A 144179-nucleotide genomic window follows, 5' to 3' on the forward strand; every position below is an offset into this window, starting at 1 on the left:
AAAACACTACTTTTACACATGAGCTTTTCTTTATTTAACTAAACAGTGCTTTCTGTGAGTTGTAGTCCCATTCTATTCACCTACATGAACACACCTGGTGAGTTCTGGCAAACCTTCCCAGATCCTGTCCTTACCTGGTGTCAGGCACCACTGGACGATCCTCAGGATGGTGATGATGTAGTATTAGAAGCCCACCTCTAGATTGCCCCAAATCTGGCTCGTAAACCAACACAGACTTAGAGGAAATCAAGCGAGGGGCAGGAAGGGAAGGGGACAGCGGGGAGGGAGATCTTGATGGAGACAAAATGTGAAAATAAGCATCAATGCCACATACTATGAACCAAACATACATATCTTGAGTAAAACCACCCTATCGTTCCTCTTCCCCTCACCTGTAAAGCAAAATAAGTTGTGCTTAAACCATAGAAGAGAGAAGAGGGCAGTTGTAAGGCCGCTACACACACTACTGAGGCAATCAAAAAGACAAAGGAACATAAGGTCACCTACAAACATATATACATGACACAATACATCATATCCTGCTATAGATGACGTGAGCATACCATAATTATGAGGTGTAGTGTTCAACCTTATACTCTGTGAGCACTGGCTCCCCCCTTACTCTCTCCTGAAATAGAAAACAAAGAAATACTGATGTCTTTGTATTTAAAGCAAATAGGAACAACACGGAGTAATGAGTTCCAAGGTAACGTACTCCCCAGTTGAAGGCGCTAGGTAAGTAATAGTCCACTCCGAGTGTTGCAAAGTTAAGAGAAATTACCTTAGTAAATAGTCGTGGAGATCCCAAGCTTAAATGTATATCGGTTGAGCCTTATATCGCAGGCACCTTCCGTTAAGTGGGCACAAAAGGGCTTCTCTGCACGAGACTGTAAGGACAATCCCCACCAACAGAGAAGCCGGAAATGAAAGTACAAACACAAGAATTACCTCTGCACGAGACCGTATTCCTCACGGTCTCATCCAACAGTGGCAAATTGAACCTGTACTCGAATCAGAATGCAACAGGAAAAACACCGCTCTCAGTCACATACCGAGCGGTTCTGAAATCCCGAGTCAGAATGAACCCGGAAAGAAGCAATCGGTAACTCGGTGCAGGTGCACCCTTACCGCCTCTCAGGAACCTGATACAGAGTCGCTGGCTCGAAATATCAGCAACCAAGCTCACCATAGGAATCATCCGCGTTCTCTCCTCCGGTCGCCGCCATGTTATTACAGCCGCGGAGATGACACGGCCCACGTGATGCGTGGCCCGCAAGGATACTGGGAACTGTAGTTCAGCGTGTTCCCTTCCGTACTCCAGCGGCAGACAGTGACTACCGGGCTATGGCAATGTGACACCTGGTATGGCTCTCCCCCCTTCCAGTGGGAGCCAGGTGTCTGTGTTGGTGGCTAGTAAGAGGCAAATTAGGTCCAACAGATAGGCCAGGGTCTTGGTCAGCTTCATGCAGCTGAAGTGCTGGTCGAAGCCCACCACCACGGTCCTCACATCGGGGTCGCTGCTGACCGCAACCCAGTCGCCCATACCGCCGCTGACAGGGTCCGCTCGAGGGCCCAAGGTAGGGGATACCCTAGGCATCAAACTCCTGGCTGACGGCTTTGCCTCCGATCAGGTACACCTTGTCGTCCAGCTTGGCGATCTTCCGCAGGTAGACAGCCATGCAGAAGGCGGTGCCAATTAAAGACCTCTTCCTTGGGGACGCTGAAGCCCATCCTGGCCAGCTTCTCGGCGTACATCTGCCGGGTCTTGGTGCTGTTGTTTGTAATGATGACAGGCTTGCTTGCCTGCCCTCTTTAGGCTATTGATGACTTTTGGGTTCTGGTTAACACTTCAGACTGAACATTTCGGCTCATTCATTTGTTGTATCGGGTTGGTTCGTTTTGCGCTCCATGCAAAAGGAATGGTCGCAGATTGTTTAGTTCCACCGTCACATTCGGGCGAACATTAGAGGGAGGATGAGGCGACCACTGACGTAAATCATGACGGCCAAGTACAGCTATGTCCAGGGCCCCCGCGCCAGCCAAAGATTTTCTGCCAACCAAGCATTGCATTGTGGGACTTGTAGTCAGGGTCAGCCGTTGGCATATGCGAGCTGGGCCCAGGCTGCCGGCACCCCTAAAGGTACAGGAGCAGCTGCAAGAAACCTCACTTCGACCTGGGACACAGAGATAATACAATCAGCGGGAGGGGTGCCAAGCAGTGTTAGAAGTGGGGGGGGGTCCGTAGGGCACGGCGTGCCCCTACTTTTAAAAATTATGCTAGTCCGTTCTCCTACTTCTTTGTTTTTAAAAAAGCGTACCAAGACTGCAAGATTAGCCCTACTTTAAAAGTACAACTTTATTTTTCAGCCTGTGTGGTGCACCGTGCACATCGAAGAAGGCCTCGGCAGTGCACCTGACCCCCTCCCATTCCCCTCTGTGCCTAGGGGCCTGCAAACTGACACTGAACGGGCTATCAGTCTTAGCATTGTCGCGAAAACGTCTGCCTCTGTTGGCCCTGCTGCTGCTGTGAGCCCGTGATTCACACCTCATTGAGGAGGATGCCTGCCTGCCCCCACTGTGACCATCAGAATACTTTGGTGGCGCCGCCACTGACGCCACCTGGAAAGAAGAAAAGAGCTTCACTGACGACTTTGTGGATTGCTGTAAATCTGCTTTCCAGCCAGCCAGAACTGAACAAGCATTGGAAATGCAATAGATCGCGCCTTTGATTAAGTTAAAGCCATTTGCTTCACTAATGGTATTGTATTGCAAAGCAAATGGCTTTAACTTAATGAAAGGCAAGACCTATTGCATTTTTATTATTAATGCTTATTTGGAATTGTTTTTTACTGTGCTGTTCAGTGCTGACTACTTGTCTGCTCCATGCAAATAAATACAGCTAGTAATCCAGTAATTTACTTGACACTAGTTTTTCATGTTAAATAGATAGGCTGTTTCTAGATTGATGATATTAAGGTACAAGCCCAGATGGCACACTGTTTCCAGTTTCCTGTATCAGATTTCTTCATCAGTACCTCTATTTGGTAACGTTTGGAGGTCTGACTGACCTTTGACTATTTGAGTTTGATCACTTTTGCCCTACAGCACATGCTCATTGGCTTAGCTTGCAAATTGAATACGTTCTACTCTTTCCCGGCCAGTATAGAAACCAAGCTCATGGCTGGGCACAGTGAGTGACCCATCTAGGTCCATATTCCAGTAGCATTCTTTGGAACATATTAGCTTCACAAAAACTTTAACTAATCACAAAAGATACCGAGCCTTGCAGTTTCTCTCAGAGTGTAAAAGCATAGGCATGCACTGGTCATACACTTATCAGGGGGAATCGGATAATACCTGTACTTGCGGTTTGTGTTTTTACAGAGTGGGAGGTTAGAAGAAACCAAGGCCTCTGTACATAGAATTATCTGTTTCACAAACATCAGAGACCTCACTGTACCATGCCGTGCTTTAGGACAGAACAGGAGAGGTCTTACTTAACCCACCCCATGTTTTGTCAAAATTTGCAATCATCATAAAATCTTTAGTCTGTCAATCAAAGCGACCGAAAAATTACAACCTACATTAAAAACGAGTATATATAGTGCACAGATCACAGTAAGATAAAAACATCATAAAATGAAAAATTAAGAACAGAATTAATATCCATCATCAACTAAAGTGACCTATTGCCTCTCGCACCTCACGGTAAATTGGCCTGCCGGTCCCCTGCAACCGGGTCCTTCAACCCTCCATGTGGGACATGAATGCTGTATGAGGCTTCCTTCTGCTTGTATAGAGGATATTTGTATGGGTCGTTTATGATACTGGTGCTCCAAGCCATGCTGGAATCCATTTACTATTTGCTACAAGTGGTATCTAAGATGAAGGGATGGAGAGAAGTCAGACAGCAGATGTAAATTCCAGAGCTCGTCCAGGGTAGTGCAGCGATCCTATGTAGTGGAACAAACTTGTGGGTATGGAAGAGGAGACAGAGAACCCCTTGAAACTGGAGAGTTAACCACATACCCTTCCCATGCCTATTGTTTGTTGGAAACGCCACTACCCACAGGTTATCAGAACTCTTCCTGCTAATATCTTGTGATAAAGATCTTGGTTGAATCAGTCTGAGTGAAATAATCAAAGCGACAGAACTGGCAAGAACTACTCACAGGGCTGACTGTTGAAATGCATAACTACTTCGTAGTATAAAGATGGACCACAAACTTCCAACCAGTGTGCAAGGTGCCTATGCACTTAGAAGGTAGGGCCAGGGAATGTTCCCTGCAACAGTGTGAGCCAGGATGTAGTGTGCCAGCGAGGCTCACTAAATAATGAAAGATAATAGTCAGATATCGGATTTCTATAAATCGGGACACTTGTATATTGTGCTTCAGTGCTTAATTTGAGCAGGTTGTTTCCGGTGCTCGGAACCAACACTTAATTGTCAACACCGGCACTTGTGACAGTCTGCCGTCTGGCTAATTTAAAGATGATCAAAACAACAGATGATTATTAAGTCACTATACACTAAAAATTACTATTTCCTCCACCTAGCCCATTCTTATAGCTTTGGGGGCCTGGAATTGTCCAAATTGTTTTTTTTTGTAGAAGTTGTGTTGTTACTATCATTGGCAGCATGGCTGATTATATGATTCCAGGAAAAGAAGAACTCCAAAACATATGATATCTATTTGCCAATAGAGAGCAGAAATGGTTAGAAAAAGGGAGGAGAAGTGCCAATGAAAGAAACTGCATGGGTCGGAGACAAATATATTAAACCTCAAATAAACTTGTTTATCGATTGTCTGAATTAAATAATTTTATAAGCTGTAACTGGTCAGTGAAATGCCAAACGTACTAAAAATTGACATGTTTTGCTATTTCTAGCCACACCTCTGACTCCGCCCACTAATCCAATCCTGTTTATTCCCACCCCCTGATACCCACAGTTCCCCTACTTTTTTTTCCCCACTTCGACCACTGGTGCCAAGTGTGTTTTCCCCCCAGGGTGCTGCCTGGCCAAAGGCCAGCTCTGCTAGCTGTCCACCTTTGCCCATTCTAAACTTATTCCAGATGTCATCAGTGCTGCTGGATAAAAAGCCTTAGCGGTCTGATGTGGGTGCGCATTACATAGCACCATTTGGTAGCCATGGCGACATGAGTGGGGTTGGGCGAACTCGGTTTCCATTAGCTTTCTTACTTTGCTGAATGAGGGATAGGCAGCTCAGCTGTTTGTGCCTTCTGTGGGCACGAGACGTGACATGGTGGATGGTTGGGGGGGCTGGGGTGTTAGCTACACTATTGTATCTCCTCACAAGCCGCAATTAGGAATGGTTAATAGAAGACTGAGTCCTTTGCACCGGAACATTATGTTCGAGACTTGGATTTCAAGTCAACAACATCAGTTGGATTCTGGAAGTTGAAGTCTCATACTTGCCAGGAGTGCCACATGTGATGTCACCCAGTTCAAGCTAGTTAGTCAACAACTTTGCATTCTGGGTTTTGTAGTTTGCTTTCCGCACTGGACTTGTGGTCTAAATGCCAGCTCTGGTGGAGTGTCCCGCAAGGCATGGGATTATTTAACAGCTGTAGGAGTATGTATAATTTGAAGTGTAAACAGAGTATGTACAGTTTTGCATTCATTTGTAAAATACAGAGACATCAGGTAGCCACAAAAGCACATATGCGTGCTGGGCTGGCTTTAGCACTGGTGACACCCAGTCCAACAATGTTCGTTGTGCCCTCCAATGACCACCTCCACCATGGATTCCCTCACCACCACCTTTTAGCAGTGCCCGTCAAGGCTCCATAGCCACTCTCTTTCAGATGTATTTAATTAGTTATACAGCGCCACTCATACCAGTGTAGGGTGTCAGAGCACTATGCATCACACACATTACACAGAGACAATAAATCACATGTGTAAGTGAGTATATAGGAGATGTCACATAAGCTAAAGGAGTACAAAATGTAGGAGTGACATGTCATCCACACAAAAAAAAAAAATCCACACTGGTAGGCCGTATAGTTTAAGAGTGCTTGGTCTTGATAAGAATAGGTTTCTACCCAAATGAACCCTTTTTGCAACATTATTCTATGCTCTAATCTATACTTTGCAGTGTGTATGCAGTTCTTTGATGACAGTTGATACTTCACTGTTCTATATTAGGATTTTAACCTATAAATTGCAAGTAACAAAAGGATGTCTCTTAAAAAAAGCAGTAACCCCTTGACCTATTCACATTATATGCACTTTGTAATCTGCATAGTACACATTCTTTGCACCAGGAATATTAATCCTCTGTGCTATTTTATAAACAATCAAAACCTCATCTATTCAAAACCCCAATCTCTTTCCAGGAACAACATTAATCACTAAAGTTACCTTGATATTTTTATTGTTGCCTGGAAATTGCTGAAAGCAACGAACGCCGCAGCAGGTGCTTTTAAACCCCCAAAAAACTTGCAAACATGGCGCCCCCTGAAATAATCACCTGGTGCAGTAGCACTGGTCTCGTTGCCCTAGAGCCAGCCTTCGCTGCATGCTGGTTGTTTCTTTTTGCAGTTTTACATAGTACGAACTCGGCTCAAGGGCACTGGAGAGCTTCACACGAGCATGAGTTACATTACACAAGGCTAGATTCTTTTTTAGGCACAGGGGAGTAAGTGATTTGCCCAATATCACAGAATGTGGAGGCGACGCAGGACTCGGACTCTAGTTCCAAAGTCGGCAGTTCTGGCCATAACAGCACACGTCTAAAGTATCAAGCATTTGCAATGCCAATAGCTCAAACTTTAATAATGTGAAACCTATTGCATTGCAAATGCTTGCTTCTATTGTACCAGCTAGTCTAATCTCTGGGAATTTCCCAGTCTCTTATCTGAGCATAATGCAATCTTTCTGAATCTGTTAATTTGAAGTCCATTTTGCGCTGTGCAAAAGATTTATTTATCCTGCTATGAAACAGATCTGCAATGTACCTTAACCCATCTCGCCTCCCCCATTCAGTGCTGTTGAGAAATCTGGGATGGAATAAATTGGGGTGCATAGTGACAGGTAGGCGGTCAGAGACCATTTTCTAGTTAAAGTGCCGCACACCTGAAGTGGTGTGTTAATGGTAGTGCTTAGAGAGGCACTGCACGGTCTGTACGCAAAGAATTATGTAGCCAAAATGCTCCCCTTAAGGGTTGCATCATAACTGCCTGTTCCATATGTGGCCATTGAAAATCTGTCTCCTCCCTGAACCACTCCATATGATTTGCAGTTGTGTTGCTAATAGTATAGCCTAGATTTCGCCTGGCATTTGCTGTGGTAAAGCAACTTAATGGGACCTCGCGACCTAGTACCTCTCCAGATAAGCCTATTGATTGCTGCCTGGAGAGAAGTAAAAAGGTTCTCCTCCACCCACCAAAACTGGACGCACCTTTAATAGGTATAAGATTCTTAGCAGGGTCATCACTTTTACTAAATTAGGGGGTCATTATGATTGCAGAATTCCCGCATCCTCCGGGCCGGCGGAAGCCACCGCCGGCCCGGAGGATGCGGGAAAACCGCAGCGGAGCCTCCACAGACCCACCACCAAATTAGGATGGCTGGTGGGTCTGATAATCTGTCCGCAGCTTTTCCGCCGCGGTCGAAAGGCGACCGCGGCGGAAAAGCACTAACATGTCTGGTGGTGTCTATCAGACACCGCCAGGCATATTAGGATGTCTGCAATTCTATGCTTTTCCACGGCGGCTTTTCCGCCGTGAAAAAGCATACGGACCTTCACTTCGGGGGCCCGTTGCGGGCCCCCTGGGTGAAGGGGTGGTGGGGGGTGCACATGGGGGGTACCTATGGTACCCCCCTGCATTTGCGTGCACAATGCAGCAGGCACCGCGCGGTGCCTGCCGCTTTGTGCACGCAAATGCTGTGCATGCATTTTTTACATTGGGGCGGGTGCAGCTTGAAGCTGCACCCGCCGCGATGTTAGAGATAGAGGATGTGACCGCCACCCTGGTGGTCACATCCTAATCAGATCGGAGGGAACGCCGCAGCCCATGCGGACGTTCCCTCCTCCTCAGGGGTCGCGGACGGACTCAAGTCCGTCCGCGATCCTAATCGACCCCTTAATGTGGTCAATCTTGATGCCGCCTATTCACAAAATTGAGAGGAGTGTCCACTTTGTAGGTCTCGACTTATTTCAAACAGTAAAGAGGGGTGGTTTGCTCTAATACATCTTGTGCCTACGGTGTGATTTTATCCCTATGTATTTGACCTATGATCATGACCACAAAAGTAGAAATCCACCCTGCAGGTCCTCCATCTCCTCGAGGGGGAAGGTCTAGATACAGGATTTCTGATTTGATCATATTCATTTTTCAACCTGCCAAGTATTCAGTCTGTTAGTTGCTTAAGTTCTCCAGTGAACAAGATTCGTCGCCCTTGTCTGTCTTTCGCCCCTCTAATATGGGATGTCAAAGGTTCAAAACTGAAGAAAAGTAACAGAGGACAACCCTGTCGAGTACCACATCTCAGCTGGAACATCTGAGAGATCTGGCCATTGAGTGTCATTCTGGCTAAAGAGCCTCATAGTTAGCCATGATTAAAGACATAAATGTTCAGCTCATGCACACTCCCTCCAGGACCAATCTCGTAAACTGTTGGTAATTTTTTCTTTCCAGCCTTTTCGACCAGGTGGATTAGCCTGTAGATGTTATGTGTTTTTTTTTCCTTCACCAGGCTGACTAGTCCAGGTGGATGATCGCAGGTAGTAAGTCGTGTAGCCTGTTTGCAAGAATTTTGAAGCTAAGCAACAAGTCATAATAATGCATTTGTAGAAGGTGTATTTCTGTGGGTCTTTACCAGGTTTCAATATCCCAATAATAACAGCTTCTGTCATATAAGGTGTCACTGTCCCAATTTTAGCAAACATGCTGAACAGGGATGTTTATCTAGGAATCAATGTTCAAATGTCTTGTAGAATATGCCTCTAAAGCCATACCTGCTTGGTGCTTTGCCCATCTTAAGTTGGGATATTGCAGATTTTACCTCCTCTTCTGATATGGAAGATTCTAATTGGTCAAAATGCTCCGGAGGGATTTTGGTGCGACCAGCCTTAGTAATGCTTCCTCTCTGGGAGACTGAAGTATTCCATGTGTATACAGGTTTTGGTAGAAAGTCTGGCTTTTTTTAAATCTTATCTGACTCTGCCTGCAGACTTGGACCATGTGCCAGAAGCATCAATCAAACAGGGCTTTTACAGCGCAGCTAGTCACCCATAAGGGTATTAAGGTATTGAGAACCATGCTGCTTCGAGAGCAAGAGGGAGTACCAGGTCCAGGGCTGGAGGGGGGTCATTTCAAGATTTAGCATCAAGGAAGGAGAAGGAGCAACTTACACTGTTGCTTCGGAGGAGGGAGGGGGACTGTGTGAAGGAGAAGGAGGCAGAGCACAGGTGTTTGGAGGTTCTGGGGGAAGTTCAGGTGATGGTTGATGTATGCTGGTCCTTGATAGAGAAGGGACTTGTAGGTGTGGATCAGCATCTTGAATTGACATCTCTTTTGAATGGGGAGCCAGTGGAGCTTCTTGAGGTGGGTGGGTGATGTGGGTTCATTTAGGGAGATCAAGAATGAGTCTGGCTGCTGAGTTCTGTATGGCTCTAAGTCTGCTTCTTAAGGTTAACAACAAAGAAGGGTACACAGTTCCCAAGGGAAGGATTACTCTGAGTGAGTGGACTACAAGGGAGGAGAAGAGAAGCAGGACCCAGGTGACAAGACTAAGAAGGAACCGAGGAAAAGGGGATGGGGATCCTCCATTTCACGACTTAACACCCTCACACACCCAGCAAGCTAGGTGTCATGCTTCATCATATGAGTTTTTGCTCCTCGTCATGCTGGCGGTGCAATGCCTGACGGGCACTCAGATGGGGCTCTTTGTCAGAGATCTTCTGTCCCTGCCAATTGGTGCATGGGGGTATGAGGGCCTAATGTAAGGGGGTGTAGATGTGTGTGAGTGATAGTGAAAAGGATTAAAAAAGGTTAGGCAATCCACTATGTAGTTTATTAGCGTGGCAGTCTACCTTGTTAAAAGAGATATGGTGAGGTATACTTCCTGGTTCAATGATCCAAGGGAGACTACTCCACCAAGCGGTCAGTTAGTGGTTGGTCGACATGTTTCATGCAGTAGTTCTTAGGGATACAGTGCAATTCATCAGGACCTATAATGTTTCTAAAATACTATCTACACAAGGTGGACGGCATCACATTTTACCTACTCCACACGGGGTTGGTAGGCTGTCGGTCCTACCGCTCCTTAGTGAAACCTGGGAAGGAAACAAAAAATGTAACAATACAGTTTGAACAAGAAGCTGAAAGTATCACAACCCATAGTTCAGTAGTGCACTCAGAGAAACATATCTAAGGGAGGTGTGTTTTGGTGATTAATTCACTCTATTAAAAATGGCGCGAAAGGTTGCTGTTTAGCAAATGTTAAAAAGTGTGACATAAGGGAGTATGCTACAGAGAACATAGGCTAAATCACACAACATACTGAGTGGAGAGTAACGAGGGTAGGGGTCCTCACCCTAATATCGGTAGTATGAAGCTTCAACAGTCTCCTCCAATCATGACTTGCTAGTACAACAGTGGTAGCCTGGTGGGGGAAATAGTAATAACAACAATAGCGATGACATGTGGAACATGCTTTAACGCTAGAGTAGGTGTTGGTGCTATGGAGCCACAGAGCCAAAGGCATCTCCATATGCTAATGCCACCTGAGACAATTGTCCGCTCAGATGCAATATTACCCCTTACTAGTGGCATTGCCGTAGCGTTTCAGGGATCGCTCGAATGCAGAGATAGACTACAAGCAGTGGGACACCCCGGGAAGCAGAGCGGGAAGCCAGTCACACGAACGTAGTACCGGAGACCAGTCACACATACCCTGGTGGCGTTTTTGCTCTTTTATGATTCGGGGGGTCTCAGTGTGCAGGACCTGCCGATGGGTCAGCGGTGGCTTCCCCCAATGCCACACAAGACAGACCACTCAGCCCCTCCTATTGCAGAAGTGTGGTCCATGTTAACCCAGGCAAGTACCCCGAGGTACTGGGGATACTCACGAGGGAGCAACCAGGTTGGCGGGCCAGCATGAAGAAGACGAAGCCATTGTCAGAGTTTCTCCATATCGGCGTATCAACTTACCTCGTCTCGTCGTGCGTTGCAAATGTCAACCTACCCGGACGAGCGGCGGACGGGAGGAGCTGGAGAGCGAGTTCCGCTCTCGTTACCTCTTATATACCGACATCATATAGAGGTTGTTGTTCGGGCCGCCGCTTCCGCGTTCAGGGTGGGGAAACGCCGCGCACGTTGATCAGAGGAAGGGGAGGCGCTCGTAGGTCACATGGTGTCCTAATGTGTCTGGGGAAGTATAGCGGGGGCCATCTTGGAACAGCACACGCTAAGGTGGTGGCTGCTTATAAGTTGTTCGATGAAATGCCTAAGGTGGCGCTAAATGGGGCAAGCTTACTACGGGGTGAGGTGTTAGACTCGTACCTATAAATTCAATGGAAAGAGGTCGAAAAGCAAGTTGATAAATGTCGGTACGGAAGTCTCCTGCGATTGCATGGAGGGTCCCTTGGAGGTCGGGATAATGTATAAGGTGGTGAACTCTGGGTCATCGAGTACACCGTAACCTCGTGAGTTATGCCTGTGTCGAGGTGGGTGGACAGGGTGATCACAGTGTCACAGGGTCTAGTGATGACGCCATTGTCATCCTTACTGAGGGGGCCCTGTTGTTGAAGCCCATCATCGACGGATGTAGGAGTCACGAAGACCGCCGGGAAGGGCCAATTCAGTTGGATAGTGCTGCCCATGGGATGGCGTCATTCAATCCTGTGACATCAGTTCCCAAGCGGTGGACCCATCTCTGTTCGATCCTAAAGAGGGCCTGTTGTGTAATGTTGGGGTGTGACTCTAACACAAGCCAAGTAAGGCTTTCAGATGGGTGCTGCATCTCTTTGTAGTGACCATATAGTCTAGTGTGTGTGTCTTGGAGCACCTAATGTTACTCTTATGCTCCGTAATTCGTAGTTTGACCTGTCTCATGGTCATGCCCACGTATCGTTTTCCACAGGGACAGGTGAGTAGGTAGATGCACCTTTGTGTATTACAGTTAGAGTGCCTTTTGATATGCCACGTAAAGGAGTCAAGCAATTTTATTTCTTTTTGGACTTTTGTCTGATTACAGACGGTGCATCCACCGCCAGGGTGGTGTCCGGTGACTTTGGGCATGTCCCACAGTGTTCTCTGGGTAGTACTTTCTTTCTTTCTAGGTCTAGTGTGTATTAGCCTATCTTTCAGGTTCGCTGTGCGTTTGAATGCAAATCTAGGATGTGGGAATGACAGGTCACCAGAGTTGACTATACTCCAGTGTTTCATTATTGCTTGCTTAATTTGAGCTGAGTTTTTCGTGAATGTGGTCACACAGGTTAGCGTATCAGTAGACTCTTTAGTTTTGCGTTCTAGCAAGGCATCTCTTGGATTGTTCATGGCCCTTTTAAATGAATTCCGGACATGTTTAGAGGGGTAACCTCTGTCCAGGAGCTTGTGTTGTAATTGCTGTCCCTCTCTTTTGAAGTCTGCGAGATTGGAACAGTTCCTTCGAATCCTAAGGAACTGCCCGAATGGGAGGTTGTCTCTGAGGGATTGAGGGTGGTGACTTCCATAGAGGAGGAGGCTATTCCTATCAGTGGTTTTAGTGTGTAGGTTGGTACTAAGACCAGTCTCGTCTAGCCGTATCTTCAGGTCTAGGAAGGCAACCTCTGTAGTGGAGATAGTACTAGTAAACCTCAAAAAGGGGGTTTGTTCATTTAGCCACATACAGAAGGCGTTGCAGGTATCTCTGTCTCCTCTCCACAGGATCAGGATGTCGTCTATTTACCGTCGCCACACTGTCAGGTTATCTCTAAACGGGTTAGTGGACTCATAGACAACTGTCTCCTCAAAGTGTGCCATGTAGATACAGGCCAAACTAGGAGCAAACGTACTGCCCATCGAGGTACCCTGTACTTGGTGGTAAAGGTCAGCCTCATATTGATTCTTAAGGTTGTCATCTGTCATAAGAGAGTTAATGTAGGGGTATGAACATATTGTTCTCTCATTGTACATAGTTCTGCTTCTGTTGTTTGGACTTCATAAGAGTGAAGTTGTCTAAAATTCGCCATAATAGAAGTAAATTCACCCAATAGGACTACTTTAAAAGCATCCCATAGAGGAGCTGAAGACACTGTGGTTATCATTGTGTGTGAAATAATGTACAATTCCTTTCTCAATGTCTTGCTTGAATACGTAGCCTCTCAGTGAGGAAGAGTGTAGGCACCATTCCTAGTGCCCTGTCTCTTGCAGCTTATATCTAAATGTATAATAATTTGTGCATGATCTGAAAAAGAGATCTGACCAATCTCTGATTTGACCACCAATGGACCTAAAAGGAAACTGGTCAGGAAAGAATCAATCCATGAATGTGAGAAGAAGGTATACACAGTCGGTCTCATGTTGTTCAAGTGATATATCTCTGAGACCCATAGACAGTTTTGTATGTTTAAGAGTTTAAGGCAAAGTTCCCAGGAATCTACCAGACATGACACAGCTGTCCAAGGATCTGTCCCAAGCAATATTCAGATCATCTGCTAATTTGATCTTGCCTCTGGCAAATCCATCAAATTGTGTAAAACATTCTAGTAAAAATGAACCTGGTCCTTAATTCTGTGCGTGGGTCGTAGCGATGGGTTGTAGCGAGGGTCAACAAATGCCCTCCCAATTGCCCCTTGAAATTATATATGTCCCCTCTGGTGAATAAAAATAGCCACTTCAATGTGTTTTAACGTGCAGTGGGGTAAAGTCGGTCCCAATCTGTATTGATCAAGTCTCATCAAGTGTTTCCTAAAGAACAATTATTGCAGGTGGGTTTCTCAGAAAGAATTTCAATATCAACATTCATTTGTTTTGGGCATTGAATGCTTTACCATTATGGGATATGATTATCACCATTATGAGGCTGGGGGTCAGCTGCTATATGAGATGTGACTACAATTAAGCCTTTTATTGTAAGATCAGGGTCATTATACCCCTAACAGAAAGAGGAAATCATTGCTGTCTGTTAGAAATTCGGTTTCTGGGTGGCAGAGGTATGCATTTTGTCCAAGAAGGAATCACAATCCTAGTCAGAATAAGACAGATACACATCATAAATTAACCTGTGCTCACTCTCTGGCAGCTTGGTTCTGAGCTGTGAGACTTAACTTAAGAGGCAATATGTAAAGTATTTGTAGAACACTTTCAACAGTAACACAGTGAAAACAGCACAAAAAATATTCTGGCTGGCTACAGGGGCCACGCAAGGCCTGCTGAACAAAAGTACCTTGATCATGGCTGCAACAGCAAGATGTGAGGTGCAGTCGAGTGATGTATTGGTGCCGACCCCGCAGTCATGGTGATGCCTCAATTTTCTCCATGCACTGATGGAGAAGCGCCGGTTCCAAGAGGATTCTAAGAGTGATGCGCTCGGTTTCTTGACTCAGTCAAGGGGGATGCTTCTATCAATTCTCACTGCAGTAGCGCTGATGCAGTGGTTCAGAGGTGTTAGTTCCAATGGCGGTGCACTGGTTCCAAGTGCTATGCACCAGTTCTGTTCTTGCGGAAGCATCGGTTCTGCTTCACTCAGCATAGGATGTGTTGGTTCCATTGGAGCAAGCACCCTGGATCCACTTCCAATGGACCAGGCATAGGAGGGAGGGGTAAGACATTAATATCCCTGAGTCTTAAAACAGGATGCAAGTCTGCATGCCCTTGGAGATCTCTCTGAGTTCAAATAAGTTAGCCTAGACATAGGTAGTAGGCAGCAGGGCAGCACAGCAGAAAAGCAGTTCTTCCAGAGCAGCAGTCCAGGAGAGTGGTATTTCTTGTAGAAGCACAGATTTTCTTCACAGGTCCAGTAGTATCTGGTTTGGTGGTGTCAGAGACTCAGTACTTATACCCAGTTGTGCCTTTTAAGTTGAGGTGACTTCAGAGAAGGGCCTTGAAGTGTACAGAGGCCCTTCCTCCCAGATAGCGCTCCAAACGCACTACTGTGGGCATACAGTCTTTTGTGTGGGGACAGGACAATACCTATTCAGGTGTAAGTTTCAGCTCCTCCCTCCCATCCTGCAAAGGATGGCCCATAAGGATGTGGATGGCCACTCACTCACACCTAACCTTCCTTTGTGAGTGGCTGCCTAGAGAGAATGTACAAAGTCCAGCTGTCTCCCACTCCAGACGTATATTAAAGATAAGCTGCAGGCACCCAGAGCTCAGAGCAGAGAAATTTAATCTTTCAGTTTGTTGCTGCGCAGTCACCGTCGAGCCATGGAAGAAATAGGTTGAATTGCATCAGCGGACTATTTAAGCAATTGATAGCCTACGCTGCGCCTCCCTCCCCCCAGACCAAGGAAGAGGCGCAAAACATTCCAGGCGGAAGAGGAGGCGTCTCCGTGAGACTTAAGTTGTTAAAATTATGAATCCTGTTTATAGCCCTGGGTCTTCAGGAGTTCCTTATGCCAATGCCAAAGGACTTGGCTATAATGATTAAGCATGGGCGCAAAATCCGTTCCGCTTGCGGATTTTCGGCAAATTCGCAATCCGCGAATTTGCCGCAAATCCGCAAGCGGAACGGATCCTGGGGGCAAAAGTTCAAGCTTCAAGCTTGTAACTATTTTAGAATGGCAACGGCAAGCTGCCAGCGCCATTCTAAAATAGTTACTAAGTTAGCTTCAACAGGAAGCACTAATAGAAGCAGGTGCTCGAGTTTAACTGAATTCGAGCACCTGCTTTATTTTATCTATTAGTGCTTCCTGATACCAGCATCATTCTAGTGTAAAATAGAAAGGTGCGCTGAAACAACCATAAGACAGAAACAGTTATAAATGATTATAAGGACCAAAAGAGTAAATGGATGGTAGATTCCTACCACAGTACTAAAACAATTAATACAGGCAAGTATATAAATAGATGACACTAATAATGTGTACTCCTATGATGCAACTCTAACTAGATATACCTAAGTGTACCTAGCATGTATGTAGGTGTAGAGCCAAGATTCCCCCCAGGCTGAAGCCAACCCCATTGCCTGAAGTGATAGACTGTGGGACCTCTTCTTAGTATCGAGATGGACACCCAGCGAGGGATGTAAAACCCCTGCGAGCTGGAGCGTCTGTGTGCAGGAACCTCAGCATCTCCCTTCAGTGTGTCAGCATGGAAGTCTTTCTCCTCTGCCTGCCCCTGGAAATATATGGTTTATATATACCAAAAAGGTACCCTCTGGTGTTCTACCTTGCTGTGTCATGTCGGCCAAGGATGATGAAAGGATGACCCTTATACATTGTTATTATGCCGAAGATGGTAATCCTGCTGTGATTCTGTGAATCCGCATGCATAATAAATGAGACTAGTTTTTTGGGAAAACCACACACATGTATGCAGCACCTTTACTAGGCAAAAGGGCAATACCAAACACTATTATGTAGTGCAATGGCTGGGAAAATGTAGGTGAAAGGTTAGGTGACTACCAAGGCCTATATTGAGGTACATTACAAAACATAACAATGCAAAACTTGTCTTACTTTTTAATTACACAGCACCCTGCCCTAAGGGTTACCCAGTGTCTACCTTGGAGCTGACATATGTAAGCAAATTAGAGTTTAAGGCTGGGCAAGAGGTTTTAAATGCCAAGTTGACATGAGTAAAACTGCACACACAGGCTTCGCTTTGGCAGGCCTGAGAAATGTTTAAAGTGTTATTTATGTGGGTGGCACAATCAGTGCTGCAGGCTCACTAGTAGCATTTAATTTGCAGGCCCTGAGAAAAGGTAGGACAATCCACTGGGGACTTATAGATAAATTAAATATGCCAATCGGTAATACGTCAATCAAACCATGTTGTAGGGAAGAAGCACATGCACTTTAACACTGATTGGCAGCAGTAACGTGCTCAGAGTCCTAAGGGCAAAAAAGAGAAACCAGCAAAAAAGTGAGGCAAACAGGCAAAGAGTATGGGAAAGACCACCCTACCGCTGTCAGTTCTAACACTGTCCTGTTGGGAACTCAGATCTTCTGTGCTCAGATTACCGTAACCAAGTACAACATGTTTCACTACAACTAAAAACAATTGCAGACGTGATCCTGCATTCTGAACCAAACAGTAACACCAATCAATAAGGTGTCTTACTTTGAGCCAGGAAGGGTAAAGGAAGTCCCTCCTGGGCTCCTGTGAGTTAAAGAAGCATGAAACCTCAACATATGCATGATTGCACCTCGGGGAAGAAAGTAACAAGTCATTAAGCCATATAACCCCCCCTGCCCCAAATCACCCACTCTGTTAGATAGTCTCATCATCCTAGAAATTCTAATAGACATACATTCTACCTCTGAGCTAAGGGTAGAGACATGAAATATAAAGTTAAGGGAGGGGAGAGGGGAACCTCCCCAACCCCCCAAAAGCCAAAAGTCACCCATTGTCATGTTCAGCCCTTATTTCAGAACAGGATAAATATAATTCATTATCTATGTAGATGAAGTAACACCCTTTTTTATGTCAGTCGCATACAAATACAATAAAGCATTCCCTCAAAAGGCGAGGACCTGTGGAATGGTCAGGTCAGCATTCTGTCTTTCTGTGTTGTCTCTCAGCGTTGTTGAGCTCTTATTTAATTCTTCTAAGCTAGTTCTGGGTCAGAAGTCAATGAAGCCAAAGCATACGTTGGGTTGACTGAGAGAACTAGCCCTAAAGCTTTGGCTGCATCCTCTTTACTTGTTAAATTACGTACTTTATTGTCTTTTTCAAAGAGGATGCCACAGGGAAAGGTCTATTCGTTGTGCATGTTCTCTTTCTTAAGTCTGTCTACAATGGTGCCAAAAAGTTGCTGCTTCAGTAGAGTTTTCACAGATATGTTGTGAAAAAGCTGGCACCCATGTTCTTTAAGGACAATGTCATATTTGGTTCAGCTTTCAATATTTCCTCCTTCACCGTAAAATTATGCAGTTTAGCAAGTATGTCTCTGGGGCACTTACCTGTAGGTGGTCTCCAAGGTTCAACTCTGTCAATCTTGGGAGGATCCCTGCACTCACTCATACATGAAGTGAATAAACCCACAAAAACAACTCTAAATTAGGCCCCTCCACTCCCTCTGGATGGCCTTATATTCCTAAGGCAGGAGCCATTTTCTATCTCTTGGCTTCTAACTAAAGGGATCGCTGTAGTTGAGGACACTTTATCAAGCCTCTGCGCCATCTCTGGCGGGACAGCGCTTGAGCATCTATCTTGTTTTCTAGTTCTTGGGCCCTGGTAGGGGATGTTTCTGTGGCAAAACTTGTGGAGTGAGGTGGTAGAACCTCAAATCCTTCCAGGCAGCTCTTTTCAGTGGCATTCACCTGTTCAATATGCTAATTTCGTGAGGTACATGTATCTCAATGCAAGCTTTGGGAAAAGTCACATGTTATCTACCAGGGGTCAGTAATTCTCCAATTCAGTCAATATGCACATTTGCCTGATTCCACATATGCAGTTACTTATTCCAATCAACACCCAACATGAGTAAGTGGGTTGGGTGCAGACAAACAGTACATTATGATTCTGGGCCACCATGGTGCATTTGTAGGTGCTGCTTCTATAAATCAGAATAAATAAAATTGGCTCTGCGCAGGACCTCGAGACAAAATTGGCAGGGGGTCAATTATCCTTGCATTGGAGTGTTTACAAGCCCATCATGTCCACATCATCACATATATAACATGAGGCAAGCAGGAAAAGGAGAAGGGCGAGGGTGACCATGGTGCTCCCTCTTCTTCCCATAGCCATCCAGCTTCATGCCCCAAGAAGGTCTTGCTCTGTAGCAGTTATGTATCAACTCACTGTACCATTCTCCTCCAGATGTTGTGGGCCCATTGTGGTCTCCCTGGTGCCTTCTTAGCATTTCCATCTTGCAGTTCAACCATGTCCCCAAGAAGCATGTCCTCAGAAGGGACTGGGGAGCCAGGCAACCCACAGGCCCATAGGGTCCCCCCACGACCCTCAGACTCCTGTAGGCATTGCAGTAAGTATCTGGCTGTTCTGGCCTCATCAAAAAGCCAAGCGGGTCATCCAAAGCACTCCTCTGCTGCTTCACATGGTCCCCTCTTCAGTCGTCTCCATCTTCTGAGACGGCTTCTAATTTGACAGGGGATCACCTTTTGCCACTCCAATCTCCAGGCAGCCCAAGCTCGGCGCGTCCCCGCCCGATCCTTGGCCACAGATGCCACCAACCTCGGAGTCACCCACGCAGGAAGTTCCCAGTCCTGCGTGCCTATGATTTGGAATATTTTTGGCAGCACACCAGCACCAAGGCCAAAGTCACAAGGGATAGGCCGGGCCTCCAGGTTTATAGCTCCTGCAGATGCCATAATGCAGTACAAAAGGGGGTGGTGACGGACAAAGCATCTGAATCAATCAAACACTCACACCCAGTCAACAGATCTGGGTTTAATTCATTACTGTTCTTTAGCCCACTCTGCCACCCCAGTTCAGACATGACCATATGCAAATCAGTCTGACCCTGTGCCTCATGGGAACAGTCCAGCCCAAACTGCCAAGCCATGCCTTCCCTGGACCGGAAACAAGCTTCCTAGGACCGGTTTCTAGTATTACAGCCGTCTTCAGCCAGGCTTGCTTGAAACCAGTGGCAAAGTGAGCAAGGGACTCATGTCTGAGCATTCCCTGCCAACTTATAGCGAACAAAGCGGTACAAAAGCGGGTGGTCATGGACGGAGCATCTGAACCAATCAAACACTCACACCCAGTCAACAGATCTGGGTTTAATCCATTACGGTTCTTTAGCCCACTCTGCCACCCCACTTCAGACATGGCCATATGCAAATCAGTCTGACCCTGTGCCTCATGGGAACAGTCCAGCCCGAACTGCCAAGCCATGCCTTCCCTGGACCGGAAACAAGCTTCCTAGGACCGGTTTCTGGCATTACAGCCATCTTCAGCCAGGCTTGCTTGAATTCAGTGGCAAAGTGAGCAAGGGACTCACGTCTGAGCATTCCCTGCCAACTCATGGCGAACAAAGCGGTACAAAAAGGGGTAGTGATGGACGGAGCATCTGGGCTAATCAAACACTCACACCCAGTCAACATATCTGGGTTTAATCCATTACCGTTCTTTAGCCCACTCTGCCACCTCAGTTCAGACATGGCCATATGCAAATCAGTCTGACTCTGTGCCTCATGGGAAAAGTCCAGCCCGAACTGCCAAGCCATGCCTTCCCTGGACCGGAAACAAGCTTCCTAGGACCGGTTTCTGGCATTACAGCCGTCTTCAGCCAGGCTTTCTTGAATCCAGTGGCAAAGTGAGCAAGGGACTCATGTCTGAGCATTCCCTGCCAACTTATGGAGAACAAAGCGGTACAAAAGGGGGTGGTGATGGACAGAGCATCTGAACCAATCAAACACTCACACCCAGTCAACAGATCTGGGTTTAATCCATTACCGTTCTTTAGCCCACTCTGCCACCCCAGTTCAGACATGGCCATATGCAAATCAGTCTGACCCTGTGCCTCAAGGGAAAAGTCCAGCCCGAACTGCCAAGCCATGTCTTCCCTGGACTGGAAAGAAACTTCCTAGGACCGGTTTCTGGCATTACAGACGTTTTCAGCCAGGCTTGCTTGAATCCAGTGGCAAAGTGAGCAAGGGACTCACGTCTGAGCAATCCCTGCCAACTTATGGCAAACAAAGCGGTACATTATGGTGCTTCCCTCATTCTAGTGCACCACTAACATGGACTTAACGTTTTAGCGATTTCCTCATGCCCTCTGGATGGTGTTAATTGGTGAAACTGCAGTCAATTTTTCTTCATTGTTGGCGTAGTTTGGCACCCAGCTTCCACAAGGTTGCGATTTTTTCCTAAACTACAAGATGTTGTTTATTCTGCCTTTTCATTGACAACGCTCAAAGACTGAAAAAGGATCCACCTTCTCCTCCCAAACATCCCTCAGCAGTAACAATGGACATCATTTTGGGAGAAATTAGGGCCCTGCGCCCCTTCATCGAGGAAACTAAATCTACTCTTGAGGAAACTAAAACTACTCTACAGTCGCTATCTGACAAATGGTTGAATATTGATGGCCGTGCAACTCTTCTGGAACAGAATGTTGATAATCTTACCTCCTCTGTTGCCAAAGTTGACCCGCTCTGTGCACAAGTCTCTGCTCTCCATAAACAAATTGAAAACTTGGAGAACAGGAATAGGAGAAATAATCTCCGTATTTATGGTCTTGCGGGAAATTCAGAAGGTTCCGATGCCCTTGCTTTTTTCAAGACCTTCTTGCGAAAACTTCTTCAATTACCGGATGGCACCAATCTTAATATACAAAGAGCGCATTGCTTAGGTCCTCCTCCTGCTGAACTATCTGCTTCCATTGCTAAAAGGCCGAGAGGTGTCATCATTTACTTTACAATTGGGGGTGGGGTCGCACACTACTCACACACCAGCAGGATCGCCCCTAAGGACTGTGGTAAGCGTAGTTCGTGTTCCGCGATGCATCTTCTTTCGATTCTCTGCTATCTTCGCTATCTTCGCCATCCCTGGAAACGTGTTTTGGGGTATTTAACCCTCATCAGCAGGGATTAGGCCGTGTTCTGGGATTGCCGGTGGCTGCCAAATATTGCCAGGTTTAGTACCACTCAGGCGCGCAGGTGCGGGGTCCCAGGCTCGTCAGCCAACTGCTCGAGGGAGCTTTAACATTACAATTGGGGGTGGGGTCGCACACTACTCACACACCAGCGGGATTGCCCCTAAGGACTGTGGTAAGTGTAGTTCGTGTTACGAGATGCATCGTCTTTCGATTCTCTGCTATCTTCGCTATCTTCGCCATCCCTGGACACGTGTTTCGGGGTATTTACCCCTCATCAGCAGGGATTAGGCCGTGTTCTGGGGTTGCCGGTGGCTGCCAAATATTGCCAGGTTTAGTACCACTCAGGCGCGCAGGTGCGGGGTCCCAGGCTCGTCAGCCAACTGCTCGAGGGAGCTTTAACATTACAAATGGGGGTGGGGTCGCACACTACTCACACACCAGCGGGATCGCCCCTAACGACTTTGGTAAGTGTAGTTCGTGTTCCGCGATGCATCTTCACTACACTTACCACAGTCATAAGGGGCGATCCCGCTGGTGTGTGAGTAGTGTGCGACCCCACCCCCATTTGTAATGTCATCATTTAATTCCTTGAATACTCAGATTTGCTTACAGTTTTATCAGCGGCCAAGGCTTTGCCTCGAATTACTTGGTCTGGAAGTCCTCTTTTCTTTTCGCAAGACTATGCAAAATCCACTGCTTATCGTCGCAAAGAGTTTCTTTTGCTTCGTCCACAGCTGCGTTCAATGGGAGCGAGATATGGCCTTTTTCATCCCTGCCTTTTCAAGGTGACTTTCAACAATAGAACCACTACCTACGAGGATCCATTAAAGCTAAAGTGCTTCCTTTATTCCCACAGTGATTCTACAATGGATACTGCTGCCCCATCTAGTTCTAAATGATTAACTTTACATGCTAATTCTGTATTATTGTATCCTTGCTCTGCTTTATATTGTTTCATATGAATGTTCGGTTTAGCACGTTTTGATGGTTGTTTGTTTCTATTGGTGTGATATTCTTATTGTTAAAAATGTATCCTTCTTCCCCTCTTAAACAGATTACCCTCTTCCACGTTGTTCCCTATCCTCATGTCCTTGGAGTCCGTCGCGGTCGTCTTCCTTCCCTGCCTTCCCCTTGGAGCTTAAGATCCGTCATTGTTCTATGTGGCCTCCATCCTCCCTCCCCTTTGTATGCTCTCATCAATATGTAAGTTGTTCACTCTTCTCATTATGTTATTCCGTTCTCGTTTTTCTCTTCTTCTTCTTTCTATCTTTCTCAAGCGTACACCTATCTTCTTGCTACAACGTTTTTCGTCTTAATCTTGCTGTCTCTCTATTGTTCCGGCTTTCTCACTTTTCTTCAATTTTTTTCATTCATTATTTACCTGACTTTTACTTTGCTGCTTTCTATGCATTTCTTCTTTTTCACTTCTGGTGTTTCTTCTTCTTATGCTTATATGCCTTGAATGTCCTTCTTTTTCACAATTGTTTCTCAACTGTTTTTTTGCTATGCCTTTTTAAAATTATTTTAAGCCTTTGAAAATATTATCTTGGAATGTTAGAGGTTTACATTCACCAATTAAAAGACAGAGAGTATTATCCCACCTGGCCAAACTTAACGCAGACATAGCCTGCTTACAGGAATCACATTTGTTGGCTGATGAATCTGCTAAATTGAAGAGAGGTTGGGTAGGTGAAGTTTATTTTTCCCCAGGTGATGGTAAGCGTAATGGAGTCCTGATTTTGTTCCGAAAATCTCTTCCAATCAAAGCAGTTACGCACTTAGATGGGTGCTAGTGAATTTTACTTTAGATAATGTCCCCATTTCCATTTTAAATGTGTATGCCCCTACGAGTGGCGATGCCTCTTTTTGGACCTCCCTCGCACCGCTCATCACTCAACACTACGTTGATAATTTCATTCTTGTCGGTGATTGCAACAAAGTTTTTGACCCATTTTTGGATAGATGCTCAGTTAGAACATATGTTCCTCATAAGTCACAAAAATCTTTTACACAACTCATTACACAATACAAACTTATTGATGCATGGAGACTCTGCAATCCCACATTGCGAGAATACTCCTTCTTTTCACCCCCTCATCAGACTCAATCCCGCTTAGATTATTTTTTTTATTTCTCATCAATTTACCCAATCCTTTCTTTCTTCTGACATTGGCTCCATCTTAATTTCTGACCATGCCCCAGTCTCCATTGTTTTGGACGTCTTACAAAAGCCTACTCCTATCAAAAAATTGCGTTTTAATAATGCTCTCCTTCTCGATGCACAGTTTGTTTCTTCCTTACATCCTTCTTTCATGAATATTTTTTGTTCAACCATACAAATGAAATTCCATTCCTTGTAGTTTGGGATGCTTTTAAAGCATCAGCTAGAGACTTCATCATTAGCTATGTCTCTCGCAAACGGAAGAAGGCCCAACAGGCCACTAATGACCTCCTTTAAAAATCAAACAATTAGAACACTTATACTTCACCTCCAAATAAAAAGATTGTTTAAATGATTTTATTACCACCAAAATTCAATTTAATAAAGATTCCACGTATAACGCCTCCAATTTCCTTTTAAAATCTAGCGCCAAGTTCTATGGTGGACAGAATAAGGCTGGGAAATTGTTGGCTAAGTATCTAAAGGTAAAACAAAACAAAGTTAATATTGAATCTATTTATGGTCGTGATGGTTCACTAAAACATAAAAGTGAAGATGTACTCCAAGAATTCTTGCGTTTCTATGAAACATTGTATTCGTCTGAATCATCTTCTTCTGAACAAGCCATATCCCAATTTATATCCAAGATCTCTTCTCCTTTTGATACTCTTCCGGACCTTTCCTCTTTAGAATCGGACCTTACACAAAAGGATCTTCTTCAGGCTCTTAACTCTCTCAAACATGGGAAAGCTCCAGGTCCTGATGGTTTCACTGTTCAATTCTTTTCCTGTTTCTCAAAGTTACTGTTTCTGTCTCTTTCTCTGATGCCCTTATTTGTATTATTCCGAAGCCAGGCAAAGATCCACAACATTGTAAAAACTATCGCTCTATTTCTCTAGTAAATATCGATTATAAAATGTTCTCAAAGGCTTTGGCATTATGTTTAGAATCTTTTTTACCTGAGCTTTTAGGGAAAGAACAATTCGGTTTTGTTAAAGGTAGACTAGATTATTTTTTGACATTCTCTCTAAAGCCTCGCATTGCTCTCATCCCCTCGCAGCTATAGCCCGAGATGCGGATAAAGCTTTTGATCGAGTTGAAGGCCATATCTGTTTAATACTCTGAAGTGGTTTGGTTTCGGTCCAAAGATTTCCACCCTGATTTTGTTCCTATATTCTCACCCTAGAGCAGCAATTTCGGCAAACGGTACCTTATCTTCTTACTTTTCCCTTCATAGAGGGGTTAGACAGGGATGCCCACTTTCACCTTTTTTGTTCACTCTTGCTCTAGAACCTTTCCTTTTGAGAATTCGTCAGAATACTAATATACATGGTTTCAAATTCCACAAATCTGATCTTAAGATGGCAGCATATGCTGACGATATACTATTATTTCTCTCCCAACCAGACACATCCCTCCCTGCCTTTCTAGACGAAGTTAACTCATTTGCACAAGTATATGGCTGCAAATTAAATAAAGATAAATGCGAAATCTTGCCACTTACTAAAGTCACTTTCAGGGATGATTTTTCTGCTTCGGGTTTTACTTGGAGCCCTAACTCTATTAAATATTTAGGTCTCAATTTTACTTCTTCTCTTTCCGGCACAGTTAGTAGGTGTATGGATGATTGTTTACAAAAATTGACTACTCTCACTAGCAAATGGCATCCTTTGTATCTATCGTGGTGGGGGAGATTGGATACAATCAAGATGATGCTCTCTCCCATTGTCCTATTTACAATTTTCTATCCCCTTGAAATACTTCAAGAAAATTAACTCTATTTTATCTACTTTTTTGTGGGGGCATAAAAAGTCTTGTATGTCCTTGTCCTAATTAATGCGTTCTAAGAGTGAGGGTGGGGTGAACTTTCCGAATTTTTCCTTATATCATAAATCCTTTTTATTGCATCAAGTGTCGAATTGGATCACGGATTCCGCATCATCCTCTCCTCTCTGGTTGACCTTAGAAAGGTCTTTTATTCAAAGAATATCTTATGTTTTCTCGTAGACCTCAGTCTTTATCTACTCCTATTCTTAAGTATACCTCCAAAATCCTTCCCTGCTTTCCCGTCTCGTCCTTTTTTGACCAGCCTATTTGGCACAACACGTCTATTTTAATTAACAATAAGCCGATTTTTGGGAAATCCTGGAGATCACGTGGTCTTATTTGGGTGTATCAATTGTTTCATCAAAATCAGGTCATCCCATTTGCATTAGCCGCTACTTCTTTCACTGTACCGCCCGCTTTTCGAGTTAAATATTCAATATTGTCACACGCATTACAACTTTCTTACGAGGCCTCCCTTGTTGTATCCCCTTCATCAAGTCACGCACCCTCCGACATGACTTCACTGAGTTCTTTACTTCTTAAACAATCTAAACCTTCAAAAATCTACGCTTTTCTTCAAACTCAGTCTTCACCTCGCTCGAAAACTACAGCAGAAGAAACCTGGGAAAAAGAACTCGAAGTCTCTTGTAAGCATGGGCGTAAAATCCGCTCCGCTCGCGGATTTTTTGGATTTTCGGCAAATTCGCAATCCGCGAATTTGTCGAAAATCCGTGAATTCGCTCGCGGCGGATTTTTTGCTTGGTGATACAATATTGCGGCGCGCGGCGTGGTTCACGGCGTTCACTTTCCGTCATTCAGCGTTTGCCGAGTTGTTTTTCTCTATCATATTTTGCGAGTGCTGCGCCATTTTGGATCTTGCTGCGGGATCCCGCGGGAGTTTGGCGCCCGCGAATACGTAATCGCGGCTTGCCACCTTGCACAGCACGCCTCGCGAGAGTTCGCAATTGCGAACACGTAGTTGCGGGGGAAAGGAACAATCTCGCACTCGCGAAATAGAGATTTAGCAATTCTGCACAAGAAATCCACCAGCAAACAGGATAAACCTTCAGAAAATGATGATTTTTATCAGAATCACTCCTCAGGTTGACATTTGCATGGCCTTTTTTTTCCAAGGAGTCCATTTTTGGGGGGGGGGAGGAAGGAAGTGCCCCACAGTCTCCAACTTCCTGTTCCTGTCCAGCAGGCTCCTCCCAGTGCTTTCTTCATGTGCTGGTCACTTTCATTTGGACCTTGACCTGGAAGGATTACTTTTTGTGGGTGCTGCTGGATATTTGGATTTGAGGCCTTTTTGACTTTCTTTGGATCACTTTTGGATTAGAAATCAACTTTCACAAGTAAGTTTGTTTGGGGCATTACAGTTGCTGCAACTACAATTTTGGAACTTTTTCAGAACATTAAATAAAATATATTGTGGGTAGCCACAGTATCCAGTAGGACCAGTGTTGGTTATGGGTGCATGATACAACTGTTTTGTTGAATTTAAACACCATTGAGGCCATGGATGGGCTTGGATTGTGCTGATTTTTGTTGTTTTTGTCATTTTTTGGGGCTGCTGGTGGGGCCCTTTGCCCAGGGGTGGTGAGTGTTGCATGGGCCCAGTCTTTCTGTGGGGTGTCCTCTTGAATTTAAACACCATTGAGGCCATGGATGGGCTGGGATTGTGCTGTTTTTTGTGTTTTTTGTCGTTTTTTTGGGGCTGCTGGTGTGGCCTTTTGCCCAGGGGTAGTGGTGCATGGACTGAGTGTGCCTGTGGGGTCTCACTCTCTTTAAGGTAAACATCCTGGATGGCATTGGATTGTGGTGATTTTTGGGTGTTTTTCCGTTTTTTTGGGGTGTACTGTTGATGTGGACTGGCCATGTGGGTGGTGGCCATCTTGAGTGCTGGCTGGTACAGGCAACATGTGCTTGGGGTGCAAGGGGCCATTTTGAAGAGAGGCAGTGTCTGAGGCCTGCACTTACTTAGCCTACTTTTCATCCATTATCCCCAGGGGTAGTGAGTGTTGCATGGGCCTCGTCTTTCTGTGTGGTGTCTTGAATGTAAACATCATGGATGGCATGGGATTGTGCTTATTTTTCTGTGTTTTTCCATTTTTTGGGGTGTATAACTGTACTGATGTTCCTCTGTCTTCCATTGCTTTTAGGTGCACAAGACTCTAGAGAACCACCAGTGCCAGGAAGAGGTCCTGCAGCGGTGTGTGTGTGCAGCATAACGTCACACAACGTCACGTCTGGACACAGACAACTCTGCAACTCGTGCAACTGCTGCCTGCTGTTCTGAAGAAGATGGCCCCAAAAAAAGTTACCCGTAGCTCCTCTAGCAAGAAAGTTGCCAGTAAGGAGCAGAAGAAGCAAGTTACCAAGGAGACTGGTGTGCCGGCCGCCCCTTTTTTTGGGAGTAAAAAAAAAAGTATGCCTGCAGCAGCAGCGGGATCTGCTGGGGACCAAGCTGGGAGCAGCACCCCCGCTCCATTGGGCTCAGTGCCACCACCACCACCACGCCAACTTAAGTCCAAGCCCTTCAGTGCTGCAGAGTCTAGTTGTTCAATCACCATCGACCAGTGATGTTGGCTCATCGCAAGAAAGTAGCAGCAATGTCCCTCAATCAACACAGGTTGTTGTAACTCATCTGACGAGTGTTGAACAACCACAGCCGCAACAAAAACCACATGTGCAAGTACAAGCCCAAGTACATGTGGAAGGAGAGGCAGCGCAAGGAGATGCGCAAGCAGAGGTGCATGGAGGGTCACAAGTGCCCACAATAGTTGTTCCTCCCAAAGTAGGGGCACATCAGGAAATCGACAATCAAGGCGAGGTATCATTTGAGGAAGACACTCCTCCTGATGATCATTCATTGTCTTCCACACCCATAGCAAGGAAGAGATCAAGGGTGGTGTCTACATCTTCTTCAAGCACACCTCCTTCTGATGATACGGATCAAAATTGGGAACCAGCACCACTGCCGTCTGAGAGTGAGGCACATGATCTGACAAAGGTAGTTAAGCGTAAAAGGAAGCTCGTCCAAAGTCTCAGAGTTATGGAGTGTGATGATGAGGCTCAACAAGAAGTGGCGGATACTGCTGCTGATGAAGACTCTGACAACGACGACCCAGTCATCATAAAGGTCACTGCAGCCCCAGCGGGCATGCAGCAAACAGACATTTTGACCCTAGCCCGAAAAGCTGCTGAGCGTGATGATGACGATGTTGTCCACGAGGAGGCAGTGGAAACACCACAATCATTGGAGTTAAGTACACCAACTCGTACCGCTTCCATATTTCTTTCTCACAAGAAGGGACCTCCATCCACCTCGACCTTAATTAGTGGCGGTGAAAGTGCACAACGTACTAAAGTTGGGCAATCCAGATCCTCCACTTCATCTGGCATTAGCAGCATGACCACCACCACCAGTATCGCCGCCTCTTCCAGGCCCCACAGACACTTCAAGTCCCCAGTTTGGGACTTCTTTACTGTTTGCCCAAAAAGGGAAAAGTTCGCCATTTGTACCCTTTGTAAGCTTGCAGTTAGTCATGGTAAGTCAGGTACCAACTATGGTACCGGAGGCCAGAGAGGTCATCTTGAGAGACAGCACACTGTCCTATGGTTTGCGCACCTAAATGCGATCAAGGAAGCCCGAATTGGAAGTCAAGAAAACGTTGATGTTGCATCTGATGATGACAAGGAGGAAGAAGACGTGTCAAACACTTCACTTACACCCAGTACCCCTGTCAGCAGCACACCCCATGTGAGGCACACTAAGAGTGTTGGAGCGAGTGAGACACCAACGCGCAAAAGTTCACCAGCGAGCATAATTAAGTCAACGAAGTCATTATCATCCCGTAAATGCTTGGTCCAGGGCAACATTAGAACCATGTTTTCTTCAGACGCGCCATATGAACGCAACCACCCACTGACCCGTCTGTATAACACTAAGCTGGCTAAAATGCTAGCTGTGGACCTTCTCCCTTTTTCTTTTGTAGAAGCGGTAGGTTTTCTAGAATTAGTGGCAACGCTCTGCCCTAAATGGAAGGTTCCTAGCCGGTTCTATTTTGCCAGAGTTGCGGTTCCAGCACTACATGAAGATGTGCTGGAGGCGATTGGGGCAGCTTTGCAGAAGAGTGCTGTTCACACAATACATCTGACAACAGACATGTGGACCAGTGGTGCAGGCGCTGATTACATGTGCATCACTGCACACTGGGTCTCTTTTTCAGGTGTTAAAGCAAAGCTAAACGCAGGTGTTGACCCGGACCAAGTTTTTAAAGCTGCTCGTAAACATGCAACACTAGCCATGTTTGGCTTGGAGAAAAGTCACACATCACAAAACATTTTGACGAGTTTAACAAAAAGGTCTTTCACTGGCTGTCCCCCAAAAAACGCAAGATTGGTTATGTTTCCACGGATAATGGCGCCAATGTAGTTAAGGCCATGGCGCTGGGTCACTATTTCAGAGTGCCGTGTTTGGCGCACTGTATCAACCTGGTAGTTCAAAAATTCTTGAGTGATAAAGACAGTCCAGCGTGCGAGGTAATGGCCACCTGCCGCAACATGTGCAACCATTTCAGCCATTCTTTTAAGGCCCGGAAGCATCTGAGGAGCCTGCTACTTGAACGTCGAATGCCAGTGAAAGCACTCATCCAGGAGGTGGCAACACGTTGGAACTCAACCTTCTACATGCTTGAGCGTCTGTATGAGCAGTATACGGTACTCGATCACTATTTCTTAAAAGAGGGTACAGCTCAGAAGGACCTGCGGATGGGTGCGGCGCAATGGGACATAGTTAAAAGCCTGACAGACATGCTTCGTCCTTTTGAGTTCTTCACGCGTGCAGTCAGCCAGGAGGACTGTAATTTGGGAAAAGCTATCCCATTGTTGTGCATGCTGGAGCACCAACTGAAGGCGGTGTCTTCTGAGTTAGAAAAAGATGAAAAAAACAAAGACCCTTTTCTTTTGTCGGAGAAATTATTAGAGCGCCTACGTGGTGATGAACGTCTTAAAAAGATCAACTCAGAACAGCACTACATTTGTGCTACTATTCTGGATCCACGCTACACAAAGGCGCTGGCAGGCCAAGCATTCTTTCCTTTTGCTGATGAAGATGTTAAAAAGTACAAACGTTGGCTAGCCTGGTCAGCCAAGAGGTTTGAAAAAGAACGGCAGGATATTGAAGGAGAAGGCAGTACATCAGCATCAGCATCAGCAGGCCATCCCCAGTCAAAAGAATCCACTTCTGCACCTGTGGCTGTGGCACAAGTGACCTCTCAGCCGTTAAAGACACCGGCAACCGGATCATCTGCACCACACACAAGAGTAACAGTGGCTGCTGAAGCGGATTGGCTAACTTTGCTTGGGTATGGTTCTCAAAAAAAGGTCACAGGCACAGCAAAAAGTAAGCAAAGTGGAGGAACCGTTGAGGACCTTGAGTCGATGGTGCAGGACTATCTGAATGACTCAACAGAGGTCTTTCTTAATGATGAGCCATTGCAGTATTGGCATGGGAAAAAACAATTGTGGCCACAGCTCTCCAACCTGGCTATAAACTATTTGTCTTGCCCACTCGCAAGTGTGTCTTCTGAACGTGTTTTCAGTGCTGCTGGTGGCATTGTAACTCCCAAACGGAGCCGCCTCTCGCCCAAAAATGTGGAGAGGCTAACAATGATCAAGATGAATCAGCACCTCATACCACCAGATTACAAAGTACGAGAAAGCACGCCGCATGAAGACGAGGAGGACGTCAACGTAGATGAGGGGATTTGTTCTCTGTTCGGTGACGCTGACCTCATCCTGCCTGAATTCGCAGAGTATGATGACGAAATCTTCTTCTTATTCCCTGACACCGAGCGCTGAAAATGAGACAATGAATCAATAACTTTCTTTTTCGTCCTTATTCACTTTTATTCCTGTGTGTCTATCTTTCTTTGTTTTGCACAGTTAATTTAATTCAAACTTTAATCATTTAATCCCAAAAACAAGCCCATCAGCAGAACTGTCTTCACTTGTTTGCTTATTGATTTGAAGATGCCGCAGTCTACATTCCTCAGGTTCACAAGTTCAGAAGAACATGCTCCTCTATCCTCCTCCTCCTATTTCCCTCAAAGCAGAGGGCTGGATTACGCCCAATGAAGAAAGACTCAGCACTTGTGGGGGTTTTCTACTTCTTTGCGGGTGAGTTGATGGCTCTGGGCCCATTGCTGTGAAGCTCTAATAACGGATAGAAGTGTTTAGGACCAAATATGAGGTGGAAATTTCTTGCCGTTTTTGCTGACTTGCTTGCCTTTGAGGTGCTCTTTGGCGGGGTTCCGGGTGTTTGTGGGTGAGTTTTGGGGTCTGGGAGCACTGCTGCGACAGTCTAATCTTGATTGCATTTGCTTTTCAGGAAATCCGTGGTGGAAAACAGGAGTTATGATGATGACCTAGCTGCACAGCGCGTTTGGACCGAAGGCCGAGAGATATTGTAAGTATGAGATTTAGCTTTTTGGCTGTTTGGGGGTGTTGTCGCGTGCTTTTTTGCGGGTGGGTTGGCGGGTCTCTTGGGGCATTCCTGGGAAGGTCTAATACCGGATAGAAGTGGTTTGGACAAAATCCATAAGGAAAAGCCTTTTTTTTGCTATTTCTTCTGACATCTTGCTCAATGTAGCGTTTTCGGGGGCCTGTTTGGGGGGCTTCCTGGTGTTTGTGGGTGGGTTGCGGGGTCTCTGTCGAAGCACTGCTGCGACAGTCTAATCTTGATTGCATTTGCTTTTCAGGAAATCCGTGGTGGAAAACAGGAGTTATGATGATGACCTAGCTGCACAGCGCGTTTGGACCGAAGGCCGAGAGATATTGTAAGTATGAGATTTTGCTTTTTGGCTGTTTGGGGGTGTTGTCGCGTGCTTTTTTGCGGGTGGGTTGGCGGGTCTCTTGGGGCATTCCTGGGAAGGTCTAATACCGGATAGAAGTGGTTTGGACAAAATCCATAAGGAAAAGCCTTTTTTTTGCTATTTCTTCTGACATCTTGCTCAATGTAGCGTTTTCGGGGGCCTGTTTGGGGGGCTTCCTGGTGTTTGTGGGTGGGTTGCGGGGTCTCTGTCGAAGCACTGCTGCGACAGTCTAATCTTGATTGCATTTGCTTTTCAGGAAATCCGTGGTGGAAAACAGGAGTTATGATGATGACCTAGCTGCACAGCGCGTTTGGACCGAAGGCCGAGAGATATTGTAAGTATGAGATTTTGCTTTTTGGCTGTTTGGGGGTGTTGTCGCGTGCTTTTTTGCGGGTGGGTTGGCGGGTCTCTTGGGGCATTCCTGGGAAGGTCTAATACCGGATAGAAGTGGTTTGGACAAAATCCATAAGGAAAAGCCTTTTTTTTGCTATTTCTTCTGACATCTTGCTCAATGTAGCGTTTTCGGGGGCCTGTTTGGGGGGGCTTCCTGGTGTTTGTGGGTGGGTTGCGGGGTCTCTGTCGAAGCACTGCTGCGACAGTCTAATCTTGATTGCATTTGCTTTTCAGGAAATCCGTGGTGGAAAACAGGAGTTATGATGATGACCTAGCTGCACAGCGCGTTTGGACCGAAGGCCGAGAGATATTGTAAGTATGAGATTTTGCTTTTTGGCTGTTTGGGGGTGTTGTCGCGTGCTTTTTTGCGGGTGGGTTGGCGGGTCTCTTGGGGCATTCCTGGGAAGGTCTAGTACCGGATAGAAGTGGTTTGGACAAAATCCATAAGGAAAAGCCTTTTGGCACTTTTTGTAACTTAGGGTTCGTTAGGGTTAGCCCTAGCAGCAGGATTGCATGTGTTTCGGGGTGTTCTAGATTTTTGCAACTGAGTTCTGGGGTCTTAGAGCACTCTTGGAGCGATGCTGGCTATGGATACTTTTGCTTGCTTGCAAGTGGTTTGAATACAATCCACGGTGGGTAAGGGTGTATTTGGGCCTACTTTTACTTTCAAAGTACGTTTTGTCACCATTTTTCTGCTAGGCCTCGTTTTTTGAGATCTGATTGGGGGTCTTCTACATTTTTGCGACTGGCTTTAGTAAGGGTCTTGGTGGGAGCATTGCTGGGAAGGTCTAATTTTGTTCTAAAACACAGTTTACAGTACACCTAGCTTGAGGGGAAAGATTCGCTAAATTAATTTGGCCATACTTATTTATCCTTAAAAAGGTGACTCAGACAGATTACGCAATTTCAAAAATATTGTACTGTCTATTAGGAAAATCAAAGTGTGACTTTTTGCACCACACAGCGTACATACCTTATATTTATTTATCAGTGGTATTGTAATAGCACTTCCTGTTTTCCGTTCAATAATTACAGTCCGGGTTTCAGTCAACATCCGCCAGGCAGGCAGTGGACAGGGTGTCTTCTGTCAGTGGTCACTGGTCACCAACATTGATGGACGAAGCGTCAGCTGGAATGGAGGAGTGCCGCTAATAAGACGAATTGTTTGCTGCATGCAACTTACTTACCAAATTCAACAGGAGGGACAGCTCCAACAACATACAGAATACAGATACAGTATCCATTGTTTTCTTCTATGAGTGTGACTGCATGTGGTTAGCTTTAGTTTGTACCCAAAGATTTCTTTATCTTCAATTATTGTTTGTCCATGCTGTGCTTTTTTTTCTTCTCTCAACAAAACCTACCCAAAAAGAAACCCCCATTCCCATCCATTTTCCAAACCCTAACCCTCTTCCCCCGGGCAGTGTGGTTTTGCTTGATGTCTGACTAAATGACATCAATAATTCCACACACTTGCTGGGGAGGATAAGGTCATAGCAACAGGCTGGTGAAGGAATACGAGGATATATTCTAGACTTACTCAGCTTCAGTACTATTTCTTGTAGTAGTAGGAGCCAATGTCAAATAAATTCAACGCAAGTACTAGTTATACTTGCAATACTTTACCATTTGTTAGGCTATATTGTGTCACTGTTCTAGTGTACTGTCACCTGCTATATTCTCTATCGTACCGTAACCGTTGTAATGCTACAGTAAGGACAAACCAGGTTTCGTTTTCTTTTTTTCCATAGGCATGCAACTGCCACTGTGTCACACCACTAGTACCACCGCAACGAGGAAATTTAATCCGCCCAGGATTGCCAACCTTAATCCCCATTTCCCGTGGAGCCAGCCCTGGGCTTAGCCCTAATTTCTAACACAAATTACAGGTAAAATGAGCGTTTGGTGGGAGGTAGTATAATGGAGTATTAGGACTAGACGAGAGATTGGCGGTAGTACTACTAAAGTCCTAGGACTCTTCAGGAAAACAAACTTACTGTTAAACCCCCACCCACCAGACTGAAAAGCAGTAAAAAACAGGTATGGTCAGATAAAGTTTAAAAAAGTATATTTATGTAGCCCTAACAAAATAATCTCCCTCAAGACCCTCCCTAACCCCAACGATTGTCTTTCAAAAGTCCCAAAAAGAACCCAACTCCCAAATCCCACCCCCCAAAAGTCTCTAAAAAAAGGGCAAGGGACACTCCACTACTGGAGGGTGCTGGTGAATTTTGCGGCCAGGGCATCATACTCCTTGCGGAGGGTGGCATGGTCGAAGCGGAGGCCCTCCACCAAGTTCTTATAGTTATGGACCTCCTGCTCCAGGTACGACACTCTGAGTCCTAAGCGGCGCTGGCGTGCCTTGCAACTCTTGTGGGGGGCAGCTGGTCTTTTTGCTGCTTGGCGGTGGCGGTTGGCTTTGTTAGCCCGGCTCCGTACCGCTGGAGCACTGCGCTGGCTGGCAGCCCGTGGGGGCACGGAGGAGGATGCAGCTGTCCCAGTGGAGGATGTTGTGGTTCCACCGGTTGACTGCGTGTCCTCCTCCTCCAGGGCCACCAGCCGCCGATATTCGGCGACAGTGGCATCCAGCCTCCATTGCCGGGCCATTCGAGCCTGCTCCCTCCGTGATGTCGATTTGGAAGGAGCAACTATATGAAGAAAGAAAGACATAGTCTGTAACCAATGCTCCTTAACATTAATAACACAAAGTGATTGAGCCGAAAGTTGTGTCACAGTACAAGTAGCAAATTGAAAGCACAGTACATAACTATTGAGGACAGTATCTATCTAACCTCCCACTTCTGCATCCTTGCTCTAACATTAGTGGGAGTTTAATGAACAAATTGTACGACCACTATGGACTTCCATTACAGTCGACTATGACAGTACACCAGTCTTATTCTTCTTCTTCTCTCTTGTTTAGGAAAATTGGTACGTTATCTTATGCAAGCCGGCAGAATGCCAGCGCAGTGAACTTGCACCCGAGGAAAACAGACGCACACCATGATGAGTGAGACAGACTTGCGTTACTGTACCGGTCCAGTACATGCAGGTGGTGAAGCTATTACTTTTCTATTACGGGTGGCACTGAGAATACTCTGGTACAAGGGCTACTGCTTAATTAATTTACCTTTCACCCTACAGTGCAAATGAGTACTAGAAAAGGAAAATGAAGAAGCTAAATAATTTGATTATCTATCACTTCACATGGGATGTATTTGATGACATATGGGATGACTTTAGGTGCTTTGCTTATTATTGAGTGAACAGTGATACACCCACACATGAATGACGTACTACTACTAAACTAAAGTTATTAGGAGAGGTACGGAGTGTCCACCGTAATAACCGGATATATGCTGTGCTTGCAGTTGCAATACAAACTACTGCTACTACTCATGGTAGTATTGGACAAATTTACAATTTCTTTTCCTAGCCTTCCCTACACTGGAACGGACGTGCGGGTGTGGTGTTACATGCTCTTCAAGGTAACACTTAGTTCATCCAGTGACCATCTACTCTCTCTAGATACACATGTGCTATCTAAGAGTCAGATAATACCATGCTCCAGGCATCCATCCATTCAAAGTATATGCACACATACAGTTTCTGTTTCACCCACCCAGGCTGTTGTCCTTCCACCCATCCTTGCTTCATCATTGACCCAGCCATGCACCACACCATATTCTTTCCTTCCCAGCCACCTCGGGGGCCAAGCAAACACATATCATTCTTCTTTGCCAGCCATAATAAAATTTCTCGTCCTTCCACACTTACTTACACCCTTCTTTCGCTTTTCGTTCATCCCATCCATCAAGTTCATCTAAGATCTTATTGGGATTCTTCTCACCAAAAACTTCACAGCTAAGTCGAAGTACATTTAGAGGAGGCTACTACCTGGTTGATTTATAATACACCCGTGCAGAAAGCACACTATGCAGTCTTCAATCTCAATAAGTAAGGAATATATAGCTTACCTCTTCCCGCCACCACCGTGCGAACCCTCACAGGAACGTCCGGCACTTGCACCGCCTCCTCCCCAGAGTCCTCGCCCAACACCACCACCTCCGCGCTGGCCCCGCCACCAGATGTTCCACCTACAAAGTACATTTAAGAATGTTAGAATACACCACTCACTACTATATAATATTTGGTCTAGGAGGAATAAACAAATGTTAAAAAAACGAAATACAATGTAATAATTTGTAACTGTCTACTCTAAAGTAAAAATGTCCCTTTTTCCACAAGAAATGTGTCCAATTAATCGTTAGCACTAAGCACTTTTCCATTTTCAGTTAAACGTTTACTTTTATGACAAATTTGATTTTAATAAATGTGTTTACTTTTAATAAAGCTTTTAAACTTAAATAGACTCTGTGGTTTTTGGTCCTCCAGACTAGAGTGGATGAGCTAAAGGTTTTGGAATTTTTGCAAGCATGAGTGCCTCTGGCTCCGTACTCTTGTCCTGCGTTGGATAATCTAATGATCATTGGGGATCAATCATCGGCGACTTTGGGAGCTAAATGACTCTGCCACACTATCTAGTCAGTAAGGAGATTGGGGGTTCTTCAAAGTCTGATATCACTGAGGTATGTGGAAAGAAAGTCTACCTGCGCCTATTATAATTGATAAACAATGCACTATTTAGTGTTCATAGTTCGGTTTGTGCAGATTTGTCCCTGCAACAGTAGTAGAATGGATTGTCCTCCTATCCAAACCAAAAGTAAAGTAGTATCTTATTCTTTCTTGGTGGTCATTCACCTTTTTATTGTTGGCAATTGTCAAAGCATAAACATTTAGAAGACTTGAAAAGACATTATGGACAATCCCGGAGGACTGCACTCAGTGCATAGAGCTATTGCTGACTAGAATGGGAGTCCAATGGAATTGCCAAATGTGCAATCTTAGTTAGCTACACAGACAGACTAATAAGAATAATCTAGTAATACCACAGGGAGTCATAGTCGCGGCAGGATAAGAATTTAGATCCAGTCTACAAGAAGATCAAAGACGATTTAGAAAAAATCGAATGAGGAACGCTAGGAAAAAATAGGTACTCTATATTAAAATTAAAACTTACTGGGGCCAGCAAAGGAGCCCTCGCCTGCCCGATCCTGGCCTGCATCCTCCTGAACAGCACCCTCCTCCTCCTCCTCCTGTGTCCTCTTGCCCTTGGGGGGAGCTGATGTACAACATGAAAGAGAGAAAGACCAGAAAACATGGATGAGATTTGTCAACCAAATCAAACATTTCAAAAGAACAATAACAAAATATTTTGGAGAAATAGCAAATAGATAGACAACTATTCCACGGGATATATTGACCTATCTCATGTGGTATACTACGTTATTCGTATTGCCTGATTTGCGGACCGTTGACTTTGAAAGTTCCTATGTAACTCACTAAACAGACTTATTAAAAGGTTTGCCTAGGCCTGGCAGGCAGCAGTCCGCAGCACGCGAAGTGACAGACAAAGTCCATCCTGCTTGCAGATCAGTGAATACTCAAACTATCAATCCACCGACCACCACCACTATTTCTTCTTATAGCCATGTGTCTAAAGGAAGGACTGGACTTCAGTCTGTTGGGGCTGATTTAGAAGTCCCTTGCGGCTCATTTTCCTCCATTGTTGCGTGACTTTTGTGACGCAGCGGCAGAACAAAAGAGTCGCCATGGTGCGGCGTATATATAAAAAAAAACGCATATGGGAGATGCATCACGTTGTAAAGCTCTGCGCCATCAGGGGGAGTTCCGGCGCAAGGGAGGGCGTTCCTGCGCAGGAACGAATCCTAAAAGTGGCTGAGGGAAATCTACAAGATGTCAATCAGTCCCTTTTAGGACAATGATGCGTGACTAAAACCCTGCGCCTGCTTGAAGCCGACGTACGGCTTGATGCAGCATTGGGGAGATAGGGCACCCCAGAGCATTGCTGGAGCTGCGCCATCGTTGGCACGCAACTCCAGCAATGCGCCGCCTTTACGGCACAGATGCGTAAGGCTTCTGTGACGTTTTGGGCCAATGGGTGGTGGTGGCATGGCGCACAATTACTGCCGCATCCCTGCTACTTTGCAGGGATGCGCCGGTAATTGAAAATATGACCCTTAGTGTCTAGCATTACGCAGTTCTTTACACTACACTCATACATAATTTCTCAGGCCAATGAAATGAACACAAAATACAAACAAATAAGCATAGTAGCAAGCAAGGCTACTGAGAAGGAGAGCAGTGCACCTGAAATGCATAGAAGATTTTGAAATATAATTTACCTACAATGTAATCGGCAGCATTATTGCTCTTGGTAAAGAACAAAGATTTGCAAATAACAGAGCCGGATAAAACAGATTAGTGATGAAATAGCTAGAAATAGCTACTACTACTCACCAAGCCCGGGGACCTCTACGCCGAACGCGTCCAGCAAGTCCCGTTCCCGGTCCATGACATCCGTCCAGCGGTGGGTGGCCTGGTTATAGGTGCGCCGGACCCCAGAGAGCTTAAACATGGCCCGGCACACCTTCTCCCACCGCTTCCGGCGCTCCCGGATGCCATAGCCGGTTGCGATCTTGCCGCCTCCCAGGATGGTCTTGGGGAGGCGGCGCTGGACGTGGAAGATGAGTGCGGCCACCTCCTCCGCGCTAAAGATCTCCTGTGGCATCACTAGCTCCCCCCTCAAACGCCCGCACGGGAGCCGGGCACGGGGTGCGGGACCCTTCCCCTTCTCAGGGTGCTTCCCGGCTCCCTTTACCATGGTCTGGGCAGAAATTAGTTAAATAATAAAGAAGAAATAGAATAGGGAAGAAGAAAAGAAAAGAGTTTAAAAAAGTAGTTTAAAATTAACAAAAAGTAGCAGAAAACACAAAAATATAGAGGTAGAAAAATAGAGGGATAGATAATAAGTAAAATAGATCAAATAAACTTCAAACAAGCAAAGGATGGCAGAGATTCAGAGAGGATACAGAAAGCATGCCCAGAACCATAGCAATGAATGAGAAACAAGATGGCCGCGCCCATTCACGACCGCGTGGGTAAGTTCGCGCGAGATTTTCCTCGCGATCACGCGCGAAATTGTAGTAGCGAGCAGCACACTTTGCGAGATTACACATAGCGGCCAGAAACGGAATTACGTCACGCAAACAAGATGGCCGCGCCCGTGTACGACCGCTAGGGTAACTTCGCAAACATATAGCTACAAGCGCCTTGCGAACATGCAAAAAATCACGCGAACATACACGCCGCAAAAAAAAAATTGTGTATTCGCGGCTTCCAAAATCAATCTCGCACGGATTCGCGCCCCGCAAATCGCGCGAAATTGCAGAAAAACGATTTTTGCTAAACTGAAAGCAATCAGCAGGTGCAAAAGTTCAAACTTAACATTAGTAACCATTCACTCTAGTGCTTCCTGAGGGGCCCCTCCAGAGTTCAGTTGCCTATTTGCAACTATTCCATGACCCTGCTATGACCCAAACAGCAGGCTCATAGAATAGCTACAAGTAGACCATAAAGGTCCTGTGAAAAACAATTGCACTGCAACAGAAAGCAAATTACAGATAAGGAAGGAAGCAGGTGCCAGCCAGACTGGAAGTTTCAAAATTACTGACACATTAATCACCCCCTAATTAATTCATGGCAGTTGAAGAAGGGCAGGTGTGCTTGCTTTCACTGCAACAGAAAGCAAATTACAGATAAGGAAGGAAGCAGGTGCCAGCCAGACTGGAAGTTTAAAAATAAGTGACACATTAATCAACCCCAAATTAATTCATGGCAGTTGAAGCAGGGCAGGTGTGCTTGCCCTTGGGGGGCACCCCCATAATCTACAGTGATAAACAAACCTAATGGGTGGCAGTGAGGATGTACCAGAGGGTGGCATGGGTGTACCAGAGGGTGGCAGTGGTGAAACAGAGGGTGCTGTGAACCTGTGATGATAAACCAGACGTAGAAACAACATAGTCGCGGCCCTTGCGAGCTGAAAAGTAAGTTCGCAATTGCGAAATGGTCCACAAATCCTCGCCAACACAAAAAACTTAAAAATCCGCTAATCCGCGAGAGTTCGCGGATTTTGCGGATTGCGAATCCGTAAATACGCAAATTCACGTACGCGAGATCCGCTAGATTCGCCCATGCTTAGTCTCTTGGCCTGTTGAGTAATGGGACAAATTATGGTTGAAGATTCGTAGATCTTCCAGAGCTGCTAACACCACTTAAACACTATTTTTTATTTATAACCATCTATTATTTTCACCACTAGATCTTAGTAAACAATACCCAGATGCCTCTAATAAGTGTTGGTCCTGCTCATTACCATGTGCGGATCTTTTTCATATGCTTTTTAGTTGTCCCCATGTTCATAATTTTTGGATGCAAGTTTGGTCTCAAACTAATAAGATTTTTTCCTCCACTCACTCCTTCTCTTTCTCTCACATTTTCTTAGGGAGTGTCTCTCCCATTTGAGATCATTGCACCTTCAGAGTTAGAATAGTTGACTAATTGTTGGCAGTTGCTTTTCAGCAAATAACTAAAAATTGGAAGGATTTTACCAAAATATCTTATCAGGCTTGGTGGTATGCTGTTTGCTATAACCACAGGTTAGATACGACTTTTGTCTACCCCCTGACTTTAGCTATTAAGCGAAAAGAATTGTGGAGTCCAGTTACATTATTTTTTGATTTAAATGCTCAAAGCTCTCTGTCTTTATCCCTGTTACAACAAGAAGTTCCTAAACCTCCATGAATTCCTGTACTCTGTTAAACAAATTATTACTATTTTCGCTTCTTTTTTATAACTACAATGTATATTTAGTGTGTCTTTCATTGCCTTATATCATACCAGTTACCAGTTCTGTTTATATTACTCTCAATTTCTGGTGTTTCTTTTTATAGCTTGTATTAATGCCTTTACTTATCTAGATGTATACTTTTGCATGTTATTTTCTTTGTCTTTCTTTTTTTTTTGTAAGATGATTTCATATTCCTTCAATAAACTTTTTTTCTGAACTTAAAAAAATTATTAGGAATAGCATATGTTATTGCCAGTAGGCAGTTAAACGTTAACAGGGGTTGGTATTATATTTCGCTAAAGTCTGCCAAAGGGTATTGTATTAATAGGAATGTCCCAGATTACAGTAGTAAACAAAGGTTTTGTAATGACATGCCCTCCGGCAAACCTTGGGTGTGGAAGATATTCACTTTGGCAATCCTTATTAGCCCCTTCTAGGTGAGGTTGGGCATTGTTTAGACCACTCTCATTCTGTACGATTGCAAGTTTATGACTGTTTGCCTTTTGGTTGTTTTGTGGGAATATTTAAATGCAATAATAATAATCCACATTTGTAAAGTGCACAATCACCCGTAAGGGTCTCTAGGCGCTAGAGGCCGTCCGGAAGATTAAGCAAGCTATTGCCTAGAGTCACATGGTGCTGGGCTAACCTGCCACCGGTGCCAGGGATCGAACCATGATCCCCAGATTCCCGAGTCAGTCGCCCTAGCTGCGGCGCCACACCTCTTCCTGCAATTGACCTGAATTAGGCCTGAATTGCTTATGATGAAAAGTCTGTGATAAAGGCAAAAGGCCTGACTGGTTCAATGGGCAAATATATACACCTGCTGCTATAAATCTGATCTATTTATTATGAAAAACTATGATGAAGGTAGTAGACCTGACATATATATTGTCAAAAGCCTATGTAAAGCTAATAGTCATTTACAGGTGGTTTGTTATTATGCTGTAAAGTCTGTAGACAGCTATTTTGTTATATGAAATCTCACAGATTACAACAGAAAGCATGGCTTTTGGTGATTCTACCACTTCTGAAAAATGCTGGGAGTAGATGATCCACTGTGTGTAATCCTTGTGAAAAGGGGGGGCCCTCGGCCCCCCCGCACGCATGGCGGCGCGGCGACCGTCGCCCCCACTGTCTCCTTTGTTGCCATTCGGCGGTGGGGGCGTGCCCTGGGGGGCGCGGCCCACCGCCGATTGGCTGGCGGCCTCCTTGACCCGGATCCTGGGAAGTGGGTCTGGGTCAGGGGGGGCGGGCTAGAGGAGGGGCCACCTGGCCCCTCGGGAATAAAGAGATAGGGAGCGCCCAGGAGACCCCCTTGTCCCTGGACGCTCCCTCGCCGAAACGGTGTGCCCCGCGCTCGGGGCTTCTTTGTTTTGGTAATTGTTTTTCATTTTTCTTCCAGGTCACCTTTTTCCGGTGTGGGACCAGCTCTGGGAAGAGAATAGTCCGTCAACAGGACGCTCCACGAGGAATGGGACGCTAAAGAAAGCCCTTGTCCCTGGACGCTCCCCACGAGGAACAGAAGGACCGGGGGGCTAGTTTTCTGCCCGAGGAAGGATCCGGATTGGAGGATGGGTCGTGGCGGAGTGTACCTAGGCGCAAGTAAGTTACGTATGGGCAAGCAGCGGTGTTGGGGGACTCGGCATGCGATGTTAAAATTGCGGGGTTTTCCCTGGCGTGGCAGGAAGGCTCTGGGTTGTGAATGGTGAGGAGGCACCTTTTCTGCGTAATGGCTGAATAGGCAGCCGTTCGGAGGTCGAGGCATACTGAAATAGACTGGTTGCTGCATCCCGCCCAGTGATAGCTGTTTTAGAGTGCACCGGGGGATTTGGGTTCGAGTCTCGGTGACGACGTTAAAATGTGTGTCTGTTCTCTTCGAGTCTAGTTCGCGCTATATAACACTCTGCAGTAAATGGAAGGCAGTGGAAGGATTGCATTTTAACAAGCGCCACAGCATTCATAGCGCCTCTTACAAAATTAACTGCAGACTTTACAGTTTCACCAAATGCACAATTAACAGATTGGCACAGGCGCAGAAAAGACGAAACAGGGAGCCTTAATAATATATAAGCATTAGTTAGAAATGCTGGAGTTCTTAAGTACGCTGAGCAGTTAGAATTCCCCCACGGTATAATGAAAACACCCTGAAATGTGCTGGTCATACTCCAAATGAGTATTCACTGCCATCGTGGGACGGCCCAGGGAGCAGTGGCAGGGTTTCCTAAAGCACTTCTAACACAGTAAGCTACTTCTTAAGATGTATTATACTGAAATAGACTGGCGGCTGCATCCCGCCCAGTGATAGCTGTCTTAGAGTGTAATCTCGGAGGTCACAGCTTCGAGCTCGGGTTTCCCCCTCCACCAGCCTCTTGACTCCTCTCGCTATATTTAACTGCATGGCAATATGAATATAAACATTAGGATTATTCAAATCTCTCCCCAGTAGATTTCAGAGATCTCTGCAGCAAATGGATTTATCATCTGTGCTTTCCTACGGCTCATCTATGTTGAGACTTTTTGGATACATAAAGAGGTCTCCTGTCTCGAGCATGATTCTCAACACCTTAATAAGCCGACTGCCAGCCTTCCCTCACGACTCGTCCCTTTCTGATTTCATCTCCTCTCTAACGCTGAAGCCTAAATATATGTCACCCTGCTCCTTTCATGATCCACTTAAAAATTTTGCTCAGGAGTCCGCATAGAAAGTAATATCATTAACTCCGCTGTAGCAAATAAACGCTAGAAAATTAAAACCTTCAGCCGCCTGTGAGTGCACTTCGTAATTAAACATTTTCATTTCTGCGGCATGGATACAAGGAAACCAGATACAAAAATGGAGGCGGGGCGGGTCCCGCCCCTAGGGAAATTAACAGTGTGCTGCCTAACAATTACTTTGATATACCTTTACGTTCCAATCAATGGCCCCTTTTAATTTTTGGCGATTAACCCCTGACCTCGATTAATAGTGTTCTCTTTCCATCTCACCTGGAGTGTGAGCGAAGACATTTACAGTACAGAGCGAACAGCATTATCAGGCCTAAGGGAAGCCGAGACAAGACGTAAGGAACACAGTGGGCATACCGCTTGTAGAAAGGGGCAAACTAACTTTATAGACACCGTGTAGTTCGAAAAACGAATATTAAAACCAAGGGCTGCTGAGCCCATCAGTTTCCATCATTTATTTCCAGCTGCCTTGCATCCACTGGAAAGCCCTGAGCCGCTGTAATTTTTAATTGGTCTCAAATATCTTATCTAAAATAATGCAGGTGCATTAGGAATCCAGAAATCGTTGCTGTTCTTTGCCAGCTCTAGATTCGGGCCCCGATTTAGTGTTTAGCGATTGGAATACTTCATCACAAACACACCAGATGTGATGTCCACCATATTACAAGTGCATTCTAACCTTTGGCACTCAATGTGCTACCCGCATATGACTCATTCCTGTGAAAGAAAAACCCATCCAATAGGAGGCCTAGAGTGTCTGTTAATTTTAGATGCCCCGCACCAATAGGCGGTGAAAGTAGGGGTACTGCAGCACCCTCACAAAATAATCTTGCTGGAGTTCAGAAGGGAACAAGCAATAAAGAGATGCCTTTTATATGGTGTGTCTATCTTGGTAAATTCGCTGTGCATTCAAAGACGGAGGGCAGATATCAGACTGTCTTCTGACAAATTGCTGCTTATTGGAAGCCTGAGTGACTCGCATTTAATTCTCTTACTGTAAAGTGAGAGGATTGATCTAGCTAACAATCCTGCTGGGGTTCAGGAAAGGGCTGGAAAGGCTGTAGCAGGTCAGTTGTTTTCTGACACAAAGCATTTCAATATCAGGTAATGAACTATGCACTATGCTATTTACAGCGTAGGCAATACCTTCGTTTAAGATAAAGCTGTTAAACAGCGTGAAGTAATTGTAAACACACACCGAATGTCCCAGATCACAGAACATTGTTATGTCCTTGGTAGTAGATTGGGGCAGGGTTTGTTGTTACCGAATTGTGCGGCATTTTTAAGGTGAAGGTGGTGTGTTCTGCTAATTTTTGTGTTGTAGTGTGGGTACTTCATTATTGCAATAAATACTGCACTGGGGTTATAGCTGTTGGGTTGGATTCAGTTTTGCCTATTTCGGGATGCTGTGCCCTGTAGTATGTTAAGTATCTGGTAATATTACTTGGGGTATATTATTGTGTTATATTGTTTACGTTAAGGATATTAGGGGGCATGCTGCTGCCTTTCCTGGCCGAAATTAGACTTGTACCTTAAAAGTTTCTTTCACCAGTAACCATTTCAACACAAATGGGGTAGAATAGCACTTTTTCCAGCTTTTCGAGCATTTAAGAGTTCAGTCGCCCCAAAACTGTGGCACTTACGCTATCTTAAACTAACACTGGCAGTGTTCACGGTATTTATTGTTACCCGTTGAAACACAAAGTCACCGATCACCATCAACTGGATCGCATCCACGTGCGGGGTGGGGAACGATCAACAAGGAGCGTGGCCGTTGTAAAATGCTTAGGTGGTACTTGGGTAGAATTCACAAGGCAGACGCAACTCTCTGATGGGATGGGTCGCCACCGTGGGTTGTGAGTTACATTATTAGTTACAAATGGAGTTCAGGGCGTAGACCGGGCAATTCCCGGGGTAACACTGCGCATGCGCACATCCAGAGGGGAGGCGCAGCTTGTAGGACCTGACACCGGTAGTGACCCTGCCATATGGCCAGAAATGTACAAAAATTCTAGATGAGGATGTTTAGTATAAGTTAGGAAAACAACATGTATTAGAGTTTTGTTAAAGTCAGGCTCTCAAACTTGTTGCTAAGGATTATGTACCTAAATGTCCTGCTGAATTTTTGTATAAATTGTTGATTATGCAATTAAAAACCTTTTTTAATTTCATACTTTAATAAATACGGCCGGGCGACTAGCGCCCGCCTTCCAAAAAGTAAAGACGTCTCGTGTCCACGTTCCTGGGTATTGGGTGCCGGATTGGGGGGGAGGCGGCAGCTAGTCGCTGACCATGTTAGGTTCTCTTTAAAGGGGGTTTTATATTGTTTTGCCTACTGTAGTTTTGTACATATTTCCAATGTTGGTGACTTACTGGTGGAGCATATACGAGTTATGTGTGAGACTGACAGGAGGGACTCCTGGCCCCAGATAATAATGTGCCAGGAGGTGCTGCCAACTGCTGCAAGGGGCTGGACATCTCATTACAAAGCGAGGTCCCATTTCCTGCCTCACAGAACACATACAGGCCAAGGGCGGGCTCATCCTGCACTCGTCATCGACAGGAAGAGGCTGGGCCAGCCCCTTGGTTTGCGCCTGAGCTGCGGCAGGTAACTTGCAATTTTATTTTTTATTCATTGAATATCTTGGGTTATTCTGCCACTTACTGAACTGTCAATCTCACCATAGGGAAAAGAAGGGTGGCCTTGTCCAAACCGGTATTCTCCCCGGCACCTGCCCGAATCTCTACCATCAACAGCTTTTGGGCTCAGGCTGTCAGGGCTGACTCTCCAAAGAGATTGAGCTGACTGAGCATAGACTGTTCTTGACGGGGGATGGCCCTCTACTGAGCAAAACAGGCCATGGCGCATTGCCCAGGAGTGATTCCTTGGAGTTCACACACCAGCCCGAATTTGAGAGTACCTCTTTGACATGTGATCCCTCAATTGAGATATGTGCTCATATCTTGATCACCAATCCTTCATCTGATACTGACCTGATATAGATGCCTAGTTGGTCTTGGAACCCTAGCCCAGCATGTAAATGCAGGAGGAGGATCGCTAACACCAAAGGGAAATCCAGCCAGATGAACCACAATCGATTGACTGAGGTTTATTTCCGGAAAGTGCAGATCAATTTGCGGGACTTGGTCAATTCGCTCAAAGCTGAATTTGACGCTACGCTGAGCGCCAAGCTATAACCTGTCATCTTCCAGCTGGTGTCTATTGAGTGAACCTTGTTGCACCTAGTTTAAGCTAAGGATGTGTGTGATAAAGGGAGCGGAGGGTGTCCCACCTCAGGGCAGGTGAAGTCCGACAGTGCCACCCCTCATGACAAAGTCACTCATGGCAATACACTACACCCCTACATCTAGCGTGGGCGACTGTCCTGTTACTATTGGAAGTCTTGGATCTTGTGGCCAACCCAAGTTCGTTGAGGCTGGCATTTGCAGGGATTTAGCATCCACACCAATGAGCAGTTCTCAACCTCGGGCCAGGGTCTGCTGCCCCATTACACAAGGATGGGCCCTCCATGTTACATCTTCTGCTAGCATCATCCCCTTACGTGGTCGTCCTGGCCAATATCCCTGCATTACTCCTAGGGGCTGGTGAAACAACCACCGAACTGAGAAATAAGGACTCCCACTAGTTGAACTAAAAAATTAACTTACCACCATGTTTTGTTTGCTCTGTCAATGGGATTTTAATGGTATGAAGGATTGGATGGGTGGGATTGTGACAAAAAGGTTTTGACGAGGATTGTGTCTTTGTGAATTTCTGAAATCCTCAAATTGTGGATGTCTGGTGTCCCAGGCCAACAGGGGCCTGCTTCAATCAAAATCGATCCAGCTCTTGCCACTTTCTTACATTGGCTCTAGGGCTGCAGTGCCCGCTTGCTAGAACCATTGGAAGGCAGCCTATGCAGCTCATGACTTCTAATCACCTTGCACCACTCTCCACCCTATGTGTCCAGTTTTGTAAAGCGCGAACAATTACCCGAAGGTGTCTAGGCGCTGGGGGCCCTCAGGAAGATTAGATAGCTATTGCCCAGAGTCACATGGTGCTGGGCTGATCTGCCGCCAGGCCCGGGGATTGAACCGTGAGCCCCAGGTTCCGGAGTCAGTCGCCCTGGTTGCTGCGCCACACCTCTGCCACACCTCTTCCACACCTCTTCTATGTGAGGTGGATTGACACTTTGTTGTGGGCCCTTGTCGCCTCCCAGTGCCACCCCTCTAGAGAGTTTGGTGATGCCTTTTTATGAGTCTCCGGTGAATATATCATCGACTGTTTCTCTGACTAGGCCCCTGCAGGAGGGTAAGAATTGTTCCCTCTTTGCCGATAAAGTGTAGACTGGAAAGCACTATCTCAGGGTACTTATTTGTAACGTTGCAGGAGTTAAGGAGAAGATGGGATGATCGGTCTAGATGGAATTGGTCCAGAAATGTGATGTTGTTCTGCTCTGCTATAGGCGATCTGACCACGGAAAATGTCCTGTGTGACAATTGTGTTCGTTTTGCCCATCATGCGGTTCAGTCACCTTCAGGGCAAGTGAGGGGGGGTTTGCTAGCCTGGTTTAAGATGTCCCTGGACTGCAAAATAACTTGTATTGATTCCAGCAGCAGACTCATTCAGGCCTTTCTTTTAAAATGGCCTCTGAAAGGAGGGGTATTTGTTTGTTTTTTTAATAATTTTTTTATTGTTCATCATCAAAGCAAAATTACATATATCATATTTCGTAATTACACAGAGTGAATACATTCATTTTAGAACTTCTTGTCCAGAAAAAGAAGGCCCAAATAATCAATATTTTCAGTATTACATAAGATAGCACAAGGACAAAAAAAGAAAAAATAAGATAAGATAAGAATTTCTCAGCAGAGTACATCCTTTTTACCACCATGCCGCAGGTACAACCCTAACCTCCTTCCAACCTCTGCTTCCATTCTGCTATTGGAGTCCAAATACGGCTCCCCAGCTGTTTAGCTTTCCGGCCCTTTTTCTCGTATAATGCTTTCTCATAATTATGTGTAGCTAGAAGCCGCGAAATCCATTGTTGGAAAGTTGGCGGGTTTGGATCTTTCCATAACCAAGCTATACAGACCCTGCTTATTGCCAGTGCTAAGAAAAGACATTTGTGATGGTCTACTGAGATACCCTCCTTAACTGCACCCAATATCATTAATTCATCAGTTAATTTTACTGTGATCCCTAGTGTTTTACTTAGAAACTGTTCTAATGACTGTTTGAATGGATCCAAACCTTGGCAGGAGGCGAACATATGTACTGTGTCAGCTTTGTCACTCTGACAACGTGGGCAGGTTGTACCATTTGTTCCCCCCCAACGCACTATTCTATATGGGGTATAATATAGCTCATGAATAGTTTTGAAATATTGCGCCTGAAGATTTGCTACCTTAAGTACCGTATTGCCCAGTTTAAGAGACCTTTCAAACTCGCCCCCTTCTAAATGTAGCTTCCCTCGCCATTTTTCAGCAACTTTCCCCTGATCATCCTCAGAATACTGACTCAGCTCTTCGTATATGTGTGAGACTGTGCATCCCTCCTCACTCCGTGCTAGTTCCATAACATCCTTTCTATTAAATACCATATTACCTCCATGTTTTTTTAATAGGGCAGACCTGACCTGCAAGTACTTGAAAAATTCTCTTCGTTCTAGATGGTATAAGTGCTGTGCTTTATCGAATGTAATTATGCCAGTGGGATCTACAAGATCCCCTATAGTTTTAATGCCAAGCCCGTCCCACCGTTTCATTATGTTATCATGAAATTCAATCGGTAGTGAGGGATTCTTGAATAATGGAGTATAGTAATTCATCCTGCCAATGCCTAGTCTTTTCCGGACCGAGGTCCATACTGACATTCCGACAGTGTCTTAAATTTTACTTTTTTATAGTAATTTGCCTCGTTGTAAGTTAAAAGCCAGCCTTTAGCCATAGTTGTTATAAGCTCATAAGTGTCGGGGATACTCTCACTACCTCTCCACTTGTCTTTAATAATTCCCCCTAAAAGGCCTCTTGCATATTGAAGAACTGCTGCCCAATAATATACCCTGAAGTCAGGCACTGTCAGACCCCCCCGTTCTTCAGACAAAGACATAAATTTTATAGCTCTACGCGTTCTGCCTTTTGCCCAGATGAACCGATTCACGACTCCTTCCATCTCTTTAAACCAAGTCCCGTTAAACCGTAATGGGATCGTCCTAAAAAAATATAACATTTTAGGTAGGAATAACATTTTTATTATATTGCAGCGGCCTATTATTGTCAAATGTAGGTTGTTCATTTTGTCCAGATCTTTTCTTGCCTTCTTAAGCACTGGGGTGAGGTTCTTCTCCACTAAGTTAGCTAGATCTGCCGTTATCGTTATACCCAAATAGACCGCTGAGTCTGTCACTCTTTGATCTGCCCATGTGATTTTTCTATTTACCACAATTTGTGTCTTCCCTTGATTCAGCTTATACCCTGATAATAGCCCGAAAATATCTGCCTCCCGTTCTATCTCTACCATTGCCGACATTGGTTCAGGTGATGTTATCGCCAAATCATCTGCATTTTGGTCTTATGCCCATTTAATATTACCGGTAAGATGTTTCTATTACAGTCTATTCTTCTTATAAAGGAGTCGATATAGAAAGCAAAGAGTAACGGGGAGCAGGGACAACGCTGCCGTGTCCCTCGTCCGATGTTTATTGCTCCACTTACCTCACCCATTACTCTTAGTCTTATCTTAGGATCTATATATAATGCTTGCAGAGCCTTGATACACCCCTTACCTACATTAGCTCTCTCTAGTGCAGCCCATAAGAAGCCCCACGTGACCCTATCAAAGGCTTTTTTAGGTGTCTAATAAGACGAGGGCCATAGGGTCTCGTAGGCTGCCGCACCATCGAAAAGTGTACAAACTCTTCTGATGTGATCCGCGGTACCCCTGCCAGGTATAAACCCATGCTGCCTGGGCGAAATTAACTTCCCAATTTTGGAGCTCAGTTGATTTGCTATAATCTTTGAATACATTTTTGTGTCGCTATTCATAAGGCTAATTGGCCTGTAAGAGCCAGGTTGGGTTGGAGATTTGTTTGTCTTCAAGAATACGACCATTGTAGCCTCTCCCCAAGATGGTGGGGGTTCAATGCCCTTTTGAATTTGAGTCAGAAGAATATATATATCCTCTTGTATAACCGGCAGGAATTTTTTATAAAACTTTAATGGGATAAGGTCCGGCCCCACCGCCTTCCCGGCGGTGAAAGGAGGGGTATTTGTGATACATTTTTAGAACAATGAGTTTTCAGCCAAAGATATTAGAAATTTTACTGCCTTGCCTGTCTGTATCGATTCTTTGACCCTCAGCCCTCCTTGTTCTGAGGGGTACATTGGTCTGTTGGTAATGGGTGATTTTAATGCAAAGCAGGGGACAAAATGGCACTTATTGAGCCCCAGCCCTCTGAATTATCCCACTAATCCTTCAGCAGGAATTGCACCCTAGGGGTACTCTTCTCAATCCTATTCTGGTCAGCCACAACCTGGTCAATGGTTTTGATTTTCTTAACCATGCTGTACCTGATCTTATTACATTTACTGGGAGAGGAGGTTTCGCCACTATTGATTATATTTTTGTTTCCAGAAGCAGGGCTACCAGAGTATTGGAGAATGGTGTTATTTGCAACATGTTTAGTGACCACAGTACCCTCTACATTTCCAATGTCCATCCTACGTAGGCCCATAAGGGGTCCTTGGTGGGTAATTGCATTATTCAAGTGTAGGATAACCTTAAAAGACTTGTACGAAGGTATGCTGATATGGAACTAGGGTGCACAAAGCTATTGGCTGGCAACCAGACCTACATCTCTAGTTGTCTATCTTTGAAGATTGACAGTTGCCTGTTTGTAGACTCTTTTATGGCCCTGGGGGATGCCATCAGAGCTATTCTCACCAGCAAGGTTATGATCAGGGACCACTGCCTGGCTTCCTGGTTCAATAGAACCTCCAGGCTACTATGTATGAATCTTCACACTGTCCTAGGGAAATCTCCTAAGAACAGGGAGGAAATAGCTCAGTGTAGGAAAGATTGCATATGGGCCTTGATGATTAGGAAAGCTGAAGTCAGCTGGCGAAAGCCTGTTCCTCCAAGGATTGGAAGACTTTCTGGAGTCTGGTAAAAAATATTATTCGGCTGACGCACCTAAGAAAGCTTTGTACTGCAATATTCACTCTGAGGACTGGGTGGCACATTTCCAGGGTATTTATGCCCTGAGGAGGTAAGACTCAAGAGGAGGGTTTTCCTGTTCAACCAAATTTCCCTATTGAAATCTTTTCCCAGTAAGAGGTGATCCCAGATGTTTAAAACAGCCCCACTTATGAAGTCCCTGGACCAGATGTCACTTTGAACCTGTACAAAGCCAATATCCCTTTATGAGCCCCACTGTTTACCAGTCTTTTCAATGCCACCTGGCAGTATGGGTTACCTGAGTCCTGGGTAATTGCTTCTATAGTCCCAGTCTTCAAGAAAGGGAACAGACAAGATCCAGCCTGTTATAGGCCCATATCTCTTTTAGGCACTTTGGTGAAAATTGTGGGTCATATTATACTAGAAATGCTTGAACTATAGTTACTTGAGAACAACGTCCTATCTGAGATTCAATTTGGATTCCGCCTTGCCCTGGGAACCATTGAACAATGTGTTAACCTCATAGTATGTAAATATATGTTGTTAAAGCGCAGTGCTATACACCTTGTTTTCATGGACCTGTCTGGCACGTTTGATAGCATTAACAGATCCAAGCTGTGGGATCCTGTGACGCAAATGGGTGTGGAGAAGGGACTTGTCCAGTTCCTGAGGAGAGCTGCACTTGAACCTCCAGGCCAGGGCGAGGTATGGGAAAAATGGAGAATGCACTGATCCTCTGAGCTTACAGCGAGGAGTCCGGCAGGTGTGTGTACTGGCACCCACTCTTGTCCTCCAAACTAGAGTCAGCCCTAGTAGATTTAGACACAGACATCCTTAGAAGTATGAGTAGTATGGTGCTGGCTTTACTATACGCCGATGATGCCATCCTACTGGCCAGAACCTCTAATGGACTGAAGATCCTTATTGATGGTTTTGTTGATTTTATGGAGGACCTCAAGTTGGAAACTAATATGTCCAAGACATTGATAATGGTTTGTGGCCCAAGCAATTAAAGACCGATACTATTCATATTTAGGCTCATCAATTCGAGCAGGTGCGAACCTTTTCCTATTTAGGTATTACTTTTGAAGAAAACCTAAGTTGGTCTGCGTTCCTGGCTAGAGGGTGTTCCAGCTTCATGCAAGCCACTCGGTCTATATTTTTAGTTTCTGCAAGCATGGGGAAAAAGCCCATTCGTCCTCTCATTGAGATTTATAAACCCAGATTTGTTCCCATTTTAACTTATGGTGCTGGGATCTGGAGCTGTACAAACTTGAGTAACCTGCAGCTAGAAGAAAACAGGGTGCTGAGCAGACTTTTAGGGGTTCGTTCCACAAGTAGCAACAATAAGGTGAATGAGGAACTTTGCCTAGATTACGTTGAAGATCATATTAAGTTAGCCCTACTTTTACTCTGCTGTTCAATTTGTTTCAATGCCCAGGTGTCCCTATGTACAGCGGTAATCAAGGACTGTTTGGAGTGGAGTGTGCACAGAGACTCTCGCTGCCATGGTTCCCATATATATTCAAGAAAACCTCCCCAGCCTTGGAAGGCCCAGTCTTTATACTGACCGTACAACCATTCCGAAGGAGGATAAGAGATTTATTAAGGAAAGTTTCTTGTTGAAACTGTCCAGGGCCAGGGTGCTGGCCCTATCGTCTTCAGATTCCTATATATAATACTTGTTGATCAAAATGTATGCTGAACTTAAACCGTACCTAGAGTGGCTTAATAGTCACTGGGAACGATCCTATCGGTCAGTATGATGCCTCTACTATATGCCGTTGTCCCTGTGACAAAATGTCTGACCAACCTTACTGCACTTCTAGTTTTTCTGCAGATCGTACAAGAAATTGACAATGGACTTACAAAGGGTGTAGCATAGTGGGTAGGGGTTAGGGTGGGACACCCCCCTAATAAAAGTATTTTCTGATGAAAAGTTGGGTACAGGTGCTTTCAGTCAGGTATGGTGAGCTGTCTGTCTGATTTCCCCAGGGATTTGTGCATGCACGCACTGACAAAAACACAGACACCCAGCCATGTCTTTTGGAAGTACTAAAAAATAATTGATTACTTTACAAAATATTGTGTTTGCTCTCACTTAGTATCGCCACCAATCCGCATTCGTCTTCCTTTCCACTGCCTCTTCAGCCCCTTTCATGCGCCCTGCTGTCGTATAATGTATTTTAGCATTACATGCCAGCGTGATTGTCGAGAAATTTGAAGCTCACCTCCCCCCATCTTACTGACCAAGCTACGCCTTTGGCTTACTTATTCCCGCTCTACGCAAAGCTCAGATCAAAAAATGGAATGCTGTGTTATCTTATCTTCAGTCACTGTCTTCCCAGCACATCAGTTTTAGAATGTGCTTATTTTGAAAGTTCTGCCACAATTCGCAACTCCTTGATGTTATAACTGATGTTTTAAATGTTCTCTTTTTACGTGCTGTCATGGAATGTGTTTTTCACTAATTAACGTAGTTTTTAAATTCTGAGTTTGTTAACGAGAGAAGCCAATGGGGAAGACTATAGGTTTGGTTGGTTCATTGAGAAAAGCTGTGATGTGCCATAGGTTTGATCATTTACTTTGAAAAGTAATGACAAAAGGCGGTAGGCCTGTATTATTTACTGTTAAAAGTCATAGATTTCCTTACACTCATTTCATGTGCATTTGTTTCTTCAGGAGAAATACATTTTACCAATGAAGAAACCTGTTCCTCTGAATCCCAATCAGAACTGGAGGTGTGTGCTCCCCATTAACACAAGGAATAACATTTACTCCTATCTTTGCTAACGGTAAGGCTGGTGTGTTTCCAGAATAGAAAACCACCTGCAAATCATTAATGAATAATAAAAAAGAATTATGAATCTGTGCGTATACCAACTCTTGATGGTGGACCCACATAGTAATGCAAAGAAATCTGCCTCTAATCCATGATTTGCAAATGTAGAATTTTGCCAATAATTGTGGAATTTCTCTATTGTCAAATCCAATTTGTAAGAGTAAAATTCATCCCAAGGTGCTTTTGATACATCAGAATTGAAATCTGATGCACTAAAGTATTGGCTTCAGGCCCAAAAAACAGTTCAACAAAAATGTGATACTGATAGTTTTGATACCCTTCTGGAAGGTATTTTCAACTTAATGTTTTATAAAACATACTGGGCCTGATTACGATGTCGGTAAGACACCGTTTCGGTGTAGCTATGGTCGGCCGTTCCGCACACCGAATTACGGTCTGACCGCATTCCCATTTCTCAATGGGAGCTCGTGCGGCAGGCTGAAATCACCTGCAACACTAGTTTCCATTGAGAAATGGGAATTTGAGAACATTCCTGCACGGTGTGGCAGGCACAGTGCCTGCCACATGTTGCAGGGATGTTCAGGGGGCCCTATAGATGCACCCCAGGCAAAGATGCGGAGGGGCAGGGTAAAGGGGGCCCTGCTAGGGGCCCGCAATGTAGCTTTCTGACAGCAAAAGCTGTCAGAAACTAGCATCGTAATCCCAACAGCGGAGACGTAATCTTTAAGGGATTATGAGGAGTTTATAACCGGCGTCGGTTGGTCCCTCCAACTGCTGCCTCCGATCGCACACATCATAATGCATCAGTCAGACTGCAGCAGTAGATGCGATTGGATCGCAACCGACAAGTCTTCGGTTGCTGTCTGAACCGCATCGTAATTAGGCCCCTATGTTTCCGTTATAATAGATGTGTCTCTTAAAAGAAAATATCCTTTATTTTTTTATACAGGTCAATTAAAATGGTAAAGCCTTTTATTAGCTGTATGTGTTTTCAAAATAAACAGCCAAATACCATGATTTTCCATAATTCTATAAAATCCTGTGATTCAGTGAAATCTACATCACACATTTCCAACCACCATTTTCTGCGAAACACAAAACTTTGAGACAGCTTGTTGTCTCCAAATTGTGGAGACATCACAGAGGCACCAAACGAAGGCCTAGGAGGATTAGTGTTTCAATTCCAAGGTAATGCAAATAATATAGTTCAAAGTCCTTCTATTCCCACTAATGCATTAATGTAAAAGAAGAGCAGGCTTAGTCAGAAAGGTATACAGCATCAGGTAAAGATAAAAAAGAACAAGAATGCAATAAAGAAATAAGCAATTTCGATTTTTGAAACGTCCAACACAATGCACAATAGTGTATGTTGTCACTCACGAAAATTCCCACTGAGGAGTAACTCAGAAAACATTTTGAATAGCGAAATTTCCATTACATCTTTTTTCACTCAAATGCTGCATGCACTCACACTTAGCTTCGGGTTTGTTTGAGTACAACTATATCATTCTGGTCCCTTATTATTTAACCTTTTCATGGCGGATCTGGAAGGCAATTTGATCAATACTAGATTATGCTCCCAACGGCTATCTAACCGGAAGTTCCAAGTAGTCCAATATGCGGATGATGTGGTTATGCCTGACTATACTACAAGTGGATCGACAAAAGTACTGTTGAGTCCCTGGTCCAATAATTCAATAACAACTCAACCAAGATCAACTTAAATAGGATGAAATAATGATATTTGGCGGGAAATGAATTTTGGAAACCTAGTGGTACGTGGGGGGGGGGGTGAAATTGGAGAGAGTGAACAAAGACATTCATTTTAATTGCAGGGGCAGGGAAAAACGATAAACCACCACAGTTTTATATGGACTCTAAGAAAATCAAGGTGGTTAACACTTTCTCCTACTTAGGAGTTCTCTTCGATAACAATTTATTAATTCTATGGATTTTACCTGAATTTTGACTAAGGGGAGCTCGGTTTTATGAAAGTATTGTGATTGGTGATATTTTAACTGTCTTGTAAGTGATTTTATGTACTTTTATGATCTCTATATAAAAGATCGAATAATGTTTATAAATGAAATGGAGAGAGCAAACAGTTTCAAATACATGGGCGTGCACTTGGACGAAAGAGGTGGCAAAAAGGCACAAGAAGAGGCTTTAAACTCCTCAGCCAAACATCTATTATGTGCAATGAGGCATCTAAAAAGGAGCCTGGCTTGCCAAAATTTGCAAGTAATGCTAACTGTGGTGGCCAGTAAAGTGATGCCTACCCTCTCCTATGGTGTTATAATGTTTAAAGACTACCTATTTGATCGGCTGCATATACAGCAATGTGCACAATGTAGAAATTTTTTTTCTCAACACTAGCCAATCCCAGAATAGACTGGAATTTAACGTCTCTGAGCAAAATCTGGTGCTGCATGCCAAATGGAAAGTGTGCTGATTAAAATATAAACAGCTAAGAGTAATACAGTAAAGCAGCTGCTATGGTGGAGAGTACAGGACCCGAACTTTCAGGGGTATGTGCTCCTAAAGAAGTCCATTTAGCTTTAACCCCTACGCTATCCAACGCTTTCCTTACTGTTGCCCTCTCTGGAGTGGGAATAGTAATTTTTACCCCTACGCTATCCAACGCTTTCCCTACTGTTGCACTCTCTGGAGTGAGAATAGTAATTTTTACCCATACGCTATCCAACGCTTTCCCTAATGGTACACTCTCTAGAGTGGGAATAGTAATTTTTACCCCTACGCTATCCAACGCTTTCCCTATTGTTGCACTCTCTGGAGTGGGAATAGTAATTTTTACCCCTACGCTATCCAACTTTTTCCCTACTGTTGCACTCTCTGGAGTGGGAATAGTAATTTTTACCCCTACGCTATCCAACTCTTTCCCTAATGTTGCACTCTCTGGAGTGGGAATAGTAATTTTTACCCCTACGCTATCCAACGCTTTACCTATTGTTGCACTCTCTGGAGTGGGAATAGTAACTTTTAGCCATACGCTATCCAACGTTTTCCCTACTGTTGCACTCTCTGGAGTGGGAATAGTAATTTTTACCCCTACGCTATCCAACGCTTTCCCTACTGTTGCACTTGCTGGAGTGGTAATGGTAATTTTTACCCCTATGCTATCCAACTCTTTCCCTACTGTTGCACTCTGTGGAGTGGGAATAGTAACTTTAACCCCTACGCTATCCAACGCTTTTCCTACTGTTGCACTCTTTGGAGTGGGAATAGTAATTTTTATCCCTACGCTATCCAACTCTTTCCCTACTGTTGCACTCTCTGGAGTTGGAATAGTAATTTTAACCCCTACGCTATCCAACGCTTTCCCTACTGTTGCACTCTCTGGAGTGGGAATAGTAATTTTTACCCCTACGCTATCCAACGCTTTCCCTACTGTTGCACTCTCTGGAGTGGGAATAGTAATTTTTACCCCTATGCTATCCATCGTTTTCCCTACTGTTGCACCCTCTGGAGTGGGAATAGTAATTTTTACCCCTACGCTATCCAACGCTTTCCCTACTGTTGCACTCTCTGGAGTGGGAATACTAATTTTTACCCCTACGCTATCCAACGCTTTCCCTACTGTTGCACTCGCTGGAGTGGTAATAGTAATTTTTACTCCTATGCTATCCAACTCTTTCCCTACTGTTGCACTCTCTGGAGTGGGAATATAAATTTTTACCCCTACGCTATCCAACGCTTTCCCTACTGTTGCACTCACTGGAGTCGTTACAGTAAATTTAAACCTCTTGCTATCCTACGGTAAAAATATTGTATATGTTTTGTTAATATTATGTATATATATATATATATATATATATATATTATTAAAAAGAAATTTTTTTTTAAGTTACATTAATCATTTTTTAATGTTACGTTTATTTAAGTATTTTAAATAAGTTAAAATTAATTTTATTTATTATTATATTCCTTTTAAATTACATTTAAGACATTTAAAGAATTCGAAATTTTGAAGGTCTATATTTTTTCCACTCGATATTTTGGAGTCGATATTTTTGTACTTACCTGTTTGAAGATAGGAAGTCGATATTTTGACAGTCGATATTTTTACCTTGATATTTTGTCATCTCGATATTTTGACTGTCGATATTCTGTCAGTGATCCACTGGGCCTACAACCATTCCGAAGGAGGATAAGGGATGGATTAAGGAAAGTTTCTTGTTGAAACTGTCTAGGGCCAGGGAGCTGGCCCTATCGTCTTCAGATTCCTATATATAATACTTGTTGATCAAAATGTATGCTGAACTTAAACCTTATCTAGAGTGGCTTAATAGTCATTGGGAACGATCCTCTCGGCCAGTATGATGCCTCTACTATATGCCGTTTCCCTGTGACAAAATGTCTGACCAACCTTACTGCACTTCTTGTTTTTCTGCAGATTGCACAAGAAATTGACAATGGGCTTACAAAGGGTGTAGCATAGTGGGTAGGGGTTAGGGTGGGACAATCAGAACTGAAGGTGTGTGCTCCCCATTAACACAAGGAATAACACTTACTCCTATCTTTGCTAACCGTAAGGCTGGTGTGTTTCCAGAATAGAAAACCACCTGCAAATCATTAATGAATAATAAAAAAGAATTATGAATCTGTGCGTATACCAACTCTTGATGGTGGACCCCCACAGTAATGCAAAGAAATCTGCCTCTAATCCATGATTTGCAAATGTAGAATTTTGCCAATAATTGTGGAATTTCTCTATTGTCAAATCCAATTTGTAAGAGTAAAATTCATCCCAAGGTGCTTTTGATACATCAGAATTGAAATCTGATGCACTAAAGTATTGGCTTCAGGCCCAAAAAACAGTTCAACAAAAATGTGATACTGATAGTTTTGATACCCTTCTGGAAGGTATTTTCAACTTAATTTTAAATAAAACATACTGGGCCTGATTACGATGTCGGTAAGACACCGTTTCGGTGTAGCTATGGTCGGCCGTTCCGCACACCGAATTACGGTCTGACCGCATTCCCATTTCTCAATGGGAGCTTGTGCGGCAGGCGGAAATCACCTGCAACACTAGTTTCCATTGAGAAATGGGAATTTGAGAACATTCCTGCACGGTCTGGCAGGCACAGTGCCTGCCACATGTTGCAGGGATGTTCAGGGGGCCCTATAGATGCACCCCAGGCAAAGATGCGGAGGGCCAGGGTAAAGGGGGCCCTGCTAGGGGCCCGCAATGTAGCTTTCTGACAGCAAAAGCTGTCAGAAACTGGCATCGTAATCCCAACAGCTGAAACGTAATCTTTAAGGGATTATGAGGAGTTTATAACCGGCGTCGGTTGGTCCCTCCAACTGCTGCCTCCGATCGCACACATCATAATGCATCAGTCAGACTGCAGCAGTAGATGCGATTGGATCGCAACCGACAAGTCGTTGGTTGCTGTCTGAACCGCATCGTAATTAGGCTCCCTATGTTTCCGTTATAATAGATGTGTCTCTTAAAAGAAAATATCCTTTGTTTTTTTATATAGGTCAATTAAAATGGTAAAGCGTTTTATTAGCTGTATGTGTTTTCAAAATAAACAGCCAAATACCATGATTTTCCATAATTCTATAAAATCCTGTGATTCAGTGAAATCTACATCACACATTTCCAACCACCATTTTCTGCGAAACAAAAGCCTTTGAGACAGCTTGTTGTCTCCAAATTGTGGAGACATCACAGAGGCACCAAAAGAAGGCCTAGGAGGATTAGTGTTTCAATTCCAAGGTAATGCAAATAATATAGTTCAAAGTCCTTCTATTCTTACCGACGCATTAATGTAAAAGAAGAGCAGGCTTAGTCAGAAAGGTATACAGCATCAGGTAAAGATAAAAAAGAACAAGAATGCAATAAAGAAATAAGCAATTTCGATTTTTGAAATGTCCAACACAATGCACAATAGTGTATGTTGTGACTCACGAAAATTCCCACTGAGGAGTAACTCAGAAAACATTTTGAATAGCGAAGTTTACATTACATCTTTTTTTACTCAAATGCTGCATACGCTCACACTTTGCTTTGGTTTTGTTTGAGTACAACTATATAATTCTGGTCCCTTATTATTTAACCTTTTCATGGCGGATCTGGAAGGCAATTTGATCAATACTAGATTATGCTCCCAACGGCTATCTAACCGGAAGGTCCAAGTAGTCCAATATGCGGATGATATGGTTATGCCTGACTACACTACAAGTGGGTCGACAAAAGTACTGTTGAGTCCCTGGTCCAATAATTCAATAACAACTCAACCAAGATCAACTTAAATAGGATGAAATAATGATATTTGGCGGGAAATGAATTTTGGAAACCTAGTGGTACGTGGGGGGGGGGGGTGAAATTGGAGAGAGTGAACAAAGACATTCATTTTAATTGCAGGGGCAGGGAAAAACGATAAACCACCACAGTTTTATATGGACTCTAAGAAAATCAAGGTGGTTAACACTTTCTCCTACTTAGGAGTTCTCTTCGATAACAATCAGTCCTGGAAACAGCAGTTGGAAAGTAGAGCATTGACGATGAATAGGAGCTTAGTGGCATTAAAAAGTTTTACTAAGCGGTTGGGTGCCAGACCTCTGGGCACTATAAAAAAGATCTATCAAGCCAAAAATGTTGGCTGTGACATACGGGGCAGGTCTATGGGGCATGGCTCTGATTGAATTACTACAGCTAGCTGAAAACAAATTCCTGAAATCCTTGATCTCCCTTCCACAGTCATACTCTAATTATATCTCTCACATCGAATCAGATGTCCCATATATCACTGATTCAATTAGTTTGGCTCCACTTCTGCTGTGGTTCTCGATTTGGAGTAGGGACACAGTCTCCCTGAATCAAGGGATTATTACCGACTTCCTCGAGTTGGAGAACCATAGCAAGTGTGGCTGGATAAGTTATGTAAAGCAGGAATTTAGCGCCTTAGGCTTGTCAAACCTCTTTAGACTTCCAATGACATGCCAGGACTTTTCCAAGTGTAGGCTAGCCGAGATTTACAGGACAAGGGCCCAATACGTCCGTAGGGAGAAGAACTTTGGTGAGCAGATGGTGCGGCTGTATCATCTAACTCCCCCGATTGTGGAGGGTGAGTTTTCATATCTGGCAGTGGTCCCACTCTCTCACCATAAGTTTATTCTAACAAGATTCTGTTTAAGTCTAATTCCACTAATGCTGGGGTATCCAGACAGACGTTTTAGGCATTCTGATTTATCAAAATGCTCTTGTGACTCTAAGTCGATACAAAATGATTTGCACTTGATATTTTTCTGCACTTTGTATGCCCTTGAATGAAAGCTTTTTATTGTTCCAATTTTAAAGAGACATAATTTTAGTCAATGCCGGGTTACATTGTGTTTGTTAAAATCGCTTCCGAATGCATTTACGTGTTTCACAGTAGCATCCTTCCTTTGGGCATGTATGAGGAAAAGGAAATATGCACTTTAATATTGAATTATGAGAAATGCATATATGTTTACAGCTTATTAATTCTATGAGTTTTACCTGAATTTTGACTAAGGGGAGCTCGGTTTTATGAAAGTATTGTGATTGGTCATATTTTAACTGTTTTGTAAGTGATTTTATGTACTTTTATGATCTCTATATAAAAGATCGAATAATGTTTATAAATGAAATGCAATGAAATGGAGAGAGCAAACAGTTTCAAATACATGGGCGTGCACTTGGACGAAAGAGGTGGCAAAAAGGCACAAGAAGAGGCTTTAAAGTCCTCAGCCAAACATCTATTGTGTGCAATGAGGCATCTAAAAAGGAGCCTGGCTTGCCAAAATTTGCAAGTAATGCTAACTGTGGTGGCCAGTAAAGTGATGCCTACCCTCTCCTATGGTGTTATAATGTTTAAAGACTACCTATTTGATCGGCTGCATATACAGCAATGTGCACAATTTAGAAATGTTTTTTCTCAACACTACCAAGCCCAGAATAGACTGGAATTTAACATCTCTAAGCAAAATCTGGTGCTGCATGCCAAATGGAAAGTGTGCTGATTAAAATAAAAACAGCTAAGACTAATACAGTAAAGCAGCTGCTATGGCGGAGAGTAAAGGAGCCGAACTCTCAGGGGTATGTGCTCCTAAAGAAGTCCATTTAGCTCTGGATGTGGAAAATATCATCAACTCGGATCTCCTGATAAGGGTCATGGCTGAACTTGTAATGAAGAATGCAAAAGCCCTATCAGTGGCACAAGATATAAAGGACTTAGGGAATAAAAAACATGGCAGCTGGACCACAAAGTTATATTGCCCGGGCTGTCTCCCAGTCTACCTGAGTTCATCTCTCCCCATTAGGGCCAAAATCGAGGAAGGCTGATACTTTCAAGATGCTACTGGTTCGGCCGCCAAGATGGAAAAAATGGCAAGCAATGTAGACTGTGCAGGAAAATCAGGGGAATCACTACTACACATGATCTGCACCTACAAGAGTCTAATGTCGTTGAAAAAGTTCTGGTTACAACCAATGTGTAAATATCAGATCCTGCAGGATAGCTATCATTTGCTGTCTATGAGGTGTATCAAGCCAGCTATCAGGCCGCTTCATACAGTACATGAAACCGGTGGGAGAACAACAGAATCTGGTGGACAATTTTGACATTGAACCCTCAAAGAAGAATTCTGAAAAAAGTATAGTCCGGACATGATTTAAAATGTTCCAATACTGAATTGGACCCCTATTGGGGTTTTAAAAATAAAAGAGGAGAGGGGAATGGGGTATGGCATAGGGAGTCTGGGATTGAATGATTTTAAAAGTTCAAGGTCTGGGGTTTAGAGGGGTGGTATGTAATAATGGGATCAGTGCATTATTAATTGAAGTAGATTTCGGGTATGGTAAGCGTTAGGAAACCTCTGTGATGCAATAGCGGGATGAGTGCAATATTTACTAGTAGCTAACTAGGTACATAGAATATGTGAGGTAACTTTGAGTGCAATAATGGGACAGGTGCTTTTGGGCTGATTTTAAAGGGTGACTTTTCTCTGAAGGCACTCCAGGGAGATGGGATATTTTAGGTCCTGCTCTGTGTAATTTTGTAAGAAGGTATTTTGATTATCCCCATAGTAGGATAACCAGAGGCAGGATGCTACTAGATGAGTATAATACTGGGGTAAGTGCAATTTCCATCACAGCTGCCGAGATGCCAGTTTACACTGGGCAGCTTTTAATGGTGGTTTCTTCTGTCCAAAGGGGTATCTCGGCGCTTGGGGCCGTTGCATTAGGTAGGGTATATATTCAAAACAAGTTCCGGTGATCAAGGTTGTTGCACAACCGAAGCTGAGTGCCGATTCTTTCTTCGAATGGGAAAGTCAGCAGTGCACATATATATATATATGTATGTATATATGCAACCATTTTGAATGTATCTCAAGTGAGCAAGACTTTTTCCATAGCAGATACTACGGTTTTAAAGACTGCACACTCTCTTGCCAATGATGATACTGATTCCACCTGTGTGTTCAACATAGAGGTTAATTCCAACCCTCTAATTGGAATTCATTATACCCCTATTAGGTCCTTTGCCCCTACTCCCATAATTCCTCTATCTCACCTCCAGTTTGAGTGTTAATGGCTCCCGCTCGTATCAGTCATCCCTTGATCTCTCGTTGGAGGGACGCACAATTAAGTCCTTGCGGTGATGACCCACCCTCCAGCCCATTCGGGTATCTTTGTTTGCATGTACTGGTGTAGCGACACGCATCTGCCCTTTCCCCAGCGTTAGTAATTAACCCACCATTAATTGCGTAAGCATGAAGTAGCTTGTAAACAATGTAATGTGCTTATCTGCACGATGTTTCAGTCATTTTGGCTTTTTCTACCTGTGTGTTCAACATAGAGGTTAATTCCAACCCTCTAATTGGAATTCATTATACCCCTATTAGGTCCTTTGCCCCTACTCCCCCACCATGGTCCTGATGAAGACCCTACAGCAAGGTTAAATTATCCTGCAGCTACAAGAGGGTCGAAACGTCGACTGTTTGTTCTGTATTGTGGCGACCTCACACCAACAATTGTATATTTGCTGTACTTGGTGTCGTATGCCTTTATGTGAATGATTTACTATGTGATATACAAGTTGTTGCTACCCCATTGGTGGCATGAGTAAATGCCTAAACAACTGATTTTACTGTCACATGACAACTGATTTTATTGTCACATGATCCCTTCACTTCACGACTCCCTCACCATCACGTTCCTCTCCCTCGTGGGGCACTGTATGACGTTTAATACAGTTTATTGCATTATATTAGTTGTACATTATACTACATCCCACTGTGAATAAAACCGTGTGGGTCTAAACAATTGTTTTTCTAGTAATTGTGTTTCATTTACCCAAACAAATCCCCGTGATACACTGGGACCCCTTCCTCTTACTAGATACTGATTCCACAGCTAATACTCAGGAAAATTTTAGATCTATGGGGATTGCTAGTGGTAGTGCTGGCAACAGTCCCTTTGGTCCTAAATCCATGTTTGTCCCTGTTATGCCTAGGGACGCCATTGACATTTTTAATAATCGTGTGATTGATGATTTAAAAGAATTAAATCGGACTGTTGCTAAGAAGGATAAGCATAGAAGTTTCAGAGACAAACAATATTCTACCCTTATACGGAAAATCAATTCTCAAGGTAACATTATTGTTAACGAAGCAGATAAAGGCGGTAACGTCGTCTTATGGCCACGTGATATGTATGTTAAGGAAGCTGAGAGACAATTGAGCGATCCAGCCTGCTATAGGAAAGCCTCTTTTAATGAATTGAATAAGGTAAAACAGTTGGTGCATACGAACTTAGCACAATGGAAAAGGGAAGGTTTGATAAGTAAAAAGGAGTTTGAGTTTTTGAAGAAGGATTTTCCGATCACTCCTACTTTGTACTTATTACCTAAAATCCATAAGGGTATTTCACCTATACCGGGGCGTCCCATTATTTCAGCCCAAAATGGACTTTTGGAACCCTTATCCAAATATGTGGATTATTTTCTTCACGATTTTATGGAGGCTCTTCCGACTTACTTGAGAGACACTGGTGATTTTTTAAGTAAACTAAAGGATGTTGTTTGGAAACCTAACTACATGTTTTTAGTAATGGATATCACCTCTCTCTATACCTCGATCAATCACAGTGATGGTTTAACTGCTATTGAACATGTTTTGTCTAAAAGAGATATCAAGTACTTTGAACATAGCAAAATGTTAATTACTATGATTGATTTATGTCTCAAAAACAATTTCTTTTTATTCAACAATGAAGTCTACCAACAATTGCGGGGTGTGGCGATGGGGGCATGCTTCTCCCCCAGCTACGCGTGTTTACAAGTGGGCTGGTGGGAGAGGCATGTTCTTGGTGGGCTCCGTGATTGTTTGGGGGACTGTGAGACTGGCATTGTTAAAATGTGGCGTTACATAGACGACGTGTTTATAATCTGGCAAGGTTGTAAATCTTCTGCTGAAAAATTTGTGAGTGAAATTAACATCAACTCTTTGAATTTGGAATTCACAGCTACCATTAATAATGTGAGTGTAGATTTCTTAGATGTAGAGGTCTACATTAAGGACAACAGCATCATGACTAGGATGCACAGAAAGATTACAGCTAGAAACTCTATTTTACATGCCCAGAGCAATCATCCTCGCCATCTTATAAAGAGCATTCCCTGTGGGGAATTTTTAAGAATTAGGCGTATATGCAATAATGAGATTGATCTTGCAATATGTCTTGATGGTTCCTTTCAGAGATTTTTACGTAGGGGATATGATAAAAATGCACTTACTAATTCCCTTAGAAAGGTGATGTCGAATCAAACTGACTCTACTGTTGTTTCTGGGGTCACCGATATTGAGATACCCGAGTCAGTGCCTACTGAAACTGTTAAATCTACTATTCGGTTAATCAACACCTTTAACAATCAAGAAAGGAAGATCAGACAAATATTGAAATCTAATTGGCCCATTTTAAAAACAGACATTACATTGGCTCCCCTTTTTCGAGGACTTGCCGGGTATTATTTTTCGCAGAGCACCCTCTATGAGGGATGCTCTGGTAAAAACTTGTCCAGAGATTAGTATTAAACCTGATTGGCTATCCAATAGAACTGGGTTCCATAAATGCAGCTCTTGCAGGGCTTGTAAATTTGGAGTTAATACCAACAAATATTCTGATGGACTCACTAACACTGTTTTTAAAATTAACAGTCCTTACACCTGCAAAACTGACTATGCGGTTTATGTTTTAAAGTGCACATGTGAGCTACTATATGTTGGTAGCACTACATTACAAGTATTCAACCGCATTCTACAACATCTTCGGGCCATAGTCAATTCTGACCCCAATTACCCTGTGGCACGTCATTTCAAATTAGTCCATAAGAGCAACTTAAATGACTTACAATATTTTGTGATTGATGCTGTCCCTCTATCAAAAAGAGGGGGTGATAGAGAGAAGAAATTAAGACAATTGGAAAGCCATTATATTGTCCTCCTCAATACTAAGATTCCTAACGGATTGAACATGGGAGAAGATCTTTATAATTTTCTGTAAATATTTTGGTCTTTTTTCATTATTTGCACAATATCTTAATGGTTTTACCTATATTTATGGTTTTAGCTGTTTTTATATTGTGCTGAGGATGATTCAATGCCAAATTATTCTAAATGATTGGGGCTTTTTTATAGAGTATTCCAGTGTATTGTCTATAATTGTTGATAATAACCTTTCTGATGCAGTGTCACCTTTTCTAGATCAAAATATATTGAATACATTGTAACTTCCTTTTTATATTCCCTTTTGAAACTGATGAAAAATTTTGCAAATGTTTTTAATATATGCAATTTTCTTAAAATTTGACATATCAGCCAGTTTTTGCACTTTATTGCACTTTGCACTTTTCACTTATGAATTGGTCTAGCTGTTGATAATTTGTAATGGTCATATATTATCTTGCTCTGACCCACTTTTATGGGTTTTCATTGTTGCACTATCTTTGCACTTTCTTTATTATCTTAGTGGTTTTTAACAATGTTAATTTACTGGATTATCTCCATTTGACCTACTGGGACTAGAAGTATTTATGAATGTGGATTTACTTTTTTGCTAGCTATGATTTTGGGCACTTGCCCTGTATTTCCATTCATTAATCTTCATCATTGTACAGATAGAGGCTGTTTAGGAAATATTAAGGCTTTTTAATTGAGATTTTTTTTTCCTTTACCGATAATTTTCTCTAACACTGATGTTATGAATTTATAATCATGTTTCTTTTAAATTATTTTAAAAGATTTACATTGTAGCTAGCGGACTGTATAAAAATAAGTATTTTTACTATGTCCTTGTTCTTGTGGGAGGTGTCGATTGTGGGAACTACCAGTATATAACCACTGTGATCTCTGGGATTGTCATGTGATCAAGTCCGGGTTTCCCGGACGAAACGTGTCATGTTGCCATTCCCATCGATGGAATAAAGCACCTCACTTGAATTACGAAACTCTCGTTGTGGTCTGTACCTGGTTTTGTGTCGGAGCCGTGCCTGGCTGCTTTCACTACAGGACTGTGGAATTATATATATATATATATATATATATATATATATATATATATATATATATATATATATATATATATATATATATATATATATATATATATATATATATATATATATATATATATATATATATATATATATATAACCTACTGGCGGTCGCCAGTAGGTAGTTATAGTTAGGATTGATTTCCATAGGAAATCTGCAACATTCTATTGGGAATAACTTTGGCGCCGGTGGACGAATCTTCGCTAATTTCTCAAAGAAGATGGCCTGCTCCGCTCTGCTCCTTCCCTGAAAGTTTGGGGGGGATTCGTCAAGCGGGGGCCGAGATAAAAGGGAGGTCCCAAAACGTGTTTTCCCCATGTTAATTTCCATAGGGCGGTTGGACTCACTTTTAGCCCGAACGGCTGAATGGATTTCCACAAAACTTGGCAAAATTGTAGGGACTGGTTGCCCGATGTTCCTTTGCTATGTCTCAAGATATGTGCTCCAGTGGATTTTGAGTAATTTAGGTTCAAAAAAATATATATATCTGGCCGGAGCCTAACCACACATCTGATCTGATTGGCTGTCAGCACTTCATCCAAGAAGTGTTGGCAGCCATCTTGGGACCAATATACATGATAGCACCTCATTAAAAAGCATTGTAGTTAATAGAGGTTTTTAGGACTTTAGTTACATTATAAATCATTTGTTGATGGTACCATACTCATTTTAGGAATTGTGGTGTGTTCTAAGATGATTTTACCATGTGAAAAAGCCTTCTGCTGTGATATCATGAATCATGTTTGAAAGAAAACTAATATCTCATGATTTTCCCACAGTGGTTTGGAAGGGGATCTATAAGCTAAACTGTAAGCATATTTTCTGTAAATTCACATTATCTTTCTCAGTCATGTGTGAATGAAGTCTGACATTCTCAGTAAAACATGTACATCCAACAAGGACAGAGACTGTCAGTTGATTCCTTTGTCTTCTACTGCAGCCTCCTAGAGTGTTCTAAAGAACAACTAGAGCGCTAACAGTCCTACTTATTACAAAGGTATAGCACACTTGAAGCCAGCGTGATGGGAATAAAGTGGTAACTCTTAAAACATTTAATTTAAAAAGGAACAAAATGAGGGGGTATATTATGCCATAGAAAGTATGATTACTGCTGCAGAAAGAAAAATTAGGGCACATTTTGAGTGACTTCTCAAATCCTCTTCCATTTCATTAAAAAATTCTGACATGCAGTCTCCCAAGATGGCCACCAGAGACAAAAGAGGCCAAATGTAGCCCAAATATCACCCAGATGTAGCCCAAGTATAGCCCAATGACAGAATGTCCCAGAGTGTTCTAAAGAACAACTAGAGCGCTAACAGTCCTACTTATTACAAAGGTATGGCACACCTGAAGCCATCTTGATTGGAATAAAGTGGTAACTCTTAAAACATTTAATTTAAAAAGGAACAAAATGAGGGGGTATATTTTGCCATAGAAAGTATGATTAGTGCTGCAGAAAGAAAAATTAGGGCACATTTTGAGTGACTTCTCAAATCCTCTTCAATTTCATTAAAGAAATTCTGACATGTAGACTGAAACCTGCACTTTGAATACCAGCAGAAGACTTTCCTGGTGAGCAGTAGCTTTACTACAGTGATCTAATGAGCAACTAGAGTGCTAACATTCAGAATTTATGGCAAATGTGTGACACATCTGAATGCCTTCTTGATGGAACCAAAGTAAACAAGCATTGAAAATGCAATGGATCTCGCCCTCGTTTAAGTTAAAGCCATTCTGTTTGTAATGAGGTGGCTTTTTAGCTTTGCTTTTATTAGTGTTTTTTAAACTTTCATGTAAATAACATGCATCTGTATGCATATATGTATATGTATGCATGCATTTATATTTGTATTTATATAGATATACAGATTATATATGTTTATATATGTATGTATATACATACACATACATATATATAAATGCATATGCATATATATGCATATATATGTGTATATGTGTGCGTGTAGAGAGAGGTAGAGAGGTAGAGGTGTAGAGGTAGAGAGGTAGAGGTAGAGAGGTAGCGGTAGAGAGGTAGAGACTAGTAGAGAGAGAAGTAGAGAGAGGTAGAGAGGTAGAGAGTAGAGAGTGAGTAATAGAGAGTGGAGAGTGAGTAGTAGAGAGTAGTAGAGGGCAGTAGAGAGAGTAGCAGAGAGTGAGTAGTAGAGAGTAGTAGAGTGAATAGTAGAGTGAGTAGTAGAGAGTAGTAGAGAGTGAGTAGTAGAGAGTGAGTAGTAGAGAGTAGTAGAGAGTAAGTAGTAGAGTGAGTAGTAGAGAGCAGTAGAGAGTGAGTAGTAGAGAGTAGTAAAGAGTGAGTAGTAGAGAGTGAGTAGTAGAGAGTAGTAGAGAGTGAGAGAGAGAATAGTAGAGAGTAGTAGAGAGTGAGTAGTAGAGTGAGTAGTAGAGACTAGTAGAGAGAGAGTAGTAGAGAGTGAGTAGTAGAGAGTAGTAGAGAGTGAGTAGTAGAGTGAGTAGTAGAGAGTGAGTAGTAGAGAGAGAGTAGTAGAGAGTGAGTAGTAGAGAGTAGTAGAGAGTGAGCAATAGAGAGTGAGTAGTAGAGAGTGAGTAGTAAAGAGTGAGTAGTAGAGAGAGAGTAGTAGAGAGTGAGTAGTAGAGAGTAGTAGATAGTGAGTAGTAGGGAGTGAGTAGTAGAGAGAGAGTAGTAGAGAGTAGTAGAGTAGTAGAGAATGAGTAGTAGAGAGTGAGTATTTGAGAGTAGTGGAGTAGGAGAGAGTAAGTAGTAGAGAGTAGTGGAGAATATTCCAAAGTTTGGCACAGCACCACTTGCACAATACGTCCAATCAAATCATATCACTTAGAGTCCTTATTGAAGCGCTGAATCTTGGTGTATATTCAATTTTTTTTATTTTCCTTAAGTTTATGTACCACAGCCAGCCGAAACGTTTCGTTCTGTACAACAGAACTTCTTCAGGGCGTTCTTATTTCCTTCAAGTTATGTCGGTATCCTGTTGTCATATAACTAGATATTTCTTCCAAATGTTAGACGAGACGTAAGTACATTCTTATTCAAAGTGACTAGGTATCAATTTTACCCACACAATTCGGGCAGACTTGAGTAATTTATAGCATCCTCAAAGTCAGTCTTTCAAAAATTCCAAAGTATAGGACATGATAATCCAAATCCAAATGTTTCTCAAGAAAAGTAATTTTCAATCGTTCGGAATATCGGTGTTTGGGCAGATATGACCCAGGGACCCCCAGTATACAAGGGGAATTAGTCCCCCCTCTGCAAACGCGCCCTTGGCCTGCGTTGCAGAGAGGTGTAAAAAGGGGCATAGCCTCATTACACCTCTGTGCAATGCAGCCCCCTGGCGCATACTGGAGGTTCCAGGTGGGCTAGTTGGCCACCAGGGACCCCTAGTATGCAAGGGGAATGAGTTCCCCCTCTTCAAACATGCACGGGGGCTGCGTTGCAGAGAGGTGTAAAAAAAGGTGTGGCCTCATTACACCTCTCTGCAATGCAGCCCCCTGGCGCATACTGGAGGCTCCTGGTGGGCTAGTTGGCCCCCAGGGACCCCCAGTATGCAAGGGGAATTAGTTCCCCCTCTGCAAACGCGGCAGGGGGCTGTGTTGCAGAGAGGTGTAACAAGGGGCATAGCCTCATTACACCTCTGCAATGCAGCCCCCTGGCGCATACTGGAGGTTCCAGGTGGGCTAGTTGGCCCCCAGGGGCCCCCAGTATGCAATGGGAATTAGTTCCCCCTCTTCAAACATGCACGGGGGCTGCGTTGTAGAGAGGTGTAAAAAGGGGCGTGGCTTCATTACACCTCTCTGCAATGCAGTCCCCTGGCGCATACTGAAGATTCCTGGTGGGCTTTCAGGTCTTATATAGTTAGGAATTAGCATTAAAAAAAACGTTGAAATTCACTGAAAAAACCATAGGTTTCACACCAGTTATAGTTAGGAATTAGCATTTAAAAAACCTATTAAATTCACTGAAAAAAACATAGGTTTGACACCAGTTATAGTTAGCTGGAAATTTTACTGACATAAAACCATTGAAATTCCCACGTTATAGTTAGTTGGACTCACTATAACTTGTGCGCCTGCAATGCACTGCTGATGACATCACATATTACATCACTCATGACATGGTCAGTGACATCACTCATGACATCACTGATGATACCATCCTTGTGACAGAGTGACAGACCTCCTTTCAGTGTAATGTAACCCTTGAAACACATATTCAAAAATAGAAACTAACATTTTCAAAAAAATAGAGATACCCATACCAGTTACAACAACCAATTCAGTAATACCACCATCTATATACACATCCACTCATTCACCAACAGTTCTATATAGTCACTCATACATATATTCACTCATCATATGTAGTGAAACACCTATACATCCTGTTACACACCGACAGTCCTCCAAAAGTTACTCACACACATAATCACACATGCAAATAAACTATTGAACATCCATTTATTTGCATATACAGCTATACACACACTACCACCTTACTTCTAAGGAAACTTACACATACTTACTCTCTTAAACAATCACTTATAGAAACACATACTTATTTAAACAAGAACTCTTTCAATCTCTCACTCTCACATATACTCACTTATATACATCAATACTCACATATACTAGATTAAAACATATGTAGTTACTGATCACTATTGAGACAGTCATTCACTCACTAACACACACATATACACACTCATCCACCCATACAGTCCTGCACATATGCTGTCTTCAAAACACATACAAACAGAGAGTCAGTCATTGATGCATCTATGTGCTAAGTAACACCCCCACCAAACCATACAGACACTCATACTGATACTAAAAAAAACATCTAATAACCCATATACACACACATGTAGCTACTCACCAACCCATGCAGCCACTTATACACAAAGTGAAACACTGATACAAACATTTAAATATTTAAACAATACTCGCTAATATATGTATTCACTAAGTTACACTTAATAAGCCAGTTAACCAATCAATTTAAAAAATAAAAAAAACATCCATTAAGACACTTATTTAAACATTTATTCTTCCATCGACCTTTACATATACATATATAAAACATATTTATTTTTCAGAAAGACACACATTCATTGGATGCTGTCATCAGTGATGTCATGAGTGATGTCACTGACCATGTCATGAAGTGATGTAATATGTGACGTCATCAGCAGTGCATTGCAGGCGCGCAAGTTATAGTGAGTTCAACTAACTATAACGTGGGAATTTCAATGGTTTTATGTCAGTAAAATTTCCAGCTAACTATAACTGGTGTCAAACCTATGTTTTTTTCAGTGAATATATAGATGTGATCAAGCCTCGGCTGAGGCGAAACGCGTCATGGCGACTGGTGGGCGTTTAACTGCACAATAAAACTCACTGGAAACGAGAAGCACCGAGTTTGTGGCTTTTTCCAAACTTTTCGTCGAGCAGCAAAAGCGGATGCCGAGCTGGTTTTCGAAACTAGTGGAAATATATATATATATATATATATATATATATATATATATATATATATATATATATATATATATATATATATATATATATATATATATATATGTATATATATATTGTTTTAGCAAACCTTTGAACAAAGGACGCCGCACTCGTTCTGGATATTTCAGCAGTCAATTCTATTGACCCAGCATCTTCAAGACCCTCCTACGCGTTTCGGACTTCAACAGTCCCTGTTCACGGTAGTTCTACTATAGAACCTATTTTCCATAGGAAAAGTGTTTTTGCCAATATCTTTAGCGCCCTTTGACGAATCTTCAAGAAATTTTTAAAACTAATGAAGCGCTTCGATCAGCTCTTGACTTGAAAGTTTCTGGGCGATTTGTCAAGCAGGGGCCGTGAAAAAAGGAGGGTCCCAAAACATGTTTTCCCCATTTAATTCCATAGAAAACTTTAGACACGGCTACAGCCCGAACTGCTGAACTGAATTACAACAAATTTGGCAAAAATGTAGCTCTTGGTTCGGAAAGCCCCCTTATTTTAAAATGGTGTAAATCCGTTCTGTAGTTCCTGAGAAATTAAAAAAAGAAAACTTTAGATATCTGAGCACCGAGGAGGAGTCGCGACTCCTCCCGAGCACGAGCTGAGTTCTGATTGCCTGCCAACACTCCAAACCATTGTTGGCAGCCATCTTGTGACTCGGTAGAACCAAGTCACAAGAAATCAGTGAAAAAACAGTTGAAAAACAAAAAAAGGGAGCAGGGTAGAAACACCCTGCCCCCCTAGGCCTCCTCAGGGGGTCCCACAGGGACCCCCAGGCCCCCCAAATACATTTTTTTAAAATCTGCAGAATTCGAGCTGGGTGCGTGAATCCTGCCAAGAAAATAAAAAAAAACAAAGCGCTGCTTCCGTGCCTTGTTATCTGTAGGCCCCCAGGTGGGCCAGGTCCTGGGGCAATGCAAAATTATATAGCCGGGGCCCACGGGCCCCCCACAACCCTGGGGACCGCCACCTCCCTGGGGCTATACTAATTATATGCGGGGGCACATGGCTCCCCCGCAGCCCTGGGGACCACCACCTCCCCGGGGCATGTTTTAATAAGATGTGGGGGCTTCTCAGTCCCCCCCCAAGCCCTGGGGACAGCCACCTCCTCAGGGCTTTATTTAAATAGGCACGGGGGCATGCAGGCTCCCGCTGCCTGGGAACCACCACCTCCCCGGGGCTTTCTACAATTATTTGCGGGGTGCCTCATGGGTCCCCAAGCCCTGAGGACCACCATCTCCCCGGGGCTATGTAAATGAAGGGAGGGGGACCGCGTGACCCCCCTCCTAGAGCCTGTCATGGCCCTGGGGACAGCCAACACCCAGGGCCGGGTCATGCAATGTCCCGGGCGCACTGCTGCTCGGGGAAGTAGTCCACTTATGTGCTGAGGTCCTCAGGACACAAGAGGACCTCATCACCCCACCATCAGTGGGCCAAGAGGTGCACTTGCAGAGTGGTGTAAAAAGGGGCATGGCCTCGTACCGCCTCTCTGCAATCCAGCTGTGTGGTGCTTACTGGAGGTACCTGGTGGGCTAGTTGACCACAAGGGACCATCAGTATTCAAGGGGACTTCATCCCCTAACTTAGAAAATGCCAGGGGGTTCTTTTGCAGAGTGGTGGAGAAAGGTGGTATGGTCTGTGTCCACCTCTCGGCCATCCCACTGTGTGGGGCTCATTGGAAGTAAGAGGTAGGCTAGTTGGTCCCTAAAGAACCCCCAGCAGCAAAGGGGACTTCAATCCCCATCCAACAGCATTCCAGGGAGGGCGGGAGTGGTGGGCAAAAGGGACGTGGCTTGTTATGAAAACTTAGCAATCCTGCTGTGTGGGACTTACTGTAGGTAATAGGACGGGTAGTTGGCCCCCAAGATTGTCGTTGGGGGCCACTACCCCTCTTGTTACCTGTAGTAAGTCCCACACAGTAGGATTGCTAAGATGTCTAAGGAGGACATGCCCCTTTTCTCCACCACTCTGCAAACGCGCTCCGTGGCATGAGTATGGGATAGAGGATGTAGTCCAATTTACTCCTGAGGGACGTTGGGGGCCAAGAAACCCTCTTGGTACCTTCTCTAAGTCATAAGCAGAGGAATTCCTGAGGGCTGGTTGGAGGCCAAGCACCCTTTCTCTATCACTCTGCAAACAAGACTACTACTTAAAGAAGGATCTTTCTGCACCTCTGACTTAGAGGTAGTTTTAATCCCCCTGCCCTATTATGTACTGGAGCATTGCAGAGGAGGTCATGCCAATCACAGGGGTACCCCAAGTAATAGTGTTCCCTAGTGTATGTAGATGTTTTCACTGTATTCTAAGTGTCTTTTAGCATAGCACTGGCTCTAGGCCTGGTTAGTCATTCAGTTACTACCAGTACCCGTCACAGGATGACTTTGCAACAAGGCCTCTTTCTGCTCCTCTGTTGGTTCTTTGTGCACAACCTTTGCATCTTTCTGCACCTTTCTTCGTCTTTCTGGACTTCTGTTGCCTCTTTCTGCATTTCTCTTGCTTCTTTCTGCTCCTTTCTTCCTTTTTCTGCACATGTCCTACCTCTGTAGGTATAGTTAGAAATTAGCATTTAAAAAACCTTTGAGATTCACTGAATAAACCATAGGTTTCAGGGACGTTAAAGTTAGAAATTAGCATTTAAAAAACCTTAGAAATTCACAGAAAAAACACAGGTTTCAGGGACCTTATAATTAGTTGGACATTTCTCTCATACACAACCAGAGAAATTCAGCTGTTATAGTTAGTTCCGCTAACTATACCTCGCGCCCCTGCAATGCACTGTTGATTACGTCACATATTACATCATTCATGTCATGTTCAGTGACATCCTGATGATATCACTGTTGACATCTCAAATGACATCACTGATGACATCATCCACGTGATAATCTAATGCACCTCCTCATACCCTATAATAACCTTTGATACACCCACTCTAAAATACAGACAACCATTTTCAAAACCATAGACACACCAATACCAGTTACTACATACCCACTCACTGATTCCTAGGTCTATGCACACATAACTAATTCACCCATACAGTCACTCAGACATGCAGTAAACCATCAATATGGCACTATTATATGCACTCGCATACCTATACAGACACTCACACACCGCCACTCATCCATAGAGTTACTCACACACCTAGTTAGTCATGCAAAGAATCAATCACACTCCTGTTTACTCACCTATACAGTTATACACACACCACCTCACTTATTCAAACATATACTAACACATACTTACACTCTTATACAATATCTACTACAAGCACAGTCATCCATATATCCACTTTCACAATTACTCACTCTCACATATAGTCATTTATATACTCTAACACATACATATACTGCCTTTCACACACATAGTTACTAACACATGTACCACTGAGACTTCTAAACACTCACCCATACACCCATACATACACTCACCCACCCATACAGGGTCATCAGTGATGTCATTTGAGATGTCATTTGAGGTGTCATCAGTGATGTCACTGACCATGTCATGAGTGATGTAATATGTGACATCATCAGCAGTGCATTGCGGGCGCGCAAGTTATAGTTAGCTCAATTAACTATAAGTGGTGAATTTCTCTGGTTTTATATGAGTTAAATGTCCAACTAACTATAACGTCCCTGAAACCTATGGTTTTTTTCAGTGAATTTCTATGGTTTTTTAAATGCTAATTACTAACTATAACGTCTGTAAAACCTGTGTATTTTTAAGTGAATTTCAAAGGTTTTTTAAATGTTAATTTCATATTTCAATATTTATGAAAACCTATATTTTTTCTAATTGTTTTTTAATATTTTGCAACTCTATTATCCTTTTTTTAACTTTAAAAATGATGTAATGTTTTATATCTTCCCTAAAAAATATGTGTATCATTTTTTTTTCTTTTTAGAAATCTACAATCCCGTACCAGTTGTCTACCAAGCTCGATCAGCACACGAATCCTATCCACTACATTTAAATGATGCGCATTTTGTATCCATCGGGTTTGTGGCACCGCGTCCCGCGTAACAACATATACATATGAGGTCGTGCCAGCTACTACTTTGGTATGCAATGGGTACACACTAGCAAGCCGCGCGTTACGTCATGTACGTATAGGCTCGTGTCTGCTGCGCGTTGCGTTTGTGACGACGGCATGCTGCCACGCCCTGTGTTACGTCATAGACGTACAGTGTCGCGCCCTGTACGCCATTCCCTCATTTGTTTTGTCTCAAAACTATATGTAAATAACTTTAAAGTGTATATGAGAACAAGCGATAATCAAAAATATTTAAAACGTTTATATATTTCTAACTGTAATAAATTTATATTATAGTAAATATATTTTCTCAAAATCACGTTGGGTGCGGTCTCCTTATGCGCTGGGTACGCGATTGCCATGTGACCATGAAAAAAGCATTTCATTAGTTCATAACATTTCCCATTGTAACAGTTGAAAAATGCAACCCATTTTAGTCAATCTCTGTACTGCAATTAATGAGACACACCTCTTCTGCTTAGAGAGCTTTTTTCTAAACTTTTTGCTATGTACACATATCTTATACTACACACAACATGCAACCGTGATCTTCATCAATATTCATGGTCTATAAAGTAGCCCGCCACCTGTGATAGCCATACACATAAAAGTTATATAACCAAAGTTTTCTCCACTACCAGAAATAACATGGTTACATACGCTGTCCACAGCACAATGTAATGTGGTACGGCCCAGGGGCAGTATCATGCATAGATAATGAACACAATGACACAGATAGATAGTGAAGTGGGTACAGGCACAAGGTCTCAACACCTTTTTACTACCAGGGTCACATATCCAGTGATGTCTGTGTTAGATGCATGTGGGGTGAGTGTAAAGCAGCCCTCAGGGAATAGTTGCTGCTACCATCAACTACAAGAGTAATCATTGGATCACACACATAGATTCAATATTAAAAGAATCAATACTTTCTGCTGCACTAAGGTAGGGACAGTAGATGTGAAATAATACAGAAAAAATTCCATCATAAAAGAACCACAACTTGTGGTATACTGAGACACAATCAATATATCTAAAATAATACACAAAAAGATTATATCATAAAAGCTCCATCAGTTCTTGTGCTCTCAGATAGCCACATCAAAAGCATTCAGCATGTTCACAGCCAGCGATGATGTGTGCTGCAGGCGGGCCGTACTAGGAGCCATATCTGTTGCCATCAACACTTCATTATCTGCAATAGCGACTCAATCTGAATTGTGAACACTGCTGTCTGCAGTGTAGGCCACAGAGAGCGGTCAGCAAGGACCCACAGCTACTTAAGGTGACTTGAGCTGCCCAGTTTGTCGTAAGCGAAGCAACAAAAAAGCGTGTGCAGAGCCTGCAATGATGCGTATCCGTGGTGCAGGCAGTACGCACTGGAGCAATGTCTTTTCCTATAGGACTACCTCATCTACAATAGCAACTCAATCTCAATTGTGAACACTGCTGTCTGCAGTGTAGGCCAGATAGGGCTGTCAGCAAAGGCCCACAGCCACATGCCACTGACTTGAGCTCCACAGTTTGCAATACGTGAAGCAACAAAAAAGCGTGTGTGGAGCCTGCAATGATGCGTATGAGTGGTGCAGACAGAGCACACTGGAGAAATGGCTTTTCCTACTGGAGTGCGGCATCTACAATACCGACTCAATGTCAAATTTGAACACTGAAGTCTGCAGTAAAGCCAGAGAGAGCATTCAGCAAGGGCTCACAGACACGTGGCATTGACCTGAGCTGCCCAGTTTGTCATATGCAAAGCAAAAAAAAAGCGTGTGCGGATCCTGCAATAATGCGTATGCGTGGTGGGGACAGAGCGCACTGAACCAATGTATTTTCCTACAGGACTGCATCATCTACAATACCGACTCAATCTCAAATGTGAACATTAGTGTTGGCCAGAGACACCATTCATCAAGAGCCCACCGCCACGTGGCATTGACTTGACCTCCACAGTTTTCAATGCGTGAAGCCAAAAAGACCGTGTGCAGAGCCTGCAATGACGCATATGAGTGGTGCAGACAGAGCACATTACAGCAATGTCTTTTCTTACAGGACTGCATCATCTACAATAGCGACTCGATCTGAATTGTGAACACTACTGTCGGCATTGTTAATTAAAGGCAGTACTCACACACACAACCATGAATACTTTTTCTCACTGCCTCTTCACAAAATACACAACATAAAATACAGAAAATTCTGCAATAAATAAATCAAAAAATTCGAATTGCGATTTCATCTGTCCACAGTCTACACTATTGACTGTTACTTTTGACTTGCAAGATGAATATGGTCACTTTACTAAACCAAGCACAATCATCATGTGCAGCAGTTTAGTTACGCAAGCACAGAGTCTGATGTACCTCAACGGAGGGAGATCTGTGAAAACCAGGCAGAATGTAATATCGGACATCTTCCATTGTGGGACCAAGACACCGTTCCACTGTTGGGACCTAGAGTTGGTTTCACCTGATCGGAGGGGTTACACAGAAATCATCACAGACTTTATTTTCTGACATCCTCAATCAAAGAATCAAGACCACGTTTCACTGTTCGGACCTGCTGTACCGTGGTGTACTGCACCGACTGGTGTCAACCAAATACAATAATCATGTGCAACACTTAGCTACGCAAGCACAGAGTCTGATGCACCTCAACCGAGGCAGTTCTGTGAAAACCAAGCAACATGTAAAATCGTACTTTTTACATTGTGGGTTAATGACACCATTCCACTGTTGGGACCTAGAGTTGGTTTCACCTGGTAGAAAGGAGTACCTTCATCTCCACTCTCAGATACAGTTCTAGCATCGCCCACTATGGTATAAAACACCGTTCCTCTGTTGGTACCTGTTGGACTACTATGTTAGTAGTACACAGAGCACTCCACGCTCCTGGGCCTCAGGCTAGGTGCTGTGTGCCTCTCTCGCGGTAGCCAGCGTTAATATCAGGAGACTCCCGAGCTCGCAGACCTCGGCCCAGGAGCTTCCGCCGGCACATGGTGGGCCCTCTTTCACATACTTGTATAAGTACACAGGAGTGGTAACCCGTCAACCTTGTTGGGATTGGGGTAAAGAGCTATATAAACAAAACAGTATCCCAACTGGTATGGTTAGAAGGCAGTTAGTGAGGATATGAATACAGCATTATCCAAGGAGGAACAAGGAGACTCTAGCTGATTGTCACGTGTGCTCAAGGCATCATTTTACTCAACATTTTCTCCAAAAAGTGGGTAAGTACAATTTACAGTTAATATCAGCACTGCAATTTGCAATTCAAGAATAACAACCCGAGGTAGTACAAGGTGCACGAGTGAAAAGGTGAATAGCACTAAGGCGACACAAGTGACAGAGTGAACAGCATGGGCGGTGCAAAGTGTTAGTGCATAGATATATACAGTGAATAAAAACACAGTGGTTTCCAAATGATTTCGAAGGGTTATTTTCCATTTGTCATTCTTATCGAGAACCACAGTGTAAGGGGCGCCTATGATCTTGCTGATGAGTCGACGGCGTTTCGATCCGTGGGATTTGGGATCATCTTTAGGACTGGGAGGGTTGGAAGCAGTGTGTAAATTGCAAACGGTGGGGAGTGTGAGGTCAATCTAGTAGTACTTCACTGAGGTTTGAAAATAGAAAATTAACAGGTGCCGGGAGGCTCAGCCCGTGTAGTAATCGCTAAGTAGTCGAGGATTTCTAAACGGATGCTCCATGGGCCATTGATCAGTCGGAGAGCGTGGGGCACTGGGCCCGTAAACGCTAGGTCGGCGGGGGTGATGAGGTCCGATCCAGGCGTGATTGGCGGGGCGAGGAGACGCGTTGCAACGCCGTGACAGCGATCCATTCGTGCCGTCCTGCCGCTGAGGAAAGATTAAGTCTCCTCGCCCCGCCCAGTCTGCATTGCGTGGCAGAGGTGCCATGCCATGTTTGCCTTGTGTACATGGCTAGCCACAGTTCCCACAGTACGTACTGTTGTTGTGTCTGCTAGGTATGCATGTTGTTTGTCATGTTGTATTTGATTATATAAGGTAGTGTGTTTATTCACGAGCAGTGGTTTCTCCCATATACATATCGCTGTCTTAAAGAGCATACAGAAGTCTTTCTCGCAGGTGAAAAGTGCGACCAGAATGGCAGCCATTCATTACTATCCAAGAATGTCCAACTACACTGCGCTTCTAAGCTTACAGTCCCCAATATTGCGTCCTTTCTTAAAAGGACACCAACTCCCACAGTCAAACCAACATTCACACAGCTTTCTAACGGCAGTTATCTCCTTCTCAATAACATGCACTCCTACGGAATGTGAGCTGGCATACCGCATGTCCTTACTGTTTCAAACAGAGTAACTTCCTGTGGCAATGTCTATTCCCACCCACACAAACTAACTCCCAAACTTCAACTTGACCTTCAATCCCTACTTTGAAATCAGATTTCATTAAGCAAACTAAACTGAAAGCACTTTTGTTCAGAACAGAAGTCTCCCTCACTTCTGCAAAAGAAATGTATTGACTGCAGATACCACGAACGTCAAGTAAAATACACTACCTTTTAAATATCAACCTCCAATTACACTTTGTGAATTGTTACACAATTTTCAACACATCTCACACTTAAGGTCTTGCACACTTTTTTTAACACGGTCTCCTACGGCCTTCTACCATGCTTTCAAACTGTTTTTCTTTTAATACCAGACTTCATTAATTCGATCATCTCTGGAATAACAGGAACAGTGTCCATAATTCGCACTCTCTTTGCGGCCATCCTACTACTAATTCTGCTTGTAAGAAATGGCTATGCTCTCTGTGGTAACAACTATGTACTATTTACTATATACAGATTACGCCTCTACGCCAAGCTACATCAATACTGTAAAAAAATGGAAAATCTTTTCGGCTATCTACCTCTATCTATTATCGTAACCAGCTAAAACATAACATTCATTTACGCATATGCAATATGCGTACAACCATCTTTTGATTGCAAAACTTGCCCATTCGACTGGCGAATGGATCTATGCCTTGCCAACTTCCCAACAATCGCTTCCGATATCCAGCACGTAATGCAGTATCTTGAAAACCATGAACGTGATTGTTCTGGCAGTGGAGCAATGGCAAATGCAATGCAGAAAGGAATCGTGGTGGAATGGGACTTCTGTGCAGCCGCAAAAGATCTCCTGCAACGTGCGACCTTTCACAACATCGCATATTGTCTGCCAATTCAAATTGCCGCTCCAACATTCGAGGAACATTACTGTCCCTTCGAGGATATGAATTGGATTGCTTTGCTTTTCTCACACGATGACAACAATTTCCTCTTGGAACATTACGCATCTCAAGCCGCTGAAGAAGTTCTGGACTGCAATCTCCTAGACTTGTAAAAAACTCACGTTATTCTTGGATGGATTTTTTCCATCTTTGTTTACTTCTTCCTTTAAATTTTTTATAATACACTTACATTTTACTACTTTGATATAATAACTTTCAAAGTATACTCAGACATTTGAACTCTGTCTTCATTATTGCCCCTTACATCTCAACTCTAATCAGGGATTGGTGATGTACGACCTATGCAGATACGCTATTTACTTGCTAAATTAGCCTAAACCCGACACCCATTTAAAAACCACGTTAATTATTTGTGCACACGCCTCTCTGCCTACCTGTTATCCACAAAACCCTTTCACACAAGCGTACCCATACTCAGCCTCTCCTCACAATCTGACGATAAAAATGAAAAAAGACGACTTTGTTGAGGAACTGGTTGGCACAGTGTGGTAATCGAATCCTACGTTTATTTTCATTACACAATTTAGTCATACATGTCTAATAGCTATTGTTCATGTGACATGGAACTGTAACATATATTTTGGAATTCACTGATGCAGGGGCTTCAATTTGAATACAGCAGAAGCGGTTGGAGTTTGCCTCAGCTCGATGCCTTAGCTCTCTGCACAAGAATGTTTTTTTGAAACAGCTGAAGACAATAATGTATGGTTTGACTAGAAAGGTACCGAATGTGCTTCTCAGAAACGTAATGTTTCTATTCCTCCTCAAAGTTCCAATCTCGGTAGAACTAGTACCAATTCTGACACGCACCACATTGAATCTACTATACAACACATTGCTGACTGTTTTACTGTTGATAATTTTGTGTTACAAAAAAGCAGTACCAGAGTACCTGAAAAGTTTGATGATTACATTTTGCAATATCTTTTTTTTTCTTTCTTTTCTTAAAGGATACATGTGGTAATTGTATCCTACCTTAATTTTCCTTATAGAATTTAGAGTTATTCAAGTCTAATGTAATATGGAATTTACTAATGCATGAGTTACATTTGAATACAACAGAAGCGGTTCAAGTTTGCATCAGCTGGATGCCCTAGCTCTTGCACCAAACTCCATCCCTTTGTTATACACAGTCACTTTCTTACAAACACCTCATTTGACCATTTATCTTCTGTGGCATTGCAACATTCTGCATTATATTCTTCACGCTTATTTCTTTATTCCTGCTTGCTAAAACACTGCATTAGAGTCTTCAGACCGGTAGGAGTGAGTAGTTTGCGTCCCACTCCCTGTATAATATAAACGCATACTAACACTACTTCCACAGGTATGCTACAGTGGCCAGTATCCTAAAGTCCCCACAGCACATCACTTTACAGCAACAAGCTCATGACTTAGACTCACAGTTTCATCCCGAGTCTTCAGACCAATACCAGTGAGTAGTTTGCGTCCCACTCCCCCATACTCTAAACGCATACTAACACCACCTGCACAGCTATGCTACAGCGGCCAGTATGCTACAGCGCCCAGAGCACATCAGTTTACAGCACTCAGCTCACAGTTTAGCTGCACGGTTTCATCCCGAATTTACCGGTACCTCACCTCAGCACCATCTCACTCTAGGCAAAACAGCACTTTCACACCGGTAAGGGTAAATACTTCGCTTCGCCAGTATGCTACAGAGCACTCAGCTCACAGTTTAGGCACACGCTTTCATGCTCAAGTTTACCGGCCCATCACCTCAACACCATCTCACAGTGGGCAAAACAGCACTTTCACACCGGTAGGGGTAAATACTTTGCTTCTGCCAGTATGCTATTGCGCCCAAAGCACATCAGTTTACAGCACTCAGCGCACGGTTTAGACGCACACTTTCATCCCCGAGTGTACAGGCACCTCACCTCAGCACCATCTCACCGTGGGCAAAACAACACTTTCACACCGGTAGGGGTAAATACTTTGCTTCACCCAGAATGCTACAGCGCCCACAGCACATCAGTTTACAGCACTCAGCTCACAGTTTAGGCACACGCTTTCATCCCCGATAGGGGTAAATACTTCGCTTTGGCCAGTATGCTACAGTGCCAAGAGCACATCAATTTACAGCACTCAGCTCACGATTTAGACGCACGCTTTCATCCCCGAGTGTACCGGCACCTCACCTCAACACCATCTCACAGTGGGCAAAACAGCACTTTCACACCGGTAGGGGTAACTACTTTGCTTCAGCCCGTATGCTACAGCATCCACAGCACATCAGTTTACAGCACTCAACTCACGGTTTAGGTGCACACTTTCATCCCCGAGTTTACCAGTACCTCTCCTCACCACCATCTCACTCTGGGCAAAACAGCACTTTCACACCAGTAACGGTAAATACTTCGCTTCACACTCCCTCTATAGCACACCCTAACCACCCTACAGAGCTCACAGAGCTTCTACCCTCCTCTTTCCTACTCTTTTCACCCTTTTTTCCCCTTACTCGCTTCAACGGAATCACAAAGTGGCGGCCAACACTTCTTAGTTGCAACTGCTCGCACCGCTTGATGCCAATAAGCAGCAGGCTTGTGCTCATAACGCCTTAGCCAATCAGATGGCAGAATTCATACATTTTTATATCTGTAAATTTCGATATTTCTCAAAAACTACTGAACGGATTTACACCAAATAAACAACAAAAACGTGCTTTTTAGACCAAGACCCTTCTCCCTGCCAAATTTGGGGTAATTCCATTCACCCGTTCGACCTGTAGCCTTGTCTAAAGTTTCATATGGAAATTAACATGGAGAAAACACGTTTTGGGACCCCCTTTTATCTGGGCCCCCCCTTAACGAATCACCCCCAAACTTTCAACATAGGAGCTGATATGAACAAAGAAATAGTTTTGAAAGTTTCATGAATATTCATCAATTGACGCCAAAATTATAGGCAAAGCAAAAAATGCTCTTCCGTTGGAAACTTGGTACTAACTATAACTACCTACTGGTGACCGCCAGTAGGTACTACATATATATCCTATATCAATTTCCTCCGAAGGTCCTTTTCTCTTTTCTGGAAGCCACTTCACACCTTTTGGATGAGATGGGAAAGTCTACTTACTGTCACTGTAGGAGAGAAGACCAGCTAGAATCAAAACAGACAACATTTAGAACAATCATCTTTGGGGCATGTTTACCAAAAGTCAATGAATTAGAATTTAGATAAGTATCACAGTGCAGTGAAATGTATTTGTCTATTCTTTTCATTAAGTCAATTTATGAAGGTATGACTTTTAAATCTAAGGTAGCCCTTTACCCCAGTGAAATAATTCTCTAGAATACAGTAATATAGGACTTTAAAATCTTGTTACTGTAGAGACCTGCCAACACCATATTCACACATTTTACACTCCAATCTTGTTGGCTCCAAGGAGCTGCTCATAGACAACTCTCAGATGTCCAGGGGTGTTGAATCTGACTTGAATCCCTTGTCCTCCCAGCTTCGTTGTATTTGTTGTCAACACACAACAGCTTACTACAATGGGTACAGGAAAATGGGGAATATGTAAGATAAAACACACTGCAGGCCCTGTACAGTCTTCTGTTCACCACTGGATGACTAGTACTTTGAGATTCAGAATGGGGAAGCCTTACATAACTAAAGGAATCGGGAAGGTCACTATGTATGTCCTATGCCCAGGTGAGAAACCCTACATAGGCAAAACCAGCCAAGATTTCAGAAAACAGACCATAACATAAATCTCTCATCAGATGCAACACAATGTCCTCACCCTTGTGAACATTTTGTTTGAATTCAAACATAGTGAAAATGACTTAAGATGAACTATCTTGGATGTGGTACTTACTAACTCGAGGGAAGGTGACATGAACCGATCCTTGCTGAAGGTCATGACAGCACAGATGCCTATGTCATGGCAAGATTCTGCAAAGCAAGGGCTGCATTTATTCAGCTAAAGATCTGGATATCCAAGGACCTAACGCTGCGAACCAAGATCAGGCTTTCTAACACCAACGTAAAATCGGCCCTTCTGTTTGGAGCAGGGACTTGGAGGACAACAGTGACCACAGCCAATAAAGTCCAGACCTTCATCAACACCTGCAAGAGGAAAATCCTCCAAGACTGCTGGCCAAACGCCATCAGGAACAACGACTCACAGCAGCAGACTTTCCGACTCCCTGCTCATCAAGATATCATGAAAAGAATCTGGGACTGGATTGGTCACACCCTCTGCAAGCTTGCATCAAACACCACCAAGCAAGCCTGACCTGGACCCCTCAAGGGAAGAGGAAACGAGGAAGGCCAAGAAACACTCAGTGTCGAAGACTTGAGGCTGTTTGCAAGGAGATAGCTTACAACTGGAGTCCGAATGAAAGAAAAACCCAGGACAGAGGTGGCTGGAGAGTCCTGGTTGATGGCCTATACCCCAGCAGGGGTACTAGGCATAAGTCAGTAACTAATGGAAGAGATAAGCCTTGCAGTAGTGAAAAATTAAATTAAGAGTTTTTCACTACCAGCGCATGTAAAACGTCAAAGTACATGTCCCCCTTTTCAAATATTTAACAAACAAGGAGTATACTGTCTCACTGTGACTATGGCATCCTCTCAGTGGAGTCTGTATGTATTCTTTGGGAGCATGTGCACATTTGAGCAAGTGCCCTCACCCACCCAAAGGTGGTACCCTTTATGATTAGGCTGGCTCCTCATCGAGCTGGCGCTGCAATGCCCTGCAGGTCCCGCAAGAGTCAGTGAGTGAGAAGATTGGGAAAAAGCATGCTAAAATCAACCTATAGACCTCATGGGGTTATCAATTTAATTGGGTTCCTATTCTACGTTGAGATTAAAAACAAAGTGAAAGATTCTTATACATAATGGTCCTAATCTCTTAAGTGTCATGGTATCTTATGTGGTATGAGATTGAGTAGATGTGTCTGGATGTCAGGTCGACATATTTCACTATAGTGTCAGAAGAATCACGTGGCATTTCGTCAGGACCAAATTATACCTAATCTTTTAAAGGGAAGTGTAAACTAAGCGTGTCTGGGTCTCACCCCGATAGATAGTGTGATGTTCCACCTTAAGATAAACTTACATACAGGCACTCACATTGTTGCATGTATGCTTTGTTCTAAATCTGCGACCATTCAATACTAAAAGACGGTCCCCTCGGAGACAGAGGACGTGTCTCTCATTAATCAGAAATGTGTGATGCAAGGTCAAATGGTCTATTCACCTACTCCTGTCCTCGCATCAATTGTTTAAATACACTAGGCCCTGCCCTATATGCTGTTTAGGGCCTACCTTTGGGATGACTTAAATGTAATAAGAAGGAAGGTTCAGGTTTGGCAAAAGGTTTATTTTGCCAAGTTAAACTGTCATTTTAAAACTGCACAGAGGCTGTAACAGCAGGCCTGAGACAGGTATTAAAGAGTTACTTAAGTGGGTGGCACATTAAATGCTGCAGCCACACTATTAATATTTATTGTACTAGTCCTGGGTACATGTAGTACCAGTTTACTAGTGACTTATAAGTAAATTAAATATGCCAGTTAGATGTTATCCAGTTTTACTATGCTTAAGGGAGAGAACACAAGCTCCTTAGCACTGGTTAGCAGTCCTAATGCCAACAATACGAAATTTAGAGGGGAAAAGGCAAAAAATATTTTGGGGTGTGACCCTGGAGAGAGGTTCAAGTCTAACATTTAGTAACTTTATAACCCCTTCCGCGCTCATGACGAGCTGAGCTCGTCATGAGTGACGACGCTCGTACGCTCATGACGAGCTGAGCTCGTCATGTAACACGTTTTTTTTAAAAACGCAGCGCGCAGCGGGAAAACTGCTAGCGCGCATGCGGTTAAAGTGCTGAACATGTCCTTTCAGAACCTCTGAAGCCCTTGAAAGAGTCTATATGAAGATAAGCGGACAGTTAGGTTCAGTCAGTTTCGAAAGGATCCCGTGATCAACATTCTTTAATCACAACCACTGCTCTGGATTTTTACACAATGCACAAATTAATCCATATACTCTCAATGGGTTTTTCAATCTCGAAAAGTGCTCAATTTGAAGTGAAGAAAACGTGGACTTTTTTTGCTGTACTTTGTGAATCTTGGCATAGATAAATGTATGTGTGTGTCTGTATACACACATACACACCCACACAGTTTTAATCTGTGCTGTTCATTGGAATACTCAGTCAAATCCTGGCCATCCATGTTTTTATTTCTGGCGAGATAAACCTGAATAAAAGGACAATGAATTATCGCTTTGAGGCAGGCGTTGGCTCCCTGAAGGCATTTTTTGACTCTTCTCAAAACACTGACCACCATTGACACCGCGAGAGGAGTCAGAGACGCAGAGATGGGTACGAAGGAACGCTAGATTGAAAGACAGGGTAACAGAGAGCAAAGGACGCGAGGAATATGTGAAGAAAGAAAAAAGATTATTTTATCACCAGAAACCCTTCTGCATCTTTACCGTTGACCTTTATGAGCAGGAAAGCACTTTCAAAATTGTATTCTTCTGAGCTGGTATTGAGTTTAGCGTTGCTATAGGGACCATCGCGTACAGATGTAATCAGGGGAGCAGTGTATAAAGAAAGGGATTTATTTTCTATTCGGCTGAATTTATTTATAACCTTTCTTCCTCTGAAAAAGCTGCAGATGACATTACCATTAGAATTTGTATTCATTGTTATTCTAAAAACAAGGCCGATGGAATGGAAAATAAACTGTACTTGATTAACCTTTTTAATTTGATTCGGCTACAACATACAACACTAACGATTTCTTTAGTTCCTTACAAGCATAAGCATGCGCTCTTCTGAAGCTAGTCGCTTCGTTTCAAATTGTAATCTTAAACGGAGCTGTGTTGTTATTCCCCACAGATTGAGGGGCCAGTTGTACAACCAGCTTTTGCGTGCGCAAAAACATACATGGCTATGTACAAACACTATTTTGCGACATGCAAAAAATTGCGACTCGCAAAATAGTCTTTTGCGACTCGCTATTAGGAAGGGGCATTCCGTTCCTAATAGCGACTCTCTAGCCATGTATGAATGTTTTGCGACTGCAATTGTGGTTGCAAAACACTCACAATTTACTGCTCTCTTCAAGAGGGTGGTAATGGAGTTGCCCTTCCCCTTTGTGACTGGCTCGAAAAATATTTTTTAAGGGTTGGCAGTGGTCCCAGGGACCACTACCGACCTTTAATAAATGAAACAAAAACGTTTCATTCTTTTTTTTAATGCATCCCGCTTTCCTATAAGGGAAACGGGTTGCATTAAAAAAAAATAAACTGCTTTATTGACAAGCAGTCCCAGACATGGAGGTCTGCTGAGCCTAGCAGGCTACCATCCCTGGGAGGGTCAGCTGTTCCCAATGGGGACGCAAATTGCGAGTGGCTCAATAATATTCATGAGCCTCACATTTTGCGACCCGATTGAGAATCGCAATCAGTGTCTCTGACACTGTTGTACATTCCAAATTGCGACTCAAAATTTGCGACTCGCAATTTGGAATGGTCGTGCATCTGGCCCTTACTAGTGTAACCCTCCTCATCGTCGAATATATGTTTTATTTATTTCATTAATTTTGCACATTTTGTATAACGCAAACTCTGCACAAGGGCATTGGAGCGCTTTAAATGAGCAATATTTACGTTGCACGAGGTCAGATTAATTTGTTTTATTCGTTTTTTAGACACGGTCAGATGAAGTGATGAGCCCAGAATCACAGGATGTTGAAGCATGGACTCCACCGGGTTCCCCATTTCTAAAGTCAGCACCTCTGGCCACGTCCTCTCCCCTAATAACACCAACAGCAATGTACAATGGACTTCAAGTATGTGTATATTGCCAATATCACCCATAGTCCTACAGGATCAGTTGTCTGAATGTGACGGGGCACAGTTCCCTTAATGAATGAGTCCTTCAGGATGGTACAGAGCGGGAATATCGTCGTAAAAATATCGACTAACATTAATATCGTCACAGAAATATCGACAAGAAGAAATATCGATGACAAAAATATAGTTTGACAAGAATATCGACAGACAGGTAAGTAATATCGTTAACATTAATATAGTTGTAATAAATATCGTTTACAAAAACATCGTTTACAAAAATATCGTTTTTTAAATAATAATAAGTAATTAAGTGTTTTTAATGAGTATTGGTTGTCAAAGTAGTATTTTTTGTAGTATTTTATTAGTTAATACCGCATTTTATGTTGAATTTAGTGTTAATAGTTCCGTAGCGGGTTGTGGGTTTATAGGGGAGTAGGGTGGGAAGTAATTTAAATATAATAAAATAATTGATTAATGTGTTAATTGAATATAAATAGTGTAATAAATAATAGTTAATTAATTTCAATTAGTTAATTGATTAATAATTATGTAAATTAATTATGTTAATTGTTTAATTAATTTTAGGTGTGTGTAGTTGAATTTTTAAGTGAAAAAGTAGTGAATTAATTACATTTTAATTGAATAAATATTTAATTAATGATTAATTAAATAAAAATAAAGATTTGTTAATTTTTAAATATTGTAAATATAATAAAATAATTGATTAATGAATGTGTTATTTGAATATAAATAGTGTAATAAATAATAGTTAATTAATTTCAATTAGTTAATTGATTAATAATTATGTAAATTAATTATGTTAATTGTTTAATTAATTTTAGGTGTGTGTAGTTGAATTTTTAAGTGAAAAAGTAGTGAATTAATTACATTTTAATTGAATAATTATTTAATTAATGATTAATTAAATAAAAATAAAGATTTGTTAATTTTTAAACATTGTAAATACATTTAGTAATTTTAACCCCTACACTATCCAACGCTTTCCCTACTGTTGCACCCTCTGGAGTGGGAATAGTAATTTTTACCCCTACGCTATCCAACGCTTTCCCTACTGTTGCACCCTCTGGAGTGGGAATAGTAATGTTTACCCCTACGCTATCCAACGCTTTCCCTACTGTTGCACCCTCTGGAGTGGGAATAGTAATTTTTACCAATACGCTATCCAACGCTTTCCCTACTGTTGCACCCTCTGGAGTGGGAATAGTAATTTTTACCCCTACGCTATCCAACGCTTTCCCTACTGTTGCACCCTCTGGAGTGGGAATAGTAATTTAAACCCCTACGCTATCCAACGCTTTCCCTACTGTTGCACCCTCTGGAGTGGGAATAGTAATTTTTACCCCTACGCTATCCAACGCTTTCCCTACTGTTGCACCCTCTGGAGTGGGAATAGTATTTTTTACCCCTACGCTATCCAACGCTTTCCCTACTGTTGCACCCTCTGGAGTGGGAATAGTAATTTTTACCCCTACGCTATCCAACGCTTTCCCTACTGTTGCACCCTCTGGAGTGGGAATAGTAATTTAAACCCCTACGCTATCAAACGCTCTCCCTACTGTTGCACCCTCAGGAGTGGGAATAGTAATTTAAACCCCTACGCTATCCAACGCTTTCCCTACTGTTGCACCCTTTGGAGTGGGAATAGTAATTTTTACCCCTACGCTATCCAACGCTTTCCCTACTGTTGCACCCTCTGGAGTGGGAATAGTAATTTTTACCCCTACGCTATCCAACGCTTTCCCTACTGTTGCACCCTCTGGAGTGGGAATAGTAATTTTTACCCCTACGCTATCCAACGCTTTCCCTACTGTTACACCCTCTGGAGTGGGAATAGTAATTTAAACCCCTACGCTATCCAACGCTTTCCCTACTGTTGCACCCTCTGGAGTGGGAATAGTAATTTAAACCCCTACGCTATCCAACGCTTTCCCTACTGTTGCACCCTCTGGAGTGGGAATAGTAATTTTTACCCCTACGCTATCCAACGCTTTCCCTACTGTTGCACCCTCTGGAGTGGGAATAGTAATTTAAACCCCTACGCTATCCAACGCTTTCCCTACTGTTGCACCCTCTGGAGTGGAAATAGTAATTTAAACCCCTACGCTATCCAACGCTTTCCCTACTGTTGCACCCTCTGGAGTGGGAATAGTAATTTAAACCCCTACGCTATCCAACGCTTTCCCTACTGTTGCACCCTCTGGAGTGGGAATAGTAATTTTTACCCCTTCACTATCAAATGTTTTAATTAATAATATATTTTATATTTTAATTATATGTATGTATTATTGTTGTTATATAAAGTAATGTGTTAAATATGTGTATGTGTACACATTTATTAAGTTTATAATGAAAAAGTGTATTTAATTTGTTTTCAATAGTCAAAAAATAAAAGTAATGTAATTTATTTTGTTAATAGTACTTATATTTATTTAATATTGAATGTAATTTTAATTAATTTAAAAATTCGATATTTTTTACAACGATATTTATTACAACGATATTTTTGAGTCGATATTTATGTACTTACCTGTTTAGGTATAGGGTGTCGATATTTTTGTAAACGATATTTTTCCAACGATATTTTTGTCAACGATATTTTTGTAATCGATATTTCAACACCCTACCCTTCAGGATAGCTTGTGTGCTGACCCAAGGTGTGTTAGGGAGGAAAGGTGTGACCAGAAAGGCTTTTTCGTGCTTTTCCAAATGCTATGTAAATGCTGTTGAAATGAACAAATTATGTTTTTATCAATAAACGGCAAGTATTCAACAAATCCTCAAATCTAATTGCATGCATATGTTTAGCCAACATGCGCAAATTGGTTTTTACGAGTGTAAAACCACTTTTGAAATTTACAAAAGTGGTTTTACACCATAAAAATACTCAAACAAATATATACTTGCGAGCTAATGCACTCAAAGTGACTGGAAGTGAGCGTTCCATGGGGTGAAATGTTTTTGCACAGTTGTAAATTTACCCCTGTTAAAGGGTGGGAATGTGCTAAGGACACCATCAAAAATGTATATTATACAACCAGTGGATATGCTTTGAGTCAGTTACATTGTCATATAACATTCAATATTTAATATGTCAAAATTCAAGGGTGCTCTCGTGGCGCCATAGTACCCACCCGCCTTTGGTAAAAATCTGCTAGACCTGCAGCCGCAGTCTAGATCAAAATGTAAAACAAATGCACTGAAGCACACCAAAACACTGTTACTTTCATCCTCTGACAGTAACAATGCAAAGAGATCACAACCAGTTAACAAAGTTCCATTTGCAACTTTCCCAAAAAGTATTTCACAGCCGCAGATGTGTCTGGTCCTTCAAATTTTTTCCATTGTAGACAAAAATAAAGGCAACCGACGTGCGTTTTGTCCTCCTGAACTTTCTCAAGGCTGCAAATTACATATACAAATAATATATATCAGAATTTATTTGTTAAGAATAATATGTACACGATTAAAAACTTGTGCCTCATTTATCGTGGAGAATGAGTGCACAAACCCAACCACGGTTACTCTCATTTTAGATCCACACATAGAAAGAATAAGAGAGAGAGGCAAGAAAAAGAAAAGAAAAGAAGAGAGGACACCTCCGATGATATTATGTGCCATATAACCCATGTGAAAGCATGTTGACCAATGTAAAAAGTTATTAAAGTCGGATATGTGCTCCATGCCAATTGAAAAGCTGGATTATGAAAGTTGAAACACCCTCATACAGAATGAGGTTGAAGCCCCATTCTTTATGAAAAAAGTTATTATCAAAGCACAAGGGTGCCTGCGTTGGTGCATGGCTACAATTTGTGCACCGGGGAGAGCACAGAGGTGAGCTGTATTCTTGTAAATACAGCACATTCCTGTGTTTTTTCAATAGGGCTCCAGGTTTTATAGTATTTAGTTGTTTTGCCCTTTCTGTCTGTATTTATCCATATTTATTTTTTGCTAATTGTATCTGTATTTATCCATATTTATTTTGGGGTTTGTGAAACAATGAATATGAAATGAGTATATTTCTACATTTATTTGACAGATACATATGCACTCATGCCTGACTGACAGGTTTCAGGGATATGAACACAATCAGATGATAAAATATGCTAATATAAGAAAACATGCACATTTTAATATCAAGGTTGTGCATATCTAAGGCGAGTGTGGCCAGGCAGCCGACCAAGATGGCTGTGCAGCGCTGAAGCTCCGCCAGTGGATTCCAACACGATCGTTCTCTCCCCAGCAAACTGCAAGTTAACCCGGCTGTAATGCGGTTGCCAATGTGGTGGAAGCGATTGTGAACCAGCAGAGCAATTTGCTGCCACCAAAATCGCCTGGATTGTCCCATTTCAGTGCCATACAAAATATGTGGGTGGAGCCTGCTACCACGAAGAATATGGGCCTGGAGCGAATCTGCACCTGTTTGGACTGTGGTGTGTCCAGCTGGACGGTGCCCGGAGCCCTGGATTGCGAGGTGAGCGTGATGAGGACCCCCCCAGTTCCACTATTGCGCTCCACTCCTGGTAACTATGCCAGAGTATGAGTGCCTCCCGTTACACTCTCGGAGGCTCCACAGTGATAGGGACTGCGGGAGAGCCTGGGAGGCAGTCACCCCACTGCTAAATGGTTTGGGGGAGGTGTTCGGCGGGGTTGGTGGCCCGGGCACGCACCATCAGCCTGCAGCGCCTGGGCGATGGCACAGAGTGACTACAACGGCGAGCTCCATACCCAATGGCGCACTTAGAGTGTTACCTTTGATTGCCTCATTGTCAGCCGCAAGTGTACAGCGCACAGCAGCCTTGAACTCCAACAGCTCTAAGTGGGGCCATGAACTCCCTCCTGAAATTAAAGCCAATATTCGGGGCTCCCTGGGGGTGTCTTGAGAATCCTCAGACCACTCGGACATTGTGGCAGCTAGAGATCTTGCCATCCAAGTCCTGTCCTGATCAGGTGTGTCCCCCGCCCCTGAAATGTGAGACAATTTGTGACATAAGCTGCGTGCTTGAGGTCCCTGCAGGGTGGCATGGGCCGTAAAGACCCTAAACAGCGATTGCTGGAATTCACCAAACCTACTGGAAAATCAGTAGGATGGAAAACTACCATGGTGGAGGGTGTGCTGGGCGTGCCTTCTACAGGAGGCCCCTCATCGGACTTGGCCTCATTGCTTCAGGAACTGAGGGCTGGCTTTAGTGCCCTAGACAACCAATTTGACTCCATGGATAAACGCCTCGATAGTACGGGTGCCAAGCTGGATTCACATGAAAGGCGGCTTGATATGGTGGAAGGTACGGTGTCCGACCTAGAGGACGGCTCTGCCCAGGCAGTTAAGCGCTTAGAACAAGTAGAAAACATTCTTAAAGATGTTGCACTTAAAAATGAAGATTTAGAATCGTGCAGCAGGCGCAATAATATTCGCATTTTGGGTGTGCCGGAAATGACTAATACTGGTCGGATGGATCAGTTTGTGGAAACCTTGTTGGTCGATATCTTCAATAGGGACTCCTCCACCACTGGATTTGCTGTGGAGCGTGCACACCGATCCTTGGGGCCCCGCCCTAACCCAGGGTGCCCCCCCTAGACCCATAATTGCTAGTCTCCACAATTTCCGAGACAGGGATACTGCGCTTTGGCTGGCAAGAGAACGCAGTGCTATCACATGGCAGGGCTCTGCGCTGTTAGGTCTAGCATAAACTCCCTTTGGGGTATTCGTTCAGCATTCCAATCAGACACTCATGCCTCAAACTCCACTCAAACCACACTGGGTCAATTCTCCAGTTGCCAGGAAGACAAAATTAAATTCTTGTATCCAGACTTTACTGCAATGGTTCAGAAGGCGAGGCGTAAATACAATGGCGTCAAGGCGACTCTTCGGAATCTGGGTCTCAGGTATGTTATGCTGTTTCCAGCTCGGCTCTGTGTGGACATCGAGGGCAGAACACGCATCTTTACTCCCCTGCTGCTGTGCAGGAGTTTTGCAGGGATTATAGGATCTCTAATAATCAAAAACCCAAAGCCACTCTCCATAGCTGGCCTCCTCATAGCGGTTCGGTGGCCAGTGTCGAACTTTTCTCAACTGAATGAGTCTGGATTACACATGAGGCTATTTTGATTTAAAATGTTTGATTTCTCCTTGTAGTGGGAAAGTCTTTATGTCCTAAACACCACAGCTATTGTAAAGTTGAATCCCTGGTGTGACGTTGTCACTCCCCCATGTGTCCAACACGTTCAATGTGTAACATGGTGGTAATGTACCCGGTTTATAAAATATTGAATTTGTTGCTTTGTTTGCAGGTTACATATGGTTGCCTATTTCACTGGAATTTCTCAACGTTGTGGTATGCAGGTATCGTTGGGGGGTTGCAGGAGGGGTTGATTTCATTACTTTGCTACAGCAGTTGCCTTTGCAGCGTACTCACTATTTTATATGGTCTGCTGTGACATTCAATAGCTGATATTGTTTTTCATTATCGGATGACTTATCTAATTATACTGACCTGTCTCTCATCACATGGAACATCAGAGGTCTCAATAATGCTCGAAAAGGGAAGCACGTTTTACACTACATGCAAAGACACGGATTAGACATTGCATTCCTTCAGGAGACCCACTTGCCCAAAACTAAAGCCACTTCTTTTGCATCTAGCTGGGGCACCCACCGACATTTTGCGAATGATAGCTCTTATGCCAGAGGCACCGCGATACTAATACACAAACGTATCCCCTTCCAGCAACACAATGTACATAATGACACTGACGGGCGCTACACAATGGTGCCAGGGCTACTAATGGGTCACAGAGTAGCATTTGTGAATGTTTATGCCCCAATGTGGATAATCACGAGTTTTTTTATGACCTCCATGCACAACGTCTACAGTTAGACGCTGAATATATATGTATGACGGTTGACAGCTCATCTAGCTCCGCAGACTCCAAAGCATGGTCACACCGGGCATTCCTAAATTTGTGCGACGCCCTTTGCTTGGTGGACATTTGGAGATTACGCCATCAGGCAGACCCTGGGTACTCCCATTAGTCTGCCCAATTCAATACCTGGACCAGACTGGACTACTGGCTAGTCTCCCCTGGTCTAACTACTTGGAATAGATCCTCTCAGACACTGCAGAGAACTTATTCAGATCACTCCCTGGTAGTCATGCGGGTTAGGATCCCCAGGCCGGAAGGTTGCGAAAGGCAGTGGAGGTTCCCGGGAAGGGCCTTTTTGGATGAGGCTCTTAGAGCAGAGCAGCATGACGCAATAGAGGAGTACTTCACTCTCAATATTGGCTCTGTAAACTGCTGGGCACTCCTCTGTGTGGCATTTAAGGCTTATTTACGTGTGGTGTGTATCTCCAAGCAGTCAGATGTGTTGAGAGACGTCAGGGCCACAATAGCACAATAGCACGTGTTAAGAATGGCAGATGATGGACAAATAGCCAACCCTAACCCTGCCAGACTTAGTCAACATCTTTACCTTTTAGCAGAATTCAGGGCCCGGTGGTATGGTGAAGGGGACAGACTCGGCAGAACATTATCTCGCCTTTTGAAATCCTCCACTGGTTGACTATGCATTTTTTAAATCCGGTCCTCTTCGGGCCAAACTCTTACGAGTACCCTAGATATTCGAGACGAGTTTCTTGACTACTAAAATAAGTTATACACATCCAAAGCGACCTACACCACAGCAGAACTGGGGAGCTACTTTGATGAGTTTGCCATAGTTTATATGGAACGGTTCATGCAGGGTTTTCTGGCAGAGTCCTTCGCCGCAGAGAAAATAACTAGGGCCATAGATGCCGTGAATGGCCCCACAGCCCCGGCCTGGATGGCTTTTCCTGGGATTTCTACAAGGCATATAGGGGCATATTATCAAGGACGGGTGATACATTATCGCCGCTTTTATCGGCAGGAAACTGCCAATAAAACGGCGATAATGGGCTTGATATGATGCTCTATAGAATTCCTATCGAAGCCCATGTTAGATGTGAAGACATCTAACATGGGCTTCGATAGGAATTCTATAGAGCATATTATCAAGCCCATTATCGCCGTTTTATCAGCAGTTTCCTCCCGATAAAAGCGGCGATAATGTATCACCCGTCCTTGATAATATGCCCCTCAATGACCTGCTGGCACCTCATCTTTTGGAAGTTTACAATGAGCATTTAGAGAGACAGCAACTTCCCCCCACCCAACGGGAGGCTGTAATAATACTGCTACCAAAGCCTGGGAAAGATCCGCTTGATTGTAGATCGTATCGACCTCTTTCCCTTTTAAACCTAGACTACAAAATTCTGGCCATGATGATAGCACTACGATTGGCCCTATATCTGGATCAAATTATCTCCCCAGCACAAACGGGTTTTGTCCCGCACAGATTGACTGCCCTTAATCTGAGAACGCTGTTCGCTGTAACCCACAGGATTTCACCCGAATTACCGGCAGCAGCGATTCTCTTAGATACCGAAAAGGCCTGTCATTCCCTGGAATGGCCTTTTTCCTTGAGGTTATGAAGAGGATAGGCATGCTGAGAGGCTTCATTAACCTCACGGCACTGCTCTACTCCTCCCCCACGTCCTGATTGCACCTGAATGGCACGATTTCCCGTTCTTTCAGCTTCTCCTGGGCTACCAGGCAGAGGTGCCTGCTTTCCCTGCTTCTTTTTATTTTAGCTATGGATCTTCTGGTCCGACAATTTCAGGAACAACATCTGCACATAGTCCTTCAATTCCAGACTGGTCCCCTGCGCATCTCCCTCTATGCAGATGATATTATTCTACCTAGAGCCTCTGATATGGGAGATTATTCAGTTCGGTGGTTTCTCAGGCCTGGGTATCAATTGGGGTAAATCAGAAATATTCCCTCTAACTTCGGGCCCCACAAGATGTGAAAGAAAAAAAAAGTTGTGCATATCTAATTCTGTTTAAGGGTCTTTACTAAAATTATCTAATGTTTTTAAACCCCTGACCTTTCGATCAACAGAGTTATTGGCCTGGCAGCCATTATTGACAGTATTTAGAATCACTCAAAAAACAACCCATTTCCCGTTTTTATCAACATTTTAAAATAAATACAGACAGGAAAAGAAATGGTTTTCTGTCTGTATTTATCCGTAAAAATCAGTAAAAATGGAAAGCAGGGAGCCCAATTTTTAAATGACGCAGCTCATGCTCAGTAAAATTGCTTGTGGCGCCTCTCTGTACCATTTCATCTTAAATATGCCCCTTTTTTTTGACACCCACATCTTAGTATTAGTGATCCACCCCATTAAAATTGCCAAATCTGCTGATGGTCTGTTGTTAGCTGCAAGGACAAAAATAAACACTGAGCCTGGACTCTATTGCACTTGATTCTCTCTCTCCCAAATTCCCATAGCCTTTCAAAAACGCACCCTTTACCTCCAAAGAGAACCCTTGTGGCTTGCACCTCAGCAGTGTGCTGCGATCCCATTAGTTTGACAACATCAGATTTTCATGGTATTGGTCACAGTGAAGAACGTACGGCCAGATTCAACATTGTAAATTCGGCTCGCAAAGGGCCAGATTCTGAGAATCTGGCCCTTTGCAAGCACAATTTTTGCATTTGGGATTCATCATCCCAAATGCAAAAATCGCAAAATGCGAAATCGCTATATTGCGAGGAATTGCATTTAAGGAAACTCTATTTGAGATTCCTTAAATGCAATTCATGAACCATTTCAGAATTGCGAATTTGCATTTTTTGGCCGCTATTTACCGCGAAGTCTGACTTCGTGGTAAATAGCGAAAACTTAGAAAAATGCACTGTAGTGCATTTTTCTAAGTTGTATGTTACACACACACATGTCCTTTGGACATGTGTGTGCGCAACATCAGTCTACATTTTCATTTCAGGGGTGCTACAGGGTGTCCTTTGGACACCCCTGGCACCCTTGAAATCGCATCCTTATTTGCGATTAGCAAATTGCTAATCGCAAATAAGGAATAACTCCCCATTCAGGCCCATAGGAATGAATGGGGAGTTATTCCTTATTTGCGATTAGCAATTTGCTAATGGCAAATAAGGAAGCTGTAGAAATCGCAATTATTTTTGCGATTTCTACATGAATCCCGTTTTGCGAGTCTTTAATAGCAATTCCTTAATAATCGCTATTAAGGGCTCGCAAAACGGGACATTTATGAATCTGGTTGATAGACTTGTTTCATCATTACAAGAGACACATAGGAAGATGAAAGAGTAAGCTCATAGTTGTTATTACCTGATGTTTGGATGCCTTATATCTCTGAATAGTTAGGAAGTGAACATAGAGAATATTCCAAGAAACCTGGATATTGTGTTCGAACCTGAGAAGAAAAACAATGCTATTTATGATGCCCTCAGTGAGTGGGCCCAATGCCTGAAATTGGGGCTTGATGTAGTAGCCAAGGTGGTGTGAAAGTGAAACCAAGCATTGATTAATAATGGGGGATTTCTTGGGATATGAGCCATGAACTGAGCCTAAACTGTGACAAAACCATAACTATGTGTTATTTATTATTGGAGGTTCTCACTGGTTACATCCCGCGGAAGGGTGTTACGCTGATGAGTTATAGTAAACCTGCATCCTTGCATAATCTACATGTCCGAATATTGTCTAAAGAAATATCTTCTGACATAAATATTTTGTCCCAAATATAGTTTACAAAAATATTTTCCCACTGGATGTAGATTTTTTATTAGGAACTCCAAATAGGCGATATATTTAGGATACATTATGTCAGAAGATATTCTGACAAAGAAATTCTGGTACTAAAGCCTTTGCATCCGTTATTATGTGGATTTTCACCTGAAATATGGTTTTAGTCTTGTACACAGGAAGCGGTAAAAGTGGTGGTCATGTCTTAAGTACTGCATTGTGGTAACGGAACATGCTAGCATATGGTATACCAGAACGTGGAATTTAAGGCCAAATGTACAAAGCAATACAGGCTAAATCAAAGGTTTTGCAACTGCTAAATGGCCGTTTTTAAATGTGCTAACCCCAATTTGCCATTTCATAGCAGGCTACTGAATCACAAAATTGGTTTTAGAGGGCATGACAAATTGTTATTTGAAAGGGGCATGTTTAGGGCGTCCTTTCAAAATAGCGATGCGTTATGGTATGTATCAATATTTTGTTACTGAAATGTGGTTGGAAAACATTGAAAAGATACAGACTCCTAAATTGGGGTGGTAACACATTTGCAAAGTGGAAATAGTACGTCCATTTAGGACTGCTTCCCCTTGATGATTAAAAAAGAAAAAGTTTATAAGGGACAAGGCAGCAGTCCGGAGAACTACTGCTAAGTCTCGAACTTTAAAAAAAATCTATTTACTTTTAAAAGGCAGATCCATTTCCTTTGAGAAAAACAGGTTGCCTTTAAGAACAGCCTACTTAATTTACATCTAATAACAGTCACTGTGATGTGCTGACTTCAGCAGGGCATCACACCTATAATGGCATTGAAACATGGTGGGATGGTGGGTCACAATGTGCGACCTACATTATGAACATCGATGAGCTAGGTCATCCCCCTTTGATTTGGAATATATATATATTTTTATATATATCGCACTGAAAATTCCCCATTATCGCGCTTCGGCGGGGAAAGACGAGCCACCCCACTTTTTTCTCGAGTAAGTCAGTATAATCGTAGATGGCATCAAAAAGATGCGTTTCGACCTCTCTCTGGGTCTTGGTCACATGACCTATTCCTGAATCCAGGAAGTGATATAGTTTCTCAACATCTGCACATCACAGCGTGCACAGTTAGCAGTGAAAAAAACGGTGTTTCTTAGCAATATATGCATGTCCTACAAAAATTATTTCAACAGAAAGGTGAAATACTATTCATTCATTGTATCATAACGTGATGAGGATAGAACTACAATTGATACATTGTGAGCAGAATTAGTTGGAATGGAATTCATTATTTACAGGTTAGGAAAGTGTGTCTTGTGTCCTGGATGGCAATATTTGTGATGTTGAGACAGCGTAGTGTTGGTTGCTTCTACCTTGTTAGGTGTCCTTTGTAAGGATTTTTAGTTAAACTCACGCTCAGTGTGGGTGTAGTACCTGCATGTTGCTAGTATTGTCAGGTGTGAACGTTGGTATGTGTACTATGAAATGTCGTTTCAAAGGGGTTGGGTAGCGTTTTCTGACTATGTGCGAAGATTAAGTGAGAAAATTACACAGATCTGGGTGTAATAGCCATAGTCCATTGACTGCAACATGGTGGTGTTAGTAGTATAATCATAGAGCAGTGGCTCGACTAAGACAACGTATGGCGTTGCTTATGTTCTTCTCTGTACCCCCTGCTATTCTTCACTCCGGTTGTGTCTCAGGCAATCTGTGGAACTGCATAGAAAACAGAACATTAACGTTCATATCGATTGAAGTTGACAAACATACAATCGGTCACAAGTTGTACAATTCGTAGGGCTAAAGGTAACATCATCATCTCTCCACACATGGTATTCCCTATACATTGACACATTATACTTTTAATTTTTAAAATTCATCAGTTAATTACTCTGCACAACTTATCAAATTTAGGAAAGGTGGGGGAAAGGTTAAACATCAAATTATGAATAACACAGTCTAAAACAATTTGGAAAGGAATGACTTAAAAACAGTATATCTATAGAGATTCCTGCATTCATGTTGAACTGGGCCCGCTAAAATTCAGCAAATATTTGTTCATAATTGTAAGTGCATCTCCTCATCATTGTTCATCCCTACTGGGAATATGCTGCCTGCTTGTAGGATGGTACAATAAAGAAATGGTCACAGTAACAACAAATAATTCTCAAGAGCGAAATAAAAATTCAAGCTGCATTCAAAATACCACGTTGAAGATTTGTAAACAGAATGCAATTTATTATAAGTGTGAATATGCAGTTTAAATATGGCAACACAGTATCACTTTCATCCTCAAATGATTCTAATATTTCAAAAGGTGCTCAGGTGAGGGAAAAGGGAATTAGAGTGTTGTTGGTCAAAGTGAAACCGTGAGGAGGGTGGGCAAGGAAAAGAGGTGTGACATATATCCAGCACATTTTCATAAAGATACTATTCCGACCTAACAAATGGTCAGTTGTTCCAATATCACATAGACCTCAATTGACACTGTTGCTAATTTTCAGTTATGAGGGCTTGTGAGTCATCGTTTCGACCCCTATGACATTAGCTAGGTGATTCCAGCCTTAGGGTGGGGTCTTCTTTAGGACAGTGAGGAAAGAAGGTACCTAAAAGCAAGAATGATAGTCCATGAGTAAGGAGCATGGTGTCTAAAAGGGGAGAGTGAATGCAGCTAGACAAAGGTAGAGATTACCTAATTGTGCATCCAGCACGCGTCAATCTGCTGGGCAATCAAAAAGTAAAATGGACTCACCAGAGTTCCTAAATGTAGAGGAAACACACATTAGAGAATCCAGAGCGAATCCGGACCTGAAGGTGGTGAATTTGCAAACCCTGCCAAAAGGGCACTTACTGTATACATGGCCTTTCGTACGCATACGCGGTAGTAAACTGCCGGTCAAATGATCCTGAGCAGTTCCCAGATAATGAAATCTGAAAGGACAGAAAGGGTGTGTGTCAGAGAGAAATTCTGGCGCCTTGTTTGGAACACGAAACAGGAATTGGGAGCCTTTTGTCTGTCATTGTGAAAACCAACTAAGGAAAACGTGCATGGTTAAGCCACAGCGATCTCCATAAGAACTCTAGTAAAAAAGGTGAACATACTGTAGTCACAGGGATATGGCCACTGGACCCCCTTAAGTTGGATAAAGTAAACTGAAAAAAAAAAACTTGCATGGTCACACACGTAGTGCCCTATGTTTGTTGTAATGGAAACTACTAAAGAGGAAATTACTAAAGAACCCCCTTAAGTTGGACAAAAATAAACAACTTGCATGGTCACACACGTAGTGCCCTATGTTTGTTGTAATGGAAACTACTAAAGAGGAAATTACTAAAGAACCCCCTTAAGTTGGACAAAAATAAACAACTTGCATGGTCACACACGTAGTGCCCTATGTTTGTTGTAATGAAAACTACTAAAGAGGAAATTACTAAAGAACCCCCTTAAGTTGGACAAAAATAAACAACTTGCATGGTCACACACGTAGTGCCCTATGTTTGTTGTAATGGAAACTACTAAAGAGGAAATTACTAAAGAACCCCCTTAAGTTGGACAAAAATAAACAACTTGCATGGTCACACACGTAGTGCCCTATGTATGTTGTAATGGAAACTACTAGAAAAAGGGGAAACTAATAAAAGGCTGCTCTGTGTAGCAATATAGTTAATTTATTCAGAGTACAAAAGGATGGCGAAGGTTTAAAAGTATTTGCTTTGGGGAAAAAGTGACAGAAAGCGCTGCGGCCTCACCTTGGAATGCTACCGTCTTGTTCGACATCTGATGCCAGAATGAGCTTGCGGTACAACATCCCGTTTATAAACGCGGGATGGAGAGTGCACGTTAAGTGCAGCCGCTGGATGTCTCCCGTGTAGCAACGTGGGGCGCACAGATCAGACGGTGGAAAACAGAAAACTGGGGGGCATATTAAAAAGATGTGCGTTAAAAAACGCACATCGCACATTTCACTATCGCTGGCTATCGCTGGATTTTTTCGCCGTGTTAGCACGTTATTATCCACGCACAACACGTAGGTGATAGTAAATCCTGCGATAGTGAACATTAGCGCGTGAAAACAAGTGTTGTTTTCACGCGCTAATGTGTGCCTTGATAATATGGGGGGGTGGATTCAGCTTTATGATCCACACCCCCATGTTATCAATGCCTAACGCCTGGTCAGAGCAGGCGTTGGTAGACCTGCGATAAACAAGTTTATCGCAGGTCTTTTCCTCCCAACGCCTGCCTTGGTGATAGGGTGTTCCCACCTCCAACCACATTTTACATGTGGTTGGACGTGGGAACGCCCACTTTGCATGTCATTAGCGATGTTGCTCGCGGACATGCAAAGTGGGCTTGAGGCAGGCGTTGCAATGCCTTTGTTAATAGGGCGCTGGAAGTATCGCCGCTTTCTCTGTGAATTGTGCAGAGAAAGCTGCGATACTTCAGCTTGTTAATATGCCCCTGGATATCTGAATATTCAGCACGTAGTAAAGATCTAAACGGTAATCGTAGCAACAAATGCGGGCATATGGTATACATAATAGGTGCCACTTGCATTGCATAGGGTCTGCCTGATGGACTCGGAATGACCATATAGTGAGTTATAAGTATTTACAAAGAGAAAACGTTAGTCAATGCCAAACATACAGTAGCAGCGGAAGTAATTTAGAAGACTAGCCATCTTAGTGATTCGGGCTTGTGCGATTTGGTGGTGAAATGTTCTACAAGTGGAGCACCTGCGGTGCCGCAACTAATTCTGCTACAATGTTGTAGTATCCTTGTTTTTACTTTTTGTTTCATCTGACCAATATACAACTCATTACAGGGGCACAAGATGCCATAGATCACATCGGCTGTGTTGCAATTGGAATGTACTTTTAGGTTAATAGTGTGTTGTTTGTAACAAAATGTCTTGGTCTCAATGGTCAGCTTGAAAGCTTTGCATTAGGTGCATTAAAAATGTACCACTACTTCTGGTAAGTTCTAGAGTGTTTGAATAGTTGGTTGTGATGATGTGTCTAGCAGAGATCGGACCACATGATCTCTGACACTTTTAGGTTTCTTAAAGGAGTGTAATGGAGGTTCAGGGATGTCTAGATCGTCTGATATGAGATTCCAGTGTCTGTTAATGATCCTCTTCATTTCGATACTCCTTGTACAGAACATGGTTACACAAATCATTCTTGAAATGTCAGTAGGATGTTGGGAGACAGAAGCGCATCTCGGTCATAGTACCAGGTCCTCTTTGTTGCCCGTTTAACTAGCCTTTTTGGGTATCCTCGTTCGATGAGACGGATGATCAGATCATCTGATTCTTTGAAACAGTTGTCTTTGAAGGAACAGTTCCTCCGAATGCGGAGGACCTGCCCAAAAGGCAGATTGTCACGTAGACCTCTTGCATGATGGCTGGAATAGCTTAATATAGTGTTCCTCTCCGCTGGTTTTCTATATAGTGTGATGTATAGATGGTCATTCTCCACTTTGATGGTGATGTCTAGAAAGTCCATAGTAGTCTTATGCCAATTCATGGTGAATTTTATGTCGGGAGATCGGGTGTTGAGCCATTCAAAGAAATCTTGGAGGTCTCTTTCATCTCCTGTCCAGATGAGTAGGACATTGTCTATGTAGCGGCGCCACTGCGTCACCCTGGTTTTATGGGGATTGGTCTGATTGAAGATGAATTGTTCTTCAAAATCATTCATGAAGAGAATGGCCAGATCTGGAGCGAAGGCTGCACCTATGGCCACTCCCTTAGTTTGTAGAAAGAACTCGCTTTGAAATAGGAAGAAGTTCTTCATCATGGCCACCTCTAGCAGTTCTATGATGAAATCCGTTGGGGCACACGCTGGTTGAGTTCTTTTATCCAATGCCCTTTCCATTGATTGTAATGCGGGTCGCTGAGGAATACTTGTGTACCGGGACACAATATCCAGTGTCACAAGTAATTGAGTCTCTTTGTCTAATGACATGCCGTCAATCAGGTTGATCACTTCCATGGTGTTACATAAGTATGCCTGAGTCCATTCAGCAAGAGGCTTTAGAAAAAAGTGGATGTATTTACATACTGGTTCCAGGAGGGAACCGCATACGGAGATTATGGGTCTGCCGGGGGGTTGCTGTAGGTTCTTATGCACTTTGGGTAAAGTGTACATCGTTGGCAGGCGAGGTTGTTTGTTAAAAATTATCGCCGGTTTAGCGGCAGAAAACTGCTGCTAAAGCGGCGATAATGGGCTTGATAATATGCCTTGGAGAATTCCAATAGAAGCCCATGTTCACACCAGAACATGGACTTCTATTGGAATTCTCAAGGGCATATTATCAAGCCCATTATTGCCGATTTAGCGGAAGTTTTCTCCTGCTAAACCGGCGATAATTTTTAACGCCGTTCTTGATAATATGCCCGTTAGTTTTTTGTGGTTTCAGATGGCTATTGACTAAGAGATCTTTGATAGATACATTCTTTCTAAAGGACAGTGATGGTGTAATGCCTATTTTAGATATGAGAAGTGTCTCCTGTGTAGGAATATCCCATCTCTTTCTTAGGATCTGTTTCAGATTGTACTTATTACACCTTATACTAGGTGGATTAGTATCCAAACCATAGTACCTAAGAAGTTCCCTATTGCTGCAATGTTTCTCGGCGTAATGCCTCGCCATGGATATATATATACACTGCTGCAAACTTCCGTCCCGGTCAAGGGAAAGAACGGTTGCACTCATGGGGGTCAGTTCAAAGATTTATGATTTTATTAGTCAAGCAAAATCACACAGAACGTGTTTCAGCATTGCGCCTTCTTCCCGCTGTGACAAAAGTTCAAAATAAATAAACGCCATTTTATTTGCAATTCTCCTCGGCGTTTCCGGCACACTCATTGCTATAGAAAGTGGACTTGGCCGTAATTTCATTTAAACGGGCACCATGATAGAACATGTAGGTATTTACAATATTTACAATATTACTCAAAGTATTATTTATAAATCTAAACAAATTCAATTACCACATAGATGTAATTTATCTGCATTATTGAGCCTGAAATAGGCTTTTAAATCAAAAAAATCAAAGAATCGGACTTTGCCGTCGATATTCGTTACGTTTCAATCATCATTATTATACAAGTGCTTTCCTAGTGTAATTATACTTACTTCGAGTATCAGCAATGATTACATCTCAAAATTATTAATAACATTTCCATCCATTCCCTAAAAAATTGAGCCGTGTATGGGCATAGTTCACTATACATCAAGATTGCACCCTTTCTTCTTAAATTAATACATTCAAATGCTATTACTCGTAGTCTCAGAGATGAGTTCAAATGCATAACAACCAGAATTATTACTTTCAAATAACTACCAAAATTACATATACTCCTGATACCATCCAATTCATGTACATTTCAATGTTCTATCCTCTAGCCTAAATGAATGGAAAGTTCCTCCTCTGTGTTAAGACCAAAGGGTATTATGGTTCGTAGATCAATAATATAGAGTGATTCAAGTCTACGTAATTTCAATTCGCGGTTAACCCTTTGTTCATCAACTGGAATATGATAATTACAATAAAATGTAAGTAAACTCCTGTCACTATTGTGATACTGAATGAAGTGTCTCGCTACTGGGTATGAATCATCCTTATTTTCAATTGCCCTGGCATGTTCCAAAATTCTGCGTTTAGTTGGATGAATCGTACTGCCTATATAGCTTTTCTGACATGGACATACTAGACAGTACACACAGTATGGAGTATATATATATATATATTTCTTTTTCTTTCCGGGTGTGTTTTTGTTTGCGGAAATAAATTGAAGTTAAGAATACCCCTGGTGTGCGCCCTAATTGGATCCGAATAAGGGATTATCGTAAGGGAATATATATATATATATATATATATATATATAAAGGAATATTCGTATATCTGACCCTTACTGCCTAAAGGAAGAAAGATGCATCAGTTTTCATTTGCGCTGTGACTGAGCACCACTACAGGTAGTATAGGCCCAGGCGTACAAAGCCATTTTGTGATCAGACTCCCTGTGATTCACAAAATTGCAATTAGGATTAAGGACTTTACGGGGTGTCCAGTCCTAACTGTGATTTGCTATGGTATGGAATAGTGTGTGTCAAGGTTTTGCTACTGCAAATTGTTGTTGCAAACCATTGAACAGTTGAACTTTTCGGGAAGGTGGTGATCCATTGAACAGCTTCTCTTTCGGGTACTGTGTTTGGACAGCTTCGGAGAATCAGGCAGTGGTCCAGGTCCTGCTCCCCCAACACATTTGCATACAGTATTTTTTTTAAAACAGAACTGTTTGTTACCGTTAGGAAGATCTACAGCTGCATATAAAAATGCTCCCAGTTTGCGAATGCAAGCACAAGGATAGTAGTCACATTCCCTTGCTTGCAGGACATTCTTGTAATTGCAACCAGCCAGTCTATGACCCCCTGTGATTGGATTTCCTGATGTAACCTATTAGTACAAAGTTATTAGTACAACATATTAGTATGAAATTAAACTCTAGCTGCATTATCTGACCAGTCTTTAAATACAAATGGCCCATAATTCATTAAAAAATAACAGGTTTCTTTGAGGAATCCCAAACTCACAGAAAGCTTGGCATAGGCAAGGCCTTTCTCAGAGGAAAGTGAAAGTGATATGTGTACAGGTACATCAAACCAACATTAATAAGCTCAAAGTTAAATTGGTAATATTTATTTATTAAAAAGACATTGAGTTGACAACAATTGCATTGGTGGCGATTCACCAAAATGGTAGGGGAGCAGAAGTGACATCACATTCTCTTTGACCTCAATGACATCACATTAAGTGACAACATATGGCCCCAGACCCTGATATTCTCCAGGATGGCATGTACCATTCCTTAAGATCACAGCAATTGGAGATTTGCATTGGATAGTATCAGAAAGTAACGCAAAGTAGTGCTTTGTGCTGCTTTGCATTATTTTGTATCAAAGGGCAATTCCATAGGTGGTGCATGGGGATTCCTTTGCAACCACCCAGGTGTTTTGACGCAAATCCCTATTTATAAAAATTGGTAGTCAGGATTTTGCGCCAAATTCTTATGACACAAAGCCCCCCTCCCGTTTTGAATAAAGCATAGTCTCGAGGAATGGGATCCCCTGGGCCTTTGAAGGGAGGAGGGCATGTGCCCTTTTCCCTTTCGTTTACATTTTGGCCCAGGGGTTGAGGTCCCAGAGGCCTTATTATGCTCAGGGAGGGGGCCACATGCCCCTCCACTTTTATTAATTATTTGGCCGCGGAGTTGAGGTCCACGTAACCTAATAAGGGTTGAGGAGGGTAGCCACATGGACCCAACCCTTTTTAATTGGATTTGGATCCAAGGGATGGGATCCGAGGCCCCAATAACGATCTGGGAAGATGTCCACACTGTCTCCTCTCCTTTTTAAGTACTTTGGGCCCCTGGGGATGGGGGTCACTGGATCCTGATAAGAATCGGAATGGGACTGCGTGACGGCGAGTTTGAAGCAGCGCCTGGCTGCAACACAGGCCCTGCAGCTAAGCCTGTACCACGCACAACCAAGACCATGCACAACTTAGGGTTGGCTGGCTCCAGGTGGCTACCTGCAGGGAGTTGGATGCAGGGCCTGTCAGCAAATTAGGCCCTGTGGGCACCCCCATGCCTCACAAGACGAAAGGCCCTGAGCAGCATGGGGTTGGCTGCTTGCGCAGGGAGGTCAGCTGCCTCGCCAGGCCCTGTAGCCAACCCCTTGGCTGTGCACAGCCAAAGGCCGTGTGAAGCAGGGTGTTGGCTTTACGTATAGTAATAAAATATTACTTTGTGTTACAAAAACTGTAGAAACGAAAAAACACAATGTTTAAAGTAATGCTATAGTTACGTGTAATAAAAAGATCTGCTTTAAAAAAAAAACCATAACTTGTGCTTATGCCATGCACTGCTTATGACCTCACAAATGACATCACTCATGATATGTTGTGTGACATCATTTATCTCATCACTGATAATCTCTCAAATTACATCATTTATGACACTGCTGATGACATCTTCCAAGCTTCTTTTGTACACATTACTCTATAAACTAGTATGGCATTAGAGGCCTGAAATTAAGTAAAAAAATATCTCAGAATAATATGAAGCATCATCAATGCCATCCTAAGAAGAACTCCCTTAGGTGCAGAAAGCATGTGTTATGTCCAACCTTGACTCTTTACCATACACTTCACGGGTAGCCTAATTCACATTAACAATCAACCCTAATTGCACACGGTGTTCAATATGAATCCAAATCTTCAGACAAAAGCAAATTCCTTAAGATTCTTCATTAACAAAATCCAACTAATTGAAGAAAGCCTTGCCTTGTCAGATACTCCCCAGCGCTCTCCCCTAGTGCCTAATATTTGCTCTCCTCCCAACCTGTTATTCTCTCAGTTTGCCTTGGTGGAGTTGCCAGATATTCTTACCATTCTCAAATCACTTAAATCAGGCTCTCCTTCGGATCCTTGCTCGGCCAGAGTTCTGGCCGGAGTGGCAGATGCTGTAGGCACAGAAGTAACATCCATTGTTAATTGGTCGCTGCAGTCAGCGAAGGTGGAAACAGGCTAAGCTTCTTCCGCTTTTAAAAAAAACATCAGCGGATCCTTCGACTCCTGCCAATTATCGGCCCATATCCCTATTACCAGCACTGGCCAAAGTCTGTGAGAAGGTGGCTTTCCGTCAACTGGATGCATTTGTGGAAACCTCGGGGGTTCTGCATCCGGCACAGTCAGGTTTCAGATCATCCTACAGCACAGAGACGGCATTAGTGGAGATAACGGAGGCTATCAGAGAATGCTTGGATGGGGGCGGCAAAGCGGCTCTGATTTTATTGGACCTCTCTGCCGCATTCGACATGGTACCTCACCAGCTTCTACTCTCTCGTTTATCGGCCGTTGGCCTCTCTGGTGCTGTGTGGACCTGGCTGGAATCTTTTTTGAACACCCGCTCCCAGCAGGTCTGGATGCCTCCCTTCTCATCCTCTGCCAGGGAGATCCTCACTGGAGTCCCTCAGGGATCACTGAAATAATATCGACTACCAAAATATCGACTACCCAAAATATCGACGAGAAAATATCTACAACCAAAATATCGAGTTTGTATGTACAAACAGGTAAGTACAAAAATATTGAGTACAAAATATCGTTAACAAAAATATAGTTGTAAAAAATATCGACTTTAATAAAAACAATGTTTAATTACATTAATATAAAAAATTAATTACTAAAATATAATTAACAATACTTAAAATAACTTTTAATAATTAAATAATTAATGAAAGTAAAAAAATAATATTTTTTTAATCATATTTCTTAAAACATATATATATATAGTAACAAAATTTAATTAAATAATAGCCAATATTATTAACGTACAAATACAAAAGAGTAAAAATTACTATTCCCACTGCAAAGAGTGCAACAGTGGATATATGACGTTACAACGCAACTTTTACAACGCACTACCATTACAACGTAAGTATTGGTAAGTATATAATAATTTTTTTTTATTTAAATTATTTAAAATTATTTAAATATAATTTAATTTAATTTAATTTCATTAAATTAAATTAATGTAAATTTAATTTTACTTTATTTTTACACTGTATCCCTGTACCCCTGTACCCCAAAACTGACCCTGAACCCTAAAAAAACCCTTTACCCAAAAACCCAAAACTGACCCTGAACCCTAAAAATACCCCTTTACCCAAAAACTAAAAACTGACCCTGAACCCTAAAAATACCCCTTTACCCAAAAACTAAAAACTGACCCTGAACCCTAAAAATACCCCTTTACCCAAAAACCCAAAACTGACCCTGAACCCTAAAAATACCCCTTTACCCAAAAACTAAAAACTGACCCTGAACCCTAAAAATACCCCTTTACCCAAAAACTAAAAACTGACCCTGAACCCTTAAAATACCCCTTTACCCAAAAACTAAAAACTGACCCTGAACCCTAAAAATACCCCTTTACCCAAAAACTAAAAACTGACCCTGAACCCTTAAAATACCCCTTTACCCAAAAACTAAAAACTGACCCTGAACCCTAAAAATACCCCTTTACCCAAAAACTAAAAACTGACCCTGAACCCTTAAAATACCCCTTTACCCAAAAACTAAAAACTGACCCTGAACCCTAAAAATACCCCTTTACCCAAAAACTAAAAACTGACACTGAACCCTAAAAATACCCCTTTACCCAAAAACTAAAAACTGACCCCGAACCCTAAAAATACCCCTTTACCCAAAAACTAAAAACTGACCCTGAACCCTAAAAATACCCCTTTAATTTAACATAATTAGCAATTAATCAATTAAATTAAATTAATTACCAATTACATTTTAATTAATTAACAAATATTATTTAATTACCAATTAATTAAATATTACTACCAATTAATACATTTACATATTTAATAAATAATAATTAAATTACTTCCCACCCTATTCCCCTATAAACCCACAACCCGCTACAGGAAATACATTATTTTAATTTACATAATTAGCAATTAATCAATTAAATTAAATTAATTACCAATTAAATTAAAAAAAAATAACATATAATATTTAATTACCAATTAATTAATTATTACTACCAATTAATAAATTTACATATTTAATTTATTTATAATTAAATTACTTCCCACCCTATTCCCCTATAAACCCACAACCCGCTACAGAATAAAATTACACAATAATTAAAAAAAAATCATTAATTAAAAATAATTATAACATAAAATGACACTTTTCACACATATTATAACATAAAAACACTATAAATAATTACATATTATATAAAAAACAATATTTTTTACTTTCGATATTATTTACAGTCGATATTACTTCACTTACCTTAAAAACGATATTTTGGCTGTCGATATTCTGTCCTGTCGATATTTTCTCCAAACGATATTTAAAACTCGATATTCTGTCCAAACGATATTTTGGAGTCGATATTATGTCTGTGCACCGTCCCTCAGGTCTCGACCCTGAGCCCATTGCTTTTTAACATCCATCTGACTCCACTGATCTCCCTGGCTGAAGAGCTGGGTGCCAAAATTATGGCCTACGCCGACGACACCCAGCTTTTGTTTACCTGGGATGGCCCTGATCTATGCACGAATAGGGCCCAAAGATGCCTAGCCGCCGTGTTTACATGGCTTGCTCAGGCCAAACTTAAGTGCAACGAGGGGAAATAAGAAATCATACTTTACGGTCAATTTCCTCCTTTCTTCACAGAAACCTTGTGGCCCTCTGATTCCCCCCGACCACTCTCTGAGGGTGGTCTGGCTAAGAACCTGGGTATCTGGTTTGGTGAAGATCTCAGGTTTACGGATCACATCAAGAGACTTACGGGCGTGTGCTTTGGGACTCTCAAATCCTTAAGCCGATTTTTCCCTTTGCTCCCTCAGCCAGCCAAGGAGATGGAGGCTCGGCCGCTTATCCCATCCCTCCTGGATTATGCCAACGCGCTCTTCCTCGGCATCCCTGGATATCTGGCTAATAAACTGCAATTAATTCAGAACGCCAGACTTCTACTCAGTATTTCTAAGAGATCAAGCATCAGATCACAAATGCGAGATCTTCACTGGCTGCCCGTGGTCCAGAGGGTGCAGTTCAAGGCTCTTATTTTAGTGTATAGAGCTTTACATGATTCAGGCCCTCCTTACATCAGGAAAAGTGTGGCCTTATATACTCCTCGTTGAGCTTTAAGATCTGCTTCTCATCGACTGATGGCCATCCCCCACTTTCGTCGCTCTAGGATGGGCGGCCAGTCTTTTTCAGTCAAAGCAGCCACTCTTTGGAATACCCTCCCTGCTGTGCTGCGCCACACTCAGGATTTCCCGTGCTTTAAGAAGCTTCTCAAAACTCACCTTTTCAAGCAAGCCTATTAACACTCTCTCTAGCCACAGGTCGGAAACCATATTGCGCCAGGATACTCAAGAGTGCTTGTGCGCGTTATACATTTTATATAACATAACATAACATAACAAGATACTCAACGTCTGTTAAAAAATAATGCTCTACTACGGACTGCTTACATCTGTATTCATCAAACCTACATAGAGAAATGAAGATGATATGAGTAGAAAAGTGGGTACGGTAAACAGTGTTTACTTTAGGAGGAGAGTTCACTGTGTACCTCACTATTTGCAGACAGTTAAACTCTCATGAGAAATACTCCACAGAGTATTAAAAATAATCTACTAAAACAGTGTACACTCTATGCAACACTTGCCAAAAAAAGACCCCATTAATTTTATATAACCAAGGTTTGAAGGTGCTAAAGATTATACTGCCTGCAGCCTTCATACTGTGGTGAAAACATTACTGATTGCCGATTTTCTGAAGCAAAAGAAGCACGCCTCCGCGCGACTCATCCTCGACATCCCTCGCCACAGCCACATGTCCGCCCACCTGAGAAACCTGCACTGGCTCCCCGTCAACAAGAGGATAACGTTCAGGCTGCTCACCCATGCACACAAAGCGCTCCACAACATGGGTCCCGAATACCTCAACAGCCGCCTCTCGTTCTACACTCCCACCCGAGAGCTCCGCTCCACCAGCCTCTCCCTCGCCAGCGTCCCACAGATTCGCAGAACCACCACCGGAGGAAGATCGTTCTCCTACCTAGCAGCTAGGACATGGAACTCCCTCCCTGCACACCTACGACTGACCCAAGACCATCTCACCTTCAGGAAACACCTCAAGACCTGGCTATTTGAGCAGTAGTAGGCACCTCCCCCTTCCCCCAGCGCCTTGAGACCCTCACGGGTGAGTAGAGCGCTTTACAAATGTATTGATTGATTGACATGTACATAGGTTAGTACCTGGTGCACAGAGTCTTCTATCTTATGTAGAAATTGTCATGCTGAAACGATTCTGTCTAATAACTCAAGGCTGCTTCCAAAAGTTAGTATCTACTACGTAGAACATTTGCCCTGTCGGAAACTTTTTCAGCAGAACCAGAAAACTTGTGGTGAACATACTGGACACGACTCGTCAACTGTCATCTGCACACAAAGTTAGTCTTCAGTACGAAGAGTTATACCACAATCAATAACCCCAACATATCTATGATACGTTAGAAGCACATGCATTTTTTAAAAACTTTCTTCCGTTAGCTGGAAACAGGCTGTAGAAAATTAGAAAAGTAATATGGTAGTTACAGTCCACTAAGTAAACTATGAACAAACTAGCACATTCATTGGATGATGTCATCAGTAATGTCATAAGCCTTCTATGGCGTGGGCGCAAGTTATAGTTAGCTCTGCTAACTATAGCTGATCCATTTCTGTGTTTTTGTAGTTCAAAACAATGTTGTCACTGACATATTCACATAACTATAACACTATTTTAACCTTTGTTTTTTTCTGTGAATAAAAATATATATATATATATATATATATATATAGATATATATATATATATATATATATATATATATATATATATATATATATATATATTACCTACTGGCAGTCGCCAGTAGGTAGTTATAGTTAGGATTGATTTCCATAGGGAAATCGCAACATTCTATTTGGAATAACTTTGGCGCCGGTTGAGGAATCGGCCTGAATTGTTCAGCAACTTTGCCTCGCGGGGATCCGCTCCTTCTGTGAAAGTTTGGGGGGGATTCGTCAAGTGGGGGGCCAAGATAAAAGGGGGGTCCCAAAACGTGTTTTCCCCATGTTAATTTCCATAGGGCGGTCGGTCGCACTTTTAGCTCGAACGGCTGAATGGATTTTCACCAAACTTGGCAAAATTGTAGGGACTGGTAGCCCGATGTGCCTTTGCTATGTCTCAAGATATGTGCTCCAGAGGATTTTGAGTAATTTAGGTTAAAAAAAATTTATATATCGAGAGCCGCGCCCCGGTACGCGCACCGGGGAGCGCTCCGGGCGCGCCACGCGACTTGCGCACGAGAAGCTGATTGGCGAATTGGTGTCTGTAAACATTCGAAACAGTCCGGAGCGGCCGCCATCTTGTGTCTCGGTAAGACCGAGACACAAGAGGTGGCTAAAAAGAAAAGGGGGAAATGACCAAAAGGGGGCAGGGTACACCCCCCCTGACCCTCTAGGTTTGATGTAGGGGCCATAAAAGGGTCCCGCGGGACAAAAAAAAAATTTACTTTTTTTTCGATTTTCACGGGGGGAGCGCCCGGTACGCGCACCAGGGAGCGTACCGGGGAGCGTACTATGGAGAAAAAAGAATGACAGAGTTTTTAAAAAATGTAGCATTTTTTTATAAATTGGAGGTAGTTCTGAAAATAACTTTTTTTAAATTTTTGTTTTTTTATATTTTTTTATACTTTTTTAAAAACGATTTTATATTTGTTTTGGATTTTTTTCAGGGGAAAAACAAAAACAGGGATTCCAAAACTGCTCAACAGGAGCAGAAAATTGTGAAAAATTGGGGACGGGGAGGGCAGCGGTATTCCTGTCTCTTTATAGCAATGAGTTCAACGCTCTGCTCCCCATAACAGAGCAGTTCATCACAGTCCACGCATAGAAATGTTATGCCTGCAAACACCGGCTGCACGTTAGGGACCATTGTTCCACGTGGTGTTCCTGAAGGTGTTGCTCCACCAGTGGAGGTGCTGCTGCCATCTCTTGGTAATTTCCGTGCCAGGTCCCTCACACTCTCCCTGGCATAGTTATTTGGGTGTCTTCTCTGGACATGCCTAATAAAATTGGCATTTCCAAAGCTATATTTTTTATTAGGATTGCCTCTGGATAAAATACTGCCACATATCTTGCAGGTTACCTTAGCAGCATTAACCTTTTTTTTTCCTTCAGGGATGTCATAAAATTTCCAAATGAAGTGGTCCTTTGTTTTGTGGTGAGGAGGGTCCTCACGCAAAAAACCATCAGAATCACTGCTGGATGACTCTCTTGCAGCCATTGCTGTAGATCAGGAAACTTTGAGAAGAAGATAATGCAAAGAACACCTCTTGCTCTCTCCAAGTACAAAGCAATAGTGAGAGAAATGGGTGGGTTTCTCAATATTTTGAAAAAAAAAATGTTCTGAACCAATGAAAAGTGTTATTTTAAAGTCACATGGCTTGACGCGCTTACGCTACGTGCCCAGGGGCGTGTCCCGGGGCGCGTAGCGTAAGCGCGTCGGGCGCTTACGTTGCACGATCGTATGCGATCGCGTGCTTCCGGGTGCGCTTACGCAGTGCGTCATATGACGCATCACGCGGCTACGCGATACGTCACGATGTTGTTTTCGTTCGCGGGAATAGCGCTAACGGGACGCTCCCCGGTACGCGCCCCGGGGCGCGCCGTAACATTGCGCTTACCCGTGCGTTCACCGGTACGCGCCCCGGGAGCGCACCAGGCAAAAAATATTAAAAAAAATGTTTTTAAAAAAAAATACAAATTTACATATTTATACAATATAAAATTCATTCTAAACATATTATTTCATACCTATAGAGATTTGCTATTAAAAAAACGATGAAATTCACTGAAAAAACCATAGGTTTCACACCAGTTATAGTTAGGAATTAGCATTTAAAAAACCTATCAAATTCACTGAAAAAACCATAGGTTTCACACCAGTTATAGTTAGCTGGAAATTTTACTGGCATAAAACCAATGAAATTCCCACGTTATAGTTAGTTGGACTCACTATAACTTGCGCGTGCAATGCACTGCTGATGACGTCACATATTACATCACTCATGACATGGTCAGTGACATCACTCATATATATATATTACCTACTGGCGGTCGCCAGTAGGTAGTTATAGTTAGGGCCTAGTTTCCATAGGAAATCCACAACATTCTATTTGGGATAACTTTCGCGGCGGTGGACGAATCTTTGTGAATTTCTCCAAGAAAATGGCCTGCTCAGTTCCGCTCCTTCCCTGAAAGTTTGGGGTGATTCGTCAAGTGGGGGCTGAGAAAAAAGGTGGTCCCAAAAGGGGTGTTTCCCCATGCATTTTTTCATAGGGACCTTTAGCCAGGGCTACAGCCCGAACGGCTGAACGGAATTACACGAAATTTGGCAGAGAGGTAGAGTTCTGTTCGCAGATTGTGCTTTTTGTTAAATGGTGTAAATCCGTTCAGTAGTTTCTGAGAAAATTGCAAGTAAAATCATAGCGATATTTAGAGATGGAGATCAGCACGCGTACTGAAATCTGTTCAATTACGAGCGCAAGCTGCATGCTGATTGGCTGTGAACTGTCTGTCAACACTCGAAACCAGGAAGTGTTGGCGGCCATCTTGTGCCTCGCTAGAACTGAGTCACAAGAAAACAGTAAAACAAAGTTCAGAAATAAGGGAAGGGGGTAGGGTAGAGACATTCTGACCCTCTAGGCTTGCTCAGGGGGTCGTACATGAATGTTTAGGCTCTATTATTTTATTTTATTTTTTAAAGACAAATCGCAGCGTACGCGTATGGAAATACGTACAATTACGAGCAGGAGCTGCATGCTGATTGGCTGTAAAGACTCCCAACCAGGAAGTGTTGGCAGCCATGTTGTTTGTCGGGAGAGCAGAGTCAGAAGAAAACAGTGAAACAAAGTTGAGAAATAAGAAAAAAGGGCCAGGGTAGAAACATTCTGAGCCTATAGTCTTGGTCAGGGGGTTGTATATGGATCTTTAGGCTCAATTTTAATTTTTTTTAAAATATAAAAAATGTCGGGGTACTTGTGGAGTACTTGTACGCGGAGGAAAAGGTGAAAAAAAAAGTAGAAGTCCGTTTTATTCATTAGGTCCCGGAGGGGCAAATTACGGGGGCAATTTTTCTGCATAATAGGGGCTTGTAAGGTGCCCCGAGCACTGGGAAACGGCACTCCTCTGGTTTTAATTTTGAAGTATGCAGGGGGGGGTTACGGCACTACTCCCCGCAGTCTCGGTGAGCGGCACCCCATATTTTCAGCTCTCTCTCCCCGTACACGGGGAACGCCACATTTCTGGGGCAGTGATATGTAAAATGACCTTCCAGCTCCGGGTACCTGCATTGTCTGGAGTTTTTTATTACTGTTGGGAGGGGGGTCTTGATAATACGTCCTTGTAAATTCCCATAGAAGCCTTTGTTCTGGTGTTAACATGGGCTTCTACGGGAAATAACAAGGCCGTATTATGAAGCTCATTTTCGCCGTTTTATCTGCAGTTTCCTGCCAATTATACGGCGATAATTTTAACACCGGTCCTTGATAATATGCACCTAAGTTTACTGCTCAAAAAAAAAGAGCAATGGGCCATATTATCAACAAAAGGCAATACATTATTGTTGTTTTTATTGGCAGGAAACTGCCGATAAAGCGTCGATAATGGGCTTGATAATATGCCTTTGTGAATAACCATAGCAGTCCAGGTTAATATCAGAACTTGGGCTGCTATGGGAATTTACAAGGGCCTATGTTTTTTTATTAATGTTGGGAGGGTGGGCTTGATAATACGTCCTTGTAAATTCCCATAGAAGCCTATGTTCTGGTGTTAACATGGGCTTCTATGGGAAATAACAAGGCCGAATTATCATTATCCGCGTTTTATCGGCAGTTTCCTGCCAATAAAACAGCGATAATTTTAACACCGGTCCTTGATAATATGCACGTAAGTTTACTGGTCAAAAAAAGAGCAATGAGCCATATTATCAACAAAAGGTGATACATTATCATCGCTTTTATCGGCAGGAAACTGCTGATAAAGCGGCGATAATGGGCTTGATAATATGCCCTTGTGAATAACCATAAGAGCCCAGGTTAACACCAGAACCTGGGCTGCTATGGGAAGTTACAAGGGCCTATTATTAAGCGCATTATTGCCGCTTTATCGGCAGTTTCCTTTCGATAAAAGCAGAGATAATGTATCGCCTTTTGTTGATAATATGCTCCTTCATTTCTATGATAGTATGTAAAGCTTTCCTTTTTTTTGGTGCAGAAGTTGTACTCTCTTCGCATGCTCAGCGTCGTTTCGAAGCCCACGTTTTCTTTTTCTTCAAGTTCAACAAGCAAACCTTTCTTTATATCAGTTAGTAAATCTGTCGCTTTCTTTTCCCGGTTCGGGTGTGTCATCCGCTGCTGTACTTTTGAACAGTATTAATAGTCATATTTTTTATATATTTATTTGAAAGGTAGTGCCGAGGCACCAAACGTTGATTACGTACTCCATCCACCGCCATTTTAGTAGTTTCTCACCGTTGTTTTTATTATATCTGTTAGTTAGAACTCAATAGTTTTCAATCCTAGTCTTGAATATCTTACTATAGTATTTCAACATTATTTTTATTGTGGGCCATCATACCCCTCCCCCACAAAATAAAAAAAGTATGTAGTTTTTTTTAATTAACTTTTATTAAACAATAAATATAAACAAAACTCAATTATAAATATATTTGAACTGGAAAAATAACTTAAACAATGTTATAAACAAATTGTGAAATGGATTCCAAAAGGTGTCCGATTGGTAATCTGCAAAAGAAAAAGGAAAATTAGAGTTTAGAATTACGTAGATGTGAGTAAATGAGCTGAAGCATTACGGGGCATATTATCAAGAACAGCGATAAAATTATCGCCGTTTCAGCGGCAGGAAACTGCAGCTAAAGCGGCGATAATGGGCTTGATAATATGGTGTTGTGAATTCCCATAGCAGTCCAGGTTCTGGTGTTAACCTGGGCTACTATGGGTATTCACAACGGCATATTATCAAGCCCATTATCGCCGCTTTAGCGGCAGTTTCCTGCCGCTGAAACGGCGATAATTTTATCGCCGTTCTTGATACTATGCCCCTACAAGTCTTGGTAACTCTATGGTTTTACGTGTGCAGTGTGACTCATACATTTCAGTTCTGTTATAGTGCCGCATTCAAGTGGTGTCTATATGGAAGTGCCTACTGCGTTACTGGCGCCCGTTATGGCAACTTATTTCTAATGCATTCCTATGAAGGCTTTGTAGATCTAGGCCTCTGTGCTTACCGTTGTATAAACCTTGCGGGTAAACATTTCAGGCAGTTGGTGTCACAACTTATTTTGAACAATTCTTCTACACGTCTACACGTCAAAGACAGCAGTGTCTAAGTTTAAGAGAGAAAGAGAAATGATGTCACAGAGAGTGAGAGAGAGAGAAAACAACATTAAAACTGTGTCGCAGAGTCTGGAGTTGAGATTTTTTCTTGAAAAGTGAAATGTCGATTTACTAGCTCCTTGCATCACTTTACCCATGTTAAAAGTGACTCAAAAGTGGCGTAATAAGGTTGTGGATCTGTTTGTCAGACTGTTGTAACGTATCTGTTGTCACTGCTCGGAGGTTATTATAGATTTTACAGAGAAGCTGCTGTACACTACGCACTCTGGGCCATAATATCAAGCCTGGGCAACAGAATTATCGCCACTTTATCGGCAGGAAAGGGTCGCAAAAGTGGCGATAATGGGTTTGATAATATGCTCTATGGAATTCCAATCGAAGCTCATGTTAGATGCCGATAAAGTGGCGATAATTTTGTCGCCCAGGCTTGTTAATATGGCCCTCTCTCGTTTCACAAGTAAAGCTAACACTACAGTTTTACGAGTGCAGTGTACCTGGTACATTTTACTTGTTATAGTGCCGCGTTCAAGTGGTGTCTATATAGAAGTGCCTACTGCGTTACTAACGCCCGTTATGCCGAATTATTTCTAATGCATTGCTATGAAGGCTTTGTGGATCTAGGCTGCTGTGCTTACCTTGTATAAAGAGTGCGGCCACCGGAGTTCACCATTCGACTTGATCTCTGCTTCTATACGTCAAAGTATATTCAATAAGTTGCAGAGAATTCCATTGCTGTTGCTCGATAGGCCGTGGTTGCTTCTAAACGATGTTTGGTGAAGGAAACAAAAGGACGTTTTGATTAGTCATTGAAAACTGAGTTGCGTAACTACTATCAAAAGTGAATTTTAAAGTGGGTTCTTAATATTGCGTATTTAGACTGTTGCAGCTCCAGCAAACAAAGGAAGATCAATAAGTTAATAGATGCCTGGGAAGGCCTTGTGACGCAGAAAAAAAATACTATCATGGACGCACAATTAATAATAATAGAGGCCTAAGCACGTGGCGTAGTACAGAAATACGACACAGAAATGTATGCACAAACAATTTTTAAGATTAGAGGTATATAGAACCTCGTGACTTTTAAAGAAATATTTCTATTATGTAAGTACAATTTAAAACCATTGAGGGGTAGGAAAGCCATATGAAGGATAAAAAGATAGCATTATGCATATACAATTTACAGTGGAGGCTGATGTTGTGACGTCTTCTCTTACCTTTGCTTCTGTAGTCTTTTGTCGTGTCTTGAAAGGCTGCGGTTTCGCTGAGTCTGGGGTGTTTTCGACAGCCCCCCCTCCTCTTGCCCCAGAGACTGTTCCCTCCCTGGGGCTAATTGGAAAGAAATAGAGGGGCCTAGCAGACCCCCCATGCCCCAAGGACCACAACCTCCTTGGGGCTCATTTGTTTGTTATAGGGGAGGCTCACGGACCCCCCAGGCATGGAGACTACTACCACCCGAGGGTCAAAAGCTTTTTTTTAAAAAAAGAATTATTTTCAACCGTGACAAATATCGTGCATACAGACGGAGAGGGTCGCGCCTTACTTAGCATAGTGTAGACCTTACATCACAAATAACAAACGCAGCCTTTCAGCCCACATCCCGGAGGTTGGGCGGCGTAAATTGCGGATCAAGTTCCACTCTCCTCGGTTTGAGGCACTAAAACATACCATTAAAACTGCTGTCACATTTTCTTCATTTATACCCAACTAGCAACAAAAGATACCCTACTAACTACCATTTGTTCCGTGAACCTGTGGCAATATCCTTGTATATTCTCTTGGCGCCTAACCGACTATGTACTGATTGGGAAGCCTCTGGCGACCCTTGACCCTCCTGGGTAGGTCACTTCCCCACCGCTGCAGCTCCACCTGTGCCTGTGCCTGCCCTGCCTGCCTGTCTCCTGCTGAGCGGCTGATTCCTGCCGCCTCGCACTGCCCCGCTCGTGGTCTCACCTGGGGGACCTCACTTGACTGCCTGTGCCCAGGTGTGCCGCCTGTGCTTGCGCGCCCTCTTCCTTTTTGTACCCCTGTGTGTGTGCGCTATCCTGACCTTTGTCCCTCCCTCCCTCATTTCTCCTAATTTTCTCGCCTTCATCGCTGCCCTCCCATTTTTTTCCCATGCGGCCCCGCCCCCCCGCACCCATTTGCCGTCCTGACCTCCCGCCTCCCAGCTGACCCCTCCTCCCCAGCTACCCTGATATGGCGGCTGCTGCGCGGTCGCGCGCAGCGGGCACGCCTAAGGCATGCCCGTCTGCGCCCATCCGTGCCTGGACCGCGCCCAGCGCCAAACCCCTGGCCCCAGCCGTTGCCAGGGCACCCAACTGAGATACGACACCGCCACCCTCATCGTACTCAACACCGGACTGCCTGCCACCGAGCCACCCCGAGGCGCACCCACGGACCCTTCACCTGCCTAGCCTGCAAATTCACCTGCCTCTGAACCTGCACGCCGCCCACTGAACACAGCAACGACAACAACAACCACCTCAAGTGCATCCTCCTCAACACCCGCTCCGTCCACAAACACGCCGTCGAACTCTGGGAACTCCTTTATACTACAGCACCAGACGTCGCCTTCCTCACGAAAACCTGGATGAACACCTCCTCGACCCCCGACATCGCCATAGCCACCCCGGACGGCTACAAAATCACCCGGGAGGACCGCGCAAACAAACCTGGAGGAGGAATTGCCATCATCTACAGGAACACCATCAGCGTCACGACCAACACCGAAGACACACTCACCGCTGCAGATCACCTACACTTCCAGATCCACACCGACCCCCAGACCACCCTCAGAGGAACACTCATCTACAGATCCCCGGGCCCACGGACACAATTCAGCGAAACCATCGCCGACTTCATCAGCCCGCACGCCCTAGCCTCCCCAGAGTACATCCTCCCTGCTCGCCAACCTCGCCAACCTCGGACGCAAGCAACTAGTGGACACGCCCACCCATATCGCCGGCTACACGCTTAACCCCATCTTCTCCGCCAGCAACCACGTCTCCTTCAGCCACTCTACCAGACCACACTGGACCGACCACAGCTGCATCCACTTCACCTTCAAGAAGACCACCTCCCACCACCAGACGCTACAGATACCCCGCAGATGCAGGAGCAAAGTCACCAGCTTACCACATCACTGAGCCAGAACCCACCTGTCAACACCCCCGAAGCCAACGACGCAGGACACAATCTCGCAGAGTGGATCACCAACTGTGCCGACGACCTCGCTCCTCTGAAGAAACCCCCAGGCAAGACGAGCAACAAAAAAAAACCCTGGTTCACAGACGCCCTCAAAATCGCAAAGAAATCATGCCGAACCCTCGAAAAAGCTTGGCGCCACAAACGGACATCAGAAAACATGACAGCCCTCAAGAACGCCACGCGCGAATACCACCAGATGATCCGCATCACTAAAAGGACATCATTCAAAAAGCGGCTGGACAACAACGCCCACAACAGCAAGGAAATCTTCAGCATCGTGAAAGAGCTCTCCAACCCCAACGCCAGCAACAATAACATCACACCGTCGCAAGACCTCTGCAACTCCCTCGCCACATTCTTCCACCGTAAGATCGCAGATATACACGACAGATTCGGACCACAGACTCTGCCTCCAACCACCAAACCAATGACCCCCACCACCAGCCTCAGTGCATGGACCCCCGTCAGCACTGAAGACACCACCCGCATCATGAACACCATCCACTCCAGCTCTCCCTCCGACCCATGCCCTCATCATATCTTCAACAAAGTCGACACCATCATCGCACCCCACCTCCGGAACGTCATTAACAGCTCCTTCACATCAGACACCTTCCCGGGAAGCTGGAAACACGCAGAAATCAACGCCCTTCTGAAAAAACCAACAGCGGACCCCAAAGACCTCAAGAACTTCCGCCCCATCTCTCTTCTCCCCTTCCCAGCTAAAGTCATCGAGAAGACCGTCAATAAACAGCTGACTGCATTCCTCGAAGAAAACAGCTCGCTCGACCCATCCCAGTCCGGATTTCCAGCCAACCACAGCACCGAGACCGCCCTCATCGCAGCCACCGATGACATTAGGACCCTGATGGACAACGGAGAGACAGCCGCTCTCATCCTCCTGGACCTCTCGGCGGCCTTCGACACCGTCTGCCACCGTACCCTAACAACCCGCCTCTACAACACTGGGATCCAAGGAAAGGCCCTGGACTGGATCACATCGTTACTCTCCGACAGCACCCAGAGAGTCCGCCTCCCTCCCTTCGGCTCCGAGGCCACCAAGATCATCTGCGGCGTACCCCAGGGCTCCTCACACAGCCCAACTCTCTTCAATATCTACATGAGCCCCCTCGCCACCATCGCCCACAAACACAACATCAACATCATCTCCTACGCCGACGACACCCAACTCATACTCTCCCTCACCAAAGACCCTCTCGCCGCCAAAGCCAACTTCCAGGACGGAATGAAAGAGGTCGCAGCATGGATGAGGCACAGCCGCCTCAAGCTCAACTCAGACAAGACGGAGGTCCTCATCCTCGGACAATCCCCTTCCGCCTGGGACGACTCCTGGTGGCCCACGTCGCTGGGCACCGCACCGACACCCACTGACCACGCCTGCAACCTGGGATTCATCCTCGACTCCTCTCTGACGATGACCAAGCAAGTCAACGCAGTCTCGTCCTCGTGTTTCAACACCCTGCGCATGCTCCAAAGGATCTTCCGGTGGACCCCACCGAAACCAGAAACACGGTCACCCAGGCCCTCGTCACCAGCCGACTGGACTACGGGAACGCCCTATACACAGGAACCACAGCCAAACTTCAGAAACGCCTTCAGCGCATACAGAACGCCTCCGCACGACTCATCCTCGACATCCCCCGCCACAGCCACATATCCGCCCACCTGAGAAACCTGCACTGGCTCCCAGTCAGCAAGAGGATCAGGTTCACGCTGCTCACCCATGCACACAAAGCGCTCCACAACATGGGCCCCGAATACCTCAACAACCGCATCTCATTCCACACCCCCACCCACCAACTCCGCTCCTCCAGCCTATCGCCCTCGCCACCGTCCCACGGATTCGCAGAACCACCTCATGAGGAAGATTGTTCTCCTACCTTGCAGCGAAGACATGGAACTTCCTCCCCGCACACTTACGACTGACCCAGGACCATCTCACCTTCAGGAAACACCTCAAGACCTGGCTATTCGAGCAGTAGCAGCACCCCCCCTTCTCCTCAGCACCTTGAGACACTCACGGGTGAGTAGCGTGCTCTACAAATGTACTGATTGATTAATTGATTGATTTCTGGCGTGGTGCCGATCCTTACTATCAAGGGCAGGAACAACTCACTCTGAATCACGCCTCCGCAGGGGCCGTAGCCTCTTCAACATGTCGCCCAGGGGTGTAGCCCTCAACACTCTCAGCCTCCTCTGTAGCCGGCGCGGTAAAGCGCCTTTTGTAATCTAAGTAAAGTCCCCAGAAGTTCTTGGGCCTGCTTTTGAGCGGTAAAAGGTCACTGTAATTCTCCAACTGAGTACAGCAGTAGGTTAAGTCCCTGTCCCAGTGCTCTATCTTAGGGAGAGGCCCTCTCATCCAGCATGTAGCCAATCTCCTTTTTGCCAATAGCATTCCCATGTCCACTATGCGTCTCTGAGCTTTCGGCAGTGTCTTCGAGTATCCCAACAAAGCTAGGGCCGGGCACGGGGATATCTCATCATCTATGATTTTGCCTATAGTATGGAACACCGTACCCCAATATTGTCGCACCCCAGGGCATTCCCAAGCTAAGTGTAAGAACCCTGCATTTCCAACCCCGCATCTTTCGCAAGCCGCATCTACACATAAACCAAACCTGCACATTCTTTCCGGAGTGTGGTAGACTCTATTGATAAATTTAAAATGTATTAATCTGTGTCGTTCATTCAAGGAAATACGCCTCGTGTTGGTGCAACAGTAGCACCACATGACGTCATCTACTGCAGTCTCCAATTCCCGTTGCCATTCGAGACGTGCTTTACTGTACCCTGTCGCTCTTTCGGTCACGGCCATCCTATATAGGGCGGAAACTATTTTTTCGAGGAGGCCGTTTTGATCACATGAGTGAGTCTAACAATTCTGCGGGTTCCTGTAAGTCGTCTCCTAGTTGCTCCCGCCAAGCCTCTCTAACTCGGTGGAATTGGAAGCGCTGGAGCTCTGTAGGTGTGAATTCTGGAGTGAGAACGTCAGCTAACGATTTAAGTGCCCCCCCATCGAACATGTCACCTGCCGTTGATATGCCCAATTCATTCAGGGCCATGATAACCCCTGTGTCTGTGCACGGTGGGAGCCAAGACATCCATTCAATGGGCATCAAAGGGGAGTACAAAAGCGCCCCAGCGTGATATTGCAGGAGCACATGCCAAGCAAGTCTGGGCGAGTTTAGCGAGTATAGCAATCCCGTACGTCTATCCGCTGGCTCAAATAATATGGCTGGCAGCAGCTTCGGGGCCACGTAGAGCCTCTCTAGTCGTAAGAACGGTGCGTTCTCCCTGTCATGAATCCAATTGTGGGCATAAGCTCCTTGCGCTACTCGAAAATATAATTCCCCAGGCCTCCGAGGTGGTACAGTAAAACCAAAACGTTCCACTGCACCCTAGCTTGCTTCCCAGCCCACGCAAGTTTATCATCAAAGATTTAAATTGATTAAAAAAGCATTTCGGTAAGACCATTGGGACGTTAAGAAATAAGTACAGCAATCTAGGTAGTACAATCATTTTCATTATTGATATCCTACCAATCAATGAAAGAGGGAGATCCACCCATATATTCACATTGTCTTCCAGCCGCGATATGGCAGTCCTGTAGTTCTCTCGCATGACAACCTCCGGGTGTGTGTGCAGCTGTGTACCCAGGTAACGCACCGAGTCAGTGGTCCACCTCAGAGGGAATTCCATCTCGAACTGCTCTGTAGCCTAAGTAAGAGGAAACGCTATTGATTTATTCCAATTGACTGTTAACCCTCAGTGGTGCCAAGTTTTGTTCTGGCTCCCGGACATATAGTAGGGTATCATCCGCATAGGTCGAAATGACTAAGCGATAACTAGGGAAATTCAGACCTCGGTGGCTATGGTATTCTTTCATTGCACAAGCCAGCGGTTCCGCAACCAGTGACCCTTGACCCTCCGGTAGGTCGCTCTCCACCCGCTGCAGCTCCGCCGCTGAGCACCCCTGTTCTCTGCCTCCTGACCTGCCTACTACCTGCTGCTGCTGCCTGTTGCCTGCCGCTCCTGCTCCTGATTCTCTCGCCACCCGATTGCCTGCGGCGCCCGTGGCCCCAGCCCCCTTCCGTCCTTCTCCCCGCAGTCTGCCTGATTTTCTCGCCGCTGCCTCCTCTGCGGCTCTGCCCCCCTGCTGCTGATTCCCCGTCCTCTCAGCCCCTCCCGCCTCCCAACTGAGCCTCCCTCCCCACGCCTTCATTTAAGGCAGCCGCTGCGAGGTGAGGAGAGCGACCCTTGACCCTCCGGTAGGTCGCTCTCCACCCGCTGCAGCTCTGCCGCTGAGCACCCCTGTTCTCTCCCTCCTGACCTGCCTACTGCCTGCTGCTCCTGCCTGTTGCCTGCCGCTCCTGCTCCTGATTCTCCCGCCTCCCGATTGCCTGCGGCGCCCGTGGCCCCAGCCCCCTTCTGTCCTTCTCCCTGCATTCCGCCTGATTTTCCCGCCGCTGTCTCCCCTGCGGCCCGCCCCCCGGGGGTTGATTCGCCGTCCTCTCAGCCCCTCCTGCCTGCTGAGGCTCCCTCCCCACACCTCCATTTAAGCGCGCCTAAGGCAAGCCCTTCTGCACCCATCCGCGCCTGGACCGCGCCCAGCGCTATGACCCCTGGACCACGCGGCATCCAGGAAGCCCGCATCTGGTACGATGCCAACACCCTCAGCGCACTCAACCACAGACGGCCGCTCAACTGCCACAAGGCCGCTCCCAAGCGCACTCACGGCCCCTTCACCTGCCAGAACTGCAGCTTCTCCTGCATCGAAAACGCCGAGACGCCTGCAACAACGGAACCCAACCAGCTCCGATGCATCCTGCTCAACACCCGCTCCGCACGCAAACACGCCGTCGAGCTCTGGGACCTGCTCGATGCCACATCACCAGACATAGCCTTCCTGATCGAGACCTGGATGAACGAAGCCTCCACCCCAGACATCGCAGTGGCCATCCCCGACGGATACAAGATCACCCGCAGAGACCGTACCAACAGAGTCGGAGGAGGAATCGCCATCATCCACAAGAACACCATCAAGGTCTCTACAAACACCGTTGACACCCTCAACACCGCCGAACACATGCACTTTCAGATCCATACGGACCCCAAGACCACCCTAAGAGGCACCCTCGTCTACAGACCACCCAGACCCCGTCCCCAATTCTGCAACTCCATCCCCGACTTCATCAGCACACATGCACTGACCTCCACCGACTACATCCTCCTTGGCGACTTGAACTACCACCTGGACAACAACAACGACAGCCTGATCGACAACCTCGCCACCCTCGGACTGACACAGATCGTCACGACACCTACCCACATCGCCGGCCACACGCTCAATGCCATCTTTTCCTCCAGCCCCCATGTTGCCTTCAGCCATGCTTCCGAACTCACCTGGACCGACCACCACTGCGTCCACTTCACCTTCCAGAAACCCGTCTCACATCACCGCACCCTACAGAACCCCAGACGTCGCTGGGGCAACGTCACCAAGGAACTACTACAAACACACCTCGCACTCAACCCACCGACCAACCCCACCGACCCCGAGGAGGGGGCCCGCACCCTCAGACAGCATCAGAATCCTACTCGACAATGGCGAGACAGCAGTCCTCATACTCCTGGACCTCTCCGCCGCCTTCGACACCGTCTGCCATCACACGCTATGCACACGCCTCCACGACGCAGGGATCCGCGACAAGGCCCTGGACTGGATCACCTCCTTCCTCTCCGACAGATCCCAAAGAGTCCGCCTTCCCCCGTTCCACTCAGGAGTCACCAAGACCATCTGCGGTGTCCCGCAAGGATCATCCCTCAGCCCGACACTTTTCAACATCTACATGGCTCCACTCGCTCGCATCGCCAGACTTCACGACCTCAAAATAATCTCCTATGCCGACGACACCCAGCTGATCCTCACCCTCACCAAGGACCCCCTCACCGCCAAAGCCAACATCCACTATGGAATGAAGGCCGTCGCCGACTGGATGTAAGAGAGCCGGCTCAAACTGAACACGGACAATACGGAGATCCTCATCCTCGGGTCCAACCCTTCAGCCTGGGACGACTCCTGGTGGCCCACATCTCTGGGCACCGCCCCCACGCCAACCAACCATGAACACAACCTGGGAGTCATCCTCGACTCGAAGCTCACCATGTCCAACCAAATCAGCGCAGTCTCCTCAACCTGATTCTACACCCTCCGCATGGTCCAGGTCCTGGGGCAGGTCCTTCTCCCACCGCGCTGCCAAGACATGGAACTGCCTCCCCCTTCTCCTACATCATACAGAAGACCCGAAGACCTTCAGGAGACTACTCAAGACCTGGCTCTTCGACCACTAGCTGCAGCCACCCCCCCAGCGCCTTGAGACCCTTGCGGGTGTGTAGTGCGCTTTATAAATTCTCTGATTGATTGATTGATTGATTGTAGAGTGTAGGGGACAAGGGGCACCCCTGGCGGGTACCCCTTCGTATAGGAATCGGGTCTGTCACACGGTTCCCAAGTCGAATACGGGCAGTCGGGTCTGCGTACAATGCCACAATCATCTGAAGGAACCCCTGTCCCAGTCCCATTCTCGTAAGTACTGCTCTCATAAAAGGCCACTCCACAGAATCAAAGGACTTCTCCATGTCTAAAAACACTGCAATCGCCCTCCGTTCCTGGGAAGTGTGCTGCATAGCCCCAAACACAGTTCTCAAATTATATGTAATATTCTGACCCATCAAAAATCCCGCTTGCTCTGGCGCCACCAACTCCGGGGTCAGCAGGGCCAATCTAGTCACCAGCATTTTTGCGTAGATTTTCGTGTCTACGTTCAGGAGTGACAGCGGTCTGTAGGAGCCACACTCCTCGGGGGGTTTCTCTGGTTTCGGGATGGCCACAATAATTGCCTCTCTCATGGTCGCCGGCATCGCACCCGCCTCTCTCATATCAGCGAGCAGGGCAGAAAGGTGGGGGAGCAGCAAGTCTAAAAATGTCTTGTAAAAGCCCACTGTGAGCCCATCTGAGCCTGGTGCGCTACCAGCCTTCATCCCGCCCAAGGCCTCTCGTATCTCGTCATATTCTAGTGGGAGCATTAAGAATTCTCTATTCGCGTCCGACAAGAATGGGAGTTTAATATGTTCCACGTAGTCTAGGATATCCTCCTCTCTACCCGATCCCTGCAAATCATAAAGCTCCGAGTAGTATTCTCTAAATCTTTGAACTATCTCCTCTTCCGTTGTGAGCAAGTCCCCCTCCTTCGACTTTATGGCCATGACCGCTATTTTCCGCCTCTGCTGCTTAACCAGGTTGGCCAGAACCGAGCCAGGCCTGTCTCGCTCCCCATACGTTCTAGCCGTAGCGTATTTCCCTAGATGTTTTTATTTCCGCATCAGTCTCCTCCTGATACTCCGCCAGTAGTCCCCTAAGCTCTTCTCGGGTGGTGTCTGTGGCACATCCTAAGTGTCGCTCCTCACAGTCCGCCAATTGGCGTTCCAGATATGTCAAACGTTGGCGAATGGAACGGAGCACCCCCGAGTGTTTGCTCATGGCCACCCCCCTAATGTAAACCTTGAAAGCTTCCCACACAGTTGTGAAACTATCCACGGACCATATATTAGTTTTAAAGTATGTCTCTATCTCTTTGTGCAGATCCTCTCTAAATTGGGCGTCTTGTAGTGAATATGGCAGGAATCTCCATGTGAATGGGGGTATAACTTTCTGTGGTGTGGTAAGCGTCAGCAGAACTGGGGAATGGTCTGAGAGTGTGAGGGGGAGCACCTGGCAGAGGCGCACTAGGGGGAGAATTCTCGAAGAGGCTATCCAGTAATCAATGCGCGTGTGTATGTTATGGAAGGCTGAGTAGTGCGTGTACCCCCAATTCCCGGGTATAGGCTACGCCATACATCCGTGATGTCCTCGCTGATTAGTATCCTGTCCAGTTCTCTAGCCGCTTTAGTTTGTCTTCTGTCCGGGCCACTCGACCTGTCCAGCTCCGGGCATCTGGTCATGTTAAAGTCCCCTCCCCATATAATATTAAGGCCAGGAAAGGCCCGCGCCGCCGCAGCCAGCTGCTGATAGAACTCAGGGCAATCATAGTTTGGACCATATACATTGGCCACAAGTATTTCCATTCCCCTGCCCCCGAATTGTGACAAGACATACCTGCCCCCAGGGTCAGCACCTAACATTTTCAAAGTGTATTCCGATTTCGCGTTGACCCATGTGAGCACCCCTGTGCATGAGTTGTGAAGCCTGCCACATTATTTGTCCCTTCAGGCCCCTAGCCTGCAACCTTGGGCTGTTCTCGGGCAAATGTGTCTCTTGCAATAACGCTAAATCAATATGTCAAGTCAAGTCAAGTCAATAGATTTATATAGCGCGCTACATACCCATAGGGTCTCAAGGCGCTAGAAGAAGGGTGGAGAGTTACTTGTCAAATATCCATGTTTTGAGTTGCTTTCTGAATGCTAGGTGGTTCTGAGTAAGGCGAAGGTGAGTGGGGAGTGAGTTCCAAGTTTTAGCTGCTAGGTAGGAGAAGGATCTACCTCCCATGGTGGTTTTGTTGATGCGAGGAACAGTGGCGAGGGCTTGGGTGGAGGATCGTAGCTGGCGGGAGGGGGTGTAGAAGGATAGTCTTGTGTTGAGGCATTCGGGTCCTATTTCGTAGAGTGCTTTGTGTGCGTGGGTTAGGAGCCGGAAGGTAATCCTCTTGTTGACGGGGAGCCAGTGGAGGTTTTTCAGGTGATCAGAGATGTGTTCTTTACGCGGGATGTCTAATATGAGCCTGGCTGAGGCGTTCTGGATGCGTTGTAGTTTTTTCTGGAGTTTAGCGGTGATGCCGGCGTAGAGGGTGTTTCCGTAGTCCAGTCGGCTCGTGACCAGAGCGTGGGTGACTGTTTTTCTAGTTTCGGTAGGGATCCAGCGAAATGTTTTTTTGAGCATGCGAAGAATGTTGAAGCAAGATGATGAAACGGCGTTGACTTGTCTGTTCATCGAGAGTGAGGCATCCAGGATGACGCCCAGGTTCCGTGCGTGGTCCGTCGGGATGGGTGCTTTTCCAAGGGCCTCTGGCCACCAAGAGTCGTCCCAGGCGGAGGGGGAGGTACCTAAGATGAGGACTTCTGTTTTGTCTGAGTTCAGTTTCAGACGGCTGTGCTTCATCCATTCGGCTACTTCTTTCATTCCTTCGTGCAGGTTGGTTTTGGCCGTGTTGGGGTCTCTGGTGAGTGATAGGATCAGTTGAGTGTCGTCGGCATAGGAGATGATGTTGAGGTTATGTTGGCGTGCGATGGCCGCGAGGGGGCACATGTAAACGTTGAAGAGGGTGGGACTGAGTGAGGACCCTTGGGGTACGCCGCAGATGACTTCAGTGGCCTCTGATTTGAATGGTGGAAGGCGGACTCTCTGCGTTCTTCCGGAGAGGAACGAGGTGATCCATTCCAGTGCTTTTCCTTGGATTCCGATGTTTTTGAGGCGCTGTAGAAGGGTGCTATGGCAGACCGTGTCAAAGGCTGCGGAGAGGTCGAGGAGGATGAGGGCGACTGTGTCTCCATTGTCCAGTAGAGTTCGAATGTCGTCTGTTGCTGCGATGAGGGCGGTTTCGGTGCTGTGCTTGGCTCGGAAGCCGGATTGTGAAGAGTCGAGGGATTTGTTTGTTTCGAGGAATGTGGCGAGCTGGTTATTGATAGCTTTCTCGATGACTTTGGCCGGGAATGGAAGGAGGGAGATAGGGCGATAGTTTTTGAGTTCGGTGGGGTCAGCTGTGGGTTTCTTCAGGAGGGCGCTGAGTTCGGCGTGTTTCCAGCTTTCCGGGAAGGTTGCGGAGTTGAGGGAGCAGTTGATGACATCTCGGAGGTGCGGTGCAATAATGGAGTCTGCTTTGTTAAAGATGTGGTGAGGGCAAGGGTCTGTGGGGGATCCTGAGTGGATAGAGTTCATCAGACGGATGGTGTCCTCAGTGGAGATTGGCTTCCAGTCATTGAGGATGTTCAAGGGGGGTGGGGGTCCTGCAGTGGATTGGGTGGGTTGGTCTCCGGGTTGGTTGTCGAAGCTGTTGTGGATGTCTGCGATTTTGTTGTGGAAGAATGAGGCTAGGGAGTCGCAGAGGGCTTGAGAGGGGGTGATGTCGTTGGAGTTGGCTGAGGGGTTGGTAAATTCCTTGACGATGTTGAATAATTCCTTGCTGTTGTGGGCGTTGTTATCTAGACGGTCTTTGAAGGCTGTTTTCTTGGCGTTTCGGATTAGTTGGTGGTGTATGCGGGTGGCGTTTTTGAAGGCGTCTTTGGTGCTGGTGGTTGGGTCTTTTTTCCAGGCCTTCTCGAGGGATCGACAGAGTTTCTTGGATTTCTTAAGGTCATCGTTGAACCAGGAGGCCTTCTTGCTGCCTAGTTTTATTTGTCGTTTTTTCAGTGGTGCTAGGATGTCGGCGCTGTTGGATAACCATTGGGTGAGGTTGGTGGCTGCTTGGTCTGGGTTTGAGGAGTGGGCGGGGGGGTTTTGAAGAAGCGATGAGGAGATCTGGTCGATGGTGATTTTGTTCCAGTTTCTTTGCAGAGTGGGATGGTGGTGGTTGTTGGATGTGGGCTTGTTGTTGGTGAAGTGAACGCAGCTGTGATCAGTCCAAAGGAGAGCTGTGGTGTGGCTGAAGGAGACATGTTTGCTGGAGGTGAAGATAGGGTCGAGTGTGTGACCTGCGATGTGGGTGGGGGTAGAAACAAGTTGTTTAAGTCCGAGGTTTGCGAGGTTGTCCAAAAGTGTGGTGGTGTTGCGGTCGTTGTTCTTTTCAAGGTGAAAGTTGAGGTCTCCCAAAAGGATGTAGTCTTCGGAGGGGAGTGCGTGTGGAGTGATGAATTCCGTGATGTCTTCACTAAATTGTGCGCGGGGTCCTGGTGGCCTGTAAAGGAGGGTGCCTCTGAGTGTGGTCTTGGGGTCGATGTGGATCTGGAAGTGCAGGTGTTCAGAGTTGACGAGATTGACGTCTGAGCTGGTTGAGATGCGGATGGATTTCTTATGGACGATAGCAATGCCTCCTCCTGTGTGTCCAGTACGGGCCTTGCGAAAGATCTTATAGGCTTCCGGGATGGCGATGGTGATGTCTGGGGCTGAAGAGGCATTCATCCATGTTTCAGTTAGGAAGGCGACGTCCGGGGAGATGGTGTCGAGTAGATTCCAGAGGTCGATGGCGTGCCTGTGGACCGAGCGGGTGTTGAGCAGGATGCATTGTAGGTGGTTGGGATCGGATATCTGTTGTGTGTTCGTAGTTGAGGAGTTGGTCTTGGTGCTGTCGTAATTGCAGGAGTCGCAGGAAAAGGGTCCATGGGTGTGTCCGGGAGCGGCTTGGACGCAGTTGGGGGAGCGGCCAGGGTTAAGGGTAAGGAGGGTGGTGGCGTCGTACGTAATGCGGGAGGGCTGGGCAGTGCGAGGGCCAGGGGGTCTGGCGTTGGGCGCGGTCCAGGCGCGGACGGGCGTAGACGGGCTTACCTTTGGCGCACCTTCGGCGCGACTGGGGCGCGGTCGGTGCGCGTGGACGCTGCGCGTTAATGCAGCGCTCATATATGGATGGTGGAGGGGGAGGGGCGAGGGCGGCTCAGCTGGGAGGCGGGGCGGGCTACAGAGGACGACAACAACAAACAAAATGGCAGCGTGGGGGTCAGCACAGCAGAGCGCTTGGGGCAAACGCGCAAACAGAGTGAAAGTTTCAATTGCAAATCAAAAAGTGCATACAAAGCAAAGCGGCAACCAGGCAGACAGCAGGCAATAATTATTAGGCAGTTTAGATCAGTAGCGCAGCACAACGATACCGAATGTCGCCAGGGACACTGGGAGCGACCACTCAGCCCGAGAGAGAGGAGCGAGTCACGGCGCTTTCAGGTAGGGGAGCGCTGTTTGTAGTTTGTGGGAGGGCGGCTCAGCTGGGAGGCGGGGCGGGCTACAGAGGACGACAACAAACAAAATGGCAGCGTGGGGGTCAGCACAGCAGAGCGCTTGGGGCAAACGCGCAAACAGAGTGAAAGTTTCAATTGCAAATCAAAAAGTGCATACAAAGCAAAGCGGCAACCAGGCAGACAGCAGGCAATAATTATTAGGCAGTTTAGATCAGTAGCGCAGCACAACGATACCGAATGTCGCCAGGGACACTGGGAGCGACCACTCAGCCCGAGAGAGAGGAGCGAGTTAAGTAATTCAAAACTTTACGTAGCTTCCTGTAGTCGTTCAGCCCTCGGACATTTCACGTCAGTGCTCTAAGTACTTCCCTCTTATTGTCTACCTCTAAGTCGCCAAGCGCCATTTACACAGACCAATGTGTAGAACCATGGTGGACCGCGTAATGTCACGAAGTAAAGAGTGTTATCAAGAGAACAAAATCTGGCATCTAAAAACTTAAACCATAGCATCCCCTCCCAATCCCACCACCCATCCCCACCCACAGCGGACCACCCCCCTCTCTCTCTCCCCCCAACCTGTGCCTCCTCCCTTAGTGTCACCACATGCGGGTGGAGGTTGCTCTCTACCAAAAGACAAAGCCAAAAAAGTAACACGGTGCATGACACTCGTCTCTCCTCCTCCAGCCAACAGCTAGCTGTCCTGTCCGTGCCAACAGCGGCTCCCAGCGTAGAGAGTTCCTCGCTCAACTGTCGCGCGGCCCATCAAGTACTCAACTCTCCGCACCCTCCAAGACCTTAAAGGGTACCTGTGCGCATAGTTCCTCAGTCCTGATCCTCCATTACCCCCCCAGAGGCCTCCTCTACTGCATCGCGGTACGGGGTTTTCCTCTGCTCTCATGCCCAGTCTTTCAGCGCCTTCTGCAGTGCTCTCGGGTCCGTGAAGATTTACGACTGTCCGTTTTTGTTGACCTTTAGCTTTGCCGGGTATAGCATTGCATAGTCCAGCCCCTGGTCCCGAAGCAGTTTCTTCATAGGAACACAGTGTTTCCTCGCCTCCTGAACTCTGGCAGTAAAGTACAGGTACAAGGAGGTGTTCGAGCCTTCATATTTCACTGTTTGTTTTTCTGTGGCTCCTCGCAGGCCCGCATCTCTATCTCTATAGTTAAGAAACTTCACGATTATTGGTCGCGGCGGGGCCCCCGGCTTTGGTCGCGGAGCTAATGACCGGTGCCCCCGCTCAAATATAAACATGTTGGAGAAGACCTCCGTGCCCAGCACTGTTGTCAGCAGTCGTTTTATGAAGGGCTCCATCTTACCGGTTTGAGTTGTTTCAGGGAGACCAGCGATGCGAACGTTACAGCGCCGAGAGCGCGCCTCCAAGTCCTCGGTCTTATCTTGGAGTAGTTGTATCACCTTCCCCAATTGCTTATGACCAGCATCAATAGTAGTCTGCGCCTCCTCTACCTCGGTGATACTCCTCTCCGACATGTTGAGGCGTTCTGCGTGCTTATCAAGTCTTTCGCCCATTCTGTCCATTCTGTACGTTAGTGCGTCCATCTTTGCCCCCAACGATGATATACCTTCCTGTGACCCCTTCAGCATAGACTCAAGAGGCTTTTGATGTCCTGCTCTTGCTCCACCGGGGAAGAAGACCTGCTACCATCCCCCGCAGACTTGTCCAGCGATCTAGTACTCTTTTGCGCAAAGGGAAGCTTGGATTGTCCTCGTTCTGGTTTCCCCATCTTGCCACCTCGCAGAGGATCCAGAAACAGGTACTCGCCTCTCCCGGCCGACCACACCTGCCACAGCCAAGCAGCAGGCGCCGCTGCTATCACAGCCTCAGGCGCGGTTCCTCAGCGCACCCCAATATCATGTCGCAGATCACTGGCGACACAGGCTCATTCCAGTTGTTCGGCCCAGCACCACGTCCAAGGGCCCAAAGCGCTTGTGTGCACTCTGCCTGGGTTATCGTCCCGGTGTAGGGCTCGTGTAGTGCGACCGGCCCTCAATGCTCCCGGGGTAAGCCGCACCGCTTGCACCGCAAGGCCTGCGGTATCGCTCAGTCCGCCCGGGCCAGGGAAGGGCCCCACACACCGCTGTGTTGTCTCCCGAGGCTCTGGAGCACACAAGCAAGGCTCAGGTGGGTTTTCAGGGGGAGGGAGGGGCGCGGCTCCTCTCACAGGCCCCGTACCTGGCTGCTCCGCGCCAGCGGTAACCCCGGCGTCGCTCCCGGCAGTTGCGTCTCACCTGCAGGAGCTCGGCGCCTTCCTCTGCTCCACCGCAGGCAGCAAGCATATCGCGCAGGGCAGGCACAGAGTCGGTCGCGTCCGCTGATCCGCAGTATGGGCCGGTCAAAGCCCCCAGCTCCGCTTAAGATTCCTTCTTCTCCGGCCGTTCTGCACAAAGCCCAGCCGCACGCAGGGTGACGTCGCGGGCGTGCCTTCAAATCTCGGCCGGTGCTTCGCGGCCCACTCTCGCCTCGGGGAATCTCCCCTCTTGCCAGACACAGCTGCAAGTGCTTTACTCCAGAGCGCAATCGGAGGAGCCCAAGGGTCTCACGCTGCACCGTAGCTGAGAATGTATGCCCCCAGCATCGTCAGGCCTCAGGATATTGCAGGATCGTTTGTTGGCTTTACGGAGCTCGAGACTCAAGCGTCCATCTTGGTCTCGAGCAAGCTCCGCCCCGTGGGTCAAAAGCTGTTTTAAAATATGAAGTGGAGCCGCGCAGGCCCCTCCTGGGCCATTCTCACTCTGGAAACCATCACCTCCCCTGAGCAGGCCCTACTGAATCACAGGAGGGGGCTGCATGGCCCCACTTCAGGAACCATAGGTGGCCCTGTGGACTGCCACCCCCGGGGCCGGCTCCTGCTATGTCCCAGGGTGCCCACCACAAGGACATAGCTGTTTGCTGTGGCTTGGCGGGAGCTTTAACCGCTCCCGTCAAGCCACAGCAAACACTCCACTTTCCGCAAGCAAGAGCAGTCAAAATGCTCTCATTTGCTGGAAGCGGAACTTTTGTCTGGTTCCCTGATTGCTGTTAAATGAGCAGGTAAACATACAAATTGCTTTCACACACAGGGAGCTGCATGTTTAGCAGCTCTTTGTGTGTGAAAGCAATGATTATTATTATTATTTGTGTATTTTGTAAAGCGCGCAGCTACCCCAACGGGGTGTCCCGGCGCTAATTGAACAGACGGCAGTTGATCCAAAACGGAAACTTACAAAGAGAAAAGAAAGGTTTTACGGGATCTGCGGAATTCAAGTTCCGACTGAATCATGCGGAGGTGAGGTGGAAGTTTGTTCCAGCGCTGGATGGCACACACTTCAAAAGTTTTACCTCCAGAACGAGCCTTTTTAAATCTAGGAGTGATTAATAACAGTTTAGTGTTAGAGCGGAGAACTCTGGAATTACTGTAAGGACTGAGGCTCCATCTAAGATGGGGTGGTCCTTTGCACTTGGTAGTCCGATAGGCTAGGGTCATGGCTTTGAACTCAATCCTTTTGGTGATGGGCATCCAGTGTGCTTTGCGCAGGTATGGGGAGATATGTTGTCTAAGCGGAATGCCTCCGACCAAGCGGGCCTGCTTGGAGTCTCTGGCACAGTCCTGCTGTTAGACCCAGGTAGAGTCCATTGGCATAGTCAAGATGCGAAGTTATGAGCGCATGGACTATGGTTTTGCGGATATTACTGGGTAGGTGGTTTATAAGTCTTTTTAAAAAATATATTTTGGAGAAACAGGCAGCGGAAACTGTTTGTACCTGATTAGCAAAGGACAAACGATTGTCCCATCTGACCCCCAGGTTTCTAACCGAATCCTTAGGAAGAGGGGCCTGGCTCAGATCTTGCGGCCACCATAGATTGGAGTTTAATGGAGATGGCTGGTTAAAGAACAGGACCTCAGTTTTTCCCGAGTTGAGTCTAAGAAAATTAAGATCCATCCATTTCGCAATACTCCTAAGGCAAGACTTTAGGGGGTCGAAGGTGAGGGATGAAGGCTCATTATATAAGAAAAGGAGCTGGATATCGTCGGTATATGATGTTATTTTAATGCCTGACTGAGCAATCATTTTGGCAAGAGGGGTCAGGTGTACATTGAACAGGAGTGGACTCAAAGAGGAGCCCTGGGGGACACCTCATTTGAGTGGCCTAACTGAGGAGGTATAAGGGGGAGTGTGAACCTGTTGTTTGCGGTCAGATAGGAATGAGGCAATCCAATTAAGAACCGTACCCTGGATTCCAATGTATTTCAATCGTTTCAATCCAGCAGCACTAACACCGCCCTCGAACCCGATCAAGTGTCCACCGCACAGAATCCGCCATTTCAATCAGAGCTGACTCTGGCCCAAGCGAAATCCATGCTGGGAATCATGAAGGAGACCCTTGGACTCTATAAAGCTGGCAAGTTGTTGATGGGCCAGCTTTTCCAAGATATTGGCAGGGACAGGGAGAAGGGAAATCGGCCTATAGTTTCCCGGGATCTCTGGATCCGCATTGGCTTTTTTCAGGATAGGAACTAAAAAAGCATGTTTCCAGACCTCTGGATAAATGCCCGATCTTAGGGAGGCGTTCCATATGGAATTAAGATAAGGGTTGAGGAGTGCTGCTAGTGCTTTATATTGTTTAGCTGGCCAAGGATCACTGGGAGAACCAGATTTGCATTTAAGCAGTTCCTGGATGGAGATATCTTAAGATATTTCAGAAAATTCCATGAGGACTGACGTAGGGGTTTGATTGGCCAGTAGTTCCTCTACAATGATGGCTCCCGCAGGATGGTGGGAGTCGGTAGGGACTGCCCAGGCTCCCCCCACGGTCCAAGTGCAGACCAGGTGCTCTGGGGGAACTCAGGACAAATGGCTGTTCCCCAGGGGATGGGGTCCCCAGGGCCGAAATCAGCCAGGGGTATTAGTAAGTGAGTGGGTGTCTGATTGGCTCTAGGGATGAGTGAGTGGTTGTGTGAGTACTTGTATGGGTCTGTGAATGGGAATGTGAGTGGTTGTGTGGGTATATGAATGTGTGCATGAGAGGTGGTATAGGAGAGTGAGTGAGTGTGTGAGTGGTTCTGTTGATGATGTCATCAGTGATGTCATCATTGATGTCACTTTAAGATGTCATCAGTGATGTCAATGACCATATCATGAGTGATGTCATATGTGAGGTCATAAACAGTGCACTGCGGGGCGTAAGTTATATATGTATATATACAAACACACACACACACACACACACACATTCAAAGCCAAAAATAATTTACGTTTTCAAGTTATGATAAGGAGTACAATCCACAACCTGCATTAAAGGTATGCAAACCACACACTAAATGCAATGCTCACAATCTCACCCTTGATTTGACTAATGCAATTACAAATGTTGTAAATAAACTTAAAGATGAGATTACATATCATATTACATCTAACATTATGACAGAGTTGACTATGAATTTGGTATTACATATTGGTTTGAGTATAAATGGTTATGCAATTCTGGTTTAGGTGTTGTTACTTATTGGTATACATATTGCGAGGTCATAAGCATTGCATTTGGTGCATCAGTTCAGGTTAGCATGTTTATTGTGCAAGTATGAATTGAGCTCCTAACCTAGAATATCAATGGTTTCTGGTTTTGATGGGATTTTATTATATACTAAGTTATGTA

General features: G+C 44.4%; 1 pseudogene; it reads right to left on the bottom strand.

The window, feature by feature from the left end:
• Positions 1–1342: 1342 nt before the first annotated feature.
• LOC144762468 (glycerol-3-phosphate phosphatase-like) lies at positions 1343–96625 on the bottom strand (annotated as a pseudogene).
• Positions 96626–144179: the final 47554 nt, after the last annotated feature.

The sequence above is a fragment of the Lissotriton helveticus genome, chromosome 6 (genome assembly GCF_964261635.1).
Source record: "Lissotriton helveticus chromosome 6, aLisHel1.1, whole genome shotgun sequence".
NCBI lineage: Eukaryota > Metazoa > Chordata > Amphibia > Caudata > Salamandridae > Lissotriton > Lissotriton helveticus.